Source organism: Peromyscus eremicus, chromosome 4 (assembly GCF_949786415.1).
Source record: "Peromyscus eremicus chromosome 4, PerEre_H2_v1, whole genome shotgun sequence".
NCBI classification, from domain to species: Eukaryota; Metazoa; Chordata; class Mammalia; order Rodentia; family Cricetidae; genus Peromyscus; species Peromyscus eremicus.
The window spans coordinates 153,077,434-153,221,022 of NC_081419.1; the positions used below are offsets into that span (position 1 = coordinate 153,077,434).

At 42.8% G+C, this 143,589-nt stretch overlaps 3 protein-coding genes and 1 long non-coding RNA gene across 14 annotated transcripts; 3 read left to right on the forward strand and 1 right to left on the reverse strand.

The window, feature by feature from the left end:
- The first annotated feature begins 39,225 nt into the window (after positions 1–39,225).
- Myt1 (myelin transcription factor 1) lies at positions 39,226–83,016 on the forward strand. 3 transcript variants are annotated; one of them, XM_059259848.1, is made up of 23 exons: positions 39,226–39,318; positions 46,881–46,935; positions 48,345–48,375; positions 51,914–51,976; positions 52,741–52,988; positions 54,125–54,573; positions 54,619–55,069; positions 56,606–56,740; positions 57,222–57,312; positions 58,387–58,500; positions 60,396–60,610; positions 62,021–62,145; positions 62,877–63,149; positions 66,131–66,285; positions 67,088–67,150; positions 67,275–67,343; positions 70,891–70,953; positions 71,373–71,456; positions 77,065–77,286; positions 79,141–79,232; positions 79,865–79,968; positions 82,370–82,513; positions 82,876–83,016. In XM_059259848.1, exons 2-23 carry the CDS (start codon positions 46,881–46,883, stop codon positions 83,014–83,016), a joined length of 3,387 nt encoding a protein of 1,128 aa, XP_059115831.1. In that variant the 5' UTR covers positions 39,226–39,318. The 3 variants fall into 3 exon arrangements, with proteins under 3 accessions (XP_059115831.1, XP_059115829.1, XP_059115830.1); XM_059259846.1 differs by lacking the exon at positions 39,226–39,318 and having other exon boundaries at positions 54,125–55,069; XM_059259847.1 differs by lacking the exons at positions 39,226–39,318; positions 58,387–58,500.
- Positions 83,017–93,504: 10,488 nt separating this feature from the next.
- Positions 93,505–111,712, forward strand: Pcmtd2 (protein-L-isoaspartate (D-aspartate) O-methyltransferase domain containing 2). Of its 9 annotated transcripts, none has more exons than XM_059262183.1 (7): positions 93,505–93,617; positions 98,568–98,898; positions 100,682–100,784; positions 102,149–102,320; positions 105,596–105,719; positions 109,005–109,425; positions 111,542–111,712. In XM_059262183.1, exons 2-6 carry the CDS (start codon positions 98,592–98,594, stop codon positions 109,376–109,378), a joined length of 1,080 nt encoding a protein of 359 aa, XP_059118166.1. In that variant the 5' UTR covers positions 93,505–93,617; positions 98,568–98,591; the 3' UTR covers positions 109,379–109,425; positions 111,542–111,712. The 9 variants fall into 9 exon arrangements, with proteins under 9 accessions (XP_059118166.1, XP_059118172.1, XP_059118165.1 ...); XM_059262189.1 differs by having other exon boundaries at positions 109,369–109,425; XM_059262182.1 differs by lacking the exon at positions 111,542–111,712 and adding an exon at positions 109,627–111,395.
- A 2,679-nt stretch (positions 111,713–114,391) lies between these two features.
- Positions 114,392–115,697, reverse strand: LOC131910101 (uncharacterized). The gene is made up of 2 exons (XR_009378983.1): positions 115,379–115,697; positions 114,392–114,573 (listed from the first exon to the last, which is right to left on the reverse strand). It is a non-coding gene; the product is annotated as an uncharacterized LOC131910101 (long non-coding RNA).
- Polr3k (RNA polymerase III subunit K) lies at positions 115,668–121,801 on the forward strand. The gene is made up of 3 exons (XM_059262190.1): positions 115,668–115,943; positions 117,413–117,500; positions 119,580–121,801. Exons 1-3 carry the CDS (start codon positions 115,716–115,718, stop codon positions 119,705–119,707), a joined length of 444 nt encoding a protein of 147 aa, XP_059118173.1. The 5' UTR covers positions 115,668–115,715; the 3' UTR covers positions 119,708–121,801.
- Positions 121,802–143,589: the final 21,788 nt, after the last annotated feature.

Here is a 143,589-nt window from a genome sequence, read left to right on the forward strand (position 1 = left end):
AAGACAAACACACAGGAAGTAGGCCTCTTTCGGAGAGCTCTCTTGGCTGAAGCAGGAAGGGTAAGGCTCTTAGCTCTGACCTCTTGGCTTTCTTCTCTGAATCAGCTCTGTGTTTCTTATTTAACAAGACGGTTGGTTACATCTACATTTGTTGCCCAACGTGACAAGAATCCATTAAAAACCGCTTGACTTGGCTTGGCAGTAGGTTCAGTTTCCCGCCCAGGCCCAGGTTGGCTTGGCATCAGTCCAGACTGACCATAGCTCCAAGAGGTTAGCTTAAAGCTGGTGCTACAAACAACTCAGGCCTGCCCTGCCGAACAGGGCCCCTGCCTGTAAAGCCAACGCACGTGGTCAGAGCTTAAGGAAGCCAGAGCCAAGCCTTGACTCGACTCAAGAGGGAACATGTAGCTGAATTTAAGCTTTAGCCGGCTATGCTTCTCTCTCTCTCTCTCTCTCTCTCTCTCTCTCTCTCTCTCTCTCTCTCTCTTTCTCTCTCTCTCTGGATTCATACCTCAGACACTAGGTGGCTGTTTTGAAATTCTCTCAGATTTCTACTGTTCTACACAGACTTGGTAAGTCACTTAACATATCAGATATTTTAAAGAAAACTTTTTAAAAGAGAAATTTTTTCTACATTAAAAAATGGGTTTTCTGTGTACATTGGAAGAAAATTTGGCTTTGTTTGCAATTTTAGGCAGTCTGACAATGGAACAACTATATGAGAGGATTAATGTTGATCGAATTATGCAGTTTATTACTATGCTTATCCTTATTTTACTATTTAAAAAGATAGTCAATTTAAGTGCCAGGATGACAGCTTTAGAAAAACTTGTTAAACCTGTAAAAATTCAGACAGAAGAAATTAACAGTGAAGTTGCTTCAAGATTGGATCATAAGGTTACAGAAAGAAAGCCTGTTTTCACACAGTCACCCTTAATTTGTCCAGTAACCATACAGCAGTTGCCTAATCAAATGACTAAACAAAATATTTGGGCTCCAATTGAAATGTTAGATTTATGAAGGTTTAAGGAGGCAATAGTATCTTATGGCATGCATTCCCCATATGTAAAGGAAATGTTAAACTCTTGGTCAACATATAATAGGATTGTACAACAGGACTGGCGGGAGCTGGCACAAGCTGTTCTTGAACCGAGTCAAAGCGGCTAACTTGGTTCAAGGATGAAGCTAAAAACATAGAAAAACAATGGAGGGATAAAGGAGTACAAGTCTGCCAGGATCAGCTTATTGGAGAAGGTCAATATGCTTCAGCACAAACACAATGTTTATATGATGTCTAAACCCTAATTTTATGTCGAACAGCAGCCTTGAATGCATGGGACAGAGTTGAGGAAGCAGGAAAAAAAACTGAGTCATTTACAAAGGTTATACAAGGCTGAAAAGAATCTTTCACAGATTTTTTTACAAAGACTGGCTTCAGCAGTAAAGAGAATGGTCCCGGATTCAGAAGCTAGTCAGATAATAATTGAATCTTTGGCCTTTGAGAATGCGAATGCAACATGCAAAAGAATAATTAGGCCATTAAAGGCAAGATCTGCACCTTTGGAAGATTGGATTAGAGACACGGTTAATGTTGAAGCTCATGACCATGATGATACGTGGGTAGGAGAAGCAATTTCAAAAGGTTTGAGGAATGTTAGATGTTTTGGATGTGGAAAACAAGGACATTTGAAAAGGGACTGTAAACAGGTCATTCCTAGAAGCAATATTTCTTCAAGGAACACTGGCAACAGAATGCCCCTTCCTTCTGGAGTATGCAGAAGGTGTGGTAAGGGAAAACACTGGACCAATGAATGTAGATCAACAAGGGACAGACAGGGTAATCCTTTGCCTCAGTCTTCGGGAAACTCCCAGAGGGGCCTCATGTAGGCCCCCATAGCAAATCCAGTTCAAACATTTCCTGCAGTCATAGAGGAAACCCCTACCCAGAGCAATTAAATAACCAAATGCCTATTAGAATAAGTCATGCTGGTCAGGATGATGAAACAGAGAGAATAGAAAATTCAGGAGCAAATATAAAGAAAATTTTTTGGCAAACTTCTATTAATGAACAAAGACCAAAATTATCGATAAAAATAAATGGTGTTTTGTTGTCTGGTCTGGTAGACACAGGTGCGGACGTTACCATAATTGCACCAGAATTTTGGCATCCAACTTGGCCTCTTCAGGAGGTAAATGTTCAACTGTTAGGAATTGGGACATTATCTCAGGTGAAACAGAGTGCAAGATGGCTCGAGTGTATAGGTCCAGAAGGACAGAGAGGAAAATTGAAACCATATGTAGCTAACATAGCTATGAACCTGTGGGGTCGAGACTTGTTGCAACAATGGAATACTCAGATTAACATCCCTCCAATCTCAGAAACAAATCATAAACTAGCACATGTTTCTGAGAAAAATATTAGAAGGCAATATTCTGAATGGTCACCAGCCATCCATATTATACAAGAACAGGGCACAACAACTGATGATCTTCCAAAGACGCCAACAGCTCTACCTTTAAAATGGTCAACAGACAAGCCTGTATGGGTCCAGCAATGGCCTTTAACAACAGAGAAACTACAGACTTTAGAAGAGCTGGTAGAAGAACAGTTAAATGCTCAGGATATTGAGGAATCAACCAGCCCTTGGAATTCTCCTGTATTTGTTATTAAGAAGAAATCTGGTAAATGGAGAATGGTAACAGACCTTAGAGCAATTAACAAAGTAATTCAACCAATGGGCTCTCTACAATCTGGAATTCCTTTGCCTACTCTGTTACCAAAAGGATGGCCTCTCATAGTTATTGATTTAAAAGACTGTTTCTTTTCAATACCCTTACAAGAAAAAGACAGAGAAAGATTTGCTTTCACAGTGCCTACTTATAATAATTCTCAACCGGTTAAAAGATTTCAATGGAGGGTCCTCCCACAGGGAATGTTGAATAGCCCAACTCTGTGCCAATATTTTGTACAGCAGCCATTGGAAGTGATACGTAAAAAATTTCCTAAATCTATAATTTATCATTATATGGATGATATTTTACTAGCTGACTCAAATACAGATACTTTAGAAAGAATGTTTGAAGAGGTAAAGAAAATTTTGCCTTGCTGGGGATTACAAATTGCTCCTGAAAAGATACAAAGAGGAGATTCTATTAATTATTTAGGATATAAAATAGAGCTACAAAAAATTAGACCCCAAAAGGTGCAAATTAGGAGAGATAGACTACAGACTCTTAATGACTTTCAAAGATTATTTGGAGATATTTCTCATCTATGAACTATTGTTGGGGTAAAAAATGATGAACTGCATAATTTGTTCAAAACCTTAGAAGGTGACAAGGACTTAAATAGTCCAAGAGAATTATCACCTGAAGCTCAGAAAGAATTGGCCTTGGTAGAAAAGAAAGTACATGAAGGGCACGTGGATCGTATTGATCCAAAGCTGGATTGCATTTTGGTTATTTTACCTTCTAGGCATTCTCCTACAGGAATATTAATGCAGAGGGAAGATATTATATTAGAATGGATATTTTTACCAAATAAACCAAACAAAAAATTAAAAACTTATGTGGAAAAAATCTCTGACTTGATTTGGAAAGGAAAATTGAGACTTCGTCAATTAGCAGGAATAGACCCAGCAGAAATTGTCATACCTTTAACTAAGGAGGACATTGAAAAATTATGGACAGAAAGTGAACCTTGGCAAAGAGCTTGAAGTAATTTTTTGGGAGAAATTAACAGCAAATATCCCAAAAGCGATAGAATTGATCTTATAAAGAGAGCTGATTGGATCTTGCCTTGAATTGTACGGGAAAAGCCCATATCTGGAGTTCGTACATTTTATACAGATGCCAACAAACAAGGAAAGGCAGGTTACAAATCAGAAAATTTAAGTAAAATGGTTCAAAGTCCTTATAATTCAGTTCAAAAATCAGAATTATATGCTATTCTGTTGGTATTAATGGATTTTTCAGAACCTCTCAACATAGTAACTGACTCTCAGTATGCTGAAAGAGTAGTATTACATATTGAGACTGCAGAATTTATCCCTGATGCTTCAGAATTAACTTCACTATTTATTAAATTACAAGACACAATCAGGAAAAGGAGTCATCCTTTATATATAACTCACATTCGATCCCATACTGGTCTGCTAGGCCCTCTAGTACAAGGCAATGATGAGATTGATAAATTATTGATAGGAAATGTGCTGGAGGCCTCAGAATTTCATAAAAAACCATCATGTCAATAGTAAAGGTTTTAAAAAGGATTTTTCCATAACCTGGCAACAAGCCAAAGAAATAGTAAAGAAATATCCTACTTGTTCCTTCTACAATCAAACACCATTACCAGCAGGATGTAACCCAAAGGGTACTCAGAGGAATGAAATCTGGCAGATGGACGTGTTTCACTTTGCAGAATTTGGAAAACTGAAATATGTACACCATACCATTGATACTTATTCAGGATTTCAATGGACAACTGCTTTGAGTTCTGAAAAAGCTGATTCTGTAATCACTCATTTGCTAGAAGTTATGGCCATCATGGGTATACCTACACAAATCAAAACTGACGATGCTCCATCATATGTCTCTGTTAAAATGAAATGGTTTTTTGCTTATTACAATATAAAGCATATTACAGGCATACCACATAATCCTACAGGTCAAGCAGTTATAGAAAGATCAAACAGAACTCTAAAGGATATGCTAAATAAACAGAAAGGGGTAACAAAAACCCCCAGAAATAGACTGCATAATGCTCTATTAACTTTGAATTTTCTTAATGCCAATGAGAAAGGAACAACAGCTGCAGAGAGACATTGGATAATAGAAAAAACTACAGAATTAAATCAGCCTATATACTTTAAGGATGTGCTGACCTCAGAATGGAAACCAGGGTATGTGTTACATTGGGGACGAGGTTTTGCTTTTGTTTTTACAGGAGAGGATAAGCTGTGGGTACCATCAAAATTGATAAAGGTTCGATTTGAACAAGAGAAACCTCTTAATTAGAGGAGGTGATAGTTCATCAAGCAGCATGAACATCCAATTTAAACTAACTTATACCAGTAACACATGCCTTTTCATTTAATCAGATAATAACTTGCCAAAAAGGAACATCCCCAAAATTAGTCTTGGGGAAAGGTTTTTGTTTTTGTCTTTTAGGAGAATGAAGGTTAAGGAATCTGAAGAACACTGGACAAATGAGACAACTGAAGAAAAGGGACAAATCATCTATCCCAGGAAACAGAGTGAAACGGTGTATGGGTATATATTATCTAAAAAATTTTATGTCTTCCTAAATGTTTGTTTCTGCTTTTCTCTAAATATTTAACACTATTGGTCTTCTAATAGTCCCAGTTCAATTAAAATTTTTTTTTTTTTAGTTTTTATTTTTATTTTGCAATACAATTCAGTTCTACATATCAGCCACAGATTCCCTTGTTCTCCCCACTCCGGCCTCCCTCACCTTCCCCTCAGCCCACCCCCCATTCCCACCTCCTCCAGGGCAAAGCCTCCCCTGAGGACTGAGATCAACCTGGTAGACTCAGTCCAGGTAGGTCCAGTCCCCTCCTCCCAGGCCGAGCCAAGTGATCCTGCATAGGCCCCAGGTTTCAAACAGCCAACTCATGCAATGAGCACAGGACCCGGTCCCACTGCCTGGATGCCTCCCAAACAGATCAAGCCAATCAACTGTTTCACCCATTCAGAGGCCTGATCCAGTTGGTGACCCCTCAGCCATTGGTTCATAGTTCATGTGTTTCCATTCGTTTGGCTATTTGTCCCTGTGCTTTATCCAACCTTGGTCTCAACAATTCTCGCTCATACAAACCCCCCTCATTCTCACTAATTGGACTCCCAGAGATCCACCCGGGGCCTAGCCATGGATCTCTGCATCCAGATCCCTCAGTAGTTGGATGGGGTTTCTAGCACGACAATTAGGGTGTTTGGCCATCCCATCACCAGAGTAGGTCAGTTCGGGCTGTCTCTCAACCATTGCCAGCAGTCTGTTGTGGGGGTATCTTTGTGGATTTCTGTGGGCCTCTCTAGCACTTTGCTTCTTCCTATTCTCATATGGTCTTCATTTACCATGGTCTCCTATTCTTTGTTCTCCCTCTCTGTTGTTGATCCAGCTGGGATCTCCCGCTCCCCCAAGCTCTCTTTCCCTCGACCCTTGCCCTTCATTACCCCTACTCATGTCCAGGCTGTTCATGTAGATCTCTTCCATTTCTCCGTCATTGGGTGATCCCTGTGTCTATCTTGGGGTCCTGTTTTCCACTTTGGAAATCAATATGGCACTTTCTTAGAAAATTGGGAATCCATCTCCCCCAAGATCCAGCTATACCACTCTTGGGCATATACCCAAGGAATGCTCAATCACACCACAAGAGCACTTGTTCAGTTATGTTCATATCAGCATTGTTTGTAATAGCCAGAACATGGAAACAACATAGATGCTCTTCAACTGAAGAATGGATAAACAAAATGTGGTACATATTCACAATGGAATACTACTCAGCAGAGAAAAATAATGACATCATGAGGTTTGCAGACAAATGGATGGATCTAGAAAAAATCATCCTGAGTGAGGTAACCCAGACTCAGAAAGACAAACATGGTATGTACTCACTCATAGGAGGATACTAGATGTGGAACAAGGATGACTGGACTGCTACTCAATTAAAATTTAAAGCTGACTTTGGAGTTGGAGAATGGCTCTCTCCTTCTTTAAACTCAAGCATGTTGTTAAAAGGAAAATGCAAACTCCCTGTATCATGCCAGAAGAAAAGAGCCATCTTCTCCTATGGGACAGGAGAAAAGCCAAATTAATTAAGGGACTATTCTATGACTAATCTCAACTCTTTGATTCTATTCTGATTCTTTAAACTTTTCTTAAAGTATAAATTTTATATCAAAATTTACAAGATTAATATATATAGATATATATCTACATTTTAAACTTTGTTAAGATCTGAATGGTCATATAGAGTACTAACTAATTCTAGAAAAAAGGCTTCAATTACCTGCATGTATATGTCTTTGTGTTCGAGGCTCTTATCAGTTTTCTGCAGGAAATCACGGCCAGGCCTAACATCAACTGAAGTCTCCAGGAAGAAGATGGGGCCCCACAACAACAACAATTCCACGTGGACAATAGTAATATCACTAAGCTGACAAACATCGTCTACAGATCAGCTTTGAACTACAAGGTGCTTAGAGCAATTTTGAGATGACTAGATGAGATGATCCAGTCTCAAAGACTACTTGAATAAGGACTTGAGATAAACCCTGAACTTTGGTATTATACACAGACTGGATAATGAAGGATATAATTACCTTTCCTAGAATTTGACAATTAACCTAAAATTTTTCTTTCAGGATAAAGATAACTTTGCCCATACCCAGCAGGAAGCAATTTTAAGAATACGACGCCCACATTCCCAAAGAGGTGGTATGGGGCGGGTGGTTTTTTGGTCTTTTTAATGGATTTTGGGTCTGGGATAATTTTCATTGATTAGGGGGGTTGGTTACAAGTTGTTGTCAAGGGTTAGGAAAAAGGCTAAGCAAAGGAGATTAGATTTAAGGTTCTTGTTTAAAAAAAAGAGAAAGAAAGAAAAGAAGAAAAAGACAATTACTAGTTTTAAATACTTTACATTGGATTGGATTGTTTTATATTGTATACAAATTATATATATTGAAATTGATATTGTTAGAAAATGCTATATGTATATTTCTAATTGTACTTATGCCGTTCATTTAACAATGCAATTTTCTGATCCTTGAATGTTATTATTACCAACTATTAGGATATAAAGAAATGAAAGTTAGTAGTTAGACATTACAATAGAACTTTTAGTCATATTAGATATGTTTTAAAAAATGAGCAGATATATTTTAGACAGGTCATCTTCAAACCCTTCAGAGATCTACAGAATATGGCATTTAAAATGTTTTAATAACTTAGAAAATTTTTCTTTTTTGAGACATGTTGGCTCCTGGCAGTACCAATCTACTTCAGAGAAAATATGGGCATTGAAGAAACTGCATATGGAGTTAACTTTCATTGTGGCAAAAGTTAGCCACTGGACAACAAAGTATCCTCGAATCAACAGGACAAAATGGACAGACAGGACATGAAACAAAGGACTACTGATTCTTGCCAAAACAAGTGTGGTTATGGCTTTATCAAAAGGCATCTTCTGAGGCCAGGACAATATGGCACCATCTCTGAAGTGGCCTTCGCAATTCAGAAAAGGTACAGTGCCCTTTTCTTCGAAGGCAGCTGAACAGGCAGTGGGCTGATGGCTTCTGATGTGCAATGGAACAACAGCTGAAACAGTTATTCTTGAAGAGTAACTAAGCTCATGTCTCTCAATAGTAGACTGGCATTTAATAGAGGGATGTGGAGAAGAACGGGATGCTGAGATGGAGCCATATATACACAGCCAAGAAGAATGGACAGCTGAATTAAAAAACATCAACAATTTCCAGAATTTAAAATCCTGAATCATGACATGACACTAGTGGAATTCAGGTGTTTCTGGTACATGGACTGCTCTCACCCAATGTGAGGTTGAACTGTTGACCTTGTGTACATCCTACTTCACAAATGAGTCTGTCAGATATGCTAAGCCTATAGGCTGAAGATGATGCCCTAGCACTGCGGAGAAACCTCAGGTGACTGTCCAGGTAGCTGGCTGTTCCTGTCAACTCACAAATTTTTTGGAAATTGCTTGCATGCACTTCCTGTTTTTATTTTTGTTAGCTAATATTATTTCCTTCTTGGGTCTCTGAGGGAGTTGAAGGTTAGTTAGTTATAGTTGAAGGTTAGTTAGTTATAGTTGAAGACTAGTTAGGATAGAAAGTGAATTAGATACATTTTGGACTTACCAAAATAGGATAGATAATGGAATTATTTTCTCTGAATTTGTCAAATAAAAATGGACTAGACATTGTTTAGGTATTTATTACTTGTATATATTTTATATAGTTATTGTGCTTTTGTATATAGTTTTTCTTTTTTAGTTATAACCTTTTTCTTTTTATTAAAATAGAAAAGGGGAAATATGGTGGTATTTTATTTGTACTGAAATGTGATTTTAATTGTATGTTAATAAATAAAGTTGCCTGGGGGTCAGAGCTATTAGAGCCATAGCAAGAGCGTGGCGGTGGTGGCGCATGCCTTTAATCCCAGCACTTGGTAGACAGAGCTAGGTAGATCTCTGTGTTCAAGGATACAGCCAGCATTGGAGACACATGCCTTTAATCTCAATCCCAACCATAGAAGACCTGCAAGTCTCTACAGACAGGCAGTGACAAGGTAGTCATGTGTTTGGGTTTACAACCAATGAGAAGGCAGAACAGAAAGACTATATAAAGACAAACACACAGGAAGTAGGCCTCTTTTGGAGAGCTCTTTTGGCTGAAGCAGGAAGGGTAAGGCTCTTAGCTCTGACCTCTTGGCTTTCTTCTCTGAATCAGCTCTGTGTTTCTTATTTAATAAGATGGTTGGTTACATCTACAGGGCAGAACTCAAAAAGGAGCTTGAAACAGAAACCATAGAGGAAGGCTGCTTGCCAACTCCCTTGCAGGTTCAAGCTTTCTTATGTAGCCCTGACTACTTTCACATGGAATGATGCCACCTACAGTGGGCTAGGACTGCCAGCATCAATTAACAATCAGGACAATCTCTTAAAGACGTGCCTACAGACCAACCTGATAAAGACAGTTATTCAACTGAGACTTTTTCTCCAGGTGACTCTAGACTGTGCCAAGTTGACAGTTAATGCTAACTAGGGCAGAGTCCATGTAGTATTATTCTTATAAGGCCTGGTATGGGTTTGGGTCTTTGGGGCTTGAGAATGGGGTGGGGGGGCTCAGTGGTGTGTGTGTGTGTGTGTGTGTGCAAGCATCCATGCATGTGCACATGCATGTGTGTGTGCATGCCAGTTAGATATTTTGTTACTATGACAAAATTACAATAAAAACAACTTAAGGAGGAAAGGTTTATTTTGGATCATGGTTTCATAGGTTTTAGTTCATGCTTGGCTGGATCTGGTTCCTGTAGGCCTGACATTGAGCTAAATTTTCATGATGGAAAGCATGTGGTAAACAGAGCAACTCATGTTATGACAGATAGGAAGGAGCCAGGAACAAGGCATGCTTTTTACAGGCATGCCTGCAGGGACCTACTTTTCTCAACTGGGTCCCACATTCCACAGTTCCATCTTGATTCCATAATCTATTCAGCTTTTAAATTCATTCACTAATTAATTTGTTAATTAAGGCAGAACTCTCATGATCCCATTTCCCCAAAGCCTAATCTCTGAACACTGTATGTATCAAAGACCTAGCTTTCAGTATAGGAGCACACTTCATACCTGAGCCCCATCAGCAATAGGTCATCCTCTGAGGTTGGTAGTGTTGGGCTCAGGCTCTTACAGGATTTGACTGTGGTATCCTTTCAAGGTCACAATCCATTGCTGCCCTCCCCAGAGCCAGGCCTCTAGAGGGCTGAGTCACACAGAATTGGCTGTGTCCAGGATGCTTCTATGAGGCCTGTGTGGTCATGAGGTCAAGTGACTGGGCAGGGTAGGATCAGGGTGATGGTAGAGAGCCAGGCATGGTCCAAGTGAGCTCAAAATGTTTACTTTTGCATCACCATTGAGAATGAACTCTGCTGACCTATTGTGATTTATGGAACCCCACCCTGCTTGGATAAGGCCCTGGGAACTGCCAATTAGAGACCCTGGGTTGGCTAATTCCTGGTAGGGGCAGCTCTGTCTTCTTAGTCAATTGGAGTCTCCAGGAGAAGGGGTAGGGTTCTTGCTCAAGTCTATGTGTTCACTCCAGAGCTTGCAGCCACCAGCTTTAGTATCCCACACACAGATGAGCAAGGTTGTGATTGCCTTGTGTCCTAAGAAGCTCAGAGAGGGCTAAATGACACATCTTAGGCTTCTAGGATGAGAGTGTTATGGTGATATTTCATTTGTACTGAAATGTGATGATTTTATTTGTATGTTAATAAATAAAGTTGCCTGGGGGTCAGAGCTAATAGCAAGCCATAGCAGAAGCCGGGTGGTGGTGGTGCACACCTTTAATCCCAATCACATGACAGACAGATCTCTGTGTGTTCAAGGATACAGCCAGCATGGAGACACACGCCTTTAATCTCAATACCAACCATAGAAGACCTGGAGTTCTGTATAGACAGGCAGTGACAAGGAGGTCATGTAGTTGGGTTTACAACCAATGAGAAGGCAGAACAGAAAGTCAATAAAAAGACAGATACACAGAAAGTAGGTCTTTTTCTGAGGGGAAGGGTGACAGCGGCAGCAAAGGGTAAGAAAGGTTTTTTAGTATCAGTTCTTAGCTACTGCTCTGACCTCTTGGGCTTTTAACTCTGCATTTGGCTCTGTGTTTCTTATTTAATAAAACTGTTACATCTACAAAGTGTCCTAAGACAGTTCCTGCTTCTGAAGACATGGTATTGGGGTGATGTTTTTGCCATTTCAATCAGATTCTGGCTTAGATAGTGATGACTCTCAGAATGGGGTCCAAGCGCCTTGGTTGGGAATAGGAAGTAAGTAGGGGACCCTGCATCTCATCATGTGTATCCTTTTTGATGGCACTAAGGTGCCATTAACTCACATAACAAATGTGGGTGAAAACTCCACAGAAGTAGGGTGCTCTAAGTCTCATTGTCAAACAGATCCATGTTCTGTTATTCCAGAAGACTGCAGGCTTCTCTGCAGTCATCCATAGGTATTCCAGGAGCTCCCAGGGACCTGTGTTAGTGGAAGAAAACTAAACACAAACAACAAATGGTACTCTTTTGAGGGTGTTGTATACTATGGAAAGAGGGCTGGGTCTGATGGCCCAGGGACAAATGGAACTTGAAACAGGTCAGTGAGAGCCCATCTTGTGTATGGGAGTGTCAAGTGTCTGGTAAGATGTGGCTAATAGCAGCTGGCCTGGCAGAGGGTGTGGTGGGTTGTAAGGTCCTTAAAGTCACGGATGGCTGAGGAGGCCATGACCTCTAGCCAGAAATGCAGAGGTCTTCCCCTACCTGAATGAAGTGTGGGGGTTGGGGTTGAGGAAAAAGAGTCCTGTCCCGCTTTTCTTCCCAGCTCCAGTCTGAGGCATGAAGTTTGTAAACTATTTCCTTAATTTGGAGCCTAATGTAAATTCTGGTATAGCTTGTGATTTAGCTTCTTTCTAGTCTCAGAGAGGCCCTGTGTGGGGGGTGGTGGGGGGGGGAGTAGACATTTGTCTTAGGGTTTTATTGTTGTGAAGAAACACCATGACCACAGCAAATTCTTACAAAGGAAAACATTTGATTGGAACTGGCTTACAATTCAGAGATTTAGTCGGGTGTCACCATGGCAGGAAGCATGGTGGCACGTAGGCAGACATAGTGCTAGAAAAGGAGCTGAGAGTTCTACATCTGGATCGGCAGGCAGCAGGAAGTGAATGCCACACTGGGTGTGCCTTGAGCATCTGATAACTCAAAGCCCATCTCCAGTGACCACTTCCTTCAAAAAGGCCTACTCCAGCAAAGCCACACCTTCTAATAGTGCCACTCCTTATGAGCCTATGGGGCCATTTTCATTTAAACTACCACAATATCATTCAGGGCTCTTGGTGTATGTGTAGTGGGGTCAGATAGTGAGGGTTGTGCAAGATTCTTGGCTTGAGGCTCTTAATGAACCACATTCTAACATGGCTCCTTCAGTTAGTTTCCAGCATATGAAATGCACTATTCTATTACTGTATACACTCACCAGGCTCAGCCTCCTGCAGCAAGCTCAGGACTCTGGTGTGTGTGTTGTATGGAATCCTTTCTTTGGTCTGTTAGTGACCTCTTTATGGGGTTAATAAATGTCTTTGTTTCTCTAGGGAAAGTCTAATGCTGTGTATATATGTATGTATGTGTGTTTCAGAATATTATTTTAACTATGTAAATGTGTGTTACATTTGTTTATGCTGCAGAATATTACTTTAACTGTGTAAATATATATATAAAAGATATATATATATATATACTTTTTATAAAGATATGTTACAAATATGATGCATTTGTTTAACTATGTAAAGATGTATTGACACTGTTTCACCTTGCCTGCCTAAGGTACCTGATTGGCCTAATAAAAAGCTGAATGGCCAATAGCTAGGTAGAGGAGGGGTAGGTGAGGCTGACAGGGAGAGAGAATAAATAGGAGGAGAAATCTAGGCTTGAGAGAAGAACAGAATGAGGGATGTGCCTAGGGCAAGATGCCAGGCAGCCACCAGCCAGTCAGGCACAATAAGTAATGAAAGTAAGTTATAAAAAAAGAAAAGGTAAAAAGCCCTGAGGCAAAAGGTAGATAAAGAGAAACAGGTTAATTGAAGTTAAAAGAGCTAGCCAGAAACAAGTCTAAGCTAGGCAGAACATTCAGAACTAATAATGAGTCTCTGTGTCATGATTTGGGAGTTGGTTGGTGGCTCAAAAGAAAAAGCCTGGTACATATGTGTGATCAGTATTTATGTTTACCACATATATATGTATGTATGTATGTATGTATATACACATATATATGCATATACTTATTTGGGTAGATATGTGTATGTAAGTGTATATATGATATGTATCTATGTATGAGTATGTAGTATGCATGTGTGATAGTTTGAATAAGAATGGCCCCCATAGGCTTATATATTTGAATGCTTAGTTACCAGGGAGCGGCACTATTTGAAAGAATTAGAAATATTAGGAAGTGTGGCCTTGTTGGAGTAGATGTGGCCTTGTTAGAGGTAGTGTGTCAGTGGGGTGTGCTTTGAGGTTTCAAAAGCTCAAGCCAGGACCAGTATCACACTCTCTCTCTGCCTGCAGATCAGGATTTAGCTCTCAACTACTTTCCAGCACCATGCCTGCCATGATGATAATGGACTAAACCTATGAAACTGTAAACAAGCCTCCAATTAAGTACTTTCTTGTATAAGAGATGCCTTGTTCATGGAGTCTCTTCAGAGCAATAGAACAGTGATTTAAGACAGCATGTATATGTATTGATCTGTATATGGTATGTATACATGTCTTTCTTTGCATAGTGTGTATCATGTATATATGTGTGTATACATGTATGTACATATGTATTTGAGTCTGTGTAGATATATATTGTTGTGAATGGATATACATGTATACATAGGCATATATATATACATAGTCTCACATATACTACTGACGTGATATGAGATATATGTGTGTGTGTGAAATATAGAATATACTATATACATAAAATGTACATAGATATGTATACACATGCATGCATAATTGTATGTGCAGATGTATTGTGTGGCATGTGGTGTATAGCTGGAATTTTTTGTTGGGACCGAGATCAGCTCTGTTCTGTCAGCCCAAATAACCACTCAGAGACTTATTATTAATTATAAATTCTCAGCTGATAGCTCAGGCTTATTACTAACTAGCTCTTGCAACTTAAATTAACCTATTTCTATTCATCTATGTGCTGCCTGGGGCTCGTGGCTTTTACCTCTCCTACATGTCCTGGTGATTCCTCTGACTCTGCCCTCCTTATTCCCAGCATTCTCTCTGCTCCGGAAATCCTGCCTAGCCATAGGCCAATCAGCTTTTTATTAACAACAAAAGCAATACGTATTTACAGTGTACAAAGATTGTTCCACAGCAATGGTATGTGAACATACATGCATGTATACACGTGTATAGGTATACTTTGTGCATGTGTGCTCAATATTTTTTTTTGTAGCTGTGACAAAAATACCTGTCAGGAACAACTTGAGTGAGGAAGTGCTTATTTTGAGTCATCATTTTAGAGGGTTCAGTCCCTCATGGTAGTGTGGATGTGGGGGAAGTATAGATCAGCTTACATCATGGTGTGCTAGGAGGCAAAAAAGAAAATACTGTTATCCTCTGATTTTCTCCTTTTACCTTTTTATTTAATCTAAGACTCTATCGCATGCAATGATGCATCTCACATTCAAGGCATGCATTCTCCCTCAAGTAACCCTCTGGAAATGTCTTCAGAGAAATAGCCTAAAGTGTGCCTCAGTTTTTAGGTGATTCTAAACCAGTCAGTTGATAATGAAGATTAACCATCACAGCATGTATATAAGCACTCTCTCTCTCTCTCTCTCTCTCTCTCTCTCTCTCTCTCTCTCTCTCTCTCCTCTCCTCTCCTCTCCCCCCTCTCTCTCTCTCTCTTTCGTGTGTGTGTGTGTGTGTGTGTGTGTGTGTGTGTGTGTGTGTGTGTTTGGTGGGGGTAGGAGGCTCTATGGGGATCCCTGATCTTGAGTTCCAAGTTCCTCTAACTAAGACTTACTTATAAGTGCTATAACCACTGGAATGTCCCACCTGGCTACCTTGAGAGGATATGGCTTTCCAGGTCTCAGGGAGCTGACACCAGTTCCCCATCCTTTCAGTGCTTTAGCTACAACTTCCCTCTTATGGGCTCAATCCCTAGATGCTATCAGAGGGCTTCTCTCTACTCCTTCACGCACATCCAGAGTTCCTGGAATTTAGAGTATACCATGGCCTCACGCTGGCTTTGGGTCTCCAAGGCCAGGTGTGGCTAGAGTTACTCCAGGATCAGCTCCTGGCACCTTAGTACAGAGACTTGGAAGGAGTATCTTTCGTTTTGTTTTTTTGTTTTTGTTTTCAGGACAGATCTCATGTAACCTAGGCTAGCCTCAAATGCACTCTGTAGTTGAGGGTGAACTTGAACTTCTGATCCTTCGGCTTCTATCTTCCTAGTTCTTGGATTACAAGTGTACACCACCATACCCAGTTTTATGAGATGTTGGGAATCAAATCCAAGAGTTTGTGCTTGTTAGGCTAGCACTTTACCAACTACACTACATCCCAGCCTGTCTTCTGACATGACCAGGTTGATTGCTGTTGCCCTGGCACCTTAACCTACAATTGCCAAGATCTCAGGCTTTAGGGTTTATTCAGGGTCCCCCTGCTCCACGCATCCATTTGTCTTGACTTCTATGGAACTCACTCTTTGCTAACAAGCAGACTTAGCCAGCCCAGCTTGCCATGGCAACCGCCCACAGCTTGCTCTCTGTCCGGCTGCCTGGCTGCTTTATCTCTGAGGCCATCTGTTCTGGCAACACAATTCCAAAGCCACTTAAACAGAGCCTGGAGCAGGGCAGTCCTAAGCTCATATGAGTGTGCATGCACAAGCACATGCACATAGAAGCAGTATGACCCCTGCAGGGTGGAAGGTAATGTCAGTGGGGATCCCAGCAGCTGCTCACTTTTCCTGCTGTTCTTGAGTAGGTTTCTGAGAAGTCCTTATGAATGTGTGTGAGTCTACATATCTGTCTGATTCAAAATTTTATTCCCCTTTTCTCTATCCTCATACTTTTCCCCATCCATGAGTCCATCTAGTTTTGACCTTTGTCCCAGGCCTTTTGCTTCCTTTCCTTCCTTGGTCCATGTCATCTGTTTGTCCATCTCCCTTGCAGTTGTGGATACGAATCTTGTCCTTGTCTTTCTTCACCTCTCATCTTTTCCCAGCAGTGTCAGTTGCTCTTCGCTTTCTTTTCTTTTTATGTTCTGGTAAGGTATGTCTGAAGGGGCTGCTTCTAGGACAAGGAGTCAGGGCCTGTCCTTTATGTTCCATAGTCTGATCTTAAGCATATCTGTCTCTTTTTTTCCTCCCCAGCCTCAGTGTGGCTGGTCATGGGGATTTAAGGACACTGAGTTTGGCTTCCTAGGGTCTGCTCATACCCAGGGTGGAGTCTTCTTAGCTCATACCTGGGCTCCTTGCTCTGAGCCCAAATAAACTGTCCACTGAATGTGCTTTCCCTTCCAGCCACATAGCCTTCTCTATCTCTTTGTTTTTAGTTAATACCTCTCTTTTCCCCTAGGAGACTTTGGATAGGCACAATATCCTAGACCAGCAGGCTCCTTCTCATCCACTTGGGTGCCTGAATGCAGCTGAACTGGAAGCCTTGCTAAGCTGCTTCTCCCTGTAGATCACTCTGAGTCCCATACCTATTCTAAGGTGGCCTAAGAGATAGACAGGAAGGAAGTCTCTCCCTGGAACTGATTCCAGTCCTTCTTGAGGTCTGATTTAGATAATTCATGCTACAAGGAAATGTTTCTTCCCTGCTGTGGTATCAAGAGTGACTCCTCTCCCCTCACTTCCAGTAATTGGCTGGATATAGGCATGGACTGCTTTAAAATCTTCTGTTAAGATGCTCATAGGCCTAGGACACTGAATTTGGGTCCCTTGGAAGCCTGAAGGCTGCTGACTGGAGTCTCCCAGTGGCTTCTGCACTGCAGACCAATGTTCTCAGAGTCTTGGCTGGCAGCTACCCAGCTGACCTTCCTTGTCTCTGCCAGTCCTACAGAATAGCTTTCCCTAGGCTCTATTCTTTCTGTCAGAGCAGCAGGCTAGCTGACTTGTGGATGGAGTCCTGGCTCTGGAAGCCTGAGACCTTAGGAAGATCAAGCTGAAGCTTAGGCGTGGCAGACATCTTGGCTCCTATTCCCTGGCTGTGTAGAGGATCTGGGAGCCCTAAGGTTCTGGATCATGGTAAAAATGTGGAGGAGCCCAGGGGACAGAACAGAGGGACTCTGGAGTGTGTGCTAAAATGACCTTATTCATTAGTCATTTTAGAACTTAGGATAGGCCAGCAGAGACATGTGTGGTGCTGCATGCTGGTCAGACATAGCTATTACAGGTGATATCAGAGCCTTCCCCTTTGGTCAATTGCAGTCCCTACTTAGAGTTGAGAGTCCAGGGAAGGCAGATGTAGCTGGCCAGAGCCCAGAGTAAAGTTGAGGTAACAGCTGCTGTCAACAGCCAGAGCTGTGTTTTAAACATAGGGCTGTGACTGGGTAAATAAATGCTCCTAAACTCTCTTGGGCTTATAGCTGTCTAGTGGGATCTGACATAGTGTTGGCAAGTCACGCTCACCTTCAGCACCCAGATGCTGTGCCCAAGAGCCTCCCAAGTCAGCCAACTTTCAGAGTTATGGTTGATTTGTCTTGCCAATTCAAAACATGCCCAAGTTTTCAGCCTGGGGTCTATTAAAAGGAAGCAGCACTCCAGAAGCATCTCCTCGATTTCTACTAATGTCCTCCAGGGCAGGTGTTCCAGTCAGGTGGAGCAAATGGGACTAGACAACTCAAGCTTGGGGGATCATGGTGCAGGAGGGGCTGCTGGGTGAGGGATCTTGGAGATGGGAGGGGGAGTGATAGTGGTTATTTGCTGTGAAGCAGTGCCGACGTGTTCTGCCCTGTATAGTGTTCCTGGGCCTTCCTTTGATTTATAAGGAAACTGAATCACAGAGACCTTGATAACCTGTTCAAGATCACTTCATCTAAAAAAGATATGCAACCATGGCTAAGGACAGACAGAATGAGGAGGCCTGACTGTTCGTCACAGCACCTATAGCTTCCTGTCTCCACTTTACTTCTGCTCCAATTCCCTATTAGCCATCAGTTGCTCCTGTTCCCCACTGTTCCCATTTTTCCTTTGCCCCCACTTCCTTCCTCTTCCCTATACCCCTAATTCTGCTTCTTCTCCTTTTCCCACTTCTTTTTGTCCCCCATTTCACCTCACCTCTCAATTTTCTCTCTTCTTCCTTGCTCTACTCCCTGTATCCCAATTTCTATTCTGCCCCCACTGTTCCCAACCCTCGTGTTTCCTCTTGCCTCACATACTCATTACTTCAATTTTATCCCTTTTCTCTCTACTCACCTCATCACCCCATTTTTTCCCTGACTCCAATTTCCTTCCTGTCTTTCCCCATGCTCTCTATTCTCCCCGACCCCTACCTCTCCTTCCTTTTTCTACCTGGCACTTCAGCAAGCTTCAGCACTCCTCTCACTCTCTTCTCTGAGTATCACAACACACCTTTGTTTACAGACCCACCCCTGCTCTAGGTTCAGACCTGCAGCCTATGCCTAGCTTGTCATCATCTCTCTGTGACCAACAGGCATCTAGATATCCACAGAAAGCCATAAATTTCTGCCCTGTTCAACACATGACACCACCCAGAAACCTTAGGATCCCTAGCCTTAGTGCCCCAGAGCCCCTGTCATCCTGGCCCTTCCCCTAGAGCATCTGCCACTTGAGTGGGATTATTACCTCCTGCCTCCCTAACCATTCCTGGCTGCCCACTGCCTGCGCATTTTCCTTCGCTTTGGATGTAGGCATTAAGTTTGCTTGAGGTCCCAGGGTGTAAGGGGCAGGCTCAGACTACATCTGCCTCCAGAACTCTGAACAGCCCTCTTACTTCATCCTCATTTTAGACAGTGCCCCCGAATGGAAGTGACCAGATTGGTCTTAGCCATAAGCTGGGAGAGAAGAGCTTAGGGATATCATCACCCTGGTGCCTACCTAAATAATTGCTTCCTCAGTATTGGGGAGCCTAGAGAGTACCAGTTGTGTCCAAGTTGATCATTCCAAAGGGTCTCATTGGCTATTCTGTACTTAGGGTAATGTAGAGGACTCATCCCTGAAAAGGCCTGCTCTTCCTCCCACTTGCTGTCTTGTTCCCACCAGGCTGCAGGCTTGATCTAGTTTGACAGCCCAATTCTAGCCACATCTCCTCCCTCACTGTTGGTCTTTAGTATAGGGAGGGGCTATCTTTGCCTCTCCTACTCCCCCCCCCCCCCCCCCGCCTCCCCCCCCCCCCCCGGCCCTGTAGGAGGGGTCCATTGTCTGGGCCTGAAGCCCATTGTGTGTGGAAGGGCGCCTCATTGGCAGGCAGCCGGCATCAATTTGTGATTATGTGCTCTCTGTCTTGATTGGCTGGTTGTAGTCTGTGCTCCCAGGGTCCTGGGACACAGAAGTTTGTGCAGCAACTTTTTCCAGTATGAAGTGACTTGTATCCAGGCTCCAGAGAAGAGGTTCATCCATCTGGCCAGGATGACGCTCTGCGGGAGCTTCCTGGGTGCGTACCATTCCCCAGTCCCTTGCACCCCTTTCCATGCTGTTCATAGTTGTGCCAGGATGCCCTGCCAGTCCTCAGTGCTCTTTTCTGGGCAGCCGAGAAAGTGATAGACATGCACTCCTCTTGAATGCCAGCCAGGGACCCTGGGGACAGCTTGGGTAGCTCTCAGCAGAAGTGCTGACAGCACAGAGCCCTGTGAAAGCCACACAGTTTACCCATGGTTGGAAGTGGGGTGGATGGTTGGTAGAGGGCCTCCTTGTACTTAAGTTTCTCTTCAGGTCTGCTGACTGGCCAAATGAGGGAGAGGGATTAGCAGCTCCTGACTCAGGAGGCTGGGAAAGTGGTGGTGGAGTGTGACTTCTCATGTCTTTGTGTGAGTGGTTGACATCTATACCGGTCTTCTTGTGTCTTCTGCTAGGCACACCCGAATCACACTCATAGTTTCAGTGTTTGAGTGTGCATGTGTGTGTGTGTGTGTGAGTCTCATAAACTGGTTGCCAAATGTTTGCGAGTGTGAGACAAGCACACAAAGTCAGCCTGGAGTGTGGGTAAAGTGGCTCCCAGTTTTGTTTGCTCCATCTGCCAGGGCCTGCCTGGGGCAGCGCCCCCCAGCCCTCAGCTGTTCTATACAATATTAATGCTGACCATCTCGGCTGCGCACACAACGCCCTAATTGTCGCCGGCAGCATTAAGGCAGGCGCCCATCTGCGGGAAGCTTTCAGAAGGAAACAAGAAAACCTCACCCCCAGCTGGTCACTGGAGAAGGTGGTGCCAATTACAGATGCAGAAAGTTTAGAACAAAATTACTTGAAAGAGTTTTTATGAAGCAAATGAACTGACACTTGGAATGTCTGTGTGCAGATTTACACAAGTAATTACACCTTATTTGAAATGATCCTACCAGTTAAGCAACAATTAAGTCTGCTCTCCCAGTGCACACAAAGCACTTTCCGAGTGAGCCTGCAGCAGTCATAGTTTAGTTTTTCAAATCTCTCCTTCTCTTCCTGTGAGAAGTCTGTGGACCCACCAACCAGCAGAAATTGTTTACCTGTAGATCTTCCCAAACTTAAAAAGGCTCGTGCAACCTGCCTGCAGACTTTTATGAAATAAAACTTAAAGGTACAGTGTGCTATTGTAAAAAATGTTTTATGATTCTTAAAATTTCTGACAAAATTTAATCCTATGTAATGAAGAAAAGGTTTTAGATTATACCTTGATGTTGTCACAAGCAGGAGCTGTTTGAGTTGGGAGTATAATTTTGGAATTGCTTAGCCTTGCTAGGAGTACTGGCAACTGGGGATCTAGTGCATACTCCAGGCTTTGGCTAGTAGAGAACAAAGGCCAGCTCCGTGGGGGTGGGGGGGGTGGGGGGGGTGGCGCTGTCCAGAGTGCTGATCAGCCTTCGGCACGCCTCCACTTTCACTTAGTTTATTTCAGGGCTGAAGGGAGGTAATCAAACCCAAGACTTGGCGAAATTCTCTACTCTGCTTCTTTTCTGAGAGCCTCCCCGATACGCACCTTGTTCTCCCAACACTGTCAGACAAAGATCTTGAACCTTTACTCCTCAAAACAACTGGAAAACAATTCTAACTTACTGGTTCGGCTGCCAGCCCTGGGCTCTGACTGGCTACTGATTTGAGATTTCCTTGCATATTCAAAGTGCAGCCCCAGGCAGGATCTGAAGCATATTCTAGTCCACTGAGCTAAAATCTTGAAGCCTATGTATGCTCAAAGGACTAGGAGATGCTAACAAACTGAGGTTTGTGCAAAAAACACTTTCCATTCCCTCAGAAAATAATGATGCCCCACAAGGACTTTTTTGTTGCACATTTTGGCTTCTCCCTTTTGTCTTCTCTGTTTTGTGTTATTTCTTAAGTTTAACTATCACATATCTGAATTAAATGGCTTCTCTGGAGTCTTCAATATTATTGGGTAGTAAGGTTAATTCAACATGGCCCTCCCTTCTATCCCACCTTCTCCTGGAACAATGACACATAGTGCCACCCTGAGCCTGCATTCTGCCGATAAGACTTTAATAGAATTTCTGAATGCCAAAGGTTTGGGATGTAAAATATCCAGCTCTGACAGCTTGTCCAGAGGAGATAGAGGTGGCTTTTCAGGAGTGCTCTCAGCCAAATGTGTTCTTTTATGCTAATGGATATGAGTTCATGAAAGAATAGGAAAATGGTGGGCAATCACTGTAGGAGTCTCAAATGTTCTCCCTGGGCTAATAAATATTTCATCTTGTTTGACCACTGCAGACTTGCATTTGTTTCCTTTTTGCTTGATCTAAATAAATGCCCTGTATGCATTTTGTATTTAATTTGTATGTAAAGGAAATAACATACTTACTTGATTTTTTGAATGAAGCTCTCTAGTTTATGTATCATGTAGAGAACTACATGTTAAAAATAATTGTTCACAAAAGAGAGGCTTCTGCTAACACTCCCGAAGGTCCCTACAACCTGCTCTCCTTGAGAAAGATAATATTCTTACTCTACCTTGCTCATATTTCTGGGGCCCAAGCCTATCTATGATAATCAAGCAGGACATTGTGTTCCTGCACAACTTGCCAGGAAACAATATTTGTTTCCTATTAAAACCTGAAATACCTTCTGAGCTGTGCATGTTCTGTTTTCTAGTTGTAGTGGTGATGTCTTCTCAGGGTCTCAATTTAGTTTTCATTCTTGTGTTTCCCAGTGCGATTTCCAATACTGTGATTCTGATTTGTCAGTGCAAGGAAGAGTTTTGAGGGAACAAATGAGCACCCTGGATGTCGCTTGATGTTGTTTCTGTGTTCAGCCCTGAATGTGAGAAAAACCAAGAACTGGCAGACTAGGAAGTCGACAGGCAGGTTGCATTCCTAGGGTGTGTGTTCCAGAGGCTTCTCTTCTTGGTGATTTTTCGATAGTTCCTTGCAGAGAGTGAATTTATGTTTTTAGGGTCAGAATAACAGTGCTTAGGGATTTCTTAGTACTATTTGGGACATTTTTAGAATTTAAAACTTTAAAACAAAAAGGGAAAGTATAACAGTAGAAAAATATATTTTCTGCTCTGTTCCTTGTAAGTATACTTTACTGTTTTAATCTTTGGCCTTAGGTATCATTCATGAAAAAAAAAATCCACCTAAATTCCTGGTACTTCTGTATGCAGTAACATTCTTAGTTCATTTGAGAAATAAATTCTGCAATCTGTTTTTTATGATGGAAGGTTGTATTCTTAACCACCAATAAATATTGTAAAGCACTTTCGCCAGAGCCATGCTAACCCAGGGCATCTGTCATTCCGGTTGCTGCTATTAGGAATTATTGGACTGAACCACTGGCAGAGAAAGAAGAGGGGAGTGAACATGGTTGGCATAATGCTTCTTGATCTTTTGTGTGTTTTACATTTGAGAAAACCCAATCTTGCTGCATATTGATTATAAATCTATTTAGGCAGATATGGGCACCTTCTATTGGTGAGGCTCTGACCAGTGTACGGGAAGTCTACTGGTTTGGAGCACCTCTCACCTTCAATTTGGCAGATCCATCTTTCTGATGTTATACTGTAAATTTATTTCACCTCAGAGAGTAAACAGATATATTGGAGCCCCAAGGGTTCATGGGTAGCGTATTTACAAAGGAGCCTCCTCCGCCAGCCCGTGCCACCGCTGCTAATGAGAGCGGTCATTAAGTAAATGAGACATCGCCTTTAGCTGGCTTAGGAGTTCGCACACTGAGGGGAGAAGATATTTAATTGAAACCCACACACAGGCTTCCCCACACGTGACTGCGGTGAGGGAGGCAGCTGCCTTCCCCTCCCCCGTCCTCCCCCCACACCCCCCCATGTAAATTTCATGATTGCTTTCCGTGATGTCATTTTGAAAGAGGACAGACAATAGCTGTGGGGAAAGGTAAGTCAATGTTATGTTCTTTCGCTGACAAAGGCAGATACTCAGGGCTTAGCTTTTCCCCTTGGACAGAGACGGGGAGGGCTAGAGCAGAGAGGATTTGTAAGAAGGCTCTCTTTGCAGAAAAAGCAGGTTGGGGGATGTCTTTTTAAATTGTTCTGAAGGACAGGGCTTTCTTCTCCCGATCTGCCTGGGCTCTGTGTTCCTCTTCTTTCTCTGTCCTTCCTGAATTTCTGAGATTCTCATGGACATGTTGTATGCCAGACAGAAAAGGCATTAGGGACGGAGGATGTTGTGGATCAAGACAAGAAACTTTATCTGTATTTCTGGAAAAGGAACACAGATGTGCCTGGGCCATAGGACCCAGAAGCTCTGTGTCCAGGAAGGATGCTGACCCCATAAGCAGATCATATCTGAAGCAGGGACTTGGAGCTTGGCTATTTCTGGTGGGACACACACCCCAGGTACTTAGCAGAGATGATTCTGGGAGCATTTTGTCTTCCTGTCACATCATTCCAAACTTCAGGAGCAATACCCAGGATGCATGTGTCTGTGGGATCCATGGGTAGCATTTGGTGTTACTGTTCTTCTCAGTTCCTCCTTGTGTGTTTTTGTTTGTTTGGGGTGTATGGTTGTTTATGGTGCCAGTGTAACTGGATTTTCATATTTAAAAACAGGAAGTCAGTTTGAGCTTTGAACACAGTGATGGCATTATACATAAGTGTGTTCTGGAAGCATAGACTTGGCTCTATTCATGAGATTTATATTCTTTTTGAATCAGGAAAATAAACAAGTATAGGGAATTTTGTATGTCAGTGCTGTTGCTGTTCATTGCCTGCTCCTTTGAGTCACAGAGGCTTGTCTCAACATCACCTTTGAATCAGTGTACATCATTGTCTGGTAAAGTTGGTTGCTTGATTTCTGAAATAAAGCTTCTGAGAAGTGACTTGAAGATTACGTGTGTTTGGTGTTGAGGCATCAAAATGTGCAGCTGTAATAATAATAATAATAATAATAATAATAATAATAATAATAATAAAACAGTAATGACTGTGATGATTTAATTGTCATTTTGAGAGAGGGAAAGGATGAATTTTAACCCAATGTTTTAAAAAGAAAAATCCTAGTCCTGAGGATATCTCTGAGGCTAGTGGCCAAGTGAACAAAAACAGGAAGGTGTTGAGGCAAACTTGAGAGGGGAGCCTCTAATTGGTACTAAGGGGATGTGCTAGTTCCTCTGAGGTGCCAACAGCATAGGGTGTTGGGCCCTTACCTGGCAAGCTGTGGGGACTCCCCTCAGCCCCAGGCTCCTTTCCACTAGGACTCCTTCCTATTGGCCTTTGGCTGCGATTATCACCTTAGTTCATATGGCTATGTTAACTAGCAATAAACAAAAGAATGGAAAGCAAAGATTAGTCTTATGCACCCAGTGGGATGCTGCTGTCAATTGAGACATGACCCTACCCCTCCGCAAATTGTGTTCCTTGTGCAGAAGAGGGCAGGTTGAGTCAGTTTACTTTAAAAAAGAAAGAAGCAGCTTCATGGAATCATTTGTAGGAAGGAAGGAAGGATACCTTATTCCCAGGCACTTTGGTGGTGCTGGACTTCAAGGAATTTGTTGATTCAGAAGCCTGAGCAATAATATCCTTCAAGAGTTCAAGAATATGTTAGCCTTTTCATCCTGGATCAACATGCTTTCCATGCTCTTTGGACTATAGAGCCCAGATTTAGTCCTAGGAGTTTCTTCAGGACAGGGGACTGCTTCTGTTTGAAGAGCAACTGAGGGTATTGCCTGTGAGCCTCAGGGTAACCCAAGATCTTATGCTATTGTCTTAAACTCTCAGGGGCTGCATAATGAAAGCCTGCTCTGAGAAGACCTTCCTCACTTTTGGAACTACAAAGTTTTTCTGTGTTGGTATTGTGGCAGCTTCTGCTTGAACACTTGTGAGTGTTCAGAGATGTCAGAAAGGACTGGCAGGGTGTGCTGGCATGGAAGTGCAGGCTTGACTGCTGTGGACACTGACTTGTACGCTGGTTGCAGCATTAACTTGGTGCTGCCTGGACCTCTCACTGCCTCTATTTGGAACTCTGATCCTCCTTTAGTCCTGGTTATCAAATGTGCAGATGATGGTAAGGGTGATATTGTATGTGAGCATGTGGCATGGGGTAGAGGAGGCCAATGCCAGCCATGTAGAAAGATTGGCTCAGAACTCAGCAGGCCACATCTGGCATGGCCCAGCCCAGCAATAGCTGGACTGCTTGGAATGCTGGTTTATATGACCCAGCCCTGAGTGAACACAATAGACGAGGTGCCTACAGACTGACAAAGTGCCAGGAAGCTATTAGGCTTCCAATAGCTGCTCACTGGAAGCAAGCAGATTGTTAGGGAATGAGTCCTTCCTGGATAAACTCATGTGAAGGGCACCTATATTTTGGAAAAATAGGTTATTTAGGATAGAACAATCCTACTGCCTGGGCTGGAGGTAGGGGTGGGTTCAAGAGCAGCCAGAACATCTTGGTCAATACTAGACCCAGAGTGACCTGAGACAGGGACTTGAGAGTGGCAGAGGAGGCTGCTTCTGGTGGTCCTGGCTCATGGGTACTCTGGGCGCTGGTACATTACTCAGGTATCTTGCTCCCTGTTATCCTAATCCTAGAAAACCAGTGCAGAGCCGTTGTTGGCTTTTCTCTGTGGAGCCCTGAGCAGATACTTCTTTCTTGCCTCTATTGCTAGAAGCCTTCTTGTCTTAGGACTGCCTTTCTGCTTTTCATTGAACTTATTCACAAGTAATCAAAAGTTCATTGGTTACAGGCATAATTTTAACTGGAATTTTATAGTCTGAATTTATAGGAAAAACATTTTTTGGGGGCAGCACAAGGAGGTTTTTGAGGGGAAGATTTAGCTCAGTGGAAGAGCGCTTGCCTAGCAAGTACAATATCCTAGGTTTGGTGCCCAGCTCAGAGGGTGAGGGAAGCTAGGAGATTGAAGGGCTAGGGGTGTGGCTCAATTGTCAAAATGCTTGCCTAGCATGTATGAAGCCCTGGGTTTGATCCTCAGTACTGCATAAACTGGATATGGTGGCATACACCTGTAATCCCAGTACTTGGGAACTAGAGACAGGAAGATCAGAAATTCATGGTCATCCTTGACTTTACAGTAAATTTGAGTATAGGATATATGAGACACTGTTTCAAAAAAGAAAAAAAAAAGAAATAAAAATGCTGACTTTCTCTGAAAGGAAGAGAGTAGCTGCTGTTGCTATCCCCCAGATTTTCTGCTTTCTGTAGACTCCACAGACTGTCTACTGCTCAACTGAGAGAAGTTTCTAGGGTTCCAGGTAGAAGGTTCTGTGACAATCATTTTAGGTTTTTGCATATTTCGTATTCTCCATATAATGTTAAATTTCCCCAAATACCACTTAAAAACCCAAATAAAACTTGAATTAAAATGTTTGATTTCAGGCTTCTGTCAAGCTACTGTTCTTAGAACCCACACAATGCAGTTTTCACTCACCTCTTCTCTTAGTTAATGCCTTTAGGAGTGAGTGTGGTTTTCTTCTAAGAAGACCAGCTTCATCTATTGCTTCATCTTTTTTCATTTAAAAAAATTCAATGTTGTTTTAATAAGAAGTAATGAGTACAACAATGTTATTTTAATAAGAAGTAATGAATGAGTACAGAAGACATTTTATTTTATTTTACTATTTTTTTTAATGTTTTATGCGTATGGATATTTTGCCTACTTGTATGTCTATGTTCCACACGCATGTCTAGTTTGTAGAATCAGAAGAGGGCATCAGATCCTCTAGTCCTGGAGCTACAGACAGTTGTGAGCTGCCATATGGGTGCAGGGAATAGAATCCCAGTGCTCTGGAAGAGCAGCCAGTGCTCTTAACTCCTGAGCCATCCCTCCAGCTCCTTATTTTTTGGTTTTGTGAGACATGGTCTATGTAGTTCTAGCTGTCCTGGAAATCACTATGTAGACACCTTGAAGTCACAGAGATCTGTTTATCTCTGCCTCCTGAGTGCTGGGATTGAAGGCATATACCACCATGCCTGGTTCAGAAGACATTTTAATCTGCTCAGCCAGAACATCTGCTTGGTCTGTATTAGATCCACTTTTAGAAAGAGGAGAGTTTGTCAGATATAGTGTTGGGGTCTTATGACACCCCTGATCTTCTGAGAGTCTCTGCAAAGTAGCTTGCCTTATCTTCAAGAATATGGTTTTATGTACAGGCAATGATGAGCTGGGTTTGGGTTTGTATAGATGCATCCGGGGAGAATTGAGTCCATGTGAGACTGTGGCCTGGGAACATTGCCTGTGCCATGAAAGTGAAAGTAAACAGGTTTTTGGAAGGTTAGTGTGAATATGCAGAGGCCACCCAGGGTCACATTGAGCAAGATCGCTGTGCAAGGTGGGAATGATGACATATGACCCAGGTATGAGGAAGAGGAATGTGGGTACTATGTGGTTTGAGTTGTTGTCAGGTTGCTTGTGTGACTGGCCCCAGTGTGGTGGTATTTAGTACTGTGTAGAATGGGTATGAACACAAATCGTTATTGATCAAGAGTTAGAACTCAACTTTTCCTATAGAACCCTTGAAGGTTTTGGGAGCTGAGAGTTAGTGCAGAGAGCTATGATTCAGGGACCTGGTAGACTCATACCACTGGACATACTGGACATCATTCTCTTTGCCAGTCAGTTCCTCAAGAGACAAGGCTAATGGAAGTTTTGACATATTTGTGTTTTCTCCAAAACTTTCTGTTGGCATCTATACTGAGCACTTGTGTCCTGTTTGGAAAATTAGTACCCATTTTCCATAGTGCTAAGCCTAAAAATTTGCAGTAGAAATGTCACTTTAGGGCACGATGGTAAGGCTGTGGGCAGGATGTAGCTGCCTGGGCTTGCACTTCTTTAGCCAAATTTGAATTTGAGAAGAGGTCTTAGAATTAGAGGAACTGGGATGGAAGGAGGAAAATGAGGCTATTTTTAAAACTATCACCTCCTAGGTCTTCAAGGCAAGGGAGAGAAGAGATAGAGCCTGCTCCTTTCTGAGCTAGACTGCTCTAGTATTCCTGGGTAAGAATTCCAGTTTAGATACAGGTGCCTATTTGGTCTTAGAGCCAGGACATCCTTTGAGATATCACTAGCATGTGTAGTTCTGAACTCAACCTGCCTCTCTGTCCCGCAGAAAAGAGCAGGGCCTATGCTTGGCCTCAGAGTTCACATAGCAAGTCTATTTTTACTTGGTTTGAAAAGGTGTTTCTGGTCATGACTCAGTGAGACTAGCTATCAGCTTGACCATCTACCACCTGCTTTCCTAACCTATCCAACTCTTCAGGGGAAACTGCAGGCATTTCCCCTGGTGTTATCCACAACCCATGGGCTCGCCTGATCAAGGTGTCAATCAGGAATGAGTTCTGAAGTGCCTCTGAGTAAGTTGGTTGTGCTTGTTTCTTCTTCCTCTTAGCTTCTTCTTTAGCACATTTCCTGCTTCCCTAAGTGGCTTTTGGGAGCCACTTCTTTCTAGAATCTCCACCTTTACTGTTCTGGATAGTTTTTGCATGGTGACAGTTGAGGCTCCAAGAGCATCTTGAGTTCTCTGCAGCCCAGTGCAGGTCAGAGCTGAGTGTGGAGCTCTACTTGAGACTGAGTGTATCACAATAGTCCTACTGGTGTCTAGGCACTTTGTTGGGGCTGAGACCTGGCCATGTGGCAGTACCACTATCACAGCCACTGATGGGTAAAAGCAGTGTGACACTGTCCATTTGGAACACTGCTGCCTAGGTTGAACATCCTTCTTTTCTGCTGGCAGCCTCCAATGACATGCTGCCTGAAGAGGCAGTACTGTGATTTGGTTTGAAAAGTCATTATTACTGCAGAGCAGTTTAGCTGTTGTTTTGCAGCACTGGTAAGGTTAAAAGAAATAATGATAATAATATAAGAAAGACTCAGCCATAGTAACTGTCTGCAACATGCTATTTGCATTTTTAAGGAAACACTTCTTTGAGACAGCCTGGGTGAAAGGTCACTATTTGCATATAAATGAAAAAGAAAGTGTGTGATGTTGGAAGTTACATCTGTATTATTTTCTCAGCAGTGAGCTGCTGTTGGAGAGATTAGGGGACATGGCTTGCATTTGGCTTTTATTGAATAGAGAAAGTACCAGAGAGGCTGATTTAGAAGCAAAATAATGAGAGAAATGTGCAAAGACTCCCCCTGCTCCCACCTCTCTCTTCTCTCATTTTCACCTGAACTCAGCAAAAGCAGGTCTGTCTGCGCCACTCAGCAAGTCTTCATTCTTCTCTTTGGATTCCAGTTTTATTAAAAAAAAAAAAAAAAAAAAAAAAAAAAAAAAAAAAAAAAAAAAAAGTCAGGAAAGAAAAAGCAAAACTTGCCCTGGTTTCCCTCTCAGCCCTGTTTGTTTCCTAGCAGAAGCTGTTTTGTCCCTGGATCTGTCTGCTCCTACCTACCAAGGTTAGAGCCAGAAACATCTATTGTAATTGTATTCTTCCAGGGTTGGAAGGGTTGGAGAGGAAAGGGTTGCAGTTTGGAGCTTCAGGGACTCCAGGAGGGATGGCAGGGAGACAAGGGTCCAAAAGAGTTTGTATGGGTGGAAGCAGCCAGGCAACCTCCAAGAAATCCTTAGTTTCTAGGATCCCATCCTTCTCTTACACTTTCAGGCTACCATACTTTCTGGTCTGGGGGTGGTTTCTGGATTTTCACTAGGCCAGAAGCAGAGTTCCAAGCAGCAATTCAAAAAAAAGACCAGAGGAGTTGAGCCTGTGCAGATTTGTGAGTTAGAGGCCAATGCAGGGGGAAGGGCAAAGAAGGGCCTCCACAAAGGGCAGGTGCTTAAGGGGTTGGGTTGTGCCTAAAGACTCCCCTCTTGTCCTGCTTCAATCTTACTTCTTCACAGAGGACTCTACTGATCACTCGTAACTTAAATTATTTTTTCTTATCCATGCTATTTAAATTTTTATGTTTTTTGAAACAATTTCAAACCCACAGAAATGTTTCAAGTATAGAACAAAACCATTTCTTCTGACGCCCTTGAGAGTATGCTGCTAGAGGGATGCTGGCAGGTGTATCTTTCAGGGAAGACCCCCTTGTCTTTGCTGGCTTAGTTTTCAGATCATTGAGGAGTGTGCTGTATCCTATTGTCTTACCTTGGTCAGTCTGAAATAGGAATGACTTCCACAATAAGTCTTTCATGATGATGAGCCTTCTGAAGAACACTGGAAGAATGCCCTTCAATTTGGGTTTGTTTGACATTGCCTGTGATTAAACTTAGGTTACATAGGAACACCAAAGTGAAATTCTTTTCTCTTTGCCGGACTCTCAAGTTCCTTGTTCTGACATGCCAACTTTATACTCAATTCAGATGGGACATTCCAGTGTGTCCCCAATGTCACTCTTTTCCTTCTACAATTAATTAGTTTTTAGAAGGAAGTATTTAGACACTGTGGAGGCATCCTCTTCCCTTAGACTCTCAGTTTGTTAATTTTTGTCATTTTGTTTTTAAAGATTTATTACTTTATATGTTTTTATGAATATGAGTGTTTTATCTGCATGTACATCTGGACACTAGAAGAGGGCATCAGATCCTCTGGGACTACAGTTATAGATGGTTGTGAACAAACATGTGAGCTCTGGGAATTGAACTCAGGATCTCTGGAAGAGCAGCCAGTGCTCTTAATCACTAATCCACCCCTTCAGCCACCTCTCCAGACCCCTCAGTTTGTTAATTTTTAAGACATATGTATAATTTCATCAGCCTTCCTTTGATGCTCAGGTCATTCCTGATTGGCCAGTGCATGCTCCTTACCTCCCCCATTGTTTTCCTAGAGCATTGTGCTAGAGAATAGACGCTAGCCTGTGGCCCCAGTGCTGGGTTCAACTTAGTAGCCCACTGTAAAATGGTAGGGTTAGGTCATTCATTATCTCTAGGGTCTTGTCTTCTTAGGGCCCCAGGGAGTTGTTCCCAAAGTCTAAAGTGAGCTGTGGCCAGCTTTGTGGCCTTTATATTATTTATTATTTTACTTGATTTTTCCTTCTTGCTTTTCTCGGCTGTGCCTTAACCCTTGGACAGTAGCAAAAAGAGGAAGATGAAGGATTGAGATAAAATGTAGGAAGTTTTTCACCTTTAGAACAGCAAGATATAAGCTTATACCTAACTCTAGGGTTCAGCTGCCCAGCCTTGCTCTGCAGAACAACTTAAGAATGGCTTAGGAGGCTACCTCTTCAGGCAGGGACTGCATAGGCAGGTGCAGGGATACTTCTGTATGCCTTGTTGATCATCAGGCATGATTGTCCAACCTTCTGCTCAGATACAGATTAACTACTGATGTACCCTGACACTGCTTTGGCAGAAACAGAAGAGCATCTCATCTGTAACTATCTGTCATGGGACTTCCTGGCTTGCAGAAGCAGCTGTCTCCCTTGGCCCATGTTGACTGCATGGAGCTACAACTGTCCCTGGGCAAGGAACAGGATAGGCAGGCTTCACCTGTTCTCTGTGGACCATTCCACAGCACTTCTATATAATCATCTTTTCCCTGAATCCCTAGTCCAGCATTCCCTGGGTCACTATGGATTAAGATGAATCTGGACATAAGTTCTCAGGCCTAGGATAGAAAACCAAAGGTGGCATGCTGGAACTTTTGCATTGTACAGCAGCCCCCAGAGGTAGCCCACAAGCTGTTGGCATGTCTTCAAGACCTGGAACTCACATACCTATGGGAGGAAGTTTATCTCTTCTGGGCAGTTCCTATTGTCACAATGCTATTTTTTTTTTAAAAAAAAGATTTATTTATTTTTTTTATGTGTAAGCTTGTATGTATGTGCCCCATGTACATGGCTGGTGCCTGCAGAGGCCAGAAGAGGATTTTAGACCCACCTATAACAGGAGTTAGGGATGACTATGAACTTCCATGTGGGTACTGAGAACTGAACCTGGGTCCTTTGTAAGATCAGCAAGAGATTTTAACCACTAAACTATCTCACCAGCACCCAGAATATTTTTTGATGTAAACATCCACTTAATAATTCTACTGAAGTGAATCTAGAATCTTCTCCCCTAGGCAGACTCATACTGAAATTTGAATCTCTACCCTATCTTTTAAGTTCACTCTGTAAGGTGCTGGAATGAGTTCCTTCCATATCTTTTACTCTCAGGGGTCTGGCAGCACATAAGACTCTGTAAACGGTGTCTTCCTCCCCTGACCAGGTAGAAAGCCAGTGTTTACGAGCCTGTCTCCTGCTGTGAGTCTACTCTGAGATTGTATATGTGTGTGCAAGTCCTGCTTGGGACACTTGTATGCACCACTGACTTTTTTTTTAAAACAGCAATTTTATTGGAATATAATTTTGTTTTTATTTTTTCCAGACAGGATTTCTTGGTGTAGTCCTGGCTGTCTTGGAAGTCACTCTGTAGACCAGGCTGACCTCAAACTCAGAGATCTGCCTCCCTCTGCCTCCTGAGTGCTGGGATCAAAGGTGTGTGCCACCATGCCTGGCCTGAAATGTAATTTTGTGTAACTCCAGTTCACTTATTAGACCTATTTAAGTCAGTGATATTAGCAGATTTATAGAGTTGTGCATCCATCACCACAATCTAATTTTAGAACACTTTTATTATCCCAAAGAGAAACCTCTTACCATAGCAGTTATTCCCGCTTGCACCTCTCCTCTTAGTCCCAGGCCACTATGGGTCTATTTTCTGACACTATGGACTTGCCTATTCTGGACATGTGCTTTTTGTGTCTGACTTCTTTTAGTGATCATTTTTTAAAGATTTGCCTACATGTAGAGTATATGAGCACACCATTCTTTTTTATTGACAAATGCCATGTGATCATATTTTACATTATTCATTTCTCTTGGGTAGATATTGTCTTTGTCACTGTTCTATTGCTGTGAAGAGACACCATGACCAAGGCAACTCTTATGAAAGAAAACATTTAATTTGAAGGTTACTTGCAGTTTTAGAGGTTAAGCCCATTATCATCATGGCAAGGAGTATGGTGACATGAAATCAGGTGCTAGAGTAGTAGCTGAGAGCTACATCCTGATCTGTAGGCAGAGAGGGAGGGCCTAGACCTGGCATGGGCTTTTGAAACCTCAAAGCCCACCCCATTGACACATTTCCTTCAACAATGCCATATCTCTTAATCTTTCTAATCCTTTCAAATAGTGCTACTCTCTGGTGACAAAGCATTCAAATCTATGAGCCTATGGTGGTTATTCTTATTCAAACCACCACAGATATCTAGGAATAGAATTATTGGGTTAGATGGTAATATATTTTACATCTTGATAATTGGAGTTCAAGAGATGGCTCAGTAATTTAGAACACTTGTTACTCTTGCAAAGGACCTGGGTTAGGTCCCTAGAACTCATATGGTAGCTTACAACCATTCCTAACTCAAGTTCCAGGGAATCTGATGCCCTCTTCTGAACTCTGTAGGCACCAGGCATGTACACAGTGCACAGATATACATGCAGGTAAAACACTCATACACATAAAATAAAAAATAAATCTTAAAAAAATACCTTGAGAATTGCCAGAATATTTTCAAAGTGACTGCTATGTTACATGTCCATCAGCAACAATGGAGATTCCAGTTTCTACAGATCATAACTTATACTTGTCTGGTTTTAGATTTGTTCTAACCATCTTAGTGAGAATGAAGTGATATCCTCACAGTTGATTTGCATTTAATTTATGATGCAATGCTGAGGTCTTTTTATATGTTTATTATCCATTTATATATTGTCTTTGGAGAAATATCTTTTCAAATTCTTTGAATATTTAAGTAGTTCATTTGTCTTATTAAAGAGTTGTAAGAGTTTTTTTATTTTCAGCACAAATCCTTTATCAAATATGTGATTTGCAAGCATCTTCTTGCAGTCTAGGAAAAATTTTTTTGACAATATTATTTGAAGACAAATGTTTTAAACATTGATGAAACTTGTTTTAGTTAGAGGGTTTTTTTTGTGTGTGTGATAAAACACCATGACCAAAAGCAGCTTGGGAAGAAAAGGGTTTGTTTCATCTTACAACTAACTCTTCAGGTTATATCACATCACTGAAAGAAATCAGGACAGAAACCCAAAACAGGAACCAGGAGACAAGAACTGAAACAGAGGCCATGGTAGGATGCTGCTTACTGGCTTGCTTCCCATGGTTTGCTCAGTCTGCTTTTTTATATACCCCAGTACCACCTGTCCAGAAGTGGCCCCTTCCACAATGGGCTGGGCCCTTCCATATCAATCACTAATTAAGTGACTGTTCAACAGGCTTGCCTACAGGCGAGTCATATGGAGGCATCTTCTTAATTGTGGTTCCCTCCTCTCAGATAACACTAGCTTATGTCAAGTTGAGAAAAAACTAGCCAGAAAAAGTCCAATATATATCAATTAAAATTTTATTTATTTTTGTTTTATATGTATGGATGTTTTGTCTGCATGTGTCTGTGCAGCTGGTGCATGCAGTGCTTAAAGACGCCAGAAGAGGACATCAGATCCTCTGGAACTGAAGTTACAGATGGTTGTTAGCTGCCATGTGGATGCTGAGAATGGAACACAGATACTTTGCAAGAATAGCAAGTAATCTTAAGCACTGTGTCATCTCTTCAGACCTATATAATTTTTTTTTGAGACTTGATTTTCCTATGCTGTCCAAGATGGTCTTGAATTTGTGATTTCCTGCCTCAGCCTTCACAGTGTTAGGATATAAGCATGTGCCACCATGCACGATTTTGGTTTATTACTTTAGTGTTGTATACAATAAATAAACCATTGTCTAATACAAAGTCAAGAGGTTTTCTCTTGGGGTTTCTAAAAATTTTAGTATATAGATATATCTGTGATATATTGTGAGTTGCATTTTTTTTGCACTGTATGACATCTAGCTTCATTCTATTGGATGCCAGTTGTCTCAGTACATTTGTTAAAAAAGATTATTCTTCCCACTAAATTATTCAAGTGCCATTGTTGAATATATGTTGATAAAAATACAAAGTTTACTTTTGTACCTTTGAGTCTATCTCATTTATCTGCATGTCCTTTCTGTGTGGATACTCGGACTCTATTATCTTGTTAAATCTAGTCTTATGGTAAGTTTTGAAACAGAGAAGTATGAGGTTTCCAATTTTGTTCTTTAAAATTTTGTTTTGGCTACTCTATATTCCCTGAATTGCCATGTGAATTTTATATTCATTTTGTCAGTTTTTGCAAATAAACTAACAAAAACAAACATACATAAAATACATCTGGAGAGATCAGAAGCAGTCCCAGTGAGATCCAGAAAGCTTTGGTCACATGGGCAGCAGCAGCTTTTGTGGACAGAGAGAGAGCGGGGGATAGAAGAGGGCTTCTGAAGTCTGTCTGGGAGACCAGCAGAGGCTGGCCAGGCAGGAGCATCACATGTCTTTGGAGGCACACAGTCTCTTTGGGAAGGGTGTGACAGGGAAAGGAGTGAGGTCCAGACCAACTGTGCTTTACACATTCTGCCTCAGGCTGCTGAAGAGTGGAAAAAAAAAAAAAAAAAAAAAAAGGTTCAATGCTTCAGAGGAATGGGTGGCAATGATACTACTAGGATCCCCCAGTCAAAAGTCAGATGGACTAATGTACTCAGCTGGGAACCAAGCCCTCCAATAGGAGATGGAAGGGCCAAAGGGATTTCCTTAAAGAGAGGGTTCCCTTAGTAGGTTCCCCCAGTAAATCTGTTGTGGTCCTCAGAGGAACAAGCTCTGCAGGTGACTTGTCTTGAGTCAAGGTGATCCAAGAAAAATCAAAGAGGTCCTATCTTCCATGAGGCTGTACAGTGGGGTACCAGGGTCCAAAACCTGAGACAGGAACCAGCAGGTCAGTTTTTGTGCTCTTCCCAGGAATGATGCTCCCAGGCCTGGGTCTACAAGACAGCTGAGCAGAAGGTTGTAGGCCCCATCATCTAGAGATAACTGGGCTGTGTTTGTGTTCTGACCTCCTAGCTTATATGGGAGTCTTGGACTGGTGAAGGATAACTGCCTTCCTTGTGGCTCAGGCTAAGTAAGCCCTGATTGCTTTGCTGAGTTTGTTTGTTGCACAGAGTCCTGTAACTGTGGATCTGGGACTGCTGTGGGACAAACACATGGTCAGCATGGAGAGCTCAAGGTCTCCAACAGAGATTACAATCAACACCCTACCTTGGCCACAGGGTGCTGTTTTCTGAGCAGTGTGTTCTCTGATATGGAGGCTGTTTATATAGAGAGATAGGATTCAGATGAGCTCACTAGAGACCCGAGAATCCCCGAAATGGTCTTGTTTGATCAAAACCTCTTCCTCAGTCAACTTCTGATGGTAAACGTTATGATGGCGCCAATACCAACGCTTCCCTCAAGCATCACTAAGGGCTCCTCCAAATGTTTCTCAATCTTCAAGTAACTACTTCCACTTTATGTACAAAGGTGTTAAGTATTAGAGGGCAAGGTGACCCTAGGGTCAGGTCAGCATGAGCTATGGGCTTGATGGTACCACTGTGAATCTGTGGAAAGCATAACTGCTGATCTCCACACTCTTGGGCAGGGTTCTCCTCGGACTGATTGGTCCTGCATGCTGTTCAACTTAGTGTGGGGTATGGATTTTACAGAGTCTAGACAGTAGACTAAAGGCACAGCATGTAGAATTCATAGGGCAGGACCTGGCCATATGTAGGTCCCAGTGTGGATAAAGGGACCATAGCATAACCTCACACTGCTGACTTATTGTTGCAAGAAACTTCCTGGACAAAGGAAGCAAATTGTGTCATGCTGGTTTCAGGTTCTTTTATACGAAGTTCTGACTTGGGTGTCAGCATTTTGCTGAACTGTGTGCTCTGTTTCTAGGGGGTGTGAGGAAAGGCCTATGTTCTGCTCTTATTCTGAGATGCTTATTGGCTTTGTTATCACTGATAGATAAGAACCACCCTTTAGGGTATGGATGATTTTAAGATCTTGGTATTTTGCTGTGCAGATGTGTTGTCTCAGGTTGACTTAAAACAGTAGTAGTTCTTGGGCTAAAGGTGGTGGAGAATTTCAAAGGGCTGATTTCCAAATTCTTAGGAATGATGAGATTGGAGAAGTACAGCACACTGCTTATCTCTCATCATATAGAGCATTGGAGGTCCTCAGCATTTCCATATATGGACTCACAGTTCAAGGAGAGGAAGGCATATAGTAGGTATATGCAGGATGTGCCAAGTCCTATAGCTCACTGTTCCTTTGAAGACCTGTACCTTTGGCAGCTACATCTAATTCCTTCTTTGTCTTGGCTCATGAAGGGAATCTGAACTCTTTAAGGGGATGGAGATATTTACAAGAAAGAAGAGGGTGCTCTGGTTAAAATACAGGGTTACTGGGGCCAAGAGCTATAATTCTGGATGAAAACAGCATTCGGTATGCACTCCACTGAAAATATGGGGTAATGGTGAGAAAGATAATGTTTATAATAACATGTGCTTGATCTACATTTAGCTAAATCTAAACATACTTCCAAGGAGAAGAAAGAAGAATGTAGAAATATTCATTTCCTGTTTTTATTGCTGGTTACTAATGACCTTCCTTTGAAACTCTGCAGCATAGAAAGCAGGTTGTCATGGAGACAGGGAATGACGTTCAGAGAATAGGTACACAATGCATTTCTTTGTCATGTCCAGCTGATGTATTCAGCTTCTGCTTAGATGTGTGAATTTATGTGAATTATGAGAATTAAATATTAACTGTAGTCATTGCCTTGGAGAGAAGTAGAACCCAGGAGGAGAAAAGACACCAAAAACAAGCAATGAAGGCTGATGGGGCCCAGGGCTTCTTATGAGAGGCAATGTTATCAGAGCTGATCAGGCCCAGTGGATGGGATTCACTTTCCTCAGTCAGCAAGTCAGCATGCTCTTGAGAAGTTGAATGACATAATGCGTGTTTATTAAGCAAATGGATCTGAGTTGCACATTCTTTTGGGATAATAATAGATGCAGTTATGATTGAGCAATCACTCATTCATTGGTCAACTAATTTTCAAAATTCCTCAATGCCAGCTTTTTTTTCAAGGTAGGTCTCATATGATTCACACTAGTGGTCTTGCTTGAATAGCCATGTATATGGATGTCTATACTTTGTGACACATGTGCAAAGTAGCCATCAGAGGTGAGACCATGGTGTAGAACCTCTGTATCCAAAGTATAAGGGTTTCTTTTTTCCCTGGAACAACCATGAGCCATGTATTTGTTTGTCTTTCTGATAGACTCCAGAGACTGTATAAATGCTATGTTAAAAAAGTATCCTGGATTTTTCTCTTTCTCTTCTTGGGTCTTCCTGGCTGACATTTGTTAGAATTCCCTTTTCTGAACCTCTATTCTTTTAAACCCTCAGAAAATGAGTTCCGGGGCAAACTTCTGACCCAGAGGTGGACACAGGAAGACAAGACCAGCAGTTGCAGAACTGAGAAACATTTCCTGTGCAGATATAACAAGGTAAGAGCTTGTCCATGGGTGCTTCAGAGTCTAGATGGGGACCAAGGTCACCTAGTCATTTTTTTTTCAGTTAGAGGAAAAAGAATGACTGAACAGATAAAACTTCATATGATGATAGATACCCACCTTTCAGCCAGCTCCCCAACTTGTGTGTTCATACTTGGGCTCTGTCATGCATGTTGGCACCTATTACATTTTCCCTTTCTGGGCCTGGGTGAGCTCAGCGTCTCCAGGGTTTGATAGTGAATTCTGATGCAGGGATCTATGAGGTCTGCTGATCTTTTATTTTTATCTTCATAAGTGTGGAAGATGATGCACCCCTCCTCATGCCTGCTCAGAAAGCATGATAGATGTGACACAGGGTCCCTGCTTCTCAGGGACACTCCTGAGCTTGGGGATCATGTCTATGTTTATGACCATGGTTTTGGCCACCAACCTCCTAATTCTACGACTTCCCACTGACTTGCTCTGTCTAAGACCAGCTCTCCAGAGCAGGTGGCATCAAAGCTGGGAGTCAAGGTAGAAAGAAGCATGAGACATCCATACCTGGAGGGCAGATGCTAACCTCTTTAAGAAATATTCTAAATGTACTTATTTTATGTCTGTGAATGTTTTGCCTGCATGTATGTATGTGTACCATGTGCATGCCTGGTACTTGCAGAGGTTAAAAGAGGGCATTGGATCCCCTAGAACTGGAGTTACAGATGATTGTGAGCCACTAAGTGAGTACTGGAAACTGAACCTGGGTCCTCTGCAAGAGCAATAAGTGCTGTTAACCACTGAGCCACCTCTCTAGTGTCCAGATGTCAACTTCCATTTTTTATTTTATTATTTTGTTCTATGTGTTTGAGTATTTTTCCTGCATGCATATATATGTGCATCATATGAATGTTTGGTACCATGGACCCCTGGAACTGGAGTTACAGATAGTTGTAATCCACAGCTGCCATGTGGGTGCTAGGAATTGAATTGGGTCCTCCAGAGGAGCAGCCGGTGCTCTTAACCACAGAGCCATTTCTCTAGCCCCCAAATGCCAACTTCTTATCTGACATGTTGAGGTTTTGCCTTGAGTGTCTCAGCCAACACCTATGCATGGCAGCCAGCATAGGGACAGCCCAGATATCAAAGACCATGCAGTTCAAGGCAGGATGGGAGCTGAGGGTGCTTGTATTTTACTATTAGAATACACTATCTTTCCTTTGTGTCTGATGGTGGAAATGTACGTTTTAACATGTCTATTACAGTCACTTTGCTAAGTACTCCCACTCAGTTCGGTTTTGTTATCAGCATTTTGAAGATCCATATTAAATATGTATCTTTTCTCTATATTTAATTGTGACATTTTGTTTGTTCTGGATCTTTTATATTGTTGATGTCTTAAATATTATGGTAAAATATTATTTATCTCCATCACTGAATTTTTGACCTTTCCCACTTTACCCTACCCTAGCCCAAAGGACTCCCCAAGTGGCACAGGTGTCAGATCGTGTTACCATGAAAGTGGCCTGACCTAGGCTCTGAGCAAAGTATTTTCAGTGGTTCCTTGGTCAGAGTGGAGTAGGTCTCTAGTTTCCCACAGCCCAGGCACAGCATGCTCAGAAGGTTTGAGCCTGCTATGAACTACATGTGACTGTTCAGAATGCAGGTGCTGCTAATGAGCTTGGGGGACACTCAGGCCCTCTTAGTAGCACTAAAGCTTCATAACTGTATCATCTATATGCCAATATCCTTACTTTGGACACATCTCTGTGAGTTCAAGGCCAGCCAGTTAGAACTACATAGTGAGTTCCAAGACAGCCATTACATGATGAGATTCTGTTTCAAGAAGAAAGAAAGAAACAAAAAACTAAGATGAGGAATAGGTCAGGAGAGGAGGGAGGATGTGAAAGGACCGATGATGGCCCAGAACTGAGGAGACTAAGAGGGATAGCTGGGGCTAGTGACCTAAGATGGGATGTGAGTAAGATGAGGAGCCAACTGGGAGGACCAAGGAGTGGCCCACATTATAAGACCAGTGGTGTGCTCACCCTCCGAGTTCAGCATAGTTCAGGTAGTTGGATAGCTCAGGACCATGTAGGGCTGTCAGAGAAGGCCTGTGTTGGCATGTTAGCGGATACCATGTGTTGGTATTTTAGGCACAGATGATGACCCTTGAATCACTTCTGGATCTGAGAACAAAACCTTTGGTCCCAAGGCACACACTACTTAGTGGACAACTAGAGTTGTGGAACAAGGGTCTCTGGTAAGGACAATTTAAAAGAAGTACCTTCAGTGAAGGAGGTAACTCTCCTTTCTAGCTGTCTGACTTGATGTTGTTGTATTATACCCTGGAGAGATAGAAAATCCACTTAAAACTAGGTACCCTTGTAATCCCAGCACTTGGAAGGATAAAGTAGGATGGCCAATAGTTCGAGTCCAGCTTGAGCCATATAACAAGACTATGTCTCAAAGAAGAGACAAAGAAAGAAATTTACTTTATGAAATTTGAAACAGATATGGCTGCTTTACTAGGTAGCCTAATAGGTGGTTATAAATTCTTATTTGGGAGTTGGAGTGAGCCAGATTTCCTGTTTAGAACTGTCAAAAGACACCCCTTCCTGAGGCATTTACTGAATAATGCCCCATGGGTGGTGAAATTTCTATACCACAGGAGGTGGCTGGTATACTTAATTGTAAGCAGACTGAATAATTGGTGGAAAGATTGTGAGGAGAGTGTCAGATACACAGTGGGATATCCCCCAAAGGAGAACAGAACTGTCACTGCAAGGAACCAGGAGTTACTATGATGACTCCCAGTGGGATACAAGGGCACGGGCACATAGTTTAGTCACAGAGATTCAGATAATACAAAGTAGAATATATAGAGGGCTTCTAAGGAACTTCGGCTATGAGCTGACCTGGAGGCTTAGAACTCATATACAAAAGGAAGGGTAAACATAATGGTGGGCAGTAATGGGATCAGGACTCCAAGGGTCCTTATTGGAGTTTTATGAAGGAGAAAGTAAGGCTGGTGCTTGAAGGATGCTTATAAATTCTAAGTGGAGTGCCCCCTTCCCTGACCCGGTGGTAGACCCAGACTTGGGCTTGCACAGGTTAACACTACTGTCAGGAAACAAGACAGTATCCCTTTTGGCTGCCACAAGGAGAGCCAAAAACAAGGCAAACCATTGTATTTCATTTTACCCTCAATGGAGTGAATAAGATACTGCCAAGTGAGGAAGGATGTGGGATGGGCAATTTATGCTACCTTTATCTACTCCAGCCCCTTCTCTGGGCAGGGATGAAGCACACATTCTCTCCCAAGTCTCCAGAAGTATGTTGTACAAAAACCTTAGTCCTCCATTAGAACACTGTAATCCACATGATGGACTTAAAAATTGTCCTAAATCTATTCTAGTTTTTCAGCTTGTCTGGTTATTAGAACACTTTTTTTGAGATAGGGTCTCACTAAATAGCCTTGGCTGGCCTGGAACTTGCTATGTATACCAGACTAGCTTTGAACTCACAGAGATCTGTCTGCTTCTGCCTATCTTTTTTTTTTTTTTTTTTTTTTTGTTTTGTTTTTGGTTTTGTTTTTGGTTTTTGGAGACAGGGTTTCTCTGTGTAGCTTTGCGCCTTTCCTGGGACTCACTTGGTAGCCCAGGCTGGCCTCGAACTCACAGAGATCCACCTGGCTCTGCCTCCCGAGTGCTGGGATTAAAGGCGTGCGCCACCACCGCCCGGCTGCTTCTGCCTATCTTTAATTCTGTGTGTCACCACTCCTTGCTAGAGTACATTTTAACTAAAATAAAACACTGAAGTATCTTCTCCAAGTCCAGGGCTAGAATGAATGGCCCATGGTGTCAAGAGGCCCAGAATCTCCTACCAAGTCTCTGCAGCTGTCTGCTCATCTCCCTCTGACATACCCCAGCAACACCAGCTTCCAAGATAGTTTTGACTGCCCCGCATACTCACTCTTTTCTCCATCTGCCCTTTGTGCATGATGTGTCCTGGGCAGCTCTCTGCAGGAGACAGTGAATAACCTCATAATTGTGAATGAGGGAGCTCTCTTCAGCACAAGATAGGGACCTTTTGGGAGATGAGCTGGTTAAGAACATTGAGATGTGGATGGTGGTCAGAGGGATGGCAGACATCTGACCATTGAGTTTGAGTTGGTTATTCAAAGGTGCTCTTGGCTTTTGGGGCTAACTCAGCCCAATCCTGAGGTGTCTGTCATGGACATTCTTAGGTATTTACTTGTCAGCTCATTGTCCCTATCCCCACTTAGGCTCTCAGGGCTCAGCATCTCCCTCATCTTCGTGTTCACTCCTGAACAGCCTCACCACTTTCCTAGAATGATATGCAAACCTCCTAAGGCTGGATCACCTTCATCTAGGGTCAGGTTTCAGCATGTATTATGTCCTTGGATAGTCCTTGGCCATCAATGCAGAAAGGCAAAATGTGGGTAGTGAGCCCTTCATGCTGGAGGGTATTGGCAACTGGCCTCAGAGGTCAAGGTGAAGGTCAACAAAAAGTAACTAGCTTAGGGAATCCCTGGACCTCTAGAAAACTAAACTATGATTATTATTTCCTTTTCCCTCCATTCTTCTTTTTTTGAGACAGGGTCTCATTATATAGCCCTGGATGGCCTGGAAATGCTATATAGATCAGGCTGACCTTGAACTCACAGAGCTCTGCCTGCCTCTCCCTTTCCAGTGATGGGATTAAAGGTGTGTGCCACCATGCCTGGCCCCAAGATTTCTTAAAGACCAGATATTTGTTGTTGTTTTGGCTGTGTTGAGTTCTGGGTTTATTGCTCAGACAACCAGAACAGAGCCAGGAGTAATCTGCAGGTTTGGAGGCTGCTTGCTGCATTTGCTATTTTGGTACTTGACTTTGAAAAGGTTCAACACAGGGAGCTCAGTTTGGCAAGTGAGTATGAAAAAGGACTAGTCATTGTGTTTAAAAAGAGCCCACATGACTGGTTTTTGCCTTTACTAAAGCAATACAGAACAGATCAAAGCAAAAATCACCTTCCAGTGAGACTGCTTTTAAGTATAGTACCAAGAAATCAAGTTTAGTGCCTGATGGTGACACAGTTCTCTCAGGTTAATGTAATAGCTACGGCTGCACACAATGTGTTTACGTTTGGAATTTTTTTCTCCAATTTTCCTATACAAGACAAAACTGGTAAAATGTCAGAACTAAAGATGTAGTCTATCAGCAGTATGAAATTGATGTAAAGAAACAGAGCAGATGTTGCTTGTGGGGAAAATCCCTGGTCTCACAGTGGAGCAAGATTATCTGTCTCAACAAAGGGAACCTTTTACCTTCAAGGCAAGAGGCCATTGAGTTATATGTGGGTTGTGCAAAAACACGAGGTCCTGTTTGTTTGTGCTTGGAAGAAGTAAAAGGTTTTTAAAAAATAAAGCAGGGGAAAATGAGAAGCACCTCACTGCCTTTGCATCAATGAGATGCCTCCATAGGCAGAGACCATCCCTATATGGAGCAGGCAGGAGGTCTTGGAGTCTGCTGCCAGGCCCAATAGTCAGTGAGTCTGGGTAGTGCTGGGCACAGTGCTTCCCTGAGCATGCTAATGGGTATGCTATCTCCAGGTAAGAGGTTTGTAGAACCTTCTGTAGTGCTTTGTAAAGGAAAGCATATAAATTGCCCACACATTTTGCCAGATACCTCTACAGCAGCTACCACTGACAGTTTCAAAAAATGAGAGGAAAATCGCCCCTTGGCATTGAGTTCACAAGTCATCCAGATTCTGTAAACACGTTCTCATCATATTAAAGAGCCTGGGTTTCTCTCCTACAAGTTCAGGAGTTTCCCTCTTAAAATCAAAGCTATGCACACTGAAGAGAACTTCTTGTACATTGAATATTTGATGCAAGTAAATTGCAAAGAGAAGGTGCTCAGGACAATGAATGCCACAGCTGTTAGCTTCATCAATGGGAGCTCACAGTTTGCAAGCAATGCCCATTACACATCCCTGTAGCCCTCTCTATTCTTTGCCCCTTGAATAATTTATCCGCAGGAAATCCAAATTGCCAAGGCATACTTTAATCTAGCAGAATGCCTGCCAATTTCCTTGGGAAAACTGACACAAAAAGCTATAGATTACATTTCAGCTGAACACAGGCATGGGGCAATCAGATGCATTGTGTGCCCTGCCTCAGAAGGCGTTGTGCACAGGCTCAGTGCAATCGACATTTGAAGGCTCATAGATGTAATGTCGTCCCTTTGACACCTGCTCCTCTCTTTACTTTAAATGTGAGCAATTGGTCCACAGGGAGCCTCTGCTTTAAAAATAGAAATTATAGAAATTGTCTCTGTTCTATTGGAAGGCTATAATAAACACATGGCTTATAGTATTGTGCTCCACAGCCTGGAGCCGACAGGTTGCATAAATTACCCTGGTCTTAATTTTTCTTCTTCAACAAATTACATAAAACACTGTATGCTAGGCTACTTTATGGAAAAGTTCACTTGTGAATTTCATCTGCCAACTGAGGAATTTTGTTTTCTTTCTTTCTAGTTGGTAAGGTAGAGGTTTGTCTCTTGCCATTCCCTTCCTTCTGCAATGTATCCCAATCGCTTGCTTCCCCCCTTTGCCAAAGCACTCACACAGAGCTTTGTTGTCCTGGTGGTATCTATGGTCTAGGACAGATGTCGATTTGCCTCTTATCTTTCCTGACCATGGAGACAGGTAGTGAAGTCTGGATTGGCCACTCTTCTGCTTGGATACACACCTGCCCCTCCCAGCCTTGCTATCTATGAGAGGATTGTTTCCCAAATCACAGAGCTTGCCAGTATTTTATCTGTTCCTTCAGATTTGTCATGGTGACACAAGATGAGGATTCACTTGGGGACCCTCATCCTCAGGTATGCTCTATCTATGGCTGTCACCTTCATAGTGGCTCCTCCCTGGTTTTCTCAAAAGACCATATTGTGGTCAGCAGCCTTATAGAGGTTTCTCTATTCGAGTGAGGATTCTAATGGACTTGGTAGTCCTTAGTAGGCCAGAGAATGTGTGGGCCAGTGTTGCTCAGGCTACCAGTTTCTACCCATATGACCCTATTATATTAGGAACATGAAAACCTGAGCCCAGTAGGAAGGAAATGTCCATGGAGGCCAGGCCCTGGACTATGTTAATCTGACCCAGTTCTATCTCTAGCAGTTGAATCTATGGTTAGCAATATGGTTATTACCTGCCTGGCAAGGCAAGCAGTGGGTATTACTTCCTGTGCCAGAGTCCCTTGTACTATAAAATATCTATACACATGAGGCTGTGGCTTTTGTGGGCAGATAGGAACATGAAGCAGTATGGATGGAGCACTGTGAGGGACTAGGAAGTATGGATGAGATATCATTAAGTCTGATGGTCTCTACCCAGCAGAACCACCAACACTATCCCAACTTGCTTCTTTTGGTCCCATTCTTGTCATTCACAGATAATCTTCTTGTCATCATCAAAATTTGAGTCAGAAAATGGCCAAGTGTCCCTGATGGTTCTAGACATGGCAGGTGCTGGCCCTGGCTGCTTCTTAACATTGTGGTTGTTTTTTTCTTTACAGATGAGCTTAGAAGGTGATGACAAGCGAGCCCGCACACGGTCCAAGACCCTCCGAGGTGAGTGCCAACTCAGTCTGGCCTTGGTCCCCATCCTTGGCAGCCCTTCTGAAACTGTTGATATCATTGTACAACAGCTCTCTTCAGTAGTACAAATCCTACCATAAATGCTCAGCTTTCTGGTAGCCTTTGATGCACACTAGGCACCTGGGACTTTAGGGTCCTTCAGCTGTTCCTCAGTGAAGTATTCAAGGGTCTCCTGAAGTCCTTTTCAGCTCATACAGACTTGCCTCAGACAGAAATGTGGGGACAAGTACAGATCTACGGGAGTGGGGGTAGCAGAGTTCAGTCAGGAGCCTGCTTAGTTTGGAAAGGAAAGGCCTCTGGTCTTTGGACAGTATCCTCCTTTTTCCCAGAGATCACTGTTGTGCTATTGAGTATTTGAAAGCTCTTGGGTGAACTTGACAGTAGGTGGAGGGGAGGGCCTAAGACCTGTTCACTCTGTTAAGACTGAGCCTTGTCAGGTGGTAGTGCCGCACACCTTTTAATCCCAGCACTTGGGAGACAGAGGTAGAGGCAGGTGGAACTCTATGAGTTCAAGGCCAGTTTGGTCTACAGAGCAAGTTCCAGGACATCCAGGGCTACACAGAGAAACCCTGTCTCAAAAAAAAAAAAAAAAAAAAAAAACTAAACCAAACCAAACCAAACAAACAACAACAACAACAAAAGAAGCTGAGACTTACCCATTTGGCCACCCCCCAACCTCACCTGGAACTTCCTGTTGATCCCAACAGGGTTACTTCACAGAGTATCCAGGAGCTTTGATATATAAGAGCTGCCTTAGCCGGGCGATGGTGGCGCACGCCTTTAATCCCAGCACTCGGGAGGCAGAGCCTGGCGGATCTCTGTGAGTTCGAGGCCAGCCTGGGCTACCAAGTGAGTTCCAGGAAAGGCACAAAGCTACACAGAGAAACCCTGTCTCGAAAAACCAAAAAAAAAAAAAAAAAAAAAAAGAGCTGCCTATTCTGGTTGGACCCATGCACATCTTGTAACTAATGCTCATCATTGTAACCAGCCATGTCTCGTTGGTCCTGGTCTTTGTCCAACTTGATCCGGTAGTTAATATCTATCTCTAGAAACTGTCATTTATCTGCAATTAAAGAAAGAGAACACCCTGGGCCCGAGGGTAGAGAGACTATCAGATCTTCTCTGAAAATGTGTGTGTGTGTGTGTGTGTGTGTGTGTGTGTGTGTGTGTGTGTGTGTAGAGGTCCTAGAGCAAGCACTTTGCTGAGGGGGCAGCTCTTTCCACTGACCTCAGGGGATGTTCTTGTAGGTCAGCAAAGGGTGGGCATCTTGTCCTTGGAAAGATCTAAGTTGTTTCATTAGGTTTGTACTTTTAGGTAAACATGCGTCTAAAAATCTAAGTCTTATGTGTGTGTATTTCTCTTTCTCTCTTATCTTACCCAGGACCCCCAGAGACCACAGGTGCAGACCTCAGGTAAGAAAGTATTTCTGTTTGCATGAGCATTGCTCACCACCTGCTGGCATGTAACCTTGGAGTTGTTATAAATTTCCCACAAACTCCTGTTTTCCTTGAGGAAACAGCTTTTCTCTGTGACATACCTTGCTATCTGCATCCAATTGTGTTTTTCTTCAGCTCCAAATTGGCCCTACCATAGGTGACCCTCACACTGTTCTCCACTAGAATTTAGACAATCACCATGGTCCTCAAAACCAGCAACAAGGTTCTTTTGGTGATTTTTGCAGACAGTGCTATTCACTTGTATATCTACATGTTTGCTGTCCACAGTACCCTGTGGAGATGATCTATAGTATGCATTGATGATCTATAGGCTCACATTGGCTGACACACACAGGCTGTGGTGGGAGCATTCTTATTTTTTGAGACAGAGTCTCATTATATAGTCCTGGATGATCTGAAGTTTGCTGTACAGACCAGGATGGTCTCAAACTTACAAAGACCTGCCTGCCTCTGCTTCCCAAGTGCTGTGATTAAAGGTGTGTGACACAATCTCTGGATATGGGAGTATTTATGTCTTACTGGAACATATTCTTTTCCTTCTCCAAGAGTCTGATAAGCAGACAAGACCTATGTTTGTGTGGGAGCTCACACTGTGGGATGTCAGAATAGAGACTGTGACTCACAAGGGTCTTGCTGTTACGGTTTGAGAGAAGAATATCATGTATGTACAAATCATGTAAACCCATTTGAATGCAGCCCACTATGTGGGACTCTTCATGGATGATGGATTTATGCCTCATTAGCTGAGAATTTCTCAGCTTGCAGTACTCTTACACCTGGGCTATCCCATAGCTTATGCAGAGTTCTTAGAAGGGCATTTGTTCTCTGGGAGGCTGAAGGATGGTTGTTATAAGGTTATCTGAGGAACTTGGACTAGAGCAAGCAGGTCTCTTGGCCTTCTATAAATTTTACTGTTTACTGAATTTAACACTAGTTCTTAGGAGAAGAAATAGATTTAATGCTTTTCCTTCAGCATCCTTGGAAGAACTGACATATACTCGTTTGTATTTTGGTAGGGTCCAACACCCATTACAGGACATCAGAGAGGTTCTGCTGAGGTGGGAATTGAGGAAGGGCTGGGATCAATATCTTAGAGATACATCAGTGGGCTGGTTAGAGTTGCCCTAAATGTACCCTACAGCTCAACCTTTCATCTGGGATCCTTCCTCTTTGACCCATAGCCAGCTCTTGCTCAGAGGACAGGTGAGTTCAAGACTCCTAACCCCCATGGTTGGGAAGGAGTCAATCCCTTAAAAGGGAAGAAGTTAGAGCATGGTGCTCCAACCTAGGATTTAGATTGTCTCTAAAATTGAGTTCCTAGATGCCTGTGGCTTGTGTTTGGACCCTTTAGAGCTGCTTCTAAAATGCCTATTGAGAGGTGGCCATTAGCCAGCCCTCGGCTCTTCACCTGCTCCATCTCCTTGTGTCTCTGATCTTGGTTTTAGTTACATAGGCTCCAAGACCAGACTTGAGGATTCAAGGACTTTGCTTTTGAGTGCTTATGAGCATACACAAGCATCTATGTCTGCTTATGAACTCCTATGATTGCCTAAGAGCACACCTATGACCATATGAGCACATATGGGCACCAAGTGTCAGAGGAGGGATCACTTTGGCTTTGGCTTTTCTCCTACTATGTAGAGGAGACTCAGGAGGCCTGAAGTCCTTATCAATCACTTACTTCTGTCCAACTCTAGGAGTTTGGAGGCATTAGTAGATGATAGTGCACATAAATCCTTAGTGTGCTCTAAGTACTCATATGTGCTCGTAGATGGTCAAAGATTCTTACATATTCTTATAAGGGGGCATCGATGCTAGTGCATACTCCTACGTGCTCTTGTGTGCTCACAGATTACTCTGGGAGGCTTAAGACTAATGTCTGCTCCCATTACAGTATCTAGAGGCCCTGGCTGGATCTCATGTCACTCTGCTTGATGTTTCCTGTTTCTATGTCTAAGGAGTTTCCAGTTTCTATCCAGATGGTCTTGCCAGCTTCATGTACTTGGGCTCAGAGCTGGGTGGGAAGGTGCAGGCCCACCTGGCTTGGGATCTATTTCTGAGTTAGGTACCAGAGTAACTTGGAGCAAGTGAAACAGGGACAGTGCCAGTGTCCCACAGGCCTACACAGCAGCTGTTGCCTAATTGTCCAATTAACTAAGTAATTAATCAACTAGTTGAGACCTCAACTTCAAATCCCAGCAATAAGGAATCGTTTGTGAAGTCTCAAAGCTAGTTCTTGAGAGAGTGAAAGCAAATGTGAGCTGGATTTTACAACAGGCTGGCCAGGGGTAGCAATAATCCCCCATCTGGAAAATAAAATACCTTTTGCTTTTTCTTCCTGGAAACTATCAGGGGTATCCATACAGAGGTGGGGTGGCCCCTTCCATAGGTCCCAAAAGCCACTCCCTATATGCCTTCCTTTGCAGACTTTGGTAAGATGTGCCATTTTTTAGGAGAACCAATACTGATCCCAGATAGGAATTCTGGTCCACAATGGCAATTCTGTTAGAAATGGGTTATTTGTCTCTACTTTGGAGCAGATTTATTTCCCCAACAAGGGGCTGAGGTCTTATACACCCCGCCCCCCCACGGCCTCATAGACCATCTTGCTGGTCTACAGTACCATGAATTAGTAGCAGCTTCTTGCACCCACAGAACTCTGAGCTATGGTGAAACCTTGCCTCTCATACCACATAGGGGTACTTGCCCCTATAGCTGTTCTAACATTCCTATGGGCTGTATTGTCAGTGTCAGTGCTCATGTTTAGAAGTTTTCATTGGTTTTGTAATGTTAATAGCTAAAGGTGAGGAACTCCAGAAGGTCTCACTTCCATCCTCTCATACTTATCATTCTGGAATGGTGCAGAGGCTGACCTTCTCAGTACAGCCAACAAGTTTTCTACCAGGCAGGATGGGCATCTCTTAGTGCATTAGCCCCCTGGTTTCCTTTCCTATGTGGAAGCAGAGACCCTCACTAGGCAGTGAGTACTAGAGCAGGGTCACTTCTATGAGCTGTGGTTCTGGCTTGGGCCACACTCTTCTTCTTGATTGGCAGTCCTAGTCATGTTTGGTAGAAAGGGAGTACAAACTATAGGCCTGGGTGCCGAGGCATCACAGCACCAGTGATGAACATGAAGAAGTCCAATTTCTGTGCTCTGTACTTGGGCCAGACAAGCCATGAGTCCCTTTTAGAGAGGGGCACTTGCATCCCAAGTCCCCTGAAAGCCTGGTGGAAGCTGGTGGAATGTCTGCTGTGGGAAAATGAACCCATCCAGTAGATGCCTTAATCTTATATGTACAGATCTTTAATTAGACACATTCATAAAGTTGTAACTAGTTATTAATTTTTTTTAAATGAGCTGAGTTATTTCACTAATTTTTAGCAAAATGCCAATGTCCACCTTGAGATGAGTCATTCAGAGAGCCTTTCTTGCTCTTCAGGGTGAGACCCAGGTTTCAAAATCTAAGGTGATCTCTCCTGCTTTTCCCTCCAGCTGTCCTACTCCAGGATGTACTGGTTCAGGACATGTCCGGGGCAAGTACTCCAGACATCGAAGGTAAGAAGAGTTCTGCCAGTAGCCTCAAAGGCTCCCTGGAAGGAGGTTTGGGGTTCTCTTTCCAGATCTGGGTTCTTTTGTGGATTAAAAACTTTCTGTTTTGTCTGTGACTGCTGAGGCCAGGCTGATCTGACCCTTCTAAGCCCTAGTGTCCTCCCACTGGTCTGTATTCCTGTGGTGCCTTCACTGAGGTGAGCCTGGCCAGGAGTGTGCCATAAGGGTGGTAGAGTACCTGTTCTTGGCACCTTTGTTTTTCCAGAGAGACTATTTTAGGACTTGGGTACACTGGTATGGCAGAGCTTAAAGCAAGCCTTGTGCACATGAGAGAGATAGTGTAAGCTACAGCTGCCACTGTAGTCATTCCCTGTGGTCAGCTAGATTTTCCAGGGGACATTCCTGGGTGGGTATAGGTGTGGAAGTCTGAAAGTAGAGAAGGGAAGGGCCAGTATTGGAGGAAATGAGCTGAGATAAGCTTGGGGGTACATGTGGGACAGAGGTTTGGTCTAAGGAATGGCTTAGAGAGTAGAAGTCTAGGCCAGTGGGGTCTGAGTCCTCGTTCCATTTGTGGACTTGGTTCACTGTAATGCAATTTAAAACACAATCAGGGACCTTTAAATGTGTGTAATTAGATGTAAAAAATTAAGTGCATTATCATTTGAGGCTTCCATCTGAGAATGTCTATAGAAGGCAGGACCCTTAGAATGTCTTCCTGGGTGTCTCAGGGATCAGGCCTGGCTCTTGGCATCACCCATCTTCCCTTTCAGCTTACAGAGTTGCCCTCTGGCCAAGAAGAGAAAACTGGAGGATGCTGAGGCTGAGCACCTGGTATCCAAGAGGAAGTCACACCCTCTGAGGCTGGCTCTGGATGAAGGCTACCGAATGGACAGTGATGGCAGTGAGGATGCTGAGGTGAAGGACGCCTCTGTTTCGGATGAATCAGAAGGACCCCTGGAGGAGGCTGAGGCTGAGATGTCAGGACAGGAGGAGATTCATCGCCCCCAGCCAGCTGAAGGTACTATGTTGTTCTTTCTCTTTTGAATAAAGGCTGCTTAGTGTAGCACTGAGAATTGCAGCCTGTAAAGGGGGTAGGGGGAGCTCAACTCAGTGCAGAAAGCTGTCTTGAGAACAAGGAATGTCTTGTCCTCACATGTGCAGCTTCCTGGAAAAGGGGACTGCTCAGGATGGGGGTGTGGGTGTGGGGCACTGTAGTGTGTGTGAACACTGTGAGCATGGGAGAGATGAGAAGGTGGATCTGGCGCTCCCATGCACTCTCAAAAGTTTGATTCTAAGGCATATCTCCATGTGTGTGAGAAATAAAGACAGATAATGCATGCTGTGTCTTTGTCCATGAGAGGCTCTTAGACAGAGCCCACCCTGCCTGGCCCCTGAGAATTAACTGGGTTGGGTTTAGTTTGGGTTTACAAGGACAGATACTGAGGAAATACTTCAAATTAGACCTCTGAAGGTTGGGCTCTTTGAAGCCAAGAAAGGAAAGAAGGTAGCCGAGGGTCCTGTGTGTTCCCAAGCTAATGGAATCAGCTGACTTTGAGCCATTTAGATAGAGTTTTACCGTATTTTTGAATAAATCTATGCTGAGCCCTCATTGGTTTACTTTTGGGGACTTGAGTGCATGGCCCATGGAATCAAATGAGTTTGTGTTCCAGGTTAAAAAAGACACCCAACTCACTTGCTTCTTAGGATGCTATATGGCAAGGCTGGCTCTTATTATTGCTAAGAATACTGGTTCATGAGTTCCACGAGACCAGCATGTAGTGAGAAGATCTGTTACTATATTTAAAAGATTTAATTTCATTTCCTTTAAAAATGTGTGATTTTTCAATTATAAAATAACTTTTCATCTGATTTTTCTCTTTAAGTTCTGTTATATAAAATGAAGATCTATCTGATTTGAGAAAATAAATGATGGAAGAGAAACATGAATTGAAAAATATTAAAGTAATCTTAAGCTGAAATTGATTCCCCATGGTTTTTGGATCCAGGCAGAAGGCTGACAGGATGGCTTACACTTCATTTCTATGTTTTCTGGGCTACGGTGTTGAGGGTGAATGGCTACTGTTGGGAGCAGAGATCTGGAAATATTCCTCCATGCGCTCTTCTATCCCTCATGATGTTTCTTGTTTTATGCAGGAAAAAACCTCATCAAACCCCATTTTGGATCCACCTCCACAAGCAGCCCTTCTGGCTTCTCCAAGGGCAGCTACAGCAGCTACCAGGGAATCATTGCAACTTCCCTTCTAAATCTGGGCCAAATTGCTGAAGAGACTCTTGTGCAGGAGGACTCAGTCCCAGTAGCTAAGTTGGGCCCCACTGTTATTCATCAGCTTCAGGATGAGGCTGCAAGGGGGGCCACCAATGATGAGAGTGAAAAGGACCTCTTTATACAGCCAGAGGATGTGGAGGAGGTCATTGAAGTTACCAGTGAACGTTCCCAGGAGCCATGCCCCCAGTCTCTGGAGGATATGGTTAGTGAAGAGTCAAGCAAGCAGAAAGGTGTCCTAGGTCATGAAGAGGAGGGAGAGGATGATGAGGATGAAGATGAAGAAGAAGAGGAGGAGGAAGAGGATGAAGGAGAGGAGGTAGAGGAGGAAGAGGAAGAGGAAGAAGAGGAGGAAGAAGAGGAGGAGGAAGACGAAGAGGAGGACGAGGAGGAAGAGGAGGAGGAGGAGGAGGAGGAGGAGGAGGAGGAGGAGGAGGAAGCAACTCCAAATGTGATCTTTGGGGAAGACACCTCCCATACCTCTGCCCAGAAAGCTTCCCCTGAGTTCCGAGGCCCAGAGCTATCCAGTCCCAAGCCTGAGTATTCAGTCATCGTGGAGGTCCGTTCTGATGATGACAAGGATGAAGACTCACACTCCCAGAAGTCAGCGGTCACCGATGAGTCAGAGATGTATGACATGATGACCCGTGGGAATCTGGGCCTTCTGGAGCAGGCCATCGCCTTGAAGGCTGAGCAGGTGCGGGCTGTCTGTGAGCCAGGCTGCCTGCCTGCTGAGCAGGGCCATCTGGGCCCAGGAGAGCCAGGGAAGATGGCAAAGCCCCTGGACGTGGTGAGGAAGAGCTGCTACAGCAAAGGTATGCTAAAATGTCCTGCTCTGATCACCCACTCTGTCATCCCATTACCAGGGACATAACCCTTACTGAGGGTGGTGAAAACTGGGAAGAAACATAGCTTGAGGCTCTTATAGGCTAGGGTGGGAAGAAAATAGAAAAGAATTCAAGGACAAATCACCTCAGAAGTAGGGTCAAAGATTGAGGATATAGGCTCATACTGTTTCATGTAGGGTTATCTGGAGAGACACATGAGCTGAGATGTATGAGAAGGGGTTAAGTAGGAGAGAGAAAGGAAGGCAGGAGGACTGATAACCTGACTACTGTGCCACTTAGCCATAATCCTGCCACCCTGATTGTCCAGTGACAGAACCTGACAAAGTCTATTCTTAGATCTGACTTCCAGCTTCCAGCCTCTCCTTTATATCAATCCAGACCAAAAATCCCTTCCACTAGCCCAGCATGACCACCCTCTCCTAAACATCAGCTACTCAGTGAAGCTAGGTGATTCTGCCCCTAAATCCAGACTTTAGAGAGAAATCCAAGTACAATGCAGAGTTAGCAACAGGCTATGACCTCCAGAGGAGCAGGGGAGAGACGCCTCAAGTCAACTTGAAGGTCCCAACTCCATGGAGACAGTGCTCAGGATGATCAAATGTGGCCTCAAAAAATAGCTTTCAAGGGTTAAAGTCATCAAGTGTCAGGTTCTGTCATTGGAAAATCAAGGTTATAGCATGAACACCAGATTTGTAGGGCAGGATGGCCATGTGCTGCTTGCTATCTGCTTACCTCTAGGCCCAGAGCAGGTATATGGAGCTTCTCCCCAGGAGTCAGCCTCACAATGCCAGAAGGCCAGGCCTTGAACAGGCCAACTTTGAGTTACCCTGGGTTTTCCTAGGCCTGATAGCGCTCTGGGAGGCACACTTGGGTCATGGAAAGACAAATTACAGTAAGAAAATTCCAAGAGTGAGAATTCAGCATGAATTTGGTGGAGACATGCATAGGGACACACTTTCTGAGAATACTCATGCCTATGAGGTAAGATCAGAGGACAGATTGATTAGAAACATATTTTCTAGGTAAGGTAGACATGGAGGCTGGCCAATGAGGTGATACCCTTAAGGGTGAGTCAGACTGGGGTAACCACTTGATAGACACTTTACCTGCAAGGCTTACACACTGCCTACACTCCAGCTACTGTCTATCCTGCTATATGTGGTAGAAGGGACATTCCTTGGGCTTTGGAGCAGCTTTTCTAGAGCTGCCTCACTGTCAGCCTCTGTCTGTCTGTCTTTCTTTCATTCATTTTTTTTTTTTGTCTTTTTGAGACAGGGTATCTCTGTGTAGCTTTGTGCCTTTCCTGGAACTCACTCTGAAGCCCAGGCTACACAAACTCACAGAGATCCGCCTGCCTCTGCCTCCCGAGTGCTGGGATTAAAGGCATGCGCCCCACTGCCTGGCTCTCTCTCTTTGTTATGTCAGTAAAAGTGGATAAGGAACTGTCCCTACCTCTCCTTTCTCAGTCTCCTGGTTTTGCATAATATGTCCTATATGTTTTAGATCCTTCCAGGGTGGAGAAGCGTGAAATCAAGTGTCCGACACCTGGCTGTGATGGCACTGGCCATGTTACTGGGTTGTACCCTCATCACCGCAGCCTGTCTGGCTGTCCCCACAAGGATAGAATCCCTCCAGAGAGTGAGTAGCTCCATGCAGGGTCAGCCCAAGGACTAAAGCTCAGGGCCCTGTGGTAAAAGGCAGGGGACAGTCTGCTCAAGTGTCCACTTACAGATGCCCGACCTGAATCAGAGGACTAAATAAATACATACTGTGGGAGGGATTGTTTGTATTCCCTGAGCTGGGCAGGTGGAGACCTTCACACAGTTGCCTCTTTGTTCTAAATGCTTGTGGATGTTTGCCTTTATTCTTAGGCTAGTAGCAGAATTTATGAAAATTAAGTTCAGAGTTGTCAAACAGAAATTAGAGTCTATTTTCTTCTATGGGAGGCAGTGTCCAGGTGGGAAGGGCATGCTTGACTGAGTTTCATTAGGCCCAGAGTGCCATGGTACTCTGCTTACACAGCTGCAGCCTTTACACGGGACTTCTGCATCTTCCTTGGGCTGTTCTCCATTATAGTCATGCCTGCTCTCATTATTTGTTCTTCCTGGTTCTCTTACAGTCTTGGCCATGCATGAAAATGTGCTGAAGTGCCCCACTCCTGGCTGCACGGGCCAAGGCCATGTGAACAGCAATCGCAATACCCACAGAAGGTAGTGAATTGAGCTGGGACATGGTAGGGAATTAGGACTGGGCCTGTAGTATGTGTCCCTGCCTGGGCCTTGAGCCCTTATCTGGGATAGTTTCTGGATAGACATATAGTTCCCTGCTTTGGCAGGTGGCAGCTGAAGGGGTGACCATTCACTGGTGTTGCTGCAAGTGCCCTGTGAACTGGGGTGATCATATGAGAAGTCTGATGTTGTTATGAGAGAAAGTGGAGACTTTGTGTCTTGCCCATTTTCAGAAAACCTCTGCACACTAGCTCTTGCTCATGAGTGAAAGGAAAAACTTGTACATAAATAGGAATGTCAATGCCCAGAGTTACTCTGAGGGAGCGCTGAGATCAGGTGGACATGGGGATTCCAGGCTACTGTCCAGATTTATTTGTTCTCTCATCTTCTTATCCAAGAGGGGCCCATACAACACCAGGAGTGTTATAGGCTTGACAAGGTCTGTCTGGGTCCTAGTCATGATGTGCTTAGTTGGGAGGAATACCCGGGCTTTAGAGGCCACTTGGTTGGAAAAAAGTGGGTTCCCTAGAGATGTGCTGGCCCAGAAGCTGGTACCTGAGTTCATAGTAGATCCTGGGGAAGGCTAGTGTACTCCAGGGGCAGCACCCAGGTTGTGGTCTGAGTGTAACCTTTAGTTTCCCTGCGATATCCTACAGAATATATAGACATGATTCTAGAATCCAGCCCAGGCATTGGGAAAGGGAGAGGAGAGAGATGAGGAAGAAGAAGGAGAAGAAGGAGAGGAGGCTTAGTTTGGCACCTATGCATGTAGAAAATTCCTTTGCCCACATTTTGTAGAACTTTAGGATATATTTCATTTTCTGTGAATTATCCCAGATAGAATGGCCTGAGAAATTTGTCCTTTGTGGGTTCAGGACAAATCTGGATGGACAATCTGTCCTAAAGAAATGACAGGTGTGTTACTGGCTCTGGGCTTTATGTGCCTAGAGTTCTTGTATCTGAATGGTATTGCTCCCAGGACCACATATTTGGCAGCCTGGTACAGACAAGTCTTGGGGAAAAAGGCTCAGATGTCTCTCCTTTTCCTTCCTCTAGTTTGTCTGGGTGTCCCATTGCTGCTGCTGAAAAATTAGCCAAATCTCATGAGAAGCAGCAACTGCAGACAGGAGATCCTCCCAAAAATAACTCCAATTCAGATCGGATCCTCAGGTGGGTGAGATAAGCTACCAAACTGAAGGAGTGTCAGCAGGGACTTCAATGTTAGTGCTATGTGGTATGCATATGCCTCTTGGCACACAGAACACATATTTTGCACTAAGAGAGCTTCACCCATGGTGCAAACAGCTGCCTGGTCTTAGCCACAGTGTGTTCGGACTTTCTTTCTCCTAAGACAGCTGATATGGTCAGTGAAATTCAGTGTTAGTATGTGGAGATAGCATACTGCACCAATTGAGGGCCTCACTATAGAGGGAGCACCTAATTGTCCTTATGTCTCCCCGCCTCAGAATAGATCCTATCCTAGGGCAGAGGGAAGGAGGGCACAGGACTTTCTCCCCTGAGTGCTGCCTCCTGTGGGTACTAAGCATCTGAGACAACAGCAGGCATAGGTGCATGTAGCTGTGTGCATGCCTGCATGCTCTTTAAATATGTACACCCATATGAGTAAGTTTACACATATGTTCAAGTGCATGTGTGTGCATGCTATCAATGAGGGGCCTTCTGACAGAGCAACCAGAACAAATCTGCCTAGTAACTCTCCATACAGGTAACCTTGGAAAGTGGGTGTTACATATAAGGCCAGAGGCTTGGGGGTCATGTCCATGACACCATTCCTGGATGGCTTGTCTTCAAAGACTTCTTTGAAGTCAAATATAGTTCCCTGCTGGGCCTGGAGGTTCATTCAGGTCACTGAGAGTACACTGTCACCTTTGGCCTCTCTAGTAGGATACACAGTTCTCCATTTCCCTGAGAATATAGAACTTACAGCTCTTTTTCTATGGTCCTTGGACTCCTGTTCCATGTTTCTCTTCTCATATGTAGTGTGTGAGATAGGACCATGTGCTCAGCAAAGCCAGTCACTGGCTGACATGGTACTATTGCAGGACTCCTGACCACAGGTTTTCCTTCTTGGCTGCTTTCCTTGGCAGTGCCATACCCTGGTCATTCCCTGGCCTACTCCAGAGGGACCCTCAGTCACAAACCACGGCTTAGGGGGATAGGGACTTTTCCTCTCTGTGGAGTACTTGTGTCCCATTCATAGACACCTTTGACCTTGTAAGTCCCAGGTAGTGTAGTTGTCTATCTTATTTGTTCTTCCTTCCAGTTTCTTGTCAGTTGCTAGCTGATCCTTTCACCAAAGAGTGACACCAATGTAGAGGTCAAATTAAATGTCTCCCTGCTGGTATCAGATGGTCTTACTCTTACAACTTCACCAGGAATTGCTGAGCTAGTGTCCAGCCTAGGATTTCGTTCGACAATGGGGCCCATCCCACCAGTGCTCTAATGTGATTGTCACAGGAACATAAGAGTGGTCTTACACTGTCAACTTGCTGGTTCTTTTCTTATGCCATATTCAAGTTTTTGAGGCAACCAGTTCTCAGAGGTCCTCACCATTATTTCCAAGTACCACTGATCGCTGAAGTCATTGCCTATTCCATACAGGAACAAGGAGAGCTGGACCATTTGCTGGAGCTCTCGTCCCTCCATTTCCCCTCCACTTTGAGCTTCCTGTTCAGAAACTCTCACTTATTGTGTAGTTGAGCTCTTGGAACCTGCTCTCTTACATTTTGAGGGAAGTTCAGGCTTGCTACTCTGGCATACTATTAGCATGAGAACACTATTTCTTTTGAGTTCTAATGTTCCCTCCTTGAAGGCAATTATTCACACTGATTATAAGCCTATTTCAGGGGCCCTTCACCCTGGGAAGCAGAATTCTAACCAAATATTAAGGGCAGGGTTTTGGGGGTGTGTGTATTTCCCTGTGTTTTCCTTAACACCTGACTGCATGAAGTCCTGGCTTGGGCCACTGGAGGGTGGATGGAGAAGTAGCATGGGGTCTCTGGGTCCCAACCTCACAGGTTCTGCATCTCTGTCTCATACCCCAGGCCCATGTGTTTTGTGAAGCAGCTTGAGGTTCCTCCTTATGGGAGCTACCGGCCCAGTGTGGCTCCCACCACGCCCAGGGCCAACTTGGCCAAGGAGCTGGAGAAGTTCTCCAAAGTCACCTTTGACTACGCAAGTTTTGATGCTCAGGTTTTTGGCAAACGTATGCTTGCCCCAAAGATTCAGACCAGCGAAACCTCACCCAAAGCCTTTCAATGTAAGTTGGGGAGAATTGTTTAATGTCTCTCCTCTCACATTGCTCCTGAGAGGGACAGTGGGGAGGGATTCTCTTGGGAGCTTGGAGGGACAGGGTGTGGCCCACTAGGGCCTCCTCCACCCCTTCTTTAGCTGCCCTTGTGGGCCAGTTGTGGTGTCTTTAAGGCCTGCATCTTACTCATGTTCACTTTAAACCTTTATGTGTTTACTAATTAATTATGAATAAAATTATGGGTCTGTTATGGATGTGTGTGTCCAGAGGCTTGAGAATCACTTCACTGATGTGGTCTACCCTAGAGTGTCCACTTCCAGCATTACCTCTAAGGAGGGTCCAACAGAATAGGGTGGTACCATGGCAGGAAGCTTCTTGGTTTCCTGAATAGGGACCATCTTACTGGAAATGGTATTATCAATGACATTAGCCACACATTTCAAGGGCAATTATACAGACAAAAGTAATTCCTGGAAATATTCTAAAATAATTATCCCTGCCCTTTCTTGCCATTTACTGCACTTCTTTGTGGTTAACCTTGGAAATGCATGAAAGATGGAAAAGTACCCAGTGCACTGGAGGGATCCAGACATCTCCCAGTTGATCTTGTCAACTCCACAGACAGCGTGGACAAGTTTCCAACTTATTAGGATTACAGTTCTTAGGGTTAGTGGCCCTTGGGATGAGTCTTTTCTGGATTCCTGCATATTCTACTGGCCATGCTCAAGTGTCTCCAAGCATACTCACTGGCTTAGAAGCTATGATGGCATTGTTGGGGAGGGGCTCAGAATGAGTTTTCTTTCCACTTGTCTGGAACTTTCTGGAAATACCAGTTATTTCTTGGTTACTCAAAATATCACTTATGAGAATGATTTTAAAGCTGCAGCATAATTGCTAGAAAAGATAATGTTATACCTTCATTTATGATATCCTACTTATGGCCTTGTTGTTTTATTAAGGTAGCAATAATTATTGGGGACATAAAGTCACCAAAAGTATAGCAACATCTTTTGATATGATGGGACAAAATTTTCCATGTATATGGTATTCCAAATATATATCCTATTTACAGAACTATTTAGCCTCTAAGTATTTATTGATGGATAAGTTTTTGCTTGTTTGAAATTATCAAGTCTGTTGAATATATTTCTAGAATTTTATTACTTCTGCCCAAATTTTCATCAGATTGGAAACGAGATGCCTTTTCAGTACTGGAGATAAGAGCAGTAGGAGGAGTGTGTGATAATGTGGGAGTGCTATGCCCTGACTCCTAACTCTCTCCCCATTTGTCTGCTGCCTCTGTCTAAGTCTATGTCAGTCTGAGTTATTCCCTTTTAGCATTCAACCTTTACCAAAGTCACCCCCTCCAGGTGCAGACTCCCCAGTGGCTTTATGAGAGTACTTTATCTTCTTCTATAGGCTTCGATTACTCTCATGACGCTGAGGCTGCACACATGGCTGCCACTGCCATCCTGAACCTCTCTACTCGATGCTGGGAGATGCCAGAGAACCTCAGCACAAAGCCACAGGACCTACCCAGCAAGGTGAGAATATCCTGAAGCCCTTTGGAGAGAGAAGAATAGGTGGAGTTTATACTGAGAAATTTGCAGTAAGGAAATGACTGGTGCCAAGAGCAGCTGGGACCTAGTTGATGTTTATTTTTAAAATATTTATGTATTATTTATGCGTATATGTGTGTGCCTGCATGAGTCTATGTGCATCATGTGTGTGCAGGTGTTCAGAGCCAGAGGGCATCAGATACCCTGGAACTGGAGTTATAAGCTGTTATGAGCTGCTTGATGTAGGTGCTGGGAATTGAACTAAAGCTGGTTCTCTGCAAGAGTAATACATGCTTTTAATCACTGAGACATCTCTCTATCCCTTAGTTGATACTTTTTATTACCTTTTGCTCCTCTGGTCATGGCTCAGATAACCCAAAAGAGTAGATGAGTGGCCATGAAAAGAGTTGGTACGCTGTGCAACTCAAGATCAGGCTTATGCCATGTTCCCGTGTCATTCTCTGAAGTTGGTAGTGACCTACATGTCTTGGAGTAAAGGACCTGTTCTCACCAAGCTTGTGGTGGTCTCAAGGGTTTGGCTTCCTAATCTGCAGAGAGAGAGGGGCTGTAGGGCTTCTTCACATGAAATGAGGATGTGGTTCTTTCCTCTCAGCAGATGACTGTTTCCTTCTATGAGAGTCAGTGTTCTGACCAGAAGATACTCTCAGGAAGGGGCTCAGTTTGCCAACTCATATTCTTAACCTTCATATTTGCAGGCTGTGGACATTGAGGTAGATGAAAATGGAACTCTGGACTTGAGCATGCATAAACATCGCAAGCGGGAAAACAACACTTTTCCCAGCAGTAGCAGCTGCAGCAGCAGCCCTGGTGTCAAGTCTCCTGATGTCTCTCAGCGCCAGAGCACTACCAGTGCCCCCAGCAGCTCCATGACCTCACCCCAGTCCAGCCAGGCTTCCCGCCAGGATGAGTGGGACCGTCCCCTAGACTACACCAAACCTAGTCGCCTTCGAGAGGAAGAGCCTGAGGAGGTGGGTGCCAGGGCCCTGTACGTAGCCTGAGTGTGTAGGCTTGAAGCTGCTTCCAGGGCTGCTATGATCACTGCTTTCTTCTTTTCCTTGTGAGGTTCATATAGAACCTTCGAGGTCTGTCTCTCTTCACACAGGATTCTTCATCTTCAGGTCATCTGAAATTCAGGTCATAGTTTCCAGCAAAGGTTTCACCTGCACTGTTATGCTCAGTCTTATTCCATAAAGAGAGTGAGTCTTCTCACCTCTGCACAATTTAGTGGCTAGCAATAATGTAGAATTTCCAAAGAGGAGAGGGATGTTTCATATTTCCTGGGGATGATTTGGGAAAAGCTTGTTTCCTTGGTTTTGTGAGCCTTTCATCAAAAGCTCTGGTCTCCCAGGCTGCTTTGCTCCCTTCCCCAACATATTCCTTCAAACACAGTTGCTGTCCAGACAGTTGTTTGATGCCTGGTTCCTTGGACCAGGGCAATGAGGAACTCCTGACACAGGGGCCTTGGGCATGAGAATTCTTGTGGTGGGCAATGACCTGAGTCCCCAAGAGCACAACTGACTGGGAAGAGAGGATCAGAGTCTGAGCTGGAGCATTCCCTTTCCTATTGTTCTACACCTGAGTATAAAATGTGTGGTCTAGCCGGGCGGTGGTGGCGCACGCCTTTAATCCCAGCACTCGGGAGGCAGAGCCAGGCGGATCTCTGTGAGTTCGAGGCCAGCCTGGGCTACCAAGTGAGTTCCAGGAAAGGCGCAAAGCTACACAGAGAAACCCTGTCTCAGAAAAAAAAAATGTGTGGTCTAAGGTGTGAGTTTCTCCACCCTACTAGGATCTTCCTAAGAAACTGAGTCTGGACAGCCAGTCTGAGGCCAGCAATCTCCACCTTCTGGAGGAAATATCTGGAGGGATCAGGGCCATATACCTCTAGGAGGTTAGTGAGGTAGCCCGTCCCACCCCCTGGAATCTATTTGCCTGTAAGTTAGTCCCCATTTCAAACCCTTTTCCACCCTTGGGTAAGACTCACGATTGCTTTATTTTTAGAGGGATAGATTGGGTTCCTGGTCTAGGTAGCATGGTATAGTTAGCAGCCCCCTTGGGTCTCATTAGTGGAGTCCTGCCTGGTGTGAGCACTCATGGTATGGACGTGCATATAGAGCCACATATATCTGACTCTGTGGAAACTGAATCATTCTTGCACTAGACAGGAGCCCTAGTAGAATCAGGGCTGCCCTCTATGCAGTATCTTCACTATCATCTCTGTTTCTTGGGTCTAGAACCTTGCAAGACTCATGCTTTACTGCCAGGGTTAAGTTGGTCCCTGGTCCGCTAACCATGGCTTCTCAACTTCTTTCTTAGTCTGTGGGTTGGTGGATATCTTGGTACCCTTCTGTAGCTAAAATTTTTCTCTCTGGGTTCCGCCAAGTCCCGGCAGTCCCGTAGCCCACTTATAAAATAAACATACAGACGCTTATATTATTTAAACTGCTTGGCCATTAGCTCAGGCCTACCATGGTCTAGCTCTTACTCTTATACTCAGCCCATTTCTGTTAATCTATATGTCGCCACATGTTCCGTGGCTTTACCTGCTGCCTCTACATGATGCTCCCTGGACGGCAGGCTGGCATCTCCTCCCCTCCACCCTCCTGTTCTCTTAATTTTCCTCTCTGCTAGTCCCGCCTATACTTCTCCTGCCTGGCTACTGGCCAATCAGTGTTTTATTTATACAGAGCGATATCCACAGCACCCTTCCCTGCCTTTTCATTATCCCTAGTTCATCTCTGCTCTTTTTATTCCATTCTCTCAGTATATCCTCTTGCAACATCATTGTGTCCCCAGGAATGAGCTGCCATTTGTAGTGGGATCTCTCTCAGAGGTCCCAAGGTCCTCCTGCTGAGGCCTGTCACATGCTCCACCTACAGCCTTTGCCAATTGTCCACAAACCCTTCCTCTCTCAAACTTTCCTAGTCATATTTCACCCCCAAAAGCTCTTATGCCAGGCCTTCCCCATTCCTCTCCCTCTGTCCTAGATTCCTTACTCAGACCCTCCCCTCCCCACCCCCCATCAGTCTTGTCCAGTGGCTCACCAATTTTGACAGCAACTGTCCTGATATCATGGGTACTCTGATCCCCTTTTGTCCAGGGCCTCTACTTCCTGGCTTCACTGACCCTGAAGACTTGTCTTAAGTGTGTCCTTCTGAGGACCTTTGTCCAATTGCTCAGGCAAACAAATCACTATCCTACAGCCTTGTTTAGTAAAAAGAATTGTAATAGCTACTGCAGGTTGGCTCCCCAGAGCTGCTCTGTGGGCTGTAGTTTCACAGGTTTCTCTTATTTGAGGGTTACATCTTTTTAGACGCAGTGCCTGAACAGCCTGTTGAAACCTATAGCAAGTTGGTACATCTCTGGAATGTGAAATCTGGTGTACTTGTCTTGCTAGAAGCAGTTATTCTAAGGCTGTAGGACCCCTGACTTTCAATGGAAGAGCTGTTGTTTCTCACTCCCTGTGCCACACCTATGAGGGTTTAGGTGGTAAGAAAATAGCCCCAGGCCCACAGCTCAGTTAGTGGTGTTTGTCAAGTGTCTGACCTTGTCAAGGCATCATGTTATGGGCCAGGGGTCTCAAGCTTATTATGATTATCATTAAGCTACTAGTATGCTATCTATCTCAGCTTTGGAATACCTCAGCAACCTTATTTAGTGCCTACTAGCACTTGAGTCCTAAAGATTACTGCATCCAGGTGTTCATTCTCTGGTAATTTGGTGGAAGTTGGCCAAAGCAAGTGTCCTGGCTTTCATAGTATGGTCTTATGTCTTGAGGTAGCTAGGTCTTCCTCCCTCTTTCATAAGATAAAACATCTTATGGATACTACTGAATGGTCTCTCTTTGTTGCCCACTAGGTTGGACATCTGGGTTCCTTTCCAGGTGTTAAAATATTCCCTGCTGGTTTTTTTTGTTTTTGTTTTTGTTTTGTTTTTGTTTTTGTTTTTTCAGTCAGAGCCAGCAGCACATTCTTTTGCTTCTTCTGAAGCAGATGATCAGGAGGTGTCAGAAGAGAACTTTGAGGAGCGGAAGTACCCAGGGGAAGTCACCCTGACCAACTTTAAGCTGAAGTTTCTCTCCAAGGACATAAAGAAGGAGCTTCTCACGTAAGTGCTGTTTTGGTAGGCTGGCCTCCCAGGAATCTTGGGAAAGCAGGCCTGGTCCCAGAACTCAGCAACCACCTAAATCCAGGTAGCTCACAGTGATGAGTTTTCTGTCATCTCTGCACTGAGCTGGGTATGAACATGATCCTCTGAAAGCAATTAAGAACCAGGAAGCTCTGCTGGTCCAGCCCACAATCCAGAACAGAACAGAGAACAGAGCAAGATGAGGATTGTAGTCATGGGCAGAGAGGTTCACAGACACCAGCTCTCAGTTCTGGCAGCTGCTGGACCCCAGGCAGGAACAAGCAGAGCTTTTCATCAACTTCTAATGCCACATGTTCTTAAAATACTATGAAGGGTTATGCCTAGCACTTTTTCCACTGGTGATCTAACCCTCACCTGTGCTCATAGCTAATTTTATGGAGGATATAGGGATCCTCCTTTCTTTATACTGCACCTCACTAGTTTCTTCCTATCTTGGTGCCAGGCCTTCCCAGGGTGGCTGGATCTATGTTCTCATTCTCAGAGAAGATTGTGCTGCTTTAGGAGCTGGAGAAGGGAGGAGTGCCCCATCCACATGTTTATGAGCACATATGTGTACACATAGCATGCACTCATGCTTCAGAGGCATCCTTACCTGAAATTCCCTTTCCTTCTTGAGTTAAGTTGTATAAGAGAAATTTCCAGTCCCAGAAGTGAGGGCTGTGATCTGAGGATGTCCACCTGCCCTTAGTTGACTCGTTCTGGGGGAAGGCCTGCAAGTGTGCATGGTCCTCTGTTCTGATGCTCTTTTTCCTTTGTCCAGCTGTCCCACCCCTGGCTGTGACGGCAGTGGTCATATCACCGGGAACTATGCCTCCCATCGCAGGTTCGTGCCCTGCTCCTCTGGCCTGGCTCCAGTGCTTTGTGTGTATGTGTGTGGGGGGGCCTTTCTCCTCATCTCCTCTGCTCCCCTCTGTGGCTCACCCCATATCCCATCTCTTCTCTTTCAGCCTCTCTGGTTGCCCTCTTGCTGACAAGAGCCTCAGAAACCTCATGGCTGCCCACTCTGCTGACCTCAAGTATGTTTGCGCTCACTGACTGCCTATCTCTTGGGCAGCTCCTTGGCTTTGCTCTCTCCTTTATGAGGCTCCTACCAAGTCAGCCTTCTCTAAGGTACCATCCCAGGCTGGCTCTGCTTTCCTGGGATGGGGAAGAGGAGCAGGGCTTGAAAGGGCTGACTCTGCTTGGCTGGGCTGTTGTCCTTGTACCTGTGACTCCTGCTTTGAGCAATCTGACCTCTAAGTACTGTCCATCTCACTTGTTGAATCAGAGCTCCTGTACTGCTCCAGGCCTTTCCCACTCCCAAGAACTCTGACAGGGCTGCCGGGCCTGCTTTTCCTACTACTGTTCTAAATACTGAGAAAGACTGGAACTTGGCTGTGGCTTAGTAGCTATAGGCTACAGGGCTCTTGTCAAACAAACTACCACTAACAGTGCCAGAGAATGCTCCTTGCTTTCCTTCTCCCCGTGCCTTGGCTGCTCTGTTTCTCCCTGGTGTCCTCCCAGTCCTACTCAATGCTTTTGCCTTCTCTTTGCTGGCCCTCTCCAAGCTTCAGTGCCTCTCTGCCTTAACAAATAGGCAAAGCAGGCTCTGTGGGCACCTACAACTGTCAGTTTGCCTAACAGGCCTCAGAAGTGAGGAGCAAGCACCCAGAGGTTTCCAGGCATCTGTTCTCTTGGAGCTGGAGCTGGGGCCTCCATTGTCTCTGGCTTTCATTTTCTCTGTTGACTTGTGACATTAAAGGCTCCATGACCCTGAGCTGTGGTCACCTTGACCAGAGCTGAGTAGAGACCTTGGAAGATAACGATACTCTCCTGTTGTTCTGTTCCTCATAGCAGGACCAGGGCCCTCCCTTTCATATTCCTTTGTGATAGGGGCTCTGAATCCAGGCCAAGACTCACTGAATCTGTTTGGGGGACAGACAGGTGATAGATACTGAAACCTTTTGGACAAGGAGCTAGAATGTGACAGCAGAAGGAACTTGAGCTGATCTATGCCAGGACAGAAATCCATGGGTTTCCAGTACCCAGTCTGTGTTCTACTCTAACCAGCTCCATTCCTTCTGGTAGTGAATATTAGATTTATACCTTGTAGGCTCATATAGTTTCTTATCCACTCACTAACATTGTAGTCTAGTCCTGAAACTCAAAGTTGGAGAACAGTCCCGTAGGCTCAGTGAACACCTCCCCACACTTTTTATTATCTTTTTTATATTCTTGCCTACCCTCATACCTATTTTTATATCCAATTCTGCTTACTTTTCCAACTATGATTAGGATTTATGGAATTCCAACACAGGGCCTAGAAAACTCTCTATTTCAGGATATAACCATACATTCTGTGGCCCTAAAACAGATATTGAGGGCCAACAGGAGGAAACTTGGCTGATCCAGCCAGGAAATAGCCCCCAGGAAGGTCTGCACTCTAAGCCTGTGAAAGACTGTAACACAAAACTTCTGTGGACACAGCAGAGAATAGTCTCCTTGTATGGGTGGGTGTCTCAGGTGTCCCTACTGCCTCCAAAGCTCTTCTTGTCCCAGAGTTCTTTCTAGTTCATTGCCTCATTGCTCCAGACTCCAGTGTGGTCTGAGAAGAAGGTGACTGTGACCTCTTTCACACATTTTCTGATACCCCAGTGCTCCTGGGATCCTTGTTCTGTCAGGGTAGGCATCAGGCTTGTCAAAGCATTGCAAATGGAATTCTTTTTGTGGCCTCCCTATAAATGGAAAAATACAGACATGCTCAGGCATATTCTCTGTTTTTAAGCAAGTTCCAGGGTCATTTACTCTCCTTCTTTGTGTGATCAGGGGCTGCCTTGAGCTGCTCAGTTCACCGTAGTGTGAGTATACATACCACTCCACACTGTGGAGGAATGTCAGGCTACAAGGAGGGTGGGCAGCACCTCTGCAGCACAGGAATGAGGCACAGAGGGAAATCTGAGATGCCACCAAGGCAGAATCATCATTTAGGTGTAGATTCTTTCTCCTTTTCAGGCAAGGCACTTAGAAGTAGATGATAGACAGAATGGAGGCAGCTCTAGTTCTTGTGGCCTCCAATAAGGAGTATATCAAAGATACCCAGTCCTCTTACTATGTGGACACTTTCTTCTTTGAGCGTAACTTTCAGGAAAGCCATCAAACAACACATTAGCAAGGAATACAAGCCTGTGTACTAGGCATCTGCTTGTTCTCTGGGAGCCATAGACCCTCCCAAGACTCACTGGTGCTTTGAGTATATATCTGCATCTCATCCCTGGTACCATTCATAGCTCAGAGGCCTGGGTTGCTATGTGGCCACTGGGTGACCACCTTTTTTGCTTCGAACCTCTGCTGGATGCAGGAGCCCTGGGCCTCAGACAGCTTCTTCCCACTGAAAGGAGAAAGGAACTATTTTTGGTTCCCTGTACTTGGACTTCTGGAGAGCAGGACCACCATGGTGGTAATGTAGAATCTATACCACTATATGGCCTCATGAATACTAGAGAAAGATTTGGTGGGTCATCTGCCTGAGAATCAAAGGAGCATCCAGTATGTGATACTGTGAGGGACCCAAGGAATCTGGGAAGACACACAGAGAAAGATCTGAGGGGCCAGAAAGAAAGTCATAAGATATGACACCAGCTGTGCCATTCTCTAGGATGCCAGACTCCTAGCTTCTCTCCTTCATATAAGAAGTACTATGTTTCAAAGGTCAGATACTGTTTGTGTACAGAAAGTCAGAAGCTTCCCAAGGCTAGGATGCCATGGAGCAGCACTTTGAGTAACCAATACCAAATACTTACTGTTTCCAATAGGATGGCACTGTAATTAGGGGCAAGATGCAAAACAGCAGATCTAATGAGATGGGTCTACCTCTAAGTCAACCCCATTCAATCAACAACTGCTATGGTTTTCCATTTGGGAGAAAATAACTCAAGAAAAGTCCATGTTTATAATATTAAAGTATAATTTCTACCACTTTATAGAATATGTTCATGAGAAATTTTTTATGTATTTGCTTGGATTTTGTATTCTGTGTTTCTTATTTTACCCTTGCTGGGGTCCATCAACTTGTAAAAGCCATTGGTTGAGTTCTACATTCACCAAGCAGGGATCAGGTCTTCAGTGGCCATATAGTAGGTACTCATGGGTACCTCTCTGAGTTCTTATGATTAGACCTAAAGCTTAGATGTGTTCTGGATAACCAGATATGACTGAAACTCAATAAAAGGCTAAGCTGGGAGCCCACAATCTTCTTTGGATGCAATGAACACAGCAGGCCTATCTTGGTGTTCAGTGTAAAAGCTAGTCTCATTCAGCTACTCTTTTCTTGGCTTTCTGGGCTCCCCTGGGAGTGGCTGGGCTTAGTACTGAGTCAGTGATATGGCCTTATTGACATTGAATACCTGTTACTGGCAATGACAAGCTAAGGTATGTGATGCTCTTTTGCAAGGAGGTGCATAATAGGAGGGTCGTTGTTAGAAAGTTCTAGAGCTTAGAATGATGATGGATCCATTTAAGAGCTGAATCCAAAGGGGAAAATAAATATCTTTATAGGCTCTGGTCTCATCTTATGTTTCTCTGCAGGTGCCCCACACCTGGCTGTGATGGCTCTGGCCACATAACAGGGAACTATGCTTCACACCGGAGGTGAGTGGGGCCAAGGGTAGTAGTGAAAGTTCTGACTTAGACAAAGTTCTACTATTCTGAATAAGATATTAAAGTTGCCAACAGCTAGAGTCCATTTGCATCTCTTTTGAATTTTTGGTGCTCCCAGAATTGCTCAGGTATCCCTATGCAGTAAAATCAAAAGGCAAAGTATCAAGTCAGAAGCTCCTGGAGATATTTCCCACTTCTGATTGTTCTGTTGCCCTGTTTGAAGGTTGTATGTGAGCCAACTCTGTTCCACAAGAAAGCATAACTGATGAGTCAGCTGACTGATTGATCCTTTCTTCCCTCCTTCCCACCCCCACAGGGGGCCACAGAACTTGAGGGAGTAGCATGAGGCAGACAGTGAGGGAGCTGCTGTTCTGGGACTGAGATGGCATGTTTTCCTCTTTCAAAACCAGTTTGTCAGGCTGCCCACGTGCCAAGAAGAGCGGACTCAAGGTGGCGCCTACCAAGGATGACAAGGAGGACCCTGAGTTGATGAAGTATGTTGGGTTATGCGGCTCCTTCATTGTTTTGAAAAATTGTTGGTTTTTTTTTTTTGTATGTTATAACTAAACAACAAAAAATCAAAATAATGTCTTTTAAATACAAATCTGGGATCTCAGAATTTGGGAGGTTAGAAGCAGGATCACTGAGTGTAAGCCTGCCTGAGCTACTTAATGAGAGCCTGTCTCAAACCCAAAACAAAATGAAACAACTTATTCTAGATTTTTCCTCATATTTGGCCATTAAATTGATTGATGATAATATACATTTAGAAGAACTGGAACCTGACACATTGTTTCCTGGATATTGAACACTGAGCATGTTCTGTGGGTTCAGATCAAAGGTATTTTGGTGGGTCTTTGGGAAGCTAAGTACTCTACTGCCCTGAAGTGGTTCTGGGATCTCCACAGGCCTTGCAGTCTGTATTCTGTCTGGCAAGGAGGTTTAGGTGTAAAGTTTTAGAGGGCAGTACATTAGGAAGATACTGCTTATTTGAATAATATGGGTCTGATCACTAGTACATCTGTCTAGAGCAGTGGTTCTCAACCTTCCCAATGCTTCAATTCTTTAATACAGTTCCTCATGTTGGGTGACCCCCAACCACAAAATTATTTTTGTTACTACTTTATAACCGTAATTTTGCTACTGTTATGAATTATAATGTAAAATTTGTGTTTTCTGATGACCTTAGGCAAGTCTTGTAGGTTGTTCAGCCAACAGATTGAGAACCTTTTGTCTAGAGCTAGTTAAGCAGGAGAGCCTGGAAGAGGTGAAACTGGAAACTGGACCTAACCTAGGGACTAAAGAAGATGTCCTTGGTTTTTATTTTCTCTCTTTTACAAATTGTTTTCTTTTTCTGATTATCAGTTAGATACAGATAAATTCCCTAGCTTAACAATGAAGGGTCGTTCATTGAAGTAAACACTCATAGCTAGTGTTTTGGCCTTAGCTTGTGCATGTACCCAGCTGAATCAATTCCAAGGTATGAGCTATCTGATGCTGGGATAATTTTTTTTTTTGAGACAGGATTTCTTTGTGTAGCCTTGGCTGTCCTGGAACTAGCTCTGTAGACCAGGCTGACCTCTGACTCTCAGAGATCTGCCTGCCTCTACCTCCCAAGTGCTGGGATTAAAAGTGTGAGCCACCACTACCTGGCTAGGGTAATTTTTTAAGTAGTTTTTACAAGCTGGGCCACCTTTAACCTCAGCACTCTGGAAGCAGAAACAGCATGTCTCTGTGATTTCAAGACTAGCCTGGCCTGGTCCACATAGTAAACTTTAGAACAGCAAGGGCTACATGGAGAGATTTACAGATATATAACTTTATCTTGACACTGAAGTCATCATATATAAAGGGCAAAGTTAGGGCTTTTTTTTAAAAAAATTTGTTTTTATTCTTCACTTAACTTTAAAAACACTATATAGTTGGATATTAAAAACAGTTGCAAGTAGTTTATCATCCTCATACTTATCTATTATAATGGTACCATCTTTCCTGATTTAGATAAAAGTCTACCAATTTTATCTGATGCATTTGATTAGTTTCTTTCATTTCCTTCCTCTCAGGAAGGGGCTTTTCTGCAAAGAGAGTTTATCAAGGGAGAGAAGGATATTTTCTGGAACTTGAAGATTAGTTATCCCTTTTCTTATGGTAAACAATAAATTTGCATGTCTTCATCTAGAACACATTTGATAGCTCTATGCTTGGTAATTTGACCTTGATGGGAGGTGATAAGTATGGTTTGGTTGTCAGGCGTAGATATTAGCTTTTGGAAGGCACACATGTGTATGTTCATACACATGAAAAAAAATCTTGAGTAAAAATGGTGTGGTCCTTCTGATCTAAGACAATAACACCTCTTGGCTTTGTCTTGGTTGTTTCCTTCCTTACAGAGTGGAGTGTTATTTTCTGACCATCTTTCATGACCTTGTCTGTAGCTAGAGTTTTCCTGGTCCTGCCTGCCCATGGTCAGGACAAATCTCTCTCACCTGCCAGTCCCGCAGCTGCTCGGACCCAATCAAACACACAGAGATTTATATTACTTATAAACTGTATGGCCATGGCAGGCTTTTTGTTATCTAGTTCTTATATCTTAAATTAACCCATTTCTATAAATGTATACCTTGCCACATGGCTCTTGGCTTACTGGTATCTTACATGTTGCTACTCATGGCAGCAGCTGGCAGCGTCTCTCTGCCTCAGCCTTCCACTTCCCAGAATTCTCCTCTCTCCTTGTTCCACCTACACTATCCTTCCTGCCTGGCTACTGGCCAATCAGCGTTTTATTTATCAGTCAATCATAGCAACATATATTTACAGCATAGAGGACATCCCACAGCACTTGTCAATATAATCTCTAAAATATTCTTTCAAACTACCTTCTTCCCATTACAGCTTTTGCATCTATCCTTAGGACTTACCTGTTTTCTATGGCACTGGCTCTCCATGAACACAGACAGAGTTTGTGGAACCATTCCTGTGCTATCAGATAAATCCTTATTTGCATTCCAGTAATTCCTTTCTTACCATCTTGGTCTGATTGTCTTTTACAAATCCTTTTGCAGAGTCATTTTTTGTTGTTGTTATTGTTGCACCATTACATAAATCTCCTGAAGTTACTGAGAACCTGTGAATAACATTTGTAACTCCCCTTTCTCTCTGTATCTTTCCTCTTCTTCCTCAAAATACATAGAAGATATCCATTGGAGAACTAAAATCACCACCTGCTTTAACCACCTAGATTGCCTATTCTATTAATTTCTTATAGTCATTTCATATATATTTCCTACATTTTTCTATATATTTCTTATATTCATTTCATTGCCTATTATAATTTTCCCAATTAGGAATCATAGACCACTTTTTAAGCTTGGAGAATTTGTTTTAACTTTTCTTCATTTGGTATCAGGGTGGTACTTCAAGGCTAGTTTCCTATAATCCGTTTTCATTTTTTCTTGGGGAAATTGGGTTTGACCATCAAAATATCATAGTAAGAGGCTTCTTTCATAATTTGCTATAGCCAATTAATGGGCTAGAACTTCAGTGAGAGGAACAGAAAAGAACACAAAGCAATGTTCTATTACCTCACCAGGGGTTCCAGAAAGTTCCCACATCTTTTGTGGATCTTTTTTCTTTTTCTTTCTTTTTTTTTTTTTTGGATCTATTTATTATGTATAGAGTGTTCTGTCTGCATGCATGCCTGCACACCAGAAGAGGGCATCAGATTTCATTATAGATGGTTGTGAGCCACCATGTGGTTGCTCGGATTTGAACTCAGGATCTCTGGAAGAACAGTCAGTGCTCTTAACCTCTAAGCCATCTCTCCAGCCCCCAAGATTTATTTATTTTATGTATATGGATGCTTTGTCTGCTTATCTAGCTGCACATCAGAACAGGTCATCTGATCCCATGAGACTGCAATTATAGATGGTTGTGAGCCACCATATGGGTACTGGGAATTGAACTCAGGATATCTGAAAGAGCAGCCAATGCTCTTAACCACTGAGCTATCTATCCAACTCTTCTTTTGTGGATCTTAAGTGACACAAGTCCCTGAAGCAAAAATACAGTTGACTACCTCCATTCTCCTGGGGCAAAGTGGGGAGGGGCAATGATATTGTTATACCCAGAATCCCCCAAAGACCATCAAGAGACTAAATCCCATGCAAAAGCAAAGAGTCTTTTTATTGTTACAAGTTAACCCAGGCCTCTCTGTTTGTCTTACACAGCAGAAGGGCAGGAGAGACCCTGAGTAGCAATGGGGCAGGGTTTTTATAGGGGGAAAGCGGGGCAGTGTGTATGTGGGGTCTTGGTGTCTACAGACTACATAGGAACAGACTCAGGATTGGTTTATGTGAGTGGCAATCATGTTAGTAACTTTTAATTGGCTAGGGTTAGTTGGGAGTTACAGTTATTTATTTTTGGGCAGGCCTAGACAAGTCCCAGGCTTTGTCCCTGAGCTGCTGTGGAGGCTGGCTGGCCTAGCTCATACGACTGTGGGGGCTGGCTCAGTGACCCAGGCTGGGTCCTATCTCCCTGTCCCTGCTGGCAGGGGCATCAGTGATTAATTGTCTTTTGTCCATGGCTTTCCTAGAAACTGCTTGCTCAGTCTCAGGAAACTGAAATTGAGGACTGATCTCTGAGAGAAGACTGAGCAGCCTGCTATGGGGTCTGCTTGGTTCTTTCAATATGTCTTCTGGGGGCTTATGGTCAAATCCTTGTATGTGATACAGTCTGTGGGTGCTTGTATCATGAAGAGTCTCAATGTGATGTCAAAGCCAATGATTTTGAACCTTGGTTAAAAGAAAAGAATCACTCCTGAATACTGCTTACACATGAGATTCCAGTGAACAGCAGCAACTCCTACTTGCAAGGAGATTAGGAGTTTTTCAAGTGGTTAGAAAATTTTACCTGTCTGGAGTGGCTGAAGAGAGCTGGCCCTTTGAGCTTGTGATATTGAGTACTCAGTAGGGGTCTCATCCCAGCCCTCGGGTTGGCTGTCTTTGCATCCAGATTTGAGGAGCTAGACATTGAATGTGACTATCTAGAGCCCCTGTGTGTGTGTGGGAGGGGGGCTATTGGTGTGTCCTTGTTATGGGCTGTAGGCTGAGATCAACTTGTGCTGACCTTGTGTACTTCCTATGTTGTCTGAGGCCTATGTGGGCTGGAGGAGCAAGAAAGGAAAGAGAGGCAAGAGAGAGGATCCTGGCAAAGGTGGATAGGAAACTATCTCCAAGGGTTTCCTAGAGATGAGGTGGGGTGCCACTTTGGTGCTGTCACCTTGCTACTCTCTGGCTGGGCATTGTGCGCTATGCTCCAGGAGCAGGATACAGCAGGAGACTATCTGGTAGCAGGAGATTGCTTCTGGCCCTCTGTCTTCCTGAAGATGTCCTGCCCTGACTTCTTTGGATCCACAGAGAACTCTGTAAAGTAGGGCAGCATTATCCTTGGGTCCTGTGTATTTGCCAGGTGCTTAGCATATAGTGAATATGTGACTAATGATGACTTGATAGAGTTTCATTTTTTGGAGAGGACTGGAAGTTTTTAGATTGAAGATCTTGTTCTGGGGCATGAGTGGGTTCCTGGAGGCCCTGCTCCCCAGATCTCACTGGTTCAAGCCAATCCTTCATACACCAAGCCTGGGACATTTGTCATCCCCATCTATTTTATTGCCATAGGACTTGTGTCTCTGTCTTCAAATGCCTGGAACAAAGGAAGCACTGCTCCTAGCCAGCCTCCAGCAGGGTGATTATGGGAAATCAGAGCCAAGACTTTCCTGTTTGAGCACTGTGTTCTCTAGACACCCATGGCTACCATGCCATGATAAGTCTCAGCTCTGAAGCTGTAGGTTAACAGGACCTATTGATCTGCCTGGCCTAGGGTGTCCTCATCATCCTCCTGATTTGCAGGCCCTGCTTTGCAATGGCCAAGGGGAAAGAGGGACAGCAGCCTCATCTGGAAGGCCAACTATGGGATTTGGCTGGCTTTTTGCTTCACTCAAAAGTACAAAGTACATGATGCTGGGTCTCTAGAGCCTGGCTTTGCAGGGCTCCCAGGTCCTCCTACCCAGGGCCCCTGTGATCACCTCAGTCTTTCTGTGTCTAGGTGCCCAGTTCCAGGCTGTGTGGGACTCGGCCATATCAGCGGCAAATATGCCTCTCACAGGAGTGCTTCTGGCTGCCCGCTGGCTGCTCGGAGGCAGAAAGAGGGAGCTCTCAATGGTTCAACTTTCTCCTGGAAGTCACTGAAGAATGAAGGCCCTACTTGCCCAACCCCAGGCTGTGATGGCTCTGGCCATGCCAATGGCAGTTTCCTCACTCACCGGAGGTACCTGACCCCACATGTCAGCAATCAGGGACCTTTTGGCTGGGACATAACCCCTGGGGGTGGGAGCAAGCCAGTACTCAGTGGGACCAGCAGTTCTGCAAGGGAAGCAAGACCCAAGTAGGTAGCTGAATGAGAGAAGTCATGGAGGCTGTTGGTATCAGATGGTGTTTGTTTTGCTTTCAGAATGTGTTTGTTCTCATAAGTGTCCCTCTGTGCCCTAGTGTTTATTGTCCCTATGAGCAGTGCTATGCTAAATATGGATACCATGAATGGACTCCTGTCTCTGCCCATATTTGACTTCTTGTCTCCTATACCTTGTGTCCTGCCTCTTACATTGGGGGCCTTTTTTTTTTTTTTTAAATTTTGGGCAAAGGCGCTTGCTTGCTTTGCAAGGGACCTGGTTAACTAGACCTCTTCTTGCCTAGGCAGTGCCCATTTTATCACCTGCCCACAATACCTACCACAGGTCTGAGTTGGCCTTGCTTCACTAGACCCCCTTCCACTCTGTTCTAAGAAGCCACTAATCTTATCCAGTAACCTTTGTCTGGAATGAAAGCCAATGCATACTCCCTTCTTTCTTCCTCTCCCTTTCTTCTTTTCTTCTTTCTTCTCTCCCTTATTTCTTCTTCCACCTACAAAGCTGGTTAACCTTTGTCTGGAATGAAAGCCAATGCATACTCCCTTCTTTCTTCCTCTCCCTTTCTTCTTTTCTTCTTTCTTCTCTCCCTTATTTCTTCTTCCACCTACAAAGCTGGTTAATGTATCCATTCAACAAAAACATTTACAGAGAGTCCACCTAACACCAAGGAGTAGAGACAGAGAAGAGAACAAAAGAACAACAATCCTTTGCCTTTTTGAGTGTGTTTTGGGTATGGTTGGGGGGGACAGATGGTATAAACAAATAAGAGTTACTGAATTTGGTGAATGGTGATCAGGGATCAGGGGAAAACAGCAGAGTAGTGGGCAAAAAAGTACTCTGGAGAAAAAGCCAGAAGCTTACTCTCCCTTAGATGTGTGTAGGAAAAGCCCTCATACAGCTGGAACTGGGGAGGGCCTGGCATACCTACTTGGTGAGGTGACAAAGGAAAGGAGGCAGAACTTTGTGAGCAAGTATCTAGCCAACTGCCTCTGAGAGTAAGTGTCCTAGTTGGGAGCACAGAAAAAATGGGGTCTCATTTGGGCAGCTGGGATGGCCACAGGATTATAGACCATAAGGGAAATGCCAAGGCCAGAGAAGAGGATGCAGGAGCCTGGGCCATGTGGTCAGGGTAGTCGAACTCTGTGCTTCCAAAGTATATTTCATTTAGGCTCCACCTTGATTTATGATGTGGGTGAAATCATTGCAAAAACATGAAATAGTGTGCGATAATCCACATACTTTTATATGTTTTTCTGCTTAAATAGCTATATTCAAGGAATCACCTGTGAATGCTGGTACATCCATATCCTGAAGGATCTCTCAGGGGGTGGGGGGTTGGCTCTGAGGACACCTCTCAGAGTTCAGTGATACAGAGTGCCAGCAGGTGGGAGCATGCAGGCCTCAACCCCTGCCCAGAGAGAGGAATAACACCTGGAGGCAGCAATGCCCTGGTTCCTTTAGTACCTGTGGACAGCCATGACTGTGCTAAACAGGAAGGGCTCTGAGGGGGCACCTTCCTGGGCCCCTTTCCTAGAGTGCAGCCTTGCTCACCAGGCAGGGCAGGCAGCTGAAGTGAAGTAGTGCCACCATAGGAAGGCATGCAGGGTCATCTGGGTGAGGTGGAATATGCTTGGTGTGGTCCTGATGTGGGATCATGGACCTACCAATGCACTATGTCACTGAACTGGTCAGTGATGTGTAACTTCTGCTTCTAGTTTATCTGGATGTCCCAGAGCAACCTTTGCTGGAAAGAAAGGAAAACTCTCAGGTGATGAGATTCTCAGCCCAAAGTTCAAGACAAGTGATGGTGAGAATGCCCTTCTGGGATGTCCCTTGTTATCATTCTCTCTGTACTGTGGGAAGGGTATGGGGAAGCTGAGCTCCCTTGAGAATAATCCATGGTAGAGATAGTTCTTGCCCTGAGCCAACTGGCCTATTAACCTTATCCCTGAAGTTCTCGATGCCTGGGTCCAGGACCTCTGGCTTCGCTTGATGGTCATGTTCTCTCTGACCTTGGGTTTGGTGATCATATGGATCAGAGTATGATGGGAGGGCACCAAAAGCCATGTCCATGAGTTTGTGGACATTGTGGCCCCTCTCACTTAGGCAAGGAGATTCTCTTTGAATGCATTTCCCTTTGGTCATAGCAGTTAATGTCTCTGAAGAGACCCGGGTATCCCACAAAGGTCAAGGTATGAGGAAAATAGTACTGTTTTCAGTTTCCAAGATTTCCCAATATCCATGCCCAAGAGAGGAGCTCAGAGCTTGGCAAGAGGCTAACTTCTACACAAAGACCTCCCTTTCTGTCTCCAAAGCAGTTGGACAGAACCACAGCTGGTTTTTCTTTCTTTCTTCCTTCCTTTCTTTCTTTCTTTCTTTCTTTCTTTCTTTCTTTCTTTCTTTCTTTCTTTCTTTCTTTCTTTCTTTCTTTTCTGGCAGTGCTGGAGAATGATGAGGAGATCAAGCAGCTGAATCAGGAGATACGAGACCTGAATGAGTCCAATTCAGAGATGGAGGCTGCCATGGTACAGCTGCAGTCCCAGGTAGGCGGCACTACTCTACTTGACTCTGCCCTATCATCCAGAACCAGCCTGTAGATTGCTGCTTCCTTCAGTATCACTGGTGCTGAACTGATGGAAATACAGCACACAACACACAGTACACTGGTTAGCTGCCCACTCACTGCATTTCCTGGGAGTCTTCTAGGTAGCTAGTGTTAGTCAACCTATTGGATCACTCCTTTGGCAAGAGCAATCTGTTAGTGTTCTGGCTTTGCTAGTACTGGTTGTTCAATTCATGTTTCCAGTCTCATTAGCACTGGCAGCTCACCTGCTCTGTTCCTGCCTGGACGAGCACAGCCACACACCAGTCAGTGCAGGGCTTGCCCATCCCCACCTAAAGAGCTCCTTGCTTTCCTCAATAGAATGTGGGTTAGATTAGAACTTTTCTACTCCCTTGTTCAGGACTTGCTCTTAGAGGAAAGCCTTTAGTGTTGAGTGCTAGTGAGCATGGTTGTTGCTTGGCAACAGGGTACTGCCCTACCTTCTGGCTGCTCAGTGGGTCTAGAACAGAGCTGGTGCTTTGTGAGTGTTCCCTAATGTGTGGAGAGACAAAAGGACAGGAAATGTACACAGAACCCATCAAGGGCGGAGAGGACAAATAGGAAAACAGCAGGCCCTTTTCTGGAGGCAGCAGTCATGACATTTCCATTCCATATGTCTTGATCTAGTTTCTCCACGGGCTAATACCATTTCAAGATCCTGTGTATGTGTAGCACCAATCATGGAGTCAGGAAAAGTTTGTGCTATGTGTCCTGTACATGTTGATGTCTTGTCCCCCAGTATCGTTGGAAGTAACAAGAGAAGGGAGAGTCTTTTATCTGTGACCATCACCGTTTTCTACCCATGTCTTTGGATGAGATACAGTGTAGTATAGGTCATCTCTCAGAGTCTCCAGAGCCTTCATCCTTCTGATAGCACATCTTATTTCTCTATTTGCCCAAACTCATATTTTTTAGCTTAATTTTTGTTAAAGATTTCATTTTTGTTTTTAATTACATATATTTGCATATGTCTGTATATGGGGTTGTGCACATTTGTGATTTGCCCAGAAGAAAGCTTTGAATCCCCAGGAGCTGAAGTTACAAGAGATTATGAACCACCTGATGTGGGTGCTGGGAAATGAACCTGGATCCTCTCCAAGAGCAGTACACACTCTTAACTTCTGAATCATCTCTCCAGCTCTTTAGATTTGTTTATTTTTATTTATATATTTACTTGTGTGTGTGTGTGTGTGTGTGTGTGTGTGTGTGTGTGTGTGTAAGTGCCTATGGAGACCAGAGATGTCAGATATTCCTGGAGCTAGTTACAGGTAGTATTGAGTCACCTGATAGAGGTTCTGGGATCCAAACTTGGGACCTCTGAAAGAGCAATAGCACTCTTAGCCATCTCTCTAGCCTCAAAACTAATTTTTAAAGAGCCTGGTGTGGTGGTACTCAGCTACTCAGGAGGCTGAGGCAGGAGGACTGTGTGAGTTCATAGTTTAAGAGCATCCTGGACCAAACGGAGAGATGACACCATCTTTAAACCACAAAACAAAGCCTATCTTTAAAAGACTGATTACTTCTTTTTACTAGCATTCCTTTGGAAGTCCTACCCATCTAGTTGTGGAAGGGATGAAGGAAAAGGAATGCAGGTCTTTAGAACTACTTTAGTCACCACTGGTAGAGCAGAGCACTCAGCCTCATCTGCAGCTTCCAAAGGGAGCTCACTGTCCTTGTCTCATGTCACACATTGTCTTCCCATAAGTTCAGTCTTTTACTCCTTGAAGATATACAGTTAAGCCAGGGGCTGTCTTTTAACACTAGGAACCCCAGAAACGGCATAATCCTATGTAAGTTCATTGCCAGGGTGTGGAAGATGAAGAAATTTGTCTGTATTTAGTCTAGAGAAGATGTGCCTGGAGCCTAGGCAGTCAGCTCACTGGTCTTTTGTGGGAGAAAAGACTCAAAGGTAGGGGCAACCTAATACCCACAAGTTGAATGCAGTTATTCTTATCCTACAGAAAGGAACAGGAAGCCTGACAAAGTAAGAGCACAGCTGGAATGGGCAGAGATTAAGCTCAGGGTGTCTTGGAGTCTGTGTTTTTACCCCACCACCAGGAGGGGTAAAGGCAGAGAAAGCCACATGTAGACTTTGGTACCTGGCATACCAGATCCTACCTCCTTTGGACAGAGGCTGCTTCCAAAGGGCTTTTGCTCTCTCCATTCAGGGACCAGGGTTCTACCATCTCTTTCCCTGGATGGGGTATCCCACAGGGAGCAGGACCAAGCCTCTTTCCCACAAATGAGCTTTGCTTTTTCCTAGAATACTGTGAGGCACGGCCAGTGCTTTCACAGTAAGCCAGGGCCAAGGGAAGGTAGCATTTTCTATGTCTTTGCAACAGATCTCTTCCATGGAGAAGAACCTGAAGAACATTGAGGAGGAGAACAAGCTCATTGAGGAGCAGAATGAGGCCCTGTTTCTGGAACTGTCTGGGCTGAGCCAGGCCCTCATCCAAAGTCTTGCCAATATCCGCCTTCCACACATGGTAAGCAACAAATCACCTGTGGGTATTACAGATGAGCTAACAACCACCCTAGGGACAGTTCAAGGGTAGGAAGAGTGAGTGTACCTCACTGCTCTGTTTATGAGTCCTGAGGGAAGGATCCTGTGGGAAGGGTCCCATCCCTTTGGTAATGTTCTCAGTGCTCTGGTAGAGTAGCTGTAGGCTGTGGATCTAGTCCTGAGTAGCTCATGAATTGGGGTATAAAGGGATTCCAATGATGGTGAGTCTTGTTGATTTTTAGTTTTGGCAGGGGTGGATTAGACCTGGGGTTGAGGCTTTCCAACTAGTTTCTACTATGTGGGGTCCACTATAGTAGGGCCTGCTAACCTGGTTCTATTCTCTAGGAGCCAATATGTGAACAGAATTTTGATGCCTATGTGAACACCCTCACTGACATGTACTCCAATCAGGACTGCTACCAGAACCCGGAGAACAAAGGCCTTCTGGAAACGATCAAGCAAGCTGTGAGGGGCATTCAGGTTTAGGCTGCACTTTGCAGAGGAGTCCCTGCTCTGCTCCTCACAGTGGGGACTTCTGACTTACAGCTACTTCTAATTGGCAGTCTGGATAGAGCCTTGGGCAGCTTACCCAAAGGGGAGCCTGGAAATCAGTGTCTCCTATGATGTCCCCATTAGGCCCAGGCATGAAGACCTATGTGAGTGCCTGGGGATACCGAAGTATTACAAAGTGATTTATTTTTGTTTTTTGAAAGAAATCTGAAGAGCAGCTCAAAGTCTCCAGTGGAAGCTCATGGACAAGGTTCTCAGGGAAGTTTTGGAGTTTGCAGCCACAGTATTCCATTGTCTGTTGAGGTTGGGAGGGCAGCCATGGACTTGGTGGGTGTTAGTCTCAGCAGGAGGGCATACCTAGGCTTCTGGTTATGCTCACTGATGCCCACGTGGCAAGCATGTTTTGTGTTTTCATTTAATTCAGCTTTGTGTTAAAGGTGCACAATGCTCTGCTTCAGAGGTGAATCTAGGAACAGGCCTTCCAGATGGCAGTCTACACAGTCGATGAGCATCATAGAAAGTCAGCTGAAGGTATTTTTCACTTGGAGGCCCTGAAAATCAGCCACTTGCCTGGGCAGCAGATACCTGCAGGTCATGCAGACCTGCTTCCTCCTGGCTCCAGTCTTTAAACCCCTGGCCTGGGCTCTAAGTCCAGGACCACTGGGCCAGGCCTCTGGTTTCTGTACTTCCACCCAGGTGCTAGACCCATCATTATTATCTTTTCCTGTGTAGGCTTGCTCTCTGTATCCAAGGTGACTCAGGTGGGGACAGTGAGATCAGAGGTAATTGTTAATGAGAGACCACCAAGATTTCACTTCTTTTTAGATCCATTCAAGATGTGAAAAGGGTAAATTTTAATTTAATGTGTTAAAAACACAATGTTCTTACTGTGTAAATAGAGTCCAAGTCAATTGTGACTGCAATTCCAAATTAGTATTTAAAAGTAGAAAAATTGCACTTCCTGGAAGACACTGAAAGTAGCTAGTTTATTCTGTAAATTATTTAATTTTGTCATGATATAAGTATTTATATTCATACCCTCTTATGTTAATGTCTTGTATTTATTATTTTTATTTATTAATTTTATACTATTTCAGCTAGACTACACACTAGGGCACCATAAGAGTTACATAAGTTAAATCAAAACAAAAACATTTATTTGACTATAAGATAGCCCACAAAGAATCTTGATATAACTCCTAGTTATAATTTTGATGCAACTGAGTTATTTTTTATATATTTTGTTATTTATTCTTTTAATAATGGAATTTTTAAAAAAAGTATTTTGTAACTGAGGAATTTTGATAATTTGGGTTTTCTCCCCATTGGTCCAGCTGAGAGAAAGGTGTTCTGGTTTTCTTTTTCCCTTTGAGTTCCTTTTGTCAGGCCAATAACAGCAAATGGAATTCTGTATTTATTATTATTTACGTGTAGTGCAGATGTGTGTGCTCTGGTGTTTCTTGTGTTGCATTTGTGGAGGTTCTTATGGATGATTCATGTTGCTGTGAGGGAGTACTGGCCATGATCAGTTCTAGGCAGTTGCCTGGACTCACTGGCCAAGCTGCCCAGGACCTTGATACCCCAATACTGTGACCCTCCTTCCTCAGGAAACACGTTGGACCCACAGTACTTCGTGGTGTGTTTGGAGGGTGATTTCTAATAAAAGTCTAACTGTGCATAGGTGCTATGGTCTGTGAGGAGACTGCTGCTCTGCTCCTTGTGCTTCAGGGAGGACTGTGTGGGTAGTCATGGTAAGAAGGCTCTTCCATTTAAGTCTTTCTCTGGTACCAATGTGGATCAGCCAACACTTCTGCTGGACCTGCCTTTCCCCCAAGTGTGGTTCTTCAAGGTCTAACTCACTGCACCCTACCTTTTCCCATGAGTCAGGCATGTCCAAGTCATGTTTTTTTCCAGGAGTTTTCTCTTAGAGTCAGGAAGAAACAGTCATTCTGCTTGAGTTGCTAGATTAGAGGTATGTAGTGTACCTGTGCTTCCATACCATCTTTCTAGCCATGAGTGGATGAGAGCTTAGACATTCTGGAGGGAGGCAGAGGTAAGAACTGAGTTAGAAGGTAGAGGAAGAGAGAGCTCTCTGATGACCTCAGAGCTATTAGATCTAGCTATGCCTGAACACAGTCTACTCTTGGACTTCCTGTATGTGAGGCAGTGAGTTCCTTTTATTTGTTTTAGCTCATGTGCTTTGGCTTTTTTGCCCTTCAGAGGCACCTTTCCACTGTCACACTTTTGTGACAGGTACATTTCTAGTTTTCCCAAGTTCAGATTTTCATTTAAGGCAAGTCAGATTCAACCTGACCTCTCTAGCAATGTTGCCTAGAGTTCTTCTGATATAGAGACAGAACCCATCTTCCCTGACAAATTCTTAGAAACTCTGGGCTTTATTTCCAGCTTCTGTTCCAGTCAGGTAAGGCCCTGGGTGCTGGGGCCACACACCAGTAGAACATGCAGAATCTGCATAACTGTGAGGAAGAACTACTGGGGATTTCCTTGGCCAAGGCTACACCATGGATAGTAGTGGTCTGGGGATGCAACCTTTCACATGGACATAGGTGCTATGGCATGGGCCAGGGTGTGGGCAAGCAGAGCATCTTTGCTGCAAACTGAGCTCATCTTAGGTTATAAAAACTATGATGGTTCTTGATGGAGTAAAAGAGGAGAGTAAAAGACCCCAGTATGGCTGCCTACAGAGGTAAGTAACTGAGACTGCAGAAGAATGAGATGCCATGGGAGGAAAGTCCCACATCTGCCCTCATGTGAGAATCACAGCCCTTGTGTTTGGGTCATTAGCCCTGTTCTATCACTGCCCATAGTTTTCTTCCTTTTGATTTTGAAGGGTTGTTTAGCCTGTCATATACTGTTGAAATAGCACATGTCAGGGGAACTGCCCACCCCAGTCTCCAACCTAGAGCTTCTTCATAATCATATACAGCATGAACAAATGGCCTAGGAAACACAAAGGGTTTACTTAAAGAATCTCCAAATAATTCCAAAGAGCTGCAATGCCAAATATCACCAAAGTGTGTGAAAGCAGTTTGTGAAGGACAGGAGCTCATCCTTAGTGAGTTTTGTTAAGATCAGATGACACATCTATCTGCTTCTGGTCTTTGTGGAGCTTTCAAGTACTACACATAACTATGAACACAATGTAGGGGGAGGAAGACTCTAGAGGTCACTGTCACAGCTGTAGTGGTTATGTATGTATGGGTCACAGAGGACTTTAGAAGTAGGAGACTTGTGGGCAACTGAGCAAAGAACAGTACCTAGTCTCAGGCTCTAAATGGAGTCCTGGTCTGTCTGATGCACAACTTCTTTTAGCAGCAGCTCCAGCCCAGGGCTGGCCAGGAACTGAGCAGTTGATGGCCATGACTATATGATCAAATCTTCCTTTGGCTTCCCTAAGATGGGTGGTTGTTAAGATTTCTAATGGAGGCCATGTTTGGGATCTGGCTGGTGGTTTGTCATACAGGGAGTTCTTAGAAAGGGAAACCCTAGGGAAGAGAACCCTTTCTTTTTAAAGAGGTTCAAGTGTTTGGAGAATTGTTTGGTCCCATAGATCTTTTGGAGTTTTCCACACCCTGTTCTTCTAGTTTCAGGATTCTGGGAGGAACTGGGATCCTCATGTTGGGGCTCCCAATCCTTAGTGTGTTTCAGATTAAAGTGCTCAGCTTTTGGGCACTACAATACCCTGAACTCTTGATGGTTAAGTTCACTGAACTCAGCAGGCTTGGACCTGGACATGGCTCTATAGGGCAAGCAGTTCTTCCAGCCTCAGGAAGGTGTGACCATGGCTATTTCCAGGGTGTTAGAAAAATACACAACCCCACAGTTGGCAGTGGCATGAGAGATTCAACACTAGGAAGATGCTGTCTCTTGCTTAGAGTGACTGGCCAGTCCACTAGTTTGCTGGGTGCTGGAAGGGGAGTTGCCTTAAAGTCACAGCAGATGTCCTCTAGAATTCATTTTGGTGAATTCCTCCCATAGTGAAGCCTTTCCTCCCATCTTGTAAATATCCTCTTACTCTTTCAAGAAAATAAACTTCTAGTTTCTCTACGGCGAGGGATCATTCTCCAGTTGTGGTTGGGACCTGGGGGTCTGCAGCTTCTGAAAACATTTGCCAAGATCATCTTTGTTTGAACACTTGCACATCTCCAGAAGAACCTAGTGCTGCCAGTTCTTGGGGTGGGGGTGGGTGATTTAAAGGCTAGATTTTGATGGTTCTGAGTTTCCTATACTCTGGCTAGAATTCAGCATTTTGTGGCATTTGTCTTCCATTGAAAAGTTTTCTGGCCTCTGAAAACATTATTGCCTCCTCTCCCACATCCCAATCCCTGAAAATTTATGCCTTAAAAGCTGTTATTTAAGCTGGGTGGTAGTGGCACATGCCTTAATTCCAGAATTTGGGAGGCAGAGGCAGGTGAATTTCAGTGAGTTCCAGGCCAGCTTGGTCTACAGAATGAGTTCCAGGGCTTACACAGAGAAACCTTGTTTCGAAAAACCAAAACCAAAACAATCAAACAAAGTTGTTATTTAGATGAGTTTTGAAAGGGAATGAAAAAAAGTACATTTGAACATCTGCACTCTCTCTCTCCAACTGAATGCTGTGCTCAAGGTCACCAGCAAGAGACTGCTCCCTATACAGAGAGGGATCATTTCAGTATGGGATCAGCACCTCCATGACTGACTGGAGCCTCAGGCTTAGGAGGACTTGCCCATTAACTACTTATAAGTGGCCCACTGGGGGCTGATATAGCACAGGTATGAAAGGGTTCCTACTTAGCTGATTGTGGGCCTTATAATGAAGATGGAATCTACTACTCAGGGGTTGCAATCTCTATGCTGTTCTCTTTGCTATGCCTAAAAGGAGGTAGAGTGTGGACTTTGTCAATAAGAGCTTCGGAATAAGTTAAAGATAGAACCCACAGCACCATGATTGTGGATGTCTCAGCCAGTCCAAGGATGCTGACTTGACAGAGCAGTGCTCCAGGTTGTTCTTCCTAGATTCTCCTGTAGTCCCTGCCTCAACTGCTTTCTCTCAGTGTCTGTAATATGCAGACAAGCCAGAGTGCTGACTTATCTGAAGCCTGACTGCTCTTTCTTCCCCTCTTACACCCTAGTTGCCCTTTAGTGCTGCTCCTTGGGGGTTTTTCCCAGCCCACATTTGGCTGATGTCTGCAGTTCAGTGGAGAACTCCACGTATCTCCCAAGGCTATTTATCTCAGTTCTGACACCTTCTGGGGTTCTACTTGGACATTTCACATCCCCAGTGACTAGGGAAGTCCACTAGCTGCTCCAAGTCTGAACCTCCCTCGACTCAATAAGTCTGTCAGCTCCTAACCCCCACTCATTAAAGATCTCATGGCCACACCAGAGTTGCCAAAATGGACCACCACTGTGTCTCCTTGAAACACCTACCTGTTAGTATTGCTGTCTGGATAGCCAACCATCGAATGGCCCCAAAGAGGGCAAGTGTACAGAGGGGAGGAAGAATGGATGGTTATTTGGGTCCTTCATAAGGTAACACATGAACATTGTACTAGGGCATGAGCTGTGCTCTGCACAGGTTGTAGACAGAGTCTCTTGAACTCCAGGATAACCCTCTCCCTATAATAGTTATGACAGTTGGTCAAGGTCTCTATTTGTGTTGATTTGGGCTTCAGAAGAGTGGCTATTTGCAGCCCCCCAAACCATTGCAGGTCCCAGAGGATATACCCAGAACTCACAAAGTTGGAGCATGTAGTACAACTCCACTATCTATGGAGTCACTCCAGAACACCCAGTAACATCAAGATGAGAGGCTTTGCAGTGGCAGTGGGGTGGGGCATGGACAGCCTTGCTTTCTTCACCAGAGTTCAGGGAGAAAAGACTGAGTAGGATAGTGCTAACACATCTCCAGCACCTGCAAGTAAGTGTGCCTCATTGTACCTCCTCATCTCTGCCCTAAGAATACCTACCTTCTGCCAATTGGGCACATTATTACTTGTTTCTTTCATACCCTGTCAAATATGTTTTCCTTATCTTTAACTCTGTCATAGCTCTCTTTATAGAAGCCCAAACAGAAGAATACAATATGATAATGTTTAGAACTGAAAATGGTGAGGAGAGATAAAGACCAAGCAGAAGTGCTGGAAAGTTCCATGTGGGACCCTCAGCCCCACTGCTTTGGAATCCTTGACTCCCTCAGGCACCAAACCTCAGCCCTGAGCAGGATGAAGAGAATTATAGACTGAGTCTGAATGGAGCCCTTTTACCTGCACAAGCTCCTGCCATCTCTCAACTACTTGTGTTATAGGCGGTGAGACTGTCCCATTTACAGATGGGGAAACTGAGGCCCAGTAAACTTCTCTGAGTTGTATAGAGACTGGTTGTGTTGAGAAGATTTGCCTGTAGGCCTTTCACTCTAGGCCTGGTGCCTTAGATGAGACGTGGTAATGGACACTAGAAACCATTTATTGAAGAGAAGGGGTGCTACCCAATCATCTGGATCTTCACAGAGTTATCAGACACAGTGGGTGTCCAAGAGGCCAGAGAAAAGGGGGTTATAATCGATCCCAGGTCAGTAGAGGAAGACATAGATCAAACTGGTGGCTTTCTCCAGCCTTAGGAAAGCTATGCACTTTCTGGATATCCTTCAGGTGCTGAAGGAGTGGACAGGCTGATGCCATTGTTTCCTGGGTCCAGAGTAGATTACCATTATAGGCAAATAGCACGCAGTACTAAGTAAATGGAGGGAGAGAGAGGTTAGGGAACTGCAGTACTAGCCTTAAGTCACTGGAAATATCTGGGTGGGTGCTGGGACAGGGTAGAAAAAATGTACATGGTGACTTATCACACAAATGCTATCCCTGGACTGCCTGTGGGAAGCCAACTTGGAGCTGGCCTCTCAAGACCTGGCAGATACCCAGGTATCTCTCCCTGTGCCTGGCACCCCTGCCTTTCACCGTCAGTGGCCTCAGGTCACTCACCACATCTGACATTGAAAGGACATCCCCAGGCTTGTTTTACTGTCTCTGCACTTCCCATCTATGTTAGCTATCATGCTTGACTGGAGTCCACCCTGTTGTTTGTGACTATCAGATATCTGTGACCACAGCTGCCACATGGGCTTGGAACCACACAAGGCTCTCCTATTTATACCTAAAGACCTAGATGATACCCATAGGTGTCCACTGTGTGGACTCATCTATTGTCATCTTCTCTTAACTATACTCTCAGGGAACCTCCTCTTGAGTTTCTCTCTTAGAGTTCATAAGAGACAACAAGGAGTGAATACTGGCAGAAGCTAGTTCAGGAGAAGGGGATCCTGAGCTTTTGACAATGTTATTAATGCCAGAGACCGTGGGTCCCACCTCCTAAAAGTGTCCCTCCTCAGGGTAGTTCCACCCTAGGAGCTTTTGCAGATGGCCTTTGTAAGGACCCCATGTCAGCAGGGTTTCAGATATGAACAAATGGTCCTTATATAGGCCCAGCCATGGCGATACCAAATTGATACTTGCAGACATTTCCCAGGGCCCTTGTAAGACTAATTATTACAAAAAATAGTTTTACGATGAGAAATTATTTTGAAGACCTTCCCTTCCAAACTATTCTACACGTTTTTAGGTCTGCATCTTCATGTAGTAGCTGTGGTGAATAGCAGACAGACTTAGGTAGCTGTCTGAAGACTGTTAATTCCATTCTAAAAAAGGAGGAGGAGGAGGAGGAGGAGGAGGAGGAGGAGGAGGAGGAGGAGAGGAGGAGGAAGAGGAGGAGGAGGAGGAGGAGGAGGAGGAGGAGGAGGAGGAGGAGGAGAAGAAGAAGAAGAAGAAGAAGAAGAAGAAGAAGAAGAAGAAGAAGAAGAAGAAGAAGAAGAAGAAGAATCCCTTCCTTCTTACCTTAAGGATGACCTAGTTTGGCTTCTTCTTCCAATTCAGCTGTGCAATGGTGACACCTTGTGGCAGATTTTGTATCTTGTCATTTTTCTGGTCCCAGTTGGCCAGCATTGACTGTTCCTAGTAAGGTTCTTAGGATTCTGCTACCCACCTCCAGGGTGGCACTGATAAAGTCAAGCAACATTTGATGTGTGTGGGCAAGCATCCAGAGGACAGAACACTAAGCTTAAGGCAAAAGCACTCAGAAGAGACATCAGAAGAGTGGATAGGGAAAAGGCTGAGGACAGAGTGGTTGCTACAGGGATGAGACTATGGGCAGTATGAGGTATATCACCTATTGGGTTTCCTTTCCTGTAGTCAGCACTGAAACTGCCTCCCCATTACTAAGTCCTGAGCAAGGCAAAACCATACAGCTACTGTCTGGTTCAGACACAAAATATCTCAAGTGTGGGTTTCTGGCTGTGAAACTCCCATTGGATCAAAATAGTTCACCAATATTGTAATTGCTAAAGCAATACTTGACCATTATAAAACAACCACAACAGAGATAAATAAGCTAAAGAAGTAGTATCCCTAGCTAGTGCTGAGATGCATGAAGAAAGAACTGTCTCTCACACTTAACCCTGAGGTTCATGTGTGCCTATTTACATACATGTGCACACACGCACAAGCACATATACTTGCAAACATCACACACACACACACACACACACACACACACACATACACACACACACCAAATTAAAAAAAAATTGGTTGCTTCCAATGTTTGGGGATTACACATGAAGCTGTTATACTACCTATGTGCTAGTTTTTGTGTATAGTGGTAAATATCTAGGAACTCAAATGCTGATTTTTTTTAAAAACAATCTTATGTAGCCTTGAATAGTCTTATATAGCCCTGGCTAGTCTTCAACTTATTACATAGCCAAAGTATGATCTTGAACTCCTGATCCTCCTTCCTCTAACCACTAGGTGCTGGAAATACAGTTGTGTGCCATCACATCTTGTAAGACTTTGTTTAGTTCAGTAAGCAACTGTTGAACTATTTTCCAAAGTAGCTTTATTATTGTTCATTCCCACCAGCAATGAAGGAGATGTGCTGTTGCTCTACATCTTCACCAGCTTTCGGTGAATTATACGTTTTATAAATTTTGGCTGTTCTAACAGGTGTGTATTGATATCTTATTGTTTTATAAATCTGCAATTACTAATGACACATGATGTTGAGCATCTATTCATAATGCTCATTTGCCATCTGTATATTTTCTTTGCTGAGACGTATGTTCATAGTTTTTGCCCATTTCTATTTGTACTGTTTGTTTTCTTATTTTTGAGTTTTAAGGATTCTTTAAAATCCTTTATCAGATATGTGTTTTGAGACTATTGTTTTTCAGTCTGTGTCTTATCTTTTTATTCTCTTAATAGTATATTTTACAGAGAAATGATGCCAGTTTTTAAAATATTTATTTTACTTTTAAGTATGTGTGTGTGTGTGTGTGTGTGTGTGTGTGTGCACCTGACTGCAAGTGACAGCAGAGGCCAGATGCATCAGATTCCTGTGAAGGTGTTACAAGTGGACTTGGGTGCTGGGAGATAAATTGGGTAAGATCTGTCTCTATTAGTTTTACCTGTGGATGTGTAATAATTCCAGCATCTTTTGTTGAAAAGATCATCCTTCCTCCGTTGAATTGTATTTGTTCTTTTATCAAAAGTGAGTTTACTATATTTGTATGGATTGATCCTGGGCTTTGTATTTGATATCATTAATTTATCCCTGCCCCTATATGATATTTGATTACTGTAATTTTAATAGTAAGTCATGAAACCAAATGGTGTCTGGCCTGTACTTTTGTTCTTTTCCATCATTATTGTGTTATCTATTTTGGAATATTTTGCCTTTCTACACAAACTTTAAAAAATTGTATAACATTTATTTTTCATTCATACCACAATCCACGGCGGGCTGAGTGACTCTCTTACAGATGCTGACTCAGGAATTCACGCTCCTTCTGTCTTGACACTACTTTCTCCAACATGTACCCTCCATGCTGTGTGAAGGAGGTGTGCAATCACGATGATACAGAACAAGTTTCTGGTTCTCACTCAAAACTGGAAGAACAAGACTCAGAACAATCTCAACAGGTAGCCCTTAAAGGTCACTTAGACTGTTGTCTATTTTGTAGGTTTCTCTGAAATGGTCAGGAGAACTGCTCAAGGAGAACTGCTCAAGGATTTCAAAGTGTGCAGATGGCCATCCCCTGGGCCAGGTGGTCTGCCAGCGCCAGAGCCGGCAGTCATTTGCACCCAATCTATCACTGTTTCTTTACTCCTGCCTTTTCTACTGTGGGAGCGGTGTCCTTGTGCCTTCTGCAGACAAAAGACTTTCTCCCGCCAACACGCCCGCATCCTCTCATATCACTAGGATGGGGACCTACTTTGAGACTACGTATTGACGGAGGGACCCACCAAAGCATTTAAACCAGGGTGTGAAAAAAAAAAGACAGGTTCCTGGGCTGCGTTGTTGCCCCTTTAAGAGCTCCTCCGACTGCACATGCTCAGTTCAGCTATAGCGCGCGCAGGCGCACAGGTAGCAGCGGATGTTTACAGCGGCCGAGGTCGGTGCGAAGCGACCGAAGCGTCCAAAGAACTGCTGTCGGAGTCTAAACCCGAGGGCCGCTAAGCGCCGAGGTAGAGCTGTTGCTGCCCCTCGGCCCTTCCCTCTGTACCCGTTCTCCAGCTCTGGTTACCGGTCCACTAGCGTCCGTGTTTCTTAGCATATTTTGAGAGTTTCTAGCCCTAGCACCTGCCCCTGCCCCATCTCCCTGCCCAGCACCCTTCACACCAAATCTTCCTCCAGCACCTTCCCTTCAGCGTACCCCACCTCCAACTCCCCACTCCCCCAACCCCTGCTCTCCGTTGCTAACTGTGATATGTTTGCTCTAGATCTACAGCCTATTTCTGATTAAGTAGAAAACGTTTGCAGTTAGCTCAAGGGCAAGTCGGGCATTGACAAGGTTTGACACAAATTCCACCTTGGGTGGTTATTTGAAAGAAGGCATAGTATCCTGCAGAGGAGAAAAAAATGGATCTGGTTGGGGAAAGGTCTAAAATAGCTGGAGAGAATTTGCAGGGGCCTGGTTCCTTTGTTTGTTTTTTATTAGGCCTGTTCCTCTGCCACCAACTCAGTCATCTGATTATCTGGCCCTCTGCTCTCTTGGACCTGCACTGTTGGTCTCTGTTCTTGTCAGCGAAGAGTGGCTAAAGTGGGCTCCATTCCGATGTTTGGTAGGCTGTCTTTCTAGAATGAGGTATTTAAGAGACTCAATACTGATTGTATGTAGAGGGAATTGAAGTGGGCCCTCTGAGGTGGTGGGGTTTGGCCTCTCCCTTGGCCCTGGCTTTTCTCCATCCTCCACTGAGACCTTGCTGGGAGAGTTTTGAGAAGTACATTTCTTTATATCTTTTTAAAATTCTGGTAGTTCCAAAGCTTTTCTATGCATAAAACAGTCAGCATATAATACTATTCAGGCTTTAATTTGATTCCACCGCAAATGGTATGCACTTAATGCATACCCTCCAAGAGTTCTGGTTTTCAAGGTAAGAAGCCTCAGTTATTCGTTTGGGACCCATTTTCCCAGCAAGATATCCCCATAAGAAGTGACATCCAGCCAGATAGTGGTGGTGCACGCCTTTAATCCCAGCACTCAGGAGGCAGAGGCCGGTGGATCTCTAAGTTCGAGGCTAGCCTGGTCTACAGAGCAAATTTCAGGACAGCCAAGGCTACAACTGAGAATCCTTGTCTTGAAAAATCAAAACCAAAACAAAACAAATAAACAAAAAAAGTGACATCCAGATTTGACTGTGGGCCTGCTTGTGTATGTTTTCCAAATGCAGCATAGATCAGAAACAGAACCCCTTAGTCCAGCTTCACTTGTGTTGTTGCTGTCCATTTTGAGTCCTTCTGTGCTGTTGCTGCTCAGTGTTTTCCTGTGTCCTCATGTTTTGTTGGCCTGTGCTAATCACTTCTGAATAAGAATAATAAGCATTACAGCAAGTAGTAACATATGTAGTGTAGTGAAGGAAGGACAGCCTCCTAAAAATGATTCTTTATCTTCAATCAGAGTCAATGTATTGCATTCTGTTGCAGCAATACTATTTGGTTTGGTGAGGGTGGTTTTTTTTTTTCTTTCTTTTTTTTTTTTTGACATGGTGACTAATCATGTCCAGGTCAGCAGCAAGCATTGATGCTTCCATGCAAGGCAACTTTACATTGTCAGACAAAGCTAATATTAAGTATCAGACTCTATCATTGTTTACCTACTCCCCAACAATAGCAACAGATAGGGCTACCTTGGTGTTCTGTGTAGTCTAAAGAATTATCTGATCTGGAGCATGATCTACAATAGCTCCAGACAGCTTTCTGTTTTAAGTGAGTGAATTTAATAAGCATATAGCAAGCAAAAGTAAAAGAACTAGTGAGTAGTGATAGAAGTAGCAGATAGATAGCAAAACCTCATCAGATTTAGTACTCACATCTAGTAGAGATGACTGGAGTAGTCCATTGAGGGAACAAACAAAAGGTAATGGCAGAAATCATCTGGGAAAGTCCCATTTGAGGCAGCCATTTGGAATTCCTGATTGAGAGCTCCAGGTGAGACTTCCCAGTTTAAAAAAAAAAAAAAATTAGCAAAAAGCAGACATCAAGTTGGGCACTTATAATCATCTAGTAGAAATTGACTGGAGAAGTTGAGGCAGTCATCTGGAGTTCCCAATATAATTTTTTTTTCCCATGGGTAAGATTGCCATGGCTGAATTTCTGACTTCCTGTTCCTACTGAGGTATTTTTAAACCTTCTGATAAACAATAGTCTTGGAAATGATTAACCTTTTAGCCATTCTCAAGGATACAATATTTTACTCCTGGGCTGTTTTGCTCTTCCTTTCCCTTAATCATAGAATTAGGTGCCCACCCAGCTCCAGGAAAAGGTATTTTGGAGAATATTTGGAGACCACTGGAAACAAATATGCTAGAGCTGGTACAAGAGAGTTCTTACTCTCACCATCCACTTTCAACCATCTTAAACAGCACACGACAGTTTACCAATATAATGCACATTATACTTGGTTATGAAAATGTTAACAAGAAATTAGCAAAGAATGTTGTTCTCTTGTGAGTCTTTAACACCTGTATCCTTGATGTGCACAAAACAAAAGCCTTTGACTAGACATTGCTGGGTTTGATCATAGCTCCTCTTGCTGTCTGTGACTGTGAGCAGTTTAGTAACTAAGACCAGCTTGCCTTACCTTTAGACATTTAATGTAGTGTTTACTGGTGGATGGTAACTGTTAGAAAGATGGTTACTGTTTTTACTGAAATTCTGTTCTTTTAATATGGAATAAGCTTTCATGTGAGGAAAAGTTCAGTAAGATAAATATCTAGTACTAAATGAAATATATCTAACATGGTTTGTGGTACCTGCTGGAGACTGTTACACAGTGGAACTGTGATAGAATGACAGAGTATATTCGGGGTGAACAAGATGACTTTCTTGATTCAGTAGGATTTATGGTTTTTAAAGGTCTTTTCCTAAATGGGCCTATAAGCATATAAATACATTATTCTATTTTCAACTGGTGTCCCAAATTTTAAGATGACTCTGTTAAATCAATAGTGCAGCAGTAGAACTAAGTGGCTTATCCAAGATTAAGACCAACCTTATTAGCACTAAGGACTGGTTACAGCTGGAGACAAAGGTTCTGAATCTACTTTAAAAGTAGATGAAATTTTAATAGTTGAACCATGATTTGAAAAGTATTATTTGTCTTGATTATGAAAATGGAATATTTCATCATAAAATGGAAACAAATGTGTATCAAGACATAGTTTTTCACTCCTAGGCTTAGTTCTCCAGCAGTGCTGTCACCAGTTGCGCACATGGGTGTGTACAGGGACTGTCTCCAGTATTCTAGAGAGAAAACTGTGAGGGGAGAGGGATCATAACAATTTTGTTGTTATTGTTTGAGACATGCTCTTTTTTTCTTTCTTCTTTTTCCTTTTTCAAGACAAGGGTTTCTCTTGTAGCCTTGGCTCTCCTGGAACTTACTCTGTAGATCAGGTTGGCCTTGAACTAACAGAGATCCTCCTGTCTCTGCCTCTTGAGTGGTGTGATTAAAGGCATGCACTATCACCCAGCCTGAGACAGGTTCTTATATAGTCCATGCTGGCCTGGAACTCACTGAAGATGACCTTGAACTCCTGAACTGGAGGCTGTTTTGATTCATAAAGTCTGCAAATCTTTGTATCATTCCATAGTCTTCAGCAGTTTATATCAGCATCACCATCTTGTAAGAAATAAAGCCATTATTTTGGAAAACTCACCTGAGGTCAGTATAAAACTGGGGAGGATATCTTTCTTTTTCTAGGAAGAAAAAGACCTCTCCAGGGTAAAAAAATATTTTCTGTTTGCTGATCAGGGCATGTTGTTGTATTTTAGTAGTTGGACCTAAAGGGGATGCTTTCTTCACCAAGATAGTGTGGGAAAAGATAAGAAGTATACTTTTTTCTTTTTTTTGTTTTGTTTTGTTTTGTTTTGTTTTGTTTTTCGAGACAGGGTTTCTCTTTGTAGCTTTGGAGCCTGTCCTGGAACTCACTCTGTAGCCCAGGCTGGCCTCGAACTCACAGAGATCCGCCTCCCTCTGCCTCCCAAGTGCTGGGATTAAAGGTGTGCGCGTAGAGAGCAAGGGGAAGCTGTGGTAGGGAAGTAGGACACAAAGTGCTAGCAGTGACCTTTTGTACTGCTAAACTTTAGCCTTGAAACCGATTTTTTGTTTTGTTACAATAAAGTATTTGTTACAATGTGTTCTATTTGGGGAGAAAGTTTTGTGGATGTTTTTACCTAAAATTTAAACATCAGAGTAACCAAATCAGTAGGTTGGATGGATTGCTTGTTGTGGGTGAGTTTGTATGTATGTTGGGATGTAGTGCTCTGGTTAATGTTGGGATACCATTAAATTTGAATTTCAGGATGACTCAGTGGGTAAAGGTACCTGAAACCCAGCCTAAAGATCTGAGTTCCATCCCTAGGATCCCTAGGGATCAGTCCTGCAAATTGTCCTCTGACCTCCACTTGTGTTTTGTGACACATGTGGGTCAGTATACATACCCTCCAAATAATAAATGTAAAACTTTTTAAAAGTTGAATCAGTTAAACATCAAATGGCTTATTATTTGTTGTTGACTTTAATTTCTAGTGGAAGTAGGATTCTTTTTTTCCTAATTAAAAAAATTGTGTGTATGGGCTCACACATGCCATTGTATGGATGAGGAGATCAGAGAACAACCCAGTGGTGTTGGTATCTTTCCTCTCATCTTTATGTAGGTTCTGGGGAATGAACTAAAGTTATAGGACTAAGGTTATAGGCTTTGTGTGGCAAGTGCTTTACCCACTGAACAATTCCTTCGGCCCTGTAATCTCTACTCCCCATACCATTATCTTTGGAGGGTGAAATGGTTATTAACAAAAGATACTCCTGTCATTATTATGTTTAGAATTTAATATTTGGAAATAGCTTGTGTTTAGAGCTTTCATTATTTTGCTCTTGCCTTTAATGTAAATAGTTATTAAAATTTTAATTGTAGTCTTGCTTGATTGTAATCTTGAACATGGGCGGTGCTGTGAGTGCTGGTGAGGACAACGATGAGCTCATTGATAATTTGAAGGAAGCCCAGTACATCCGGACGGATTTAGTAGAGCAGGCTTTCAGAGCAATCGATCGAGCAGATTATTATCTTGAAGAATTTAAAGAAAATGCGTACAAAGACTTGGCGTGGAAGCATGGAAACATTCATCTCTCAGCCCCGTGCATCTACTCGGAGGTGATGGAGGCTCTGGATCTGCAGCCTGGGCTCTCATTTCTCAATTTGGGCAGTGGTACTGGCTACCTCAGCTCCATGGTGGGCCTTATTCTAGGTGAGTGTGGATGCAGAGCTTGAGTCCCCTCTGCCTTAGGACGATGTGGTATCGCTTTAGATAGAAAATGTAGTAGGCTGGTTGCATCCCCTGGTGAAGAATATGGACCTCCTATCAGTTGCCTGAAATTTAGCTACTAGAGGTGGATGACTGGATGATATCCACCTGTGGGCCCTGAGTTGTAAGTTTTGTTGTCTCTTACCTATATTGCCGAATTCTGCTGTGAATGATGGAAAACAGCAAAGGTGTATAAATCCTGACTTTATGTGATTTCTTAATTTAATCTAATCACTCTTTTACCCTTTTTTCCCACTGGGTGTCATTAAAATCCTTTGGTAGTTGAAGTTCTTTGTAGCAATTTCTGTTATGTTGTTTGCTACTAAAAGAGTAATAAGTTTATAAGTTTATGTATTTTTAAGAAATTTTCAGATATGGATGGAAGGGATTTCTTTTTTTTTTTTCTTCTTTCTTTCTTTTTTTTTTTTTTTTTTTTTTTTTTTTTGGTGTTTCAAGACAGGGTTTCTCTGTGTAGCTTTGGAGTCTGTCCTGGAACTCGATCTGTAGACCAGGCTGGCCTCGAACTCACAGAGATCCACCTGCCTCTGCCTCCCAAATGCTGGGATTAAAGGTGTGCACCATCACCGCCCAGCTGGAAGGGATTTCTTAGGTTATCATATTTGGAGTCATTTAGGCTATTTGCTGTACAAGTTGTAAGAATGCATGTATAGATATGGCCATTTCTGATAATATTATCAGGATTATCAGCCAAAGAGCTGTTGAATTCCTGTTTTGTGTAAAATGTATATTGGGGCAAAGACTTTTCAGATGTTGCTTGTTTTTCTTCTCAATTGAAATAATTTTTAATCTTAGTTTGTCTTTGATTGAGACGTGGTTTTCATGCTTTGAGAAAAGGACACAGGCTCAGATTACTTATCATTCCTGTGACTTGCTTGATTTTACTTGAAAAATCTTACCTTGTCTAAGGTAGTGGTTTTTGCTGGGGGGAATAGATAATAAAGCCACCTAGATTAGAAGAAATGCTAATGAAAAAAGCCGGAGGAACTGAGGACATGGCTTAGTGGGTAAATGCTGTACAAGCATGAACCAGAACACGTAACAAGCCAGGTACAGCAGTGTGTTCTGTAATCTCAGTGCAGCAAAACAGAGATAGGATTCTAGGGACTTGCTTGGCCAGCCAGTTTAACTGAGTAGGACTCTGTCTCAAACAGTAACTTGGGGAGTGGAAGATGTTGATCTCTGCCATGGACACTCATGATCCTGCGCGCGCGCGCGCACATACACACACACACACACACACACACACACACACACACACACGACGTGCGTGCTTAGTACCTATGAAAAGAGTAAGCCTGGAGACACTGTGGCTCTCCATAAGTGCCAGTAGTGTTAATGAAAGTGCTGTGAAATATAGATTAAAGCCTAATACAAGGTTTATTTGTAAATATAGGTTTCTTCTTAAATTTGTTAGTAAAAGCTACTACTCTTACTTTTTCTTTTCAATTTGCAAATTATTCTTTTAATGTTTGAGAAGCCTAGGCATCAAAACAAATACTGTGTTAATGAATAGAAACTATACTACACATTGAAAGACTCTCTTGAGTGGTTTGTAGCCACAAATGTGCCGAGGCCTTAAGACCTCATGAGTTTCTATAATTATACATTACATAATTATCTGTGTTGTAATTAGTAAAGTACAGAAAAAAATGAGCAAGCGTTCTTTTCCTGATTCTAAGAGCTTTGTTATTCTCAACCCTTTCAGGTCCTTTTGGTGTAAACCATGGGGTGGAGCTTCATTCAGATGTGACTGAGTATGCGAAGCAGAAACTGGATGTCTTTATCAGAACAAGTGACAGTTTTGACAAGTACGGTCAGATGCTACCCATTGGTTCAAACTAAGGGTGTTAACTATAAATAAAAAAAGCCTGTTTAATATGCATGTGCCAGTAAACATAGTTAAAGTATGGTTGGATGATCCCAGGTTATATGTATGCCTACCTTATATACTGTATTATTTTAATATTCTCTGGTCTTGAGGGCTTTATAGTTTTTATTTTATTTTTTTGGTTTTTTGAGACAAGGTATCCTCATATATCCTCATATAGCCCTGGCTATCTTGGAACTCACTATGTAGACCAGGCTGGCCTTGAATTTACAGAAACCCACCTGCCTCTGTCTCCTGAATGCTGAGATTAAAGGCATGTACCACCATACCTGGGCAGCTTTTTTTTTTTTTTTTTTTTTTTTGTTGGTTTTTGAGACATGGTTTTTCTGTTTAACATCTCTGACTATCCTGGAACTCAGACCAGGATGATCTTGGATTGATAGAAATCCTCCTGCCTCTGCCTCCCAAGTGCTGGGATTAAAGGTGTGGGCCACCACCTCCCAGCCAGCTTTGTGTTTTATAACTTATGATACTTTACATTAATTTTCATCAGTATAGTAAGAGAAGAAAACAAAAACTTTATTCAGTTTTCATGTTCCAGTATAGAAAACTTTTATCACCTAATTGTTTCCACAATAAAATGGTTATGTTTATTTTTGAACAGTTTATATAAGTAGCTCTTGGCATTTAAAATATGCCACTGAAGTTCTTAAAGAATGGAAATTTCAGAGAACAAAAAGTGTCTTTTTGCCTATAGTGGTGAACAGAGGCAGGCAGATCTTTGTGAGTTTGAGCAGCTTGTTCTACATGGCAATTTGTAGGCTAGAAAGTAGAGAGAGCCTGTCCAAATAGAGAAAATGCTCTTTAAAACCTCCTGTTGGAGCTGGCAAGATGGCTCAGGGTAGGTAAAGACACTTGCTGCTCAGAGTGATGCTCTGAATTTGATCTGTGGAAACTTCTACAAGTTGTCTACACACACACACACACACACACACACATACACACACACACACACATCCTGAATAAATAAATCAAAATCTAATAAAATCTCCAGTTGCTTGTCAAGCAACTGAGTGTGGTGCTGCATATTGTAAAAACAGTGAAAAATGATAGCTGATGTTGCTTTATATTTGGATCATGTTGGAACATTTACTTTCATTCTATTTTGTTTGTAATTTCTAAGGTTCTATTTATATAGTAATATAGCTTCTAGCTCCTGGATCTGGAAAGTGTTACCTTGTCCTGTGATTTTGTAATTAAAATATAACCTATGGTAAGCATAAACTTGTTTTATGTACTTGTTACAATGACACATGTAATTACAGAAAACTTTTTTCCTTGCAGATTTGACTTCTGTGAACCTTCCTTTGTAACTGGCAATTGCCTGGAGATTGCTCCAGATTGTTGTCAGTATGATCGTGTGTATTGTGGAGCTGGTGTGCAGAAAGAACATGAAGAGTACATGAAAAATCTTCTCAAAGTTGGAGGGATCCTTGTCATGCCCTTGGAAGAGAAGGTCAGGTTCTCTACACAGCTGACATTGTGTATACTCTCCTTCAAAGTTAGCTTATGTGTACAACTTTTGCAGTAGTTCTGCCATGTTATTAACCGAGGACATAGAATGGATATGCCAAGGTCTGCCATACCCTAGGTGCTGTGTGTGAACCTTCCCTTACCTCCTTTCTCTTTTATATTTGTTCTTCCTTCTGTTTTTTTTCTTTCCTTCTCCCCACTTTTTCTCCCTTCCCTTCTCTTTCTTCTTCCTTCTCTTCATCTTCACCCCAGCTCCCTTTGTTGTTGTTGTTGTTGTCTTGTACTTGCTTAATACTTTGATGGAAAGTATTTCACACATTTCCCCCTTTTGAAAAATTTTCTTGTATAGACTGGCTTGAAACTTAGAGTGCTTTACTTAAAAGAGTTCATGAATGTAATTTTTAAAAATGATGTATTTTTATTTTATATGCATTGGTGTTTTGCCTGGATGTATGTCTCTATGAGGTTGTCAGATTCCCTGGAACTGGAGTTACAGACAGTTATAAACTGCCATGTGGGTGCTGGGAATTGAACCCGGCCAATGCTCTTAACCACTGAGCCATCTCTCCAGCCCCTCATGAATGTAATGTTAAGTCATTTAATTTTGAATCTATATCATTTTGTTGTTTAAAAGTTGCATTTGGTTGATATATCTCTTAGGTGTGTGTGTTTATGTATGAGTGTTCACATGTGTGCATGTATGCATGTGCATGTGGAGGCCAGAGAATTGACATCTGGTATCTTCTTTGATTGCTTTCTACCTTATATATTGAGGCAGGATTTGTCACTTGAACCCAGAGCTTACCAGTTTGGCTGATCTAGCTAGCCAGCTTGCTCTGGGGATTCTCTGTCTGCACCTTCTGAGTGTTGAGATTACAGGTGAACCACACCATCTGCCTAATGTTTAATTGAGTGCTGGGGATTGGAACTCTGGTTCTCCTGTTTGCATGGCAAGCACTTTACCAACTGAGCTATTTTCCTAGTCCTTTCTTATTTTTTAATATTTTGGTTTTCTTTTTCATGTTTTCTTTGTAACTGATTTGTTCAGGGGAGTAGATTATTGGTCTCATAGTGTTTTCCTACACCCTGGATTTTGCAGTTCATAGATGCATGTTCTTCTGTCCTTTGTATTTTCTACCTATTGGTAATTAGATCTAGAGGCTTAGTAGAGGTTTTTTTTTTTTTGTCATATTTTGAAGGAGGAGAACACAAGTATATAAGCTATGTATTAAAAATAGACATTTGTCTTCATTATATAAAGGATTGATTCCAAGACCACTTTTTTCTGCTCACGATGACAAAATATGGAGATGCCTCAGATCCTTTCATAAAATCATGTAGTATGTTAGTGGCATATGACCTACACACATCCTCCTGTGTACTTTAGAATACCTCTAGATTAATGGTAATATCTGGTAGAGTATGAATGCTGTATAAATAGTTGTTTATTGTGTTGCTTAGGGAATAATGACGAGCAGAAAAATCTGTACATGTTCAGTAGTACACGATTTACTTTCTGAATATTTTTGGTATGCAGTTGCTTGGATGTAAGAACATTGGATCTATAGGACAAGTTTTACTTAAGTGTGTAGGCTCAAGCAGCTTCTTTGGTTACTCATCCTTACAGAATGATAGTAGCCTGATCCATTGTTTCATTAAGAACTATAGAATAATACATTTAAATTCCTTCATTTTTTCTGTATTTAGGTGCTGGTTAACTTTGATAAAGAGAAAACTGCTTATTATTGATTTGGTCCCCCTGAAGTATACATTATGTAAGATATACAGGATAAATTTTGGTTATTAATATTTGCTTATTAATTTTCTGAGTCATTTGGCTTTTTGTCAAAGGGAGGTGACTAATAAGGCTTTGTTTGTTTTTTAGTATCAACTAATTTTGATTGAGATCATTTTAGCTCTAGATTAATTTGAAGAGGATAGGCATCTTCATACTATTTCCATCTGCTCATCTAGATTATGAAATGCAGGTTTATAGTTTTATTTAAGGTCTTACATATCATTTATGTATTATATTTAAATGTTTGGTGTTCATTCTAGCTAGAAACTATCCTTTAAAAAGAAGAGGCTTCTGGTGGTGCACACCTTTTATCAGGTGGAACTCTGAGTTTGAGGTCAGCTTGGTCTATAGAGTGAGTTCCAAGACAGCCAGGACAATACAGACAAACTCTGTCTTAAAAACAAACAAAACAAAACAAAAAAGTTTCTGGGTGATGAAGAGATGGCTCAGCGGTTAGGAACATACAATTCTTACAGAGGAACTGAGTTTAGGCAACTCACCAAGGTCTGTAACTCCAGCTTTAAGGGTTCTGAGGGTCTCTACTGGACTCTGAGAGCACTGGCACTTGTACATATACCTTTACACACACACACACACACACACACTTTAATCTTCAAAATTTTCTGAAAAAAATGTTTTTGCTGTTGTTTCTGAATTTGATTAATCTTTAGATATTTCCCTAGTAATTGTGCTGTTTAATCCTTTTAGAGAATCCTTAGTTTTGGCCATTTACAGACTGTCCTAGTCACATTGAATACACAGAGGCTTTGTCATTAAATTCGATTCTTTGGTACCAATCCTATAATGTAAAGTGCTTTGATGATCTACATTACTATGTATCAGCTACAATATCCCACTGCACCCCTGAAGTGCTATTAGTGAGAGTAAGGACAATTGCTTAGGTGTCCAGAATGACACATTTATGTTGAAGAAAGTCACAGAAGCATGGTGGTAGTATCTGGCATTTGGGCCTTTCCTGCTCCCTTGCTGTTACAGGTGCAGATGGCTTGCACCTCAGATGCCATTGTAGCTATACTCTTGAAAGTAGCACACAGAATTTAGGGTTTTTTATGGTTGAAGTATTGTGGCTATTGTGCTTCTTTGGTTATTTTTACTGAGGACAGACTCTTTCCAACTTATCCCTGACCACTGCTTTGAAGAACTTTAGAAGGTTGTTTGGTAAGAATTTTTCTTCCTTATCTCATTATTTCCTCTTCTAGTCCTTTAACTGGCCTATTGTTCATATTTCTTGTAAACACAAGGTAGGTTATGGAGCTTGAGCATGTTTATGCTAAGCATTTGCATAAGAGTATTCCTGTTAGTTGTAAGTAATATCACATTAGGTGTTATATAGACAGGTTATTTCATGTTTAGATTTCATATACTGAAACAATTACACTTAAATATAAGTTGTCTAGTAGCCAAATCCTTTGGATATTCTTGTTTTGTCTTTGAGATAGTTGACCAAGATAACACGCACAGGCCCTTCTGCTTGGGAAACAAAAAAGATTCTGGCCGTTTCCTTCGCCCCTCTGGTCCAACCCTGCCGTTCGGAGTCAGGACAGCCTAGACTTGTCCAGCTACGTGAGTATAAGCATCTACCTCTCTTTTATCTCTGATTAAAATTAGAATAGAAACAAAAAGTACAAGTAACACTTTGACATTAAAGAGTATTAACCTTCCTTATTGCAGCCCTCAAATTATACAAGATACTTTAGACATTTAAAAAGTCTCTCTATTTAGCCCATCTTAGATGATTTTAGTCTTCTTTTAAATTTATAAAGTGTTGTTGCTGATCATGCTTCTAAAAGTAGCAGATTCACCAAAGAGCTAATTTTGCCACATGGGAATCTCAGGCAGTTTGCCTTGCCTGCTGGGAATGTGTAGTAGTCCCTGCGCACAGTCCTCACAGTACCTGTCTCATGATGCTTTAAGCAATACAGGTGAGCCTGTTCTGCTGTGTGACTGGGAAATTTTGTGTAGCCTCATATGCTCTAAACCTTTGTGCTTACATCTCCAAGATGCAGACTTGACATGGAGCTAACATAGGGTGACATTTATCCTGATGTTTTATATTTTAAACAGCTCTAACAGAAATAGGGATTTCAAAGTGATGAAGATTTAGGATTTCCAAGTGAAGACAATTTATCATACTTCTGATCACTTAAAACATTTGGAAAACGTGTGTGTGTGTGTGTGTGTGTGTGTGTGTGTGTGTGTGTGTGTGTGTGTATACACAAGAAAAAGAGAAAGGGAGAGAGGGAGAAAAATAGAATAGGAATGTGAATTATTATAGATAGTTCTAAAACAAATACATTTTTGGTGAATTTTTTTAGAGAACACTTCAATTTGTGATAGTCATTTAACAAATTTCCCTACTTTGTGTGTCATATGAAATTCAGTAACAAGTAACAGTGAAACATACAAAGAAGTTTAGAGAGAGACTAGGGAAGGTATGTAGAAGATGATGTTATGTTGTACTTGATTTTGAGGGTGAGAAGGAATTCCCTTAAGAGAGGAGGAGTAGAAAGGTATTAGGAGAACCAGGGCAAAGTTAGAGACACACACTCTATGGTGTAGTCATTGTGGGTGTTTTGGAAAAACTTATGTGTAGTTTGGGTTTTAATTCATTGTATGGCTGTAGAGAGCTTCAGATGTTATTGAAGATGCTGCATATACCAGTCATTTGGAGGGTGAATTTGTCAGACTGGTGTGTTGTAGAATATTATTTTAAGGTGTGTTACTTTTGTTTATGTTGCATTTGTTTAACTCTGTTAAGCTGTGTTACTGTGTCTGCCTAAAACACCTGATGGTCTAATAAAGAACTGAATGGCCAATAGCAAGGCAGGAGAGAGACATAGGCCGGGCTGGCAGGCAGAGAGAATATATAGAAGGAGAAATCTGGGAGGGAAGAGAAGTAGCCAGAGAAGACATTAGGGACCAGCCACCCAGCTACACAGCAAGCCATTTACAGAAGTAAGAAAACAGGAAAAGCCCAAAGGCAAAAGATAGATGGGATAATTTAAGTAAAGCTGGCTAGAAATAAGCCAAGGTAAGGCCAGCAGTCATAAGTAATAATAAGCCTCCGTGTGTGTTTACTTGGGAGCTGAGTGACAGACCTCTCAAAAGAGTAAAACAAACAAACAACATTGGTTCTCTAAAATTTTGTTCTTTAAGCAAATGTGGCCAGTGATAAGGAAGTGCACCATCCTCTGGCACAATGGCTGGGTTTAGAAGACAAGGACTCAGGAGAGCATTTGGAAGACTTTGAAGATCTGGTTAAAAATGAGTGTTTCTGTGTGAGGGCTTGTCAAGCCTGGCTATGTGTTGCCTCCTGAGATGCTCACTGTGAATGTTGAGTGATAAACATTCATGTGATTTGGTTAGCATTACTAAAGTGATCGGTTGGGTAGGGTATTTGCAGTTTCTATTTTCCCAGGTCACTGTTTTTTGTGAGACCAAGGGAATAAGAGAAACCATATAGCAAAGCCAGCCCACAGTGATACTGAACAGCTTTGGATATGCACTGCCTGGAGCATCCCCCTAAGTGGCATGTATGCAGGTTGGAGGCAGAAGTCAGGCAGGAAGTTGATGGGGTTTTCCCCATCAGGCAAGAGACAAAGATTGAGACTACACCAGCCTCAGCAGGAAGGGTTCAGGGACATATGACCTTTGTAAGGAAGAACAGCAGAGCCCAAGGATTGTATTATCATCTGTGCTAAGTGTGGGGTGGGCTTGACTTGACTGGGACTAAATTTCAGTTTGAGGAGAAGGTCTGTATTAATTAAAGTCACAGAACAGATGTAAAACCAAGAATCAGCAGTCATACTGAGAAAGGAGTGAAGTGAATACTGGAGGCTTTGGGGGTGTCATAAGGCCCAAGGAAGAGAAGTCATAGAGAAGGGCTATGAACTGAATCAGCTATTCCTGGTGGTCTTCAGAGAAAGTTTGACAGGCCAGAATTGATACTTGGGAGCCCAATGGCCAGTGAGGGACTGTTTTTAGCATCTTGGAGAAACAGCTGGATTGCAGAGGTTCTGGAACCAAGTTTTCTTGAATTGAGTTAGAGCAGGATATACCACAGGTCATTTGTTGAGCTACATGGCAGGATGCAGGCAAGGTACTGCAGAACCATCCTGGAGAGAGAGCACAGCCCCATGTTCTCAGGGACAGAGGATAAGAAAGAAAGCTTGGTGCCTCTGAAAGAGGTAGGAGATACTGTTTGTTGTTAGAACCTGGTCTAGAGACTTGCATATCTGCAGGGCAGAGGATATTGGTGGTTTCTAGGTAGGGGTTATGATTTAGGTAGCAAATACTGCAGATAACACAAGAACCTTCTCTATAGAGTGGCCTCTTGTTTGGAGAAGGTTATGTGTACTGGAGGGAAAAAGGGATTTAGATTTTCTGTTTAATGTATCTAAACCCATGGCCTCTAATTCCTTTTACTTTGAGAAAAACCCTTTGTTCTTCTTCAAATGGTTTTAGATTTTCACGTGTCTACTTTAACAGAAAAATATTTAATTTATGAATTACTGTGAAACTATTAAAATAGATAAAGGGATGTTAGAAGTGTAGATTACTGTATTGTTATTGTGTCATTGAGCAGAGTAAATTGGGTTATGAACTAGTCTGCAAGAACAAACCCTAAGGTTTCAAATTCTGCTGCTGACTGATTGGCTAGACAGTATTTCTTTCCTTTTCAGAGTTAAGAATTAGTATATGTGGATATGTCTTTTGAAAAACACATGAGGTGCAGAGTAGACCACTGATTCCTATTTTGTTAGAATGCTCCCTTCTTTGAAGTTCTTCCAGCAAGTTAGGTATGGGGTTGGCCCTGCCCGTGCCCACAGGCTCTGCCCCTGTCCACAGCACCACTGGCCGTGCGCAGCCTGCAGGATCTGGCCCGGCTTGCTATCCGTGGCAGCATCAAGAGGGCTATGCGCCAGGAAGCCACCAGAGGAGGTGGACTGAAGAGCACACCTATGTTTAAAAGAAGGCGACTTCGTCGCCGGCGAATGGAAACCATTGTCTTTTTGGACAAAGAGGTCTTTGCCAGTCGAATTTCCAACCCCTCTGATGACACCAGCTATGAGGATGCAGAGGAGGATCGGCGGGAAGTGGCAGAGAGGACCTTACGGGAGGCCAAGCCTGAGCCACCAGTAAACTTTCTTCGCCAGAGGGTATTGCGCCTCCCATTGCCCGACCCCCTGAAGTACTACCTGCTGTATTACAGGGAAAAGTGAGCTGTGGGAGAGTGGGACCAGGATACCCAGAGCAATCTGCTGGCCAGGTACATGTGTCTTTTCCCTTTATTGGTTCCTCACTATCCTCTGAAACTTTCATGCAATGGTGTGATTTTATTTAAGCACAATCCAACAAGAAACTTCATTGAATTATTTCCCTCAGTAGGGGTGGGGTGGGGTGTGCATCTTGTTGGCTCTACTGTAATTTGAGCTCATTGGGAACTGCATGATGTCTGTTCCTTATGCAGGCAAACTTATACGTTGAGGCTGGAACTGAATTGTATTGGATCCTGTGTGAAGCAAGGGGCATATCTATAAAGGTGTGACATCTTTGGGTGTGACATACCACCATTCAGCTTGAATTTTATGTCATGATTCTATTGTTGGCACTGAGTTCATCTGACTTTTGTCGTTTTCTAGTTTGGGAAATGTTGGAAAGCCTCCCTTATTTTAATCAAACTAATCAAATCTTATGTGAAATATCTACTTGTAGTTTTTAAAAGGAAAAGAAAATGAGATGCAGGAGGAGGAATAAAATATAAAACTGTCTTTCTGGAAATTCCAAAGACTTCTAAGCATTTGACCCCCCCCCCCCCCATACTTTCTGTTACTTATAGGAACCACCATCAAGTAATATCTTACAGGATATTCTAAAAGGAGAACAAGTTTTTCTTACTTAAACAAAACAAAAGAACAAACAACAAAAAAAATGTGAGTGATAAGCTAGTCACTGAATTGCAAAGACCAGAACAGGTTTCTAAAGTATGTTAATGAGAATTTTCAGAGCAGATAGAGAGACTGCAGGGTGTTACAGACAGCCCATGCTTCTCGACTTCAGTTTGCTATCTTTCTGTGATCATATTAGAGTACCAATTCGTAGATTTTTATCTTTTATAATTCTGGAGAAAAAAATTGTTAGTTTTGTAAATTTTCTTAAGAACAGATATATGTATTTTACTAGCTCCATTGCATTAGAGCAGTTTAACTCAGTGACTTGTGAAATTTATTATCTCCAGGCCGTTGGTGTTGAGAACTATCAATTTTTTTTTAAAAAAAGCAACCTTTCTGGCTGTCAGAGTGCAGGACTTGAAGTAACATTGATGATTCCAAAAGCTGGCCCTTAAAAAAATTTTTTTAACCCAAAGAAAATAGTGTAAATTGTTAACAATAAGCCCAAATTAGTGTGTTAATTTAGGATTAAGTACTGAGATTTTATGATTTATTTTCAGCTTAGCCTCACGTGACTTGCAGGGAGAGGTTTGATCTATGATTTCTCCAGCTTAAATGGATATTTTGGATCTTTCCTTTTTTCTTTTTCTTTTTTAAGTTAGTTGAATCATTTTACCACACAGTATAGTCTGCATGTATAGCTGGTAAAACATATATTGCCCTATATTATAAATATAATGTACACATATTACTTTAAATATAAGCTATTTAAAGAAAGTTCATAGTTGTTTTTACCTGCTTTTTAACTCCAAGTCAGGCTTCTTTTCTTTCAGAGAGAAATGCATGCTCTAACTTTACTTGCAAATGTTTGTAGTTTGCAGATCTTTGTTGATGTTAACTCTAATTGTTAGGTAGACTTCTATGTTACCTGGAAAATTTTTGACATAAATTTAAATAAATCTGTGAAGTCTGTATATTAGGTGGCTTGACTGAATTTTTTCCTGTGATTGAATATGGGTTGCATTTTGAAAAGCCACATTTGCCTTTATGCTGGATTAAAAAATTACAATGCATAAGACTTTTCCTTTATATGTTATAACTTTTCTTAGCATTTTATATTTATATGTTATCACTTTGTGATTTTAAACCATAATTCAGTTAAATAGAGTTATAATGTGAGGAATAGATTGGTCTTTATAAAACCAGGGGAAAATTGGAATTTTCTTGTGAGTAAACATATTTTGCTGCCAGAATTCAGTATAATGTACCACATTCTGTTTTCATACTAGTAAATCTTAATATAGTCAAATGTCCTCAGGATCCATACTATAAACAACATTGAAAATTGCTTATGTTTTAAGGAGTGGTTATTTTTAAACATGTGACTTCTGTTTTAATGTAAGAATCAAAGGTATACATAAAAATAGATTTGCCAATGTGCAACTTAAAGTCGAAAATCCAAGAACTTAGAATCACTGTTTTTTTTTTTTCCAGTGAGATGAAATACATGGGGAACTCAATCAATAAAAAAGTAGTTAAGACATTTTATTCTCAGCATTGCTTCTGTGTTGAGTATGTGATTGATTATATTTACATCTTGTTAAAATTCCATTCTCTCCAGTGGGATTGCAGTTTGTATACTTTTTAAATGTCAGTTTTTCTTTCTTTTGCATTCTGTGATTATTCCATACCTGCAAACACACTAGTGTTGGCATATCCAACACATGTAGAAGTGAGTTTATTAGATGCCATCCCAAAGGTAGAATCTATGTTATCTTAAATTGGCCATCAAAATCCATCACCCATCAGATTACCTTCAAAACAGTACATAGTTCTAAGAGTCTGTGAAAGAGCTTGTTTTCACTTAATTGACGAGAAACAGTATTAAGAACCTTTAAAATTTCAGACTGATGGAAAAATCAAGTTGACACTCTTTCCATTCCTAATATTTTTAAATTTTTTAATGATTAATTTAATATCTTTTTATATGGACTTGTTACTTTTGCTGGATTCAGAGGAAATCTTATCATTCATGTGGTGATTCTCTTAAAGCATCTTAGCAGGCTGATGTCTGTCCACTCATCCAAAGAGATTTATTCTCAACCCTGTTTTCACACTTCTACTATCTGTCAAGAAGCCTTGCATGAAATAATGATGGGTCTCCCACCTGAACTGAGCTGCTTCTCAGTTCCTAGTAACATAAAGAACAGGAAGTGATATCACTAGAGGCTGGGGGGGGGGGGGCGGGAACGGACGACCAGCAGGCACTAGAGCTTTGCTCTGGACCCTGTCCTCACTGTCAAGTTGATGAACAACAGACCTAGTTTTTTACTTCCATGCTGTTACTGTGAACAAGCCAGGTATCCCACTATGAACTCACATCATGGCCTACAGTTTTCCACATTCAGAATCCACAAATTCATCATCCCATCAAGAATCCTTCAAAGAAAACAGGCTCAGTCTCTATGGTTACCAGTAGAGACCTTATCTGGAAGCTCCACTCTTCAGCCTCCTCACCTGCAAATACTTAGGTACAAGGAAGCACACAAAGTAACCAGGATACTTGTGCAGGTGCTGAGCATCAGCCTCTTTTATCTACATGCTAGATTTCACCTGATGCTGCCCAGACTATCACTGTGTCTGAATCTCCACTATCCAGCCGTATTTTAGGTAAGTTCCTCATAACTAAGTTTGGAAGCTGGATGATGTGTGGTGTATTGTGTGGTATTGTATTCCCCCAAATATTGTGCATGCTAATAAACTTATCTGGGGTCAGAGACAGAACAACCACAATATTAAACATAGAAGTTAGGCAGTGGTAGCACACGCCTTTAATCCTAGCATTCCAGAGGCAGAAATCCATGTGTTCAAGGATACAGCCAAGCATGGTGACTCACACCTTTAATCCTAGAAAGCGAGCCTTTAATTTCAGGGAGTAGTGGTAGAAAGCAGAAAGGTATATAAGGCGCAAGGACCAGAAACTAGAAGCTTTTTAGCTGTTTAAGCTTCAGGCTTTTGAGCAGCAGTTCAGCTGAGAGCCATTGGGAGGACACAGAAGCTTCCAGTCTGAGGAAACAGGACCAGCTGAGGAACTGTCGAGGTGAGGAAGCTGTAGCTTGTTCTGCTTCTCTGATCTTCCAGCATTCACCCCAATAGCTGGCTCCAGGTTTGTTTTTATTAATAAGTACCTTTAAGATTCATGCTACAATGATGGAACTTCAGGTTCATGACAGCTCCTTACTGTATGAAAATCCATCATGCCCATGTCAGTTTCCAACCTGTCAAAGAATCTGAGCAACATTTTTTTGTGTGTGTGTCCTAGAGAATGTGACTTGGAGCTCACCATTGGGCTGATGAGAGAACATATACAGCCATGTCTGGTGAATCATTGTTTCCAAGCTCCAACATGCATCAAAATGGAAGGCAATCCATTTTGTTAGGAGTAGGCACAGAGACACTACTTTATGCAATTTCTAACATTGAGATTTGTAAATGGAAGTTTTCCTCTGTCCCATCTGACCTGCAGCAGCTTGTGAAATAATCACTCAGAGGCTTAATATTAATTACAAACTTTTTGGTCTATGGCTTAGGCTTATTGCTAGCTAGCTATTACATCTTAAATTAACCCATTTCTATTAATTTATGTACCGCCGCTTTACCTGTATTCTATTACATCTTGCTCATCTCAGCGGCTTGCAGTGTCTCCCCTGACTCTGCCTTCCTCCTCCCTGTATCTTTCCTTGGATTTCCTGCCTGGCTGTAGCTTGAATCTTAAAGAGTCTTATTAATAAAATCAAACCTGAGGCCAGTTATTGGGGTGAATACTGGAAGGTCAGAGAGGTAGAACAAGCCACAGCTATCTCACCTTGCCAATTCCTCAGCTGGTCCTGTTTCCTCAGACTGGAAGCCTCTGAGTCCTCATCCAGAATGAATCTCAGCTGAACTGCTGCAAGAAGCCTAAATGCTTAACCAGCCAAATGCTTACCCAGGCCAAAATGCTTCTAGTTTCTGGTCCTCACGCCTTATATACCTTTCTGCTTTCTACCATCACTCCCTGGGATTAAAAGCTCGGCTGTTTCCAATGTGGCCTTGAACTCACAGAGATCCAGAAGGATTTCTGCCTCTGAAATGCTAGGATTAAAGGTGTGAGTGCCAACATTTTCTAGCCTAAGTATCTAGTGGCTTTTCTGTTCTCTGACCCCAGATAAGTTTATTAGGGTACACAATGTTTTGGGGAACACAATACCACCACACCTGGCTATAACCTGTCTTGCCATAGGCCAGAGCAGCTTCTTTATTAACCAGTGATAGCAACATATGTTCACAGTGTACAGAAAGACCATCCCACAGCATAGATTCATCTTTATTAAAATAGTAAATGATAGAAATAATAAAATAAGAGCACTGTCTGCTCTTATATTTAGAAGACCTGGGTTCCATTTCCAGCACCTGCATGGTAGTTCACAACTGACTGTAACTCCAATTCCAGGATATCCAAGGATGCCCTTGTCTGGCCTCTGCATTCACTGTGTACACAAGACATACATGCAGGAAAATAAAAATAAAACCTCAAAAAATTAAAATAGTAAAATAGTTGTAAAATTTAACCATTATTGTATATATTTAAGACTGACAATATTTCATACACACCTATAAAATGATTTTCACAATTGACATGATTGTGCCATATCAGAAACATAAACGTATTTGTGTCTTTACAGTGTCAGAATTTAATAACAGTAAATTCACAAGATATAGCAGTTTTAATGAAGGCAACTGTGAACTATTCCTGCTTTCCTTGGTAATCTTGGTTGACATGAATGTTTCCTGGTTTTTTGTTTTGTTTTTTGTTTTTTTTTTTAAGAACTTATTCTCAAATTGCACATTACAAGACATTTTCCCAATTGGGGTTCCTCTTCCCAGATAACTAACTTGTGTAATATTAACCAAAAAACAAACAAAAAAAAACCGAACAAACAAACAAAAAACAGGATTCACCACACCCCATCCGCGGTAGGTTATCGAATGACTGCAGAGGATTAAAGAGGTAAGGCATTTCAAAGATGTGTGAAAAGCCAGAGCTGGGAAATGCAAAGGAGTCTATAGGAATGATATAAAAAGAACCAGCTGGAGACGTGTAGAGGAGCTGCTGGTATTGTAGGTCAGAGTTGATCTTTAGAGTTGAACTTAGCGCTATAAGTGAAATGGCAGAACTGGAACTAGATGAAGAAATGGTCAGATGGAGGGATAGCAAGTCCAGATAGGCAGGTGATCCGTACGTGAGGCAGACAGCAGTTGACAGGTAGTATCAACACTGGAGACTGAACCAACCTAAAGTCCTTGGGACATTTGGTTAGTCTCTGCCTGTCAGTCCCGGCTCAGAAGATTGCGGAACAGCCGGTCCTGCACTACTGTGATGAGACCCTCCTGGGACATGTCCACGACTCGGAGTGCGGTAATATCCTCTCATCACCCGGTACCTCCGTCCAACCCTCAGCCCCCGGGTACTTCCGGGCTGCCAGTTGCCAGCCTTATCTATACTGTCATCTTAGCCTGTGTTCCAGGCAGGGAGATCCGTGCGCACGCGCAGGCACTATACGGAAGGCTGGGAGTGCAGACAGCACGCTATTGGCGGGATGAGGAAGGATTATCTGCGTTGACCAATGGCATGTGCGAGCCTACCCGCCGCAGTGCCTTCTGGGAACGTGCCAATGGCCGCTTCGATTGGGCGTCTGCGGCCGCGGAAGCTCCAGACAGTAAGAACCTACAAGTTGAAGCTGGAGCAATGCTGCTTTTCTGTCCGAGCTGTGGAAACGGACTGATTGTGGAGGAGGGACAGCGTTGTCATCGCTTCGCCTGCAACACTTGCCCCTACGTGCATAATATCACACGCAAGGTGAGTGCCAGCGGCCGCGTGCTCAGACTTTCCTGCCGGCGGTATGTTTTTGTTTTTTGCACTCGCTGCGGAGGTACCCCTAGTTCAGCAGTTGCTAATACAGTGGCGTCGCTCCGGCCCAGTCCAAGCCATTGTTTTGGTCACGACAGAGATTTCTGCCTCTGCCTCTCTGCTGCCCGTTTTGTGACATTCAAAAAAGTTGCGAGAATTTCCATTCATACCTCTAGGCTGAACCACGCTTTTAAAACCTTCAGTCTCCTCATACTGTCTCAGGCGTGCCAGGCTCCAGTCCGCTTATCACCTTCTCTGATCTCAAATCTTCAATGTTCTTTTTGTAGCTCTTTTTGCTCTCAGAACTTGTCGCTATTCTGGAGGACCTTCACCGTGCACGCAGTGCTGTTAGGTCCTTCATGTTCCTTTCGCCCGAGTCTTTCTTTCCTGAGTAACTACTTGTTTGGCGTTCTCTCGTTCTCTCTCTCTCTCTCTCTCTCTCTCTCTCTCTCTCTCTCTCTCTCTCTCTCTCTCTCTGTTTTCCTTTTCCTTTATCTCTCCCTCTCCTCTTTTAAAATAATGACTACCCTATTTAAATTCCAGCCCTTTTGGCTGTTGGTACATGTCTATAATTCTATCACTTAGAGAGACTGCCGCAGAAGAGTAAGTTCAAGGCTCACCTGGGCTGCATAGCATATATATGAAAATTAAGTAAACAAAGAAACTAAAACCAAGCTCTCCCAGTTTATCCTCATTCCTTTTATCTTTTCCCAGTATTCATTGTCTACTAATATATGCCATTTTTGTGGTGTGTGTGTGTGTGTGTGTGTGTGTGTGTGTGTTGCTTGTGTTGGAACCCAGAGAGCTGCGTTTTCAGCCCTTATTTTTTTTTTTGTCCACCTTTCAGTTCTTGTTCCACCTTACCTCGGTGTCCTGAGTTCTGTGATTGCAAATGTGTATCACCAGGCCTTGGTGACACCTCATTCTTAATGTTTGCACCTTAGAGCTGTATGGTAGGAGTTTAGAGTCTGGATTTGTGATAAGATGAATGGTGACATAATTTTGAAATTTGAGGGATGACTGATAAACTTAGGAAAGCAACCAAATATGTCCCGGGGAATGCTGGGATACCCAGATAAATGGTGCTGTTAGGCTTGTTTTGTTTGTCTTTCATGTTGGATTATTAGGTGTCTTAGAGGTATGAGAGAAGAGCAGGGTTTAAGTCAGCTATCTTTTCTTCCTTGTCTGTCTGGTGTTTCCTCCAATCTCTAGGGGTCTCTGACATTGAACCTCTGTGCTGTTTTGGGAGCATCCCAGTCACAAAACCCCTACATTTTAATGGCTCTTGCTGCTCTTTGAAGAAGATAAATTTTGTATCCATTTACTGAGTAGAGGAAATGCTGGAAGGAAGTTATTGTTTGGTGGCCCACCTTTAGAACTATATGATTACTTGAAATCTGATGGCTTGTTTTTGTTAGGTAACAAACCGAAAGTATCCAAAGCTGAAAGAAGTGGATGATGTGCTTGGTGGAGCAGCTGCATGGGAGAATGTGGACTCTACTGCAGGTGAAAATTTTTCCATTACAGAGCCACTGACTCAACCCTGTTTATTATTACTTATTGTTATATTTGATAATAATAAAATTATTTATTATAATGTAACCTTGTATATTATTAGAACCAGTGAGATGGCTCAGAAGGTAAAAGTACTTGTTCCCAAACCAGTTCATCTTAGTTTGATCATTGGAGCCCAGATAGTATAAGGAGACAGCTAACTCATGAAAATTGTTTTCCAGCCCCCATCCCAAGTAAGTATAAAAGAATTTAAGTAAATATAAATAGTAAATTAATGACACATAGCTTGTGTTTGCCAGTACAGGAATTTTTTGTTTTGTTTTGTTTTTCGAGACAGGGTTTCTCTGTGTAGTTTTAGTGCCTGTCCTGGAACTCACTCTGTAGACCAGGCTGGCCTCAACCTCACAGAGATCCACCTGGCTCTGCCTCCCGAGTGCTGGGATTAAAGGTGTGCGCCACCACCCAGGAGGAAATATTTTGATGATACATTTTAGTCACAGTGTAGTCATTGTTTAAGCAAGGCATTAAAACTTTTTTGTTTGTTTGATTTTGTTTTTTTGAGACAGGGTTTCTCTGTGTAGCCCTAGGTGTCCTGGAACTCTCTCTGTAGACCGTACTGGCCTCGAACTCAGAGATCCACCTATCTGCCTGCCATGTGCTAGATTTAAAGGCATGTGCACCACCGCCTAGCCATATTAAAAATTTTTAGAGCAGATTCTTTGAAGGATTAAATATACTGAAAGGAAAATCATTATACTGATACATGCTCTGTTGTTTTATTTAGATTCTCCAGGTTGGATATGAACAAGTATAATTAAAAATCTGGTACATATTCTCTTTTTGAAGCAAACTTAGGGTTTATTACAAAAAAGTTTCAATGTTGATTTAAATTTAAATATTAATGGTTGTTGAGAGAGAGAGAGAGAGAGAGAGAGAGAGAGAGAGAGAGAGAGAGAGAGAGAGAGGATATGTAAGAGGATAGTCATCCATGCTCTAATGGGTGCAGGCTTCTCAAGAGAATTCTGTTCTATGTATTTTCAAATACTAATATTGAAAAAAATGATGAGCCCTGGTCTTTTTTATTCTATATGGATTTAAAAAATTTATAACTGGAGGTGAAGTATGGTGGCTCAAGCTTGTAATCCCAGTACTCTCAAGATGGAGGCAGAAGACTCAGTGCTTATCTTGGCTCCATGAGACCCTTTCTCAATCAGTCTGTCAACTTATAAATAGTTGTGAGAATAGAGAGATGGTTTAGTGGTTAAGAGCACTGGCTAGTCTTCCAAAGGACCTGGGTTTCCATCCCAGCACTCATATGGCAGCACCGACCTTCTGTACTTCTAATTTCAGGTGATCCAGTGTCCTCTACTGGCATCCAAGGGTACTGCATGAACATGGTTCACAAAATACCTATGGGCAAAACATACACAAAATAATTTTTAAAAAATTAAAAGATTTATGTTAATAGACTTAAATGTGATAATGGAAAGAAAGAAGAGGGCCCTAAATGTGACCTGTTGGAGAAGGAAGAGCATATGTGTGATTAGCAGTCTTTTTCTCTATGGCAGAGATAGATCTTCTATGTTAAAAGTTAGGATTAGCTAGGTATAGTAGTACAACTTGAGAGGTGGAGAGGAGGAGAGAATCAGGAGTTCAAGGTCATCTTGGCTACCTAGTGACTTTGAGGCCATCCCCAAGAACTTATTTTATAAAAGCAAACAACAAAAGCCTTGAAAACGGAAAACGAATAGAGGCTTAATTAAAAAAAAAAAATCTATTTGTTTATTTTTGAGATAGAATCTTGCTATGTAGCCCAGGCTGGCCTTGTAGCAAGCCTCTTGTCTCAGTCTCTTAAGTGCTACTTAAGTTCTACCACACTGGGCAGGCATTTTTGTTATAGTCCCACGAAACAGACTATAATAGACCCTTCCTGTGCTATGCTTCCAGCCAGTTTTCAATAAAATTTGAGAAGGAAAGTGGGACCAGGGAGGTGCTTTCAAAGTCACAGGTCTCTCCAATCCCGTTAACGGTATTTGTGTAATATAGATGACTTGTTTTTCTCTTTGTCAGAGCCATGTCCAAAATGTGAACATCCTCGTGCCTACTTCATGCAGCTTCAGACCCGTTCTGCAGATGAGCCAATGACCACCTTCTACAAGTGCTGCAATGCTCAATGTGGACATCGCTGGAGAGACTGAGAGCAGGACTTGCCCAGCTGAAAGCATGGATTTTGTAGGCCATCTGCAAGTCAGCAGATAAAGTCCGTAATGTACAAGGGCTTCAGGTCCTGTTCCTTCATCCTTTGTATGTAGTGGGTAGTTGATATTTCCTTACTACCATTAGTATTAGAAACTTAGTTTATAACCAAGGATAATATTGAACCTCCTATTCTTCCTGCCTCTGTCTCAAAAGTGTTAGGATGATAGGCATGTGAACCATGTTCATTTCATGCAGTGCTGGGAATTGAACTCTGAGCCTCATGCATGCTAGACAAGTACTCTGTCAACTGAGCCATTTAATTTTTAAAATAATTTTTATTTTTTTCTCTCTAGAGAAATTGTAAAAATACCCATAAAATAATTGAAAAGCACTTTAAAATTCAGGACTGACATGATACCTCTTTTACGATTAACAACTAAACGAACTGTTCTGTGATTTGGATTTTCTGGATGATGTTGATGGGCATTTAAAAGTAACCAAAAATATTTTCTATTTCCAGCTAGGGATAAAGGTCCACAACAGAGTCTGTGCCTAGCATGTACAAAGGTCTGTGTTTGAACCCCATTCAAAAACCTATTAAAACCTCAATACATTTAGAAAAGTTACATATTTGTTGAAACCACTAGGGAGATTACTCTGTATAGTGGACATATTTTTCTATGTTGGAAGCTCTGGTCCCTTCCATGCAACTGGACAGTCATATACATGATAAAGAATGCAGATAGTAAGGAGATCTAAAATCACATTATCCTCCTATGAACATAGCAGATCTAATGTTTTCAAAGTCCTTAAATAGTGGTATGGATGAGTAATTCACAAACAAGAGCTGACTTTGAAACCTTTGATCTGTGGTTGTTTTCAAGCCTTTGGGACTTGGTTAATTATCTCCTTTCACTAACTCTGTTACAGAGGAGAGCCACATAGTCTTCTTTGAATGAAGATGAATTTGAGTATTCGATCACTTGCCTAGCATATGACAAATTCTGTGCTTAATCTTGGTACTGGATAACAGTGGTGTGGGAGAGAATGATAATTTTTACTGTTGGTGAGGGTTAGGACATTCTCACATTGCTGGTGAGAATAGAAGTCAGTACAATAGTTTCTCAGGGCAGTAAGGTAATATGTATCAGTATTTTAAAATGCTACCCAAGGGTGACACAAATGTGCAGTGTTATCACTTGAGAGGCAGAAGCAGGAATATTGGGAGGTCCAGGCTGTCAGTGGCAGCAGGAGTTGGAAGAGAAGATACAGCTCCGAGCTGCCTGTCTCAGCCCCCGTTCTTTCTGTGAATTTTTGTCAGTGATGCTGGGATTCTGGACTATGCCACAGAAAAGAATTTCGGGACAGCTAGGTATGAAGTAAGTCAAGTGTCTTAATGATGACCATGTTTATGATTTTGGTGGGGTTTTTTTAAGAGATTCAGTAAACCTCCACCCCACCGCTCCTTTTTCCTATTTGTTAAATGAGATCATAGGATAATTCCATAGGTAACAAAGGTTCAAGCAGTTCTTAATATACCAGGTTACAAAGGGTTAAGACATGACTTTTGACTGTCAACAAAGAAACCTTACTGTCTCTGTGAGTTTGAGGCTTACAACTGGGAAAAGTCAAACTCAAGGTCATCTTGTTAGTGTGGTTCGTCAATGTTAACATTCTCAATTGAAATCTCTGTATAAAATGATTATTGACTGTGTAGGCAAACTTCATTAATTTGGAGTTCACAACTCTTAGCTGGAGTTTTCACAACCAGACTCAATTTGCCCCATTTTAAAAAAAATATTGCGTGTATATGTGGTAGGGGGTAGTGGTGGATACATGTCACAACACTCACGTGGATGTCAGAAGGCAACTTTGTGGAGTTTGTTATCTATTTCTTTATGTTGGTTCTTACCCACTTATTTCATTTTCCTAGCCCTCCTCTGCTACATAATGAGATTTTGTCTCAAAAACCAAAACTAACTAAACGAGAATTTTGTCTATAAATCAAATTATCACCAAAGAAAGAATATTGGAAGCAGAAAAGAAAAATGACCTTTATCATACAAGGATCCATAATAAAGACTACCAACAGATTTTATAGAAGAAAAATTCTGTACAGTAAAAGTCAGTGAGCTGACATGTTGAGAGTACTGATTGAAAAACTGGAAAACTGCACAAGTAAGAGAGAGAATAAAAAAAACCACAGGGAGGCTGGAGAGATGGTTCAGAGGGCAATAGCAGCATACTCTTGTGTAGGACCTGGATTCAGTTCACAGCATCCACAGGGAGTCTTGCAACTATATATAACTCCAGTTTAAAGGTATCTAGCTGGGCGGTGGTGGTGTACGCCTTTAATCCCAGCACTTGGGAGGCAGAGCCAGGCGGATCTTTGTGAGTTCGAGGCCAGCCAGGGCTACCAAGTGAGTTCCAGGAAAGGCGCAAAGCTACACAGAGAAACCCTGTCTCGAAAAACCAAAAACCAACAACAACAAAAAAGGTATCTAGACCTCTCTTCTGACGTCCACGGACACTGGACACATAAATACATTCAAGCAAGACACATAAGGAGAAATATCTTTTTTAAAAATCTGGGCAAATTACATAAAGAGATACAACTTTAAAAAAAAATCTGGCTGGGCGGTGGTGGCGCACGCCTTTAATCCCAGCACTCGGGAGGCAGAGCCAGGCGGATCTCTGTGAGTTCGAGGCCAGCCTGGGCTACCAAGTCAGTTCCAGGAAAGGAGCAAAGGTACACAGGGAAAACCTGTCTCGAAAAAAAAAAAAAATCTGGGTACAGTGTTGCTGCATAGTTAGAATGAGAAGGTAATTATGACATGTCTACACATCACTGGCTTTTTTTTACTCAGGCAAAACTGAAATCAGTGGATAAAGTACTCGTTGCAAATTCATGAGGAACCGAGTTCATATAACTGGCATGTAAAGGCTCAGGATTAGGATTAACGTTAGGGTTTTGGAGTTAGGGTCAGGGATGGGGGTTACAGTCCGGATTAGGAGAGTTAGGCTTAGGGAGTTAAAGTTAGTGGGGTTCGGATTAGGGTTTACGGTTAGGCTTAAATTAGGGTTGCTCAGGGTTACGGGTTAGATTTAAAAATTAAACTGATATTAACACTTGATACTATTACTATGAAAATTGATGTAAGAATTAGGGTACATACAGGAGTAGGGTCAGGATTAGAGGGTTGGGTCAGGGTCAAGGGTTTCGGGTGAGGGTTAGGGTGAGGGTGAGGGTGCTCTTCTTGAGGTCAATGTTATTTCGACCTCAAGTGCAGTGCCATGCCTCGCAGCCTGTGCTTCAAGGCTACAGCTTTACTAGCCAAGCCTGAGGGGACTGACCAGCCTCGATGGCGGTAAATGCTTGGACAATCATGTCTGCCTGACAGCGCTGTGCAAACCTCATCTTATGGAAACACCACAGGCAAACAAGGAAGGCAAGTATCACAAGAACCAATAAGGCACCTAGTCCCGCCCACTCCTTCAAATGATTTGCTGCAAGCTGGATCCAGGAAGTCAAGCCCTCAGCCATGCTGATGTCCACTGGAGTGGAGTTAATGGTCACCACCGCTGCTCTCAATTTCTCCAGGGTTTCTTCGAACTTTCCAGACCAGTTTCCTATAAGAAATCTAGAAAGTTCTTTAGACAAATTTGCGGCTCGGGAAGCATTCTGAAATTGAACACTGGTAACACACAGGCCAGGCATTCTCCACTCACAGCCCAACTGGGCCATTTGCCAAAGGATATCAACTTGTTCCTGCACCAAATCAATGCACTGGTTGAGTACCATGAGGCCTCCTTTCAACTGCGCATTCAGAGAGGTTTGGGCATCCAGGGCCTGGGACACTGTAGCAGACAGATTATTTAAAGTTGCGGCTGTTTGCACAGTGGTAGACATAGCTATACCTGCAACAGTGGCAGAGACTGCGGCCATGGAGATAGCGGTTATAATTGCCGCAGTTATGCCAAAATCTCTCTTGGGTCTAAACAGCATCATAGTACTAGGCACTTCTACTGGTACTGGAATCCACCGAGGCATCCGAGCAATAAGGGCTCTGGTAAACAGCTTACTGTCCCAGCATTGGGACATCCAACAAGTACTATTTGTACAATTTGCAAAGCTAAAATTTGACAAGATAAACAGAAATGGAGGATGCACACATACAGGACTGGCTTTAAAAGTGGTGGTATTCACTATGGGCTTAAAAAATTGAGTGCAAGTTATAGAAACATTCTGGAGGTCAGAGGCATATTCTCCATACCCGCACTGATCATGCTGAGCAGAACAAAGAAGTTCATGCACTCCATAACTTCCTCCCTGAATCATGACAATAGGGGCTGTATCGGTGCAGCTTCCGTTTATGCCGCACAGCATCCATTTATGAAACAGATTCATGCGCTGATCCTGCAAGAATAGCCCTGTCTTCATGTCTCCTTTGACACCGCCCTTTTCAAGGGGGCCACTCATATCAGGTGAGAAAGTAAATCTTTGTACTTTATCGGCCCATCTGACAATAGTGGATTGGCAGTCTGTCCAAGGCCAGGGGTCGCCTTCATATGCTCCCCAACAAGTAGGACCCCACTTGGCTTGCTTAGGGGGTGTATAAGTATTATTAGGCAAGGCGATATTATAGGTGAGCATAGTGCCATTCAGCCAGATAACAGCTGTAGTATAACTATGTTTCAGGGTAAAACAGTCATTCCCATGGCTAATTTGCTGTTGCTTAATGCCTGGGGCATAATTTCCAGCTCCATTAAACCACCCATAAAGGCCTTTGGTCAGGGGAATGCAGTCTCCAGATTCATCTATTTGAAAGCACAGGGATCCTTTTTCGGGGAAACTACAATTCCCTCCTAGAGGCATTCGTTCCAGATCCAAATACAAATAAGGGAGATTAATAGCTTTATTAGAGGTAAACAGCCTAGGAAAAACCTGTGCATCATGTTGTACTGGCATTGGTTTCGGGAATGCAGACAGGATCCCCCATCTCTGTTCCATCTTCCCTGGCTGTAGACTCAGCAGGAACATCAGGCATATTTGCAGAAGCATCTTCCTGAGACTGCGTCAATTGTGCTTTTCTCACCAATCTTTCTGGTACCCAGATCGGATCTTGTTGACCCTGTGGGAAAACACAAACAGAACCTCGTGCCCATGCAAGCATGGGATCAGGTCCATGCCAGATACCTGTCAAGGCATCTTTCCATTTTACCATCCCTTTAGAGGGACTGTGCTGACATTGATGTCTATCTGCAGCTGAACAGTTTGATCCATCCAAATTTTAAAAATTCAAGGTAAATAATGCAAGAGAGAGTCTATCCTTAGGGGTACGACTATGGCCTATTCCCCCTTTTTGTTTTTGAAGCAGTTCCTTCAAGGAGCGATGTGCACGCTCCACAATGCCTTGACCCTGGGGATTATAGGGCAGGCCATGTACAAGTTGAACATCCATTTGACGGCAGAAGGAGGCAAACTTGTGGCCCGTGTAAGCAGGACCGTTGTCTGTTTTTATTTGTTGTGGTTTGCCCCATGCTGCCCATGCCTCTAGGCAATGGGTGATCACGTGAAATGCCTTCTCACCTGCCATTGGGGTGGCGTGGATGACTCCAGAACAAGTGTCAACAGAAACATGGACATATTTGACCCGTTCAAATTCAGAGATATGTGTAACATCCATTTGCCATATTTTCAGAGGGAGCAAACCACGAGGGTTGACTCCTAATGCAGGAGGGTGCTGAAAAACGACACATTGAGGACAATCTAGAACTACCTTACATGCATCAGCATGTGAGAGAGAAAACTTTTGTTGTAATGTTTTAGCATTAACATGATATTCCTTGTGGAATTCTTGTGCTCGTTGCACTGCTTAGGCCACAAACATCCATTCTTGCCTGGTACAGAGGTCTACAACATTTTGCCCTCAGCTAATGGGCCTGGTAGGCCAGTATGAGCACGAATATGTTGTGCAAAGAATGGATTTTTCCGCTGCCAAATCAGTTGTTGCAATTGGCAAAAAACCGACTGTACAGGACTAGAGGATTTAAGAGTCCCTGCACATTCAAGAATTTTTAAGGCATTAACAACATATCAGGAATCTGATACCAAATTAAATGGAAATGGACAAACCTTAAAAACTTCTAGAGCAATTAAAAGTTCCACCTGCTGAGGTGCGCCCGGTAAATATTGGTGCTTCACAGGCTCCCCTGAGCCCACCATATAGGCCCCGCAACCTGTTTTAGATCCATCAGTAAAAACAACGGTGGCTCCGGGAATTGGCCGGGAAGCAGTTATTTTAGGAAAGACTACAGGATGTTCCTTAAAAAAATTCAATAATGGATGTTTTGGATAATGGCAATCTATATGCCCCGCATAGCTACAGTGCAATATGGCCCATTCATCAACAGTAGCACATAAAACTTTCACCTGATTGACATCATAAGGTACAATCAGCATTTGCGGGGAAGTTCCAAAATATTGCAAGCACTGCTGAATACCTTGCTGGGCAAATAGTGCCACAGTTGTGGGATAATACTCAATGGATTTTGCAGGGGAAATTCTAGTGTAAACCCACAATAAAGGTCCATCCTGCCATAAAATACCGGTGGGCTGCAAAAAGGTGGGCAGAATGCATAATACAATTGTGTTGGGATCTCGAACTCTCTGAAGAAAGGCTTCCTGTAATCTATCCTCAACTTTGCATAGTGCTTCACGTGCTTCCGTGGTTAACTGTCTAGGGGAATCCAAAGCTGTGTCACCTGCTAATGTATCATAAAGCAGCTTTAGCTCATAATTTGCCATTTTTAAACTGCCTCTTATCCAATTTATGTCCCCTAATAATTTTTGAAAATCATTTAATGTACATAAATGATCTTTTCTCAATTCTACTTTTTGAGGCCTAATCTGTTGACTGGTAATCTTAGAGCCTAAATAAGTAACCACCTGATTCTGTTGTACTTTCTCAGAAGCAATGTACAACCCTTTAGTTCTTAACACTGTTCCTAAAAAGTGATATGCAGCTTGTAAAACATCCTTTTCTTTTGCTGCGAGGAGGATGTCGTCCATATAATGGACACATCTAACAGTAGGGAAGCGGGCCCTTAATGGCTCTAGAGCTTGTGCTACCAACAACTGACACATAATAGGGCTGTTAGCCATTCCTTGTGGTAAGACAATCCACTGATATCTCTTATCTAGCTCTTCATGATTAGTAGATGGCACTGTAAATGCAAATCTTTCACTATCCTTGTCATGCAAGGGGATGGAGAAAAAACAATCTTTAATATCAATCACAATAATGGGCCAGTTCTCTGGTAAGGCTGATAATAATGGAAGACCTCTCTGTACAGGCCCCATAATATTCATCTGGTCATTTATTGCTCTAAGGTCATGCAACAATTTCCCTGATTTTTTCTTTATAACAAAAATGGGTGTATTCCAAGGAGAAAGGGAAGGTTTGATATGCCCCTCTCTCAACTGCTCTTCCACTAGCTGCCTTGCTGCTAGCAGTTTCTCGGAGGAAAGTGGCCATTGAGGAACCCACACTGGTTCCTCCGTTTTCCAGGATATGGGAATTCCTTCCTCAATGGCCCCTAAGAAAAACCCAGCCCTTGCCTGGGCTTTCTAGGTGTTGCCTGTATTGGCTCCTTTCTTCCTTGTAAAAACTTTCCTAATCCAAAATTGGGATGGCATCCCATCTTTTTCATAATATCTTGAGATTCTTTGGAATACTCATTGCTTAATTTGAAACCCATAGACTTCATGAGGTCCCTCCCCCAAAGGGAAACTGGAAGCTCAAGGACATAGGGTTGCACAACGCCGAAATGTCCTTCTTCATCATGCCAATTTAGCAAACTTGCACTAATATTAGGAGTGCTAGCATAACCCAGTCCTTGTAATGTCTGGGAAGAAACTTGTATTGGCCAATCCCGAGGCCAATCTTTGCTAGCAATAATACTGCGGTCCGCTCCAGTATCCAAAATTCCCATAAGTTTAATACCATTAACAGTTAGTTGTAATGTAGGTCTCTGATCTAAATCCAGTGATAAGAATGTGAGATCTGTCCCTGATGACCCAAATCCTTTGTCTCCTCTTTCTTTGTCATAAGCCGGGTGGGCACCATGCAGACTGGGGAGTAAAATAAGTTGTGCAATTCTATCCCCTGGGGATATGGCAGTAATTCCTTTCGGTGATTCTACCATAATCTTTACTACTCCTGTGTAGTCAGAGTCAATCACCCCTGGATGAATACGCAATCCTTTCAATAAGGTAGATGATCTCCCTATTAACAGCCCTACTGGTCCTGGGTAAAGGGGCCCTTGAAAATCAGACTCTATTACTTGTACCCCCATTTGCGGAGTTAGTACCAATCTGGTGGTGGCACGGAGGTCCAGTCCTGTTGAGCCCGCAGTAGCTCTCCGAGGTGCTTGGGATGGCGAAGGGAGGGTCACTGCTCCGGAGGGGAGTCCTGTCTCGGGGTCTCCATTGCCCCATATATTTGAGGGCCCTGGGAGCGTGGGCCCCGCTGGCCGTTTTTTGGAAAGCTGTCTATCGCAATGGGTTGCCTGTTTATATCTTTAACGGACCGGCATTCATTAGCCCAGTGCCTCCCCTTTCTGCATTTTGGGCAGAGCCCCGGCTGAACGCGGCGCTGGCTACTTCCTTGTTCCTGTCTACTACCCCCCCCCCCCAGTGGGCAGTTGTGTCTTATATGTCCTCTTTTCCCACACTTAAAACAAGCATCTTGAGTATTGCCTTCTTTTCTCTGGGTAAGCTGAAGGACTGCAGCTGCCAGACCTGCATTGGTCAGAGGTCCTCCTAATTCCCGGCAAGCCTTCATCCAGGCTTCCAACCCCCTGGTCTTATATGGGGTGATGGCGGCCCTGCACTCCTTTGTACACTGCTCATATATTAGCTGCTTTATTAGGGGCATTGCAGCATCTGTGTCCCCAAAAATTCTACCAGAATCCTCTATCAAGCGAGCCACAAAATCTGAAAAGGGCTCCATGGGACCTTGGAGTATCTTGGTCAAATTGCCACTCACTTCACCTTTGTTAGGCAAAGATTTCCAGGCTCTGATGGCTATTTGATTAATTTGAGTATATACATTAGGAGGGTAAGTAGTTTGTTGATTGACATATCTGCCCAGACCAAGCAACATATCAGCATCCCATTGCAGGCCTGTGTTGTGGTTGGCCGCCGCCTGCTCATTAGCAAATTCAATAAAGAAAGCCTTCCAGACCTGGGCTAAGACAGGCACGGGCAAGATTCATCCAATCTGAGGCAGTCATGCATTGTCTTTGCAGAGTCTCAACTTGAGTAAGTGTAAATGCAGCCGTAACCTCATAATTTTTTACAGATTCCGCTATAGACTTGAGAAGTTTAAAATCCAAAGGTTCATGATATCTTTGATTCTGATTATCTACAAAAATAGGACAAGCTACCTGCATTTCTCTCCTAACTTCCCTCCACAGTTGTGGGTGAAGGCTGCTGCTGACCGGCAACGCTCTGGGAGCTGCCATAGCCTCAGGGTAAGGGGGAGGAGCGGGCGGGGGGGGGGGGGATTATGGACCCACAATCCTGTTTTCTTTTGTTTTTCTTTCTCACCTTGTTTTTAATCCTTACCTTTTGTAATGATCTAACTAGAGACTCTACCTCCTCTGAACCAAGAGAAGAGTCAGTAGACTCGGGGTCTTCAAGGTCCGATAGGGAGGGATAGAGTTGTGTCTCCTTTCCTATTGTCTTTTTACTGCCCTTGCATTCTACAGACTCCGCCTTCTCAGATCTCTCCTCTTGCAATTGTTCTAAAGCTGCTTGCTCGTTTTCCAAAGCATTGCTACATCGTTGATTCTCTAAACATCCACGTACTAATTTCCAAACTGGTCTCACCCCCGGTTTCAGGGTCCCCTGTTCTGCTGCAAAGTCCAAATCTTGTCCCAATTTTTCCCAGGAGGACACTGTGAGACTCCCAGAAACAGCGAACCATGGGGCCACAACATCACATTCCTCTAAGAATCTTTGTAAAGTTCCCTTCTTTATCTTTAAGTCTTTTGTTAGAAGCAGCTTGTTGAGAGCCAAAAAAATTGGGTGCGAGGAGGAAGTGCCCATCCTTGTACAACCCTGTCTTTTTAACCTAAGAGGTTTCTCGGAGCTTTTGCCAAACAGCCCCAGTTTTACAACTTTTAAAACTTTTACTCCGCGCATCTGCGGAGAAGTAACAGTCAAACTAGTTTCGTTTCCCGTCTGCCTCTTGTCGGCAGCTCTGCGAATATCCGTTCCCCAATTAACCCGGGAACTTACCAGGTATACCTACCCTGACAGCAAGAAGTTCTGAGCTCCCTTTTTTCAAAGAGTTTTCCCCATAGGGGGCCGCCAATTGTTGTGCCTAACTCAACCAGCAAGAAAGACACAACGCCCGAGCTCTTCTTCAAGCTTTTTTTTTTTTTTTATTCAGGCCTCTTAATCTGTTTTTCTTTGTTCTTCTACCCCTGGGGAGAGCCCGCCCCAGCCTTATATAGGTCTCAGTCCACCAGCCCCCATGCGCCACATGGGATTCCTGGATAGGTACACGTATGCCTTAGCAAGCCAAAATCTGAAACCAAGCCAAATAAGCTATTGCTTAAAACAAAGAGCGCTCGCCACCGGGAGGGCGGGGGGGGGGGGGGGGGGGGGCAGGAGCCAGCTCCATCTTAAGAGTGCAGTTTCCCGCAGCTCTCTACACAGCCCCAATGATGCCCAATCACAAAATAATGTGGAAGAATAAATTAATATCTGTTTCCTGTCACATAGATTAAGGCAAAAGATGTGGCATCTGCCCTATTCACCTGCCCAACACCATGCAAATCTGAGATACCTCTACAGCTCAGAAATTCCTTTTGTACCCTGGAACTGAACTTCACTCAATCACACCATGGTGGCTGACAGTAGCAGAAAGTTGAAAACAGTCTAATCATGTATTGCTGAAGGATGGTGCCCATCACCTTTCTACCAGTTTCTAAACTATCTGTAACATTTGTAAGACAAACCTGAAAGTGGAATATAACATTCAGAACTTCTAGAAACCAGGCATTCAGCTTTCCAATCTGTCTTCCTATTGCACAACAAGAGCAATGCCTATCTGTGCACACTGGAGAGTGATATTATAAGCATCATAGTCTCCATGCCAGGGTGGCAGAGCCTCTCCCTTCCCAGAAAATCTGTACTCAACAAGGCTCAGAGGCCAAGGACCACTGCCATGATCACCAAAGGGACCAACAGAACCTCAGTCTGGCTCAAGGTCCATCCCACTCCAAGCAGACAGACTCTAACAGTTCAGCCAACCTGCTCTTCCTGGTCTGGGGTCAGCAGCCCCCACACTCACCATGGCATGGCTTGTGGTTTCCCTCAGAGCTCCCTATAGCAGTTGAGGAAAATTCTAGAAAGAACCTGTATGCTACCTCCCACTAGTGCTCCTGATGGCTAAGCCTTCCCAGAGTGCCTCGTTAGCTTGGACCACCCAGTAGGGCTTCAGGACATTAGCAGTTACCCTACTGGGTGAACAGAGATCAAATAACTCAGAGCTCACAGGCCCTCCCAGCTATGCCCTTCTACACTATGGTTAGACAGGGCTGTAATCTGGGAAATTTGTAGTTTAGTAAAATCCTACATTCTCCCAGAGCACTTCCTGTTCATCTTCTAAGGCACAGGGTCCTATGTGTGTACATTCCATTAGACACTTAATATCCTGTGAAGTCAACTGTTTGCCTCATAGTCAGGAGGTCCTGCAACCAAAGGTCACATTCAGACAGTAACTGCTATTAAACAAAAAGAGGCCATGGATTAGAACACAAGGAAGGGTCTATGGGAGGGCTTGGAGGCAAGAAAGGGATAGTAGAAATAATGTAATTATAATCCCAAAACATTATTTGGAAAAGTTGAAATAGGCTTTATGGCCATGTGCTCCAGAGACTAGTGATTTGTATTAGAGCATACCAAGTACTACTCACACCATTTCTCTCAGAGTATACATCTTAAACCTTGAAAATACAGTCACGTTAGGCGGGCCACATAATTTTATCCAGTTCTTCTATTTAGGTTTAACTGGTATAACTACAGTAATTTGGTTTCATGGTAAATTCAGTTCTTTATTCAGATTCTTGATTGCCTGGTCTATGGACCCAAGAAATGGCCAGTCAGAACATTTATTGATCATCTAAAATGTATTACCTCACTACTCATTGCTAATGTCAACTAGTGTCAAAGCAGGAAAGCTTTCACCCTCTTTCTTGCCCACTTTCTGTGCTGTGACTACACCAGCTTTACAGTTGGTCAGTGAACTCAATTCTTACACAGGTCCCACTTCATTTGTAAATTCACAATAAAATCTAGAGAAGTGGATGATACTTATTCACTGGTCTAATTTTCCTTCCCACAGACCAGTCAAGACACAGCCTGGGAAGAATTGAAGGACTGTCTTCCTAGCACTGGGCAGTAGAGGCAGGATTAGGTATTCAAAGCAATTCTCAATTCTATAGTGTGAGGCAAGCCTACAGGAGACATTGACTAAACCAGTGGTTCTGAACCTTCCTAATGCCGTGACTCTTTAATACAGTTCCTTATGATGTGGTGACCCCCCCCCAAAAAAAGTTATTTTCACTGCTACTTCATAACTATAATTTTGCTGTTATGAATTGTAATATAAATATCTATGTTTTCCGATGGTCTTAGGCCAGTCCTGTGATAGGGTTATTTGATCCCTCAAAGGAAGTCATGACGCCCCCAGGTTGAGAACCACTGCTCTAATCTGATATAAACAAAACAATAAATAAATAGCACATAAGAAAAAAATGGAATGAAATTCTTAAACCAGGAAACACTGGAAAATAGAAACAAATAGAGATTAAAGCAGTAATGCATTTCATAAAGAAAATGAAATTTTAAAAGTGGTACCAATAATTGAATTTTTAAAATGATAAAAGTAATTGGAAAAGCACTTAGCTATACTGACTTTGAAACACAGTAAGCACTTCCCTGGTAGGGAGAATGCCATTAATAAGAGACTGTATAACTTTGTCCCATGTGAATGCTAGCCACTGAGCGCTGTAAACTGACACATTGAATTACAGACAATGGCCTGTGTCTCAAACCTCTGAGCTGACTTAACTGTGTCAACCAGAATTGCACATATCTGCATAGGAGAGTTCACTAATCAGAAACTGAATACTTAGTAGTTCAAGCTATCCTTCCTAAATTGTACACCCACCAATTCTATCTGTCTTCATTCACAAGGAATTAGTACATGCTGGAAATTTACACAGAAAGTCACTCATACTCCCCTATCAGGTCCTTCTTTGTAATGGAGATCCCTGAAACTCACTTCCTTAAACTTCAGTCTGGGATCTAGCTATTGTCTAGTCTGTTTCCCTCTGCAGTGTACACATTACACTGTTCTTCCTCTTCTGTTCTGAAGGGAGAAGCCATGCTCCACATGCAAATCCTTTTCCTGTTACTGCAATGGACAGCCCATTGTGTGCCTCAAACTGGTAATTTTAGAAATCTGTGGTGCTACTGACCTGTAAGCCAAGAATTTAGGAATGCTCTGTGGGGCTACAGTGTTCAAGTCCACCTCAATCAACATAGAAGACCTTGACTCAAAACTGCTTTTCAAAAAGGCTAGAGATGCAGCTGTTCTAGAATTAATATATCTTTATGGCACACCAGGACTTAATGTTGGCTGTGACCCTGTAATGGCCCCTTGAGCAGCATGTTAGAGGCTTTTGATAGGGAGGTGGGCCTTTTGGCTGGTTGTAAATCAGGGTTGTCTCATTTGTTACGTGAATGTAGCTTAAGGGGTGATCAATCTTGGTGAACAAACATTTATATCTTATACTAATTTCTAACAGGCATGGTTAGTATACTGCTTATTTTTAGGGTATTTAGGGTGCAGCCCTCCCTTACATACTTTCTACTTTGTGTGACATAATGTCTTCTAAGAATTGGTAAGTCCTTATACCATCAATTCTATTATCATCAATTCTACTCTTCTACATCACAGTTTAGCAGTGGAACACTACTCTACACAGGCAATACTGTTTACAAGCTCCACAAAAATTAACTCCAGATGGATCCTAAACCTAAATGTTAAATGTTAACTTTTAGTGCAGAACTTCTGGAAGATAGTAGGGAGACCAGGGCTCTCTGAGTTTGGCAAATCTGGTGATGTCTCTCCACATTTGACAATATGGAGAGGGCGGTGGAGGTGTAGTGGGGGAGGTGTTGGCAGATCAGAGCCATGACAGGCTCTCCTAGTAGCCCTGATGGAGACCAGGCCTTAGTTTCCGTTTACTGGAAAAGGCTGGAGCTGAGCAAGCTGTTCTCAGAAAAAACACAACTTAGAGACAACCCATCAGCAGGTGGCCCACAGTCTTCAGCAGGCCCCCCAAAGCCCCTTTGCTGGCTCAGCAGGCGCCCCCTAGCCTTCTGTTAGCTAAAGATAGCTTTCCCTACACTGCTGCTGGAATGTCCCTAACCATTAGAGCCTCCTATCAACCAACCCCCAGACTAATCTTTCATCCACCAATCAGCTCCATACTAATCACTCCTTCCTCAAATTTCCCTAACTCCACTTAAAAGGAGCTTGCGACCCTCTCTGGGGGTTGCCATTTGCCACCCCAAAATGTTGGGGGGGGTTAATAAACACTCTTGCCGGTTGCATACATGACTGTTGGTCTTTTGGGGGGGACTTCTCTCAGATGCTAACAAATATAAGCACTACAGGCACCAGTATTTCACAGTGATGTGGGGGTGGGGGATGGGCATCTGCACACTTGGTCCCTGCACCCAAGCCCGCCAAACCTGTAGCTAAAAAATGTCTGGGGCCACTGCAACCCCACCAGGTCACCCCTTAACCTCCACCTGGCCCGTGACCCTGTCATTAATGGTTTGACTGCATCCCATAATATGCTCCCGGGTTCCCCGGGCCTCCGGGCCTCCTTCAATCACGTCTCCAGGTCCAGCTCCTCCACGTCTTGTCGCCTTCCGTCTCCTCCCTAGTCCTGTCAATTACGTCTCCTGTTGCCCCCGCCTCCCTTACTCCTTTTCCTTTCCCCTCTTCGTCCTGTCAATGACGTCTCCCGTTCCCGCCCCTCCCTTACTCCTTTTCCGTTCCCTTCCTCGTCTTGTCAATCACGTCTCTCGGTCCCGCCCCTCCCTTACTCCTTTTCCTTTCCCCTCCTCGTCCTGTCAATCATGTCTTCAGATCTTGGCCCTCCCCTCTCTCGGCCCCTTCCATTCCTTTCCTGGTCCCGTCAATCACGTCTCCCGGTCCTGTCCCTCCCCTGTCTTTTAGCTTTCCGTTCCCCTCCAGGCCCCATCAATCGCGTCTACCTATCCCGCCCCTCCCTTTCTTCCCTTCTGATCCCCTCCCGGTCAATCATGTCTCCGAGTCCCGCCCCTTCCTTACTCCTAAATTCCCCTCTTAGTCCTGTCAATCACGTCTGCCGGTCCTGCCCATCACCCTGTAGACCCTGCCCCCTGCTCGCAGTGACCTCCGCGGTCGCTATCTTCCCCTGCGCCCGGGCCACCGCGGTCGGATTGTTTCCACCCAAATCAACTCGGACTGGCCGTTTCCGGTTTGTTCCGGTTCCCGTAGGCGACGCGGGAATCCCTGGTCCCGCCGGGCCTTGAAGCAGCTCATCGGAAGTGGATAATTCGCCTGGGCAGCCCGTGACGCCACGCCCTCTGTAGGCCGCCGTGTGTACTAACAGCCCCGCTAATAAAAAAAAATACAAATACATTAAAATAAATTAATTCGAATTTTAAATAAACTCGTTTAAATTAAATTTCATAACATCCAGGACTACACACAGAAAATCTGTCTCTAAAAGCCAAAATGGGCAAATTAAAATAAAAAGATTGGTAAACAAGTTGATATAAAAAGAACGAGTTTTTTTTTAATTCACTTTAAAGAAATAAATTTGAAATTAATTAGCTGAAAGTCAATTTCAAAAATTAATTTAAAATAAATGTATTTAATGTAAACTAGTTTACAAAATATTAATTAGAAATAAAATATATTAACAATAAATTAACAAACTAATTCGCAATAAATTAGAGATAAATTAATTAGATATAAATTATTTTATAATAAATTAATTAGATGTAAATTATTTTATAATAAATTAATTCGAGAAAGATTAATTTACTGTAAATTACTTGGAAGGCAGATACTAATTGAAAGTAAATCAATTTAAAAGAAGCCAATTTAAAATAAATTTATTTGAAATACATCAATTGTAAATAAATTAATTGAATTAAAATTATTTAAAATTAAGGAATTTAACATAAACCAGTGTCAGGTGACCTGGTGAAGTCTCCATCTGCACAGGCGCCATGTTGGCTCCAGTCCTGCTGCCCCTTGAAGCCTCCTGGTCTACCTTGGTGATCCCCAGCAAGCCAAGCATTCTCCTCATCATAGCAGGCGAGCTGGACTTAGGACACCTCGGTTGCTTTGGCAACAATAGACTGAGGTATGAGTTGTCCCTCCGATGATCCTTCACTCTCCTCCCATCACTTCCGGTTCCAGTTGGGGTGGGTTGGGGGGGTGGGTGGGGGGGTGACAGGTGTTGTTGGCTTGTTGCCTCCTCCATTTGCATTCTTAGACTGAGGATCACTGGGATGAGGTCACCAGTTAACTGGCTGTATCCTTGAACACACAGAGATCTACCTAGCTCTGCCTACCAAGTGCTGGGATTAAAGGCATGCGCCATGAACGCCCAGCTCTGCTATGGCTTGCTATTAGCTCTGACCCCCAGGCAACTTTATTTATTAACATACAAATAAAATCACATTTCAGTACAAATAAAATACTACCATAATATCTAAATAAATGAAAGCATTTGTTAGTGGTATAAGTTAATTTAAATTGAATGGTCATGCTGGTTGATGAACCATCACCTCTTCTAATTAAGTGGTCTCTCTGGTTCAAATAGAACCTTTATCATTTTTTGATGGTATCCATAGCTTTTCTTCTCCTGTAGAAACAAAAGCAAAAGCCTCATTTCCATTCTGAGGTCAGAGCATCTTTAAAATATACAGTTTGATTTAATTCTGTAGGTTTTTTTTTCTATTATCTAATGTCTCTCCACAGCTGTTGTTCCTTTCTCATTAACACTGAGAAAATTAAAAGTTAATAGACATTATGTAATCTATTTCTGAGAGATATTGTTACCCCTTTCTGTTTATTTAGCATATCCTTTAGAGTTTGATTTGATCTTTCTATGACTGCTTGGCCTGTAGAATTGTGTGGTATACCTGTAATATGTTTTATGTTGTAATAAGCAAAAAACTGTTTCATTTTACCAGAGACATATGCTAGAGCATTGTCAGTTTTAATTAGTTCAGGTGTTCCCATGATGGCCATAACTTCTAGATAATGGGTGATTACAGAATCAGCCTTTTCAGGACTCAGAGCAGTTGCCCATTGAAATTCCAAATAGGTATAAATGGTGTGATTGATATATATATTTTTCAAACTCTACAAAATGAAACACATCCATCTGCCAGATTTCATTCCTTTGAGTACCCTTTGGGTTACATCCTGGTGGTTGTGGGATTCAATTGTAAAAAGAACAAGTAGGACATTTTCTTATAACTTCCTTGGCTTGTTGCCAGGTTATAGAAAAATCCTTTTTTAAACCCTTACTATTGACATGTTTGTTTGTTTGTTCCATAAAATTCTGAGACGTCTATCACATTTCCTATCAATAGTTTATAGTTTTGTCATTACCTTGTGCTAGAAGTTCTGGCAGGCCTCTATGGGATCAGATGTGAGTTTTATATATATGGGATGATTCCTATTCTTGATTATTTCTTATAACTGAATAAATAACAAAGTTAATTCTGACTCATCAGGGATAAACTCTGTAGTTTCACTATATAAGACCACTCTTTCATCATATTGAGAGTCAGTAACTATGTTGAGAGGTTCTGAAAAATCAATTAATAACATCAGAATATCAGATAATTCTGATTTTTGAACCAAATTATAAGGATTTTGAACCATTTTACTTACATTTTCTGATTTATGACCTGCCTTTCCTTGTTTGTTTGCACCTGTACAAAATGTATGAACTTCAGATATGCATCTTTCCCATACAATTCGAGGCAGGATCTAGTTAGCTCTCTTTGTAATTTTAATTCTATTGCTTTTGGGACATTTGCTGTTAATCTCTCCCAAAAAATTACTGTAAGCTCTTTGCCAAGGTTCACTTTCTGCTCATAATTTGTCAATTTCATCCTTAGTTAAAGGTACTACAATTTCTGCTGGGTCTATTCCTGCTAATTGATGAAGTCTCAATTTTCCTTTTAAAATCAACTCAAAGATCTTTTCCACATAAGTTTTTAATTTTTTACTGTTTATTTGGTAGAAATATCCATTCCAATATAATATCTTCCCTGTTCATTAAAATTTCAGTAGGAGAATGTTTAGAGGGTAAAATAACCAAAATGTAATCAAGCTTTTGATCCACATGATACATATGTGCATTCTGTATTTTCTTTTCTACCAAAGTCGGTTCTTTCTCAGCTTCAGCTAATAATTCTCTTGGACTATTTAAGTCCTTGTCACCCTCTAAGGTTTTGAAGAAATTACTCAGTACATCAATTTTTAACCCAGCAGTGGTCCATAGATAGAAAATGTTTATGAATAATCTTTGAAAGTCATTAAGAGTTCATAATCAGCCAGGCCATGGTGGTACATGCCTTTAACTCAGGAGACAGAGGCAGGCAAATCTCAGCCTGGTCTATAGAGCAAGTTCCAGGACAGGCACCAAAGCCATACAGTGAAACACTGTCTTGAAAAAAAAACAAGAACAAACAAACAAAAAAAGAGAGTTCATAATCGATCTCTCCTAATTTACACCTTTTGGGGTCTAATTTTTTGTAGACATATTTTATATCCTAAATAATTAATAGAATCTTCTCTTTGTATCTTTTCAGGAGTAATTTGTAATCCCCAACAAGGCAAAACTTTCTTTACTTCTTCAAGCACTCTTTCTTTCTTTTTTTTTTTTTTTTAAAGATTTTATTTATTTATTAGGTTTACAGCATGTATGACTGCAGGCCAGAAGAGGGCACCAGATCTGTTTGCAGATGGTTGTGAGCCACCATGTGGTTGCTGGGAATTGAACTCAGGACCTCTAGAAGAGCAGTCAGTGCTCTTAACCTCTGAGCCATCTCTCCAGCCCCAAGCACTCTTTCTAAGGTATCTGCATTTGAATCAGCTAGTAAAATACTGTGCATGTAATGGTTAAATTATTGATTTAGGAAATTGTTTATGTATTACTTCCGACAGCTGTTGTACAAAATATTGGCACAGGGTTGGGCTATTTAACATTCCCTGTGGGAGAATTTTCTATTGATATCTCTTGACTAGCTGGGAATTATTACAAGTAGGTGCCATGAAGGGGATATTTTCTCTGTATTTTTCCTGTATTTAAAAAAAAAGTCTTTTAAAATTAATAACTATAAGAAGCCATCCTTTAGTTAACAGAGTAGTCAAAGGAATTTTAGATTGTAGAGAGCCCATTGGCTGAATTACCTTGTTAATTGCTGTTAGATCTATTACCATTCTTCACTTACCAGATTTCTTTTTAATAACAAATACAGGACAATTCTAAGGGCTAGTTGATTTTTCAATATGCTGAACATTCAGCTGCTCTTGTACCAGCTTGTTGTGGTAGCACCTGTGCTACCACCACCCGTTCACCATGTCCAAGTGAGGGGCTGTAGATTAAAAAACAGAGACAAAAGACAGCGGGTCATTTGCCCCAGCAGAATGCCAAATGCCATTTATTGAAGGAGAGAAGAAACCTTAAATACAGGCTTACAGCACAATGGAGGATCCCCAGAGGGCAGAAGTTCGCTACCCAGTGTTCTACATTCTTGCATCTAAGCTGTTTACACCAAATGCAGGATACATAAACAAAGAACCTTTGGTGAGTGTTCAGGAAGAAGAAAACCAGCAGGGAATCAGCATAGGGAGGACATCTTGTCAAGGTCAGCAAGCAAGGTGGCAGCTACCCAAAATGGGCCCCAGGGACCAACAGGTCCCCCCTTTTTACTAAAAAATGAGCTTCTGACTTAGGTTGCGTGGGATGTCAGCAGGTCACCTTACCCATTATGGAGACACCTTCCCAGGCCACACAGGCACTCTGCCTTAGGTTGGTGACTGCCCCCCAGGCATTACCCGTCTCTGAACACTCATTATCATACAGGCTATACCATGTGAGCTGTAAAGTTAACTGCTGCCAAAGCTCTGAAAGTGGCACTGGGTTTGCAATCTGTACAACACAGAAAAGACCAACAGAAGTCCTAACCCACCCATAGCCAGTAGGCTAAAGGCAATTGAGCCATTCCCTTCCTTAATGAGCCTTACTGCAAGTTGGAATCCTCATAAGATGGTATCCCAAAAGCAAGTGGAACTTGAATTTATAAATTTTATAACTTTCAAAGCCAATCAAAATGTATAACTGTTGAATTAAATTTATCATGCCCAATAGAATGAAAGAGTAATTAACTGTGGTAGCTACTTTTGCTTCCAGGGTCTCCACTGTGCTAGCTGTAGTAACCAATTATGAAATGGCAATCCCAGAAACAGTAGCAACAGTGGCCACCACTGCTATAACAACAACAATGGCAGCAACAATGTCAAAAACTCTTCTTGAGTGTATGAGCATCATCTGTGTCTTACTGCCATGGTCCACTGGCATGAACACAGCTCCAGGAACACAAACCACCAAGGCCTATTTTTCTTGATCCCAGCATGACTTAAGCTGGCAGCTCTGCAAAAGAACAACTAAGAACCACAAAGAAAAAAAAAGAAAAAAAAACAGATAGCAAACATGGAACAGAACTAGTGGTCTCATAATGGCTACATTCAGGCTCACAAATTTTAAGGTATCTTCAAGAGAGGCTAGATGAATTTCAGGAGGCCAATAAATGTTGCACAGAGCCACTCCTGAAAAGTAGATACTACACCAGCTTGAAGAGGATTACAAAAATGAAAAGGCTTAGCTGGCATGCTATGGTTAATAAATGGAGGTCAGGGTTATCCTTAATCTTCAGGGTGTCTGGGTGACATGTTCTCAAACATACTTGAAAAAGCAGTTACCATACATTACCTTCTGAAGAATCCAACCACATGGTTGCAGTTCTAAGGCTTACATTAATGCTTGCCAAGGCTGGCTCTATTGGGCTCTCAATCCCATTGGCATCAGAAGGGGAGAGTTTTTCATGAAGGCCCAATAGGTCTCTGCCATGTTGGGATTCAGCAGCAGCCACAGGGTGCACGCAATGCTCAGGAAACCAAAGAGGAACCTCATTGTCCTGTTGAAAGACACAAAGAGATCCCCGGGCCCACAGCAACACCAGATTGGGTCCCCTCCAAGTGCCAGTAGAAAGATCCTTCCATCACACCAGAGGATGATTTGCAACAGGAGCCCTCCAATGCTTATCTGCAGTGGATACTCCAGCAGAATCCACTGATACAAAATTTAAAATATATAAAACAAGGGAAAGAATAGAATGTGGAGAGGAGAGATGATCCCCTAGCTCCCCCCTTTTTACTTTAGCAAAATATGTTTTTAAGGTATGATGGCAGAGTTCTACTATAGCCCGTCCTTGAGGATTATAAGGAATATCAGTCTTATTAACAATAGAAAAATCTTGGCAGAATTTTGAAAATCCCGTACTGCTGTAGGCGGGACCATTATCAGTCTTTATGCATTTTGGCATTCCCATATAAGCAAAAGCATGAAGACAATGATTCTTTACATCCTTAACTTTTTCCCCTGAATGGGCAGAGGCAAAAATTAGAGAGGAATATGTATCAATAGACACACGGACATATTGTAATTTTCCAAAGGAAGGCATGTGTGTGATGTCCATCTGCCACACATGATTAGGTAAAAGTCCTTGGGGATTAACTCCCTAATGAGGAACAGGTAAAAATTCAGCACAAAGAGGACATTATTTAACTATCTGGGTTATGCCCATGTGTAGCTAGAGTTTTCCTGCCTGGCCCACAGTCAGGACAAATCTCTCTCACCTGCCAGTCCCACAGCCGCTCAGACCCGACCAAGTAAACACAGAGACTTATATTGGTTACAAACTGTACGGCCATGGCAAGCTTCTTGCTAACTGTTCTTACAGCTTAAATTAATCCATTTCCATTAATCTATACCTCGCCACGTGGCTCGTGGCTTACGGGCATCTTCACATGCTGTTCCTCATCATGGCGGCTAGCAGTGTCTCTCTGACTCAGCCTTCCACTTCCCAGCTTTATTCTCCTCCTTGTCCCGCCTATATTTCCTGCCTAGCCAATGGCCAATCAGTGTTTTATTTATTGACTAATCAGCAACACATTTGACATACAGACCATCCCACAGCACCCGTGTGATGACAAAGAGATCCAGCATTAAGATGATAATGTTGATGCAACTGAGTAGCCTTTTCAAAGGCAGAACAAATTAATGTAACAGCCATATGAATAATGGCATCAGCCCTCTGATTACCTGCACTTAGAGGTCCAGGCAATTGAGTATGAGCTTTAATATGGCCCACATAAAGGTTATGTGAGCAGGACCACATGAGTCCTTGCACTTGCAATAAATATTCATGAATGAAAGAAATGGATGGTACATAGGCTGTTGTCTCCAAAGGCATAATGGCATATGCCATATACTGGCTATCAGTATAAATATTTACACTCTCATCAGAAAACATCTGTAAAGCAAGCAACAGTGCCTGTATCTCTGCCATCTGGGCATAAGTGCCTGGACTTTCATTCTCTTTACTATGTTACCAGAAACCACCACAGCAAAACCACGTGAAGTGCCATCAGTAAATACCACACAGGCCTGAGGAATAAGAGTCATCTGTACTATCTTGGGAAATATAACAGGATACAATTAAAAAAATTGACACACATCATTGGAAGGGTGTTGAGTATCAAATTGACTCTGCATGGAGCATGTCAATATGGTCCAATCATTATCATTAGCTTGCAACCATGATATTTGAGACTGGTTGTATGGGGTCACCACAATATCTAGCTCCTTTCCAAAGGTTTGAACACTGATCTTGATTCTCTTAAATATAATCTGAGCAACAGCCTAAGGATAAGGAGTAATGGTTTTTGCTGGAGAAGCTGGGGAATGTACCCATAGAATAGGACCTGTTTGCCAAAACACTCCAGGAGGTGAATGAGAAAACCCAAAATATTCATGACCTAAATAATGATAGAGAAAGGATACCTTTACCTTTTCTGTGGCTATCTGTAAATTAGCCAGGCTAAGAACCTCTTGTAATTTAGAAAAGGCATCAAAAACAAGTTTTTTATCTTTAGCAGCCAATAATATATCATCGATATAAGTCAATCACAATTAAATGCCAATGTTTAGTAATTGCCACAGGGGCAGGCAAGCCAGGCTGTGTTGCTCCCATGAGAAGCATGGTTTTATTTACAGCTCTAAGATCCTGTAATAGCCTCCATTTTCCTGACATCTAGTAGAGGCCAGTTGGAATCTCAGGATTCTTGTGAAATTATAGAAATATCTAGCACAAGAATCCAGTAATCTTTTAATCTCAATCCTATATAATTTTATTTTTAATTTAGGCTGTTTGTCATTGAAAACTGTCAAAACACCTTTTCTCCTGTACTTCCAAAGCCTCCAGTTCTACATATAGGTGCCATTTTGCATTTAAAATATGAAAGCAATAATATTTGAGCAATTCTATTACCAGCTTCTGTTTCTATGGTCCTTTTTACATATGCCAAATTATAAAAGCATTAAATACTATCTCTATAGGATTTGAAGAGATAACTTTAGGTAATAC

Coding starts and splice junctions, on each gene's coding strand:
- Myt1 (XM_059259846.1), top strand. CDS start 46,881: ATGAGCTTAGAAGGTGATGACAAGCGAGCCCGCACACGGTCCAAGACC. Junction 48,376..51,913: donor ACCACAGGTGCAGACCTCAG/GTAAGAAAGTAT, acceptor TTTTCCCTCCAG/CTGTCCTACTCCAGGATGTA. Junction 70,954..71,372: donor AACTATGCTTCACACCGGAG/GTGAGTGGGGCC, acceptor TTTCAAAACCAG/TTTGTCAGGCTGCCCACGTG.
- Pcmtd2 (XM_059262183.1), top strand. CDS start 98,592: ATGGGCGGTGCTGTGAGTGCTGGTGAGGACAACGATGAGCTCATTGAT. Junction 100,785..102,148: donor ACAAGTGACAGTTTTGACAA/GTACGGTCAGAT, acceptor TTTTCCTTGCAG/ATTTGACTTCTGTGAACCTT. Junction 105,720..109,004: donor GCCTAGACTTGTCCAGCTAC/GTGAGTATAAGC, acceptor CCCTGTCCACAG/CACCACTGGCCGTGCGCAGC.
- Polr3k (XM_059262190.1), top strand. CDS start 115,716: ATGTGCGAGCCTACCCGCCGCAGTGCCTTCTGGGAACGTGCCAATGGC. Junction 115,944..117,412: donor TGCATAATATCACACGCAAG/GTGAGTGCCAGC, acceptor TGTTTTTGTTAG/GTAACAAACCGAAAGTATCC. Junction 117,501..119,579: donor GAATGTGGACTCTACTGCAG/GTGAAAATTTTT, acceptor TCTCTTTGTCAG/AGCCATGTCCAAAATGTGAA.